The sequence below is a fragment of the Taudactylus pleione genome, unplaced genomic scaffold (genome assembly GCF_031769625.1).
Source record: "Taudactylus pleione unplaced genomic scaffold, aTauple2 ptg000174l, whole genome shotgun sequence".
Classification (NCBI taxonomy): domain Eukaryota; kingdom Metazoa; phylum Chordata; class Amphibia; order Anura; family Myobatrachidae; genus Taudactylus; species Taudactylus pleione.
In genome coordinates this window covers 4,971,460-5,115,638 of record NW_028284576.1, presented here as the reverse complement: position 1 = coordinate 5,115,638, position 144,179 = coordinate 4,971,460, and the positions used below count along the sequence as shown (strand labels likewise).

The following is a 144,179-nucleotide window of genomic DNA, read 5'->3' as shown; positions in this document are numbered from 1 at the left end:
TGGTAAATTTTGTCTAATACCACAAAATAACAAATACTAAACACGTCCCTGGGTGGTCTTGAACTACCAACCTTTCGGTTAACAGCCGAACGCGCTAACCAATTGCACCACAGAGACACGTGAAAGTGCTTTCTAATGGATATTATCAGTAAGGGAAGATGAACCAGCAGAACTGAACTTAAACTGCATAAAAGTTTCTAACTTGGATCATTTCTTACAATATCAAAAATATAATGAGATAAAAGGGAATATGACAGGGAGTTGGGCATTAAAATTCCAATGAGAAGGTAAGTAAGACAATGTATCTCTGTCCACAATGGAAGTAAGTTGGGACAGTGCCACCAGATGTGGGACAGTTTCCTCAGCCCCACAAAGTCTCCAACACAATGGTGATAAATAAGGAAACATTTTATGAAATCATTAAGGTACTAAATACCAACGATAATGGGATTCCACTAAACTTGAGGCTAATGGATGTTTTTGAGATGTTATCTCTAAATGTAATCCAGTCCTCTTGGTGTGAGTGGTGTAAATGCTTTTAACATCAAAGGGGAATTAGCTCAAATGGTAGAGTGCTCGCTTAGCTTGCGAGAGGTAGTGGGATCGATGCCCGCATTCTCCTGATAATATTTTGGAAACAAAATTTGCTGCAATATATCAAGTGAAGAATAACATTCCTGACCAAAATTCTTCACTGTTTTTATTTTCTTCTCATGCCCCAGAGGAATGCAGAGTTACATATAGTTGTATTGAAAATTACATGCAAACAATTTGGGGTTGATTCAAAGAGCTGATACACCACATTTAATGTGAGTAACTGACTATAAGCCACACTTATGGTAGCTCCAAACTTCCACCAATTTGTTGTAGCACCATATGCTGTATAAAAAAGTGATATCGGGTTGCTAGTCGTCCAATTTCAACTGCTGTAACTGGTGTTACTATACTGTTGCAAGGGTAACTGACCCCCTTTGTAAATAATTGAATCAACTTCACAGAATTAACCCAGTGGATCCCAGTATCTGGTATATATTAATACATTTTTTCTTATTCTTCTGGTTAAAAGTCACTGTGAATTTTTAGCTTATTCTCTATATCTTCTTAGGACTGATCACTTGTTTTCAATTTGTAAAGTTCTTTCTATTATTATCTAACACTAGTTGGAAAGCCATGGATGTAGAGTTAGTAAAGTCATAGCTGTTAATTTCCATGTAAGTTTGTGTATTGAGGTAAAATGAAGACAAATGTCTGGTAAATTTCGTCAAAAAAAGACTCCTCCTGCCACAGAATAACAATAACTAAACACGTCCCGAACGCACTAACCAATTGCGCCACAGAGACACGTGAAAGTGCTTTCTAATGGATATTATCAGTAAGGGAAGATGAACCAGCAAAACTGAACTTAAACTGCATAAAAGTTTCTAACTTGGATCATTTCTTACAATATCAAAAATATAATGAGATAAAAGGGAATATGACAGGGAGTTGGGCATTAAAATTCCAATGAGAAGGTAAGTAAGACAATGTATCTCTGTCCACAATGGAAGTACGTTGGGACAGTGCCACCAGATGTGGGACAGTTTCTTCAGCCCCACAAAGTCTCCAACACAATGGTGATAAAGAAGGAAACATTTTATGAAATCATTAAGGTACTAAATACCAACGATAATGGGATTTCACTAAACTTGAGGCTAATGGATGTTTTTGAGATGTTATCTCTAAATGTAATCCAGTCCTCTTGGTGTGAGTGGTGTAAATGCTTTTGACATCAAAGGGGAATTAGCTCAAATGGTAGAGTGCTCGCTTAGCTTGCGAGAGGTAGTGGGATCGATTTCCGCATTCTCCAGATAATATTTTGGAACCAAAATTTGCTGCAATATATCAAGTGAAGAATAACATTCCTGACCAAAATTCTTCACTGTTTTTATTTTCTTCTCATGCCCCAGAGGAATGCAGAGTTACATATAGTTGTCTTGAAAATTACATGCAAACAATTTGGGGTTGATTCAAAGAGCTGATACACCACATTTAATGTGAGTAACTGACTATAAGCCACACTTATGGTAGCTCCAAACTTGCACCAATTTGTTGTAGCACCATATGCTGTATAAAAAAGTGATATCGGGTTGCTAGTCGTCCAATTTCAACTGCTGTAACTGGTGTTACTATACTGTTGCAAGGTTAACTTACCCCCTTTGTAAATAATTGAATCAACTTCTCAGAATTAACCCAGTGGATCCCAGTATCTGGTATATATTAATACATTTTTTCTTATTCTTCTGGCTAAAAGTCACTGTGAATTTTTAGCTTATTCTCTATATCTTCTTAGGACTGATCACTTGTTTTCAATTTGTAAAGTTCTTTCTATTATTATCTAACACTAGTTGGAAAGCCATGGATGTAGAGTTAGTAAAGTCTTAGCTGTTAATTTCCATGTAAGTTTGTGTATTGAGGTAAAATGAAGACAAATGTCTGGTAAATTTCGTCAAATAAAAAATCCTCCTGCCACAGAATAACAAATACTAAACACGTCCCTGTGTGGGCTTGAACCACCAACCTTTCAGTTAACAGCCGAACGCGCTAACCAATTGCGCCACAGAGACACGTGAAAGTGTTTTTTAATGGATATTATCAGTAAGCGAAGATGAACCAGCAGAACTGAACTTAAACTGCTTAAAAGTTTCTAACTTGGAACATTTCTTACAAATGGACACTATAATATGAACTTGTGCAAAGTAAGAAATAACAGGATTATACCCTGTAAATTGAGAATTTTGTCAGGGTGTGAAAATAACTTAGTCGTGATGGGGGCGAATCAATCCAGTTATAAAAGGGTTGAAATAGGGGGATTTCAGTTAGTCCAAGGATCCAAGTATATGAGAACTTATTTGCAGTGTTATGAAAAATTCTGGTGATGTATTCACAATGATAGATGTGCCAAATTGTATTTATAATAAAGATAGAGAATGGTGGAACTGAGTTTTTTCAATATAAAGCTATATGGCATTTGGTAGCACTCAAAATATGTGTTATAAATTTGTGGGCATACTTAGGAATATCAGAAATATAATGAGATAAAAGGGAATATGACAGGGAGTTGGGCATTAAAATTCCAATGAGAAGGTAAGTAAGACAATGTATCTCTGTCCACAATGGAAGTAAGTTTCGGACAGTGCCACCAGATGTGGGACAGTTTCCTCAGCCCCACAAAGTCTCCAACACTATGGTGATAAAGAAGGAAACATTTTATGAAATCATTAAGGTACTAAATACCAACGATAATGGGATTTCACTAAACTTGAGGCTAATGGAAGTTTTTGAGATGTTATTTCTAAATGTAATCCAGTCCGCATTCTCCAGATAAGATTTTGCAACCAAAATTTGCTGCAATATATCAAGTGAAGAATAACATTCCAGACCAAAATTCTTCACTGTTTTTATTTTCTTCTGATGCCCCAGAGGAATGCGGAGTGACATATAGTTGTCTTGAAAATTACATGCAAACAATTTGGGGTTGCTTCAAAGAGCTGATCCACCACATTTCCTGTGAGTAACTGACTATAAGCCACACTTATGGTAGCTCCAAACTTGCACCAATTTGTTGTAGCCCCATAATGCTGCATAAAAAAGTGATATTGTGTTACTAGGGGTCAAATTTCAACTGCTGTAACTGGTATTACTAGACATTTGCAAGGTAACTTACCCCCTTTTTAAATAATTGAATCCACTTCTAAGAATTAACCCAGTGGATCCCAGTATCTGGTATATATTAATAAATTTTTCTTATTCTTCTGGCTAAAAGTCACTGTGAATTTTTAGCTTATTCTCTATATCTTCTTAGGACTGATCACTTGTTTTCAATTTGTAAAGTTCTTTCTATTATTATCTAACACTAGTTGGAAAGCCATGGATGTAGAGTTAGTAAAGCCATAGCTGTTAATTTCCATGTAAGTTTGTGTATTGAGGTAAAATGAAGACAAATGTCTGGTAAATTTCGTCAAATAAAGAATCCTCCTGCCACAGAATAACAAATACTAAACACGTCCCTGGGTGGGCTTGAACCACCAACCTTTCAGTTAACAGCCGAACGCGCTAACCAATTGCGCCACAGAGACACGTGAAAGAGTTTTTTAATGGATATTATCAGTAAGCGAAGATGAACCAGCAGAACTGAACTTAAACTGCTTAAAAGTTTCTAACTTGGATCATTTCTTACAAATGGACACTATAATATGAACTTGTGCAAAGTAAGAAATAACAGGATTATACCCTGTAATTTGAGAATTTTGTCAGGGTGTGAAAATAACTTAGTTGTGATGGGGGCGAATTAATCCAGTTATAAAACAGTTGAAATAGGGGGATTTCAGTTAGTCCAAGGATCCAAGTATATGAGAACTTATTTGCAGTGTTATGAAAAATTCTGGTGATGTATTCACAATGATAGATGTGCCAAATTGTATTTATAATAAAGATAGAGAATGGTGGAACTGAGTTTTTTCAATATAAAGCTATATGGCATTTGGTAGCACTCAAAATATGTGTTATAAATTTGTGGGTATACTTAGGAATATCAGAAATATAATGAGATAAAAGGGAATATGACAGGGAGTTGGGCATTAAAATTCCAATGAGAAGGTAAGTAAGACAATGTATCTCTGTCCACAATGGAAGTAAGTTTCGGACAGTGCCACCAGATGTGGGACAGTTTCCTCAGCCCCACAAAGTCTCCAACACTATGGTGATAAAGAAGGAAACATTTTATGAAATCATTAAGGTACTAAATACCAACAATAATGGGATTTCACTAAACTTGAGGCTAATGGAAGTTTTTGAGATATTATTTCTAAATGTAATCCAGTCCGCATTCTCCAGATAAGATTTTGCAACCAAAATTTGCTGCAATATATCAAGTGAAGAATAACATTCCAGACCAAAATTCTTCACTGTTTTTATTTTCTTCTGATGCCCCAGAGGAATGCGGAGTGACATATAGTTGTCTTGAAAATTACATGCAAACAATTTGGGGTTGCTTCAAAGAGCTGATCCACCACATTTCCTGTGAGTAACTGACTATAAGCCACACTTATGGTAGCTCCAAACTTGCACCAATTTGTTGTAGCCCCATAATGCTGCATAAAAAAGTGATATTGTGTTACTAGGGGTCAAATTTCAACTGCTGTAACTGGTATTACTAGACATTTGCAAGGTAACTTACCACCTTTTTAAATAATTGAATCCACTTCTCAGAATTAACCCAGTGGATCCCAGTATCTGGTATATATTAATAAATTTTTCTTATTCTTCTGGCTAAAACTCACTGTGAATTTTTAGCTTATTCTCTATATCTTCTTAGAACTGATCACTTGTTTTCAATTTGTAAAGTTCTTTCTAGTATTATCTAACACTAGCTGGAAAGCCATGGATGTAGAGTTAGTAAAGTCATAGCTGTTAATTTCCATGTAAGTTTGTGTATTGAGGTAAAATGAAGACAAATGCATGGTAAATTTTGACTAATACCACAAAATAACAAATACTAAACACGTCCCTGGGTGGTCTTGAGCTACCAACCTTTCGGTTAACAGCCGAACGCGCTAACCAATTGCGCCACAGAGACACGTGAAAGTGCTTTCTAATGGATATTATCAGTAAGGGAAGATGAACCAGCAGAACTGAACTTAAACTGCATAAAAGTTTCTAACTTGGATCATTTCTTACAATATCAAAAATATAATGAGATAAAAGGGAATATGACAGGGAGTTGGGCATTAAAATTCCAATGAGAAGGTAAGTAAGACAATGTATCTCTGTCCACAATGGAAGTAAGTTGGGACAGTGCCACCAGATGTGGGACAGTTTCCTCAGCCCCACAAAGTCTCCAACACAATGGTGATAAATAAGGAAACATTTTATGAAATCATTAAGGTACTAAATACCAACGATAATGGGATTCCACTAAACTTGAGGCTAATGGATGTTTTTGAGATGTTATCTCTAAATGTAATCCAGTCCTCTTGGTGTGAGTGGTGTAAATGCTTTTAACATCAAAGGGGAATTAGCTCAAATGGTAGAGTGCTCGCTTAGCATGCGAGAGGTAGTAGGATCGATGCCCGCATTCTCCAGATAATATTTTGGAACCAAAATTTGCTGCAATATATCAAGTGAAGAATAACATTCCTGACCAAAATTCTTCACTGTTTTTATTTTCTTCTGATGCCCCAGAGGAATGCAGAGTTACATATAGTTGTCTTGAAAATTACATGCAAACAATTTGGGGTTGATTCAAAGAGCTGATACACCACATTTAATGTGAGTAACTGACTATAAGCCACACTTATGGTAGCTCCAAACTTGCACCAATTTGTTGTAGCACCATATGCTGTATAAAAAAGTGATATCGGGTTGCTAGTCGTCCAATTTCAACTGCTGTAACTGGTGTTACTATACTGTTGCAAGGGTAACTGACCCCCTTTGTAAATAATTGAATCAACTTCACAGAATTAACCCAGTGGATCCCAGTATCTGGTATATATTAATAAATTTTTTCTTATTCTTCTGGCTAAAAGTCACTGTGAATTTTTAGCTTATTCTCTATATCTTCTTAGGACTGATCACTTGTTTTCAATTTGTAAAGTTCTTTCTAATATTATCTAACACTAGTTGGAAAGCCATGGATGTAGAGTTAGTAAAGTCATAGCTGTTAATTTCCATGTAAGTTTGTGTATTGAGGTAAAATGAAGACAAATGTCTGGTAAATTTCATCAAAAAAAGAATCCTCCTGCCACAGAATAACAATAACTAAACACGTCCCGAACGCACTAACCAATTGCGCCACAGAGACACGTGAAAGTGCTTTCTAATGGATATTATCAGTAAGGGAAGATGAACCAGCAAAACTGAACTTAAACTGCATAAAAGTTTCTAACTTGGATCATTTCTTACAATATCAAAAATATAATGAGATAAAAGGGAATATGACAGGGAGTTGGGCATTAAAATTCCAATGAGAAGGTAAGTAAGACAATGTATCTCTGTCCACAATGGAAGTAAGTTGGGACAGTGCCACCAGATGTGGGACAGTTTCCTCAGCCCCACAAAGTCTCCAACACAATGGTGATAAATAAGGAAACATTTTATGAAATCATTAAGGTACTAAATACCAACGATAATGGGATTCCACTAAACTTGAGGCTAATGGATGTTTTTGAGATGTTATCTCTAAATGTAATCCAGTCCTCTTGGTGTGAGTGGTGTAAATGCTTTTAACATCAAAGGGGAATTAGCTCAAATGGTAGAGTGCTCGCTTAGCATGCGAGAGGTAGTAGGATCGATGCCCGCATTCTCCAGATAATATTTTGGAACCAAAATTTGCTGCAATATATCAAGTGAAGAATAACATTCCTGACCAAAATTCTTCACTGTTTTTATTTTCTTCTCATGCCCCAGAGGAATGCTGAGTTACATATAGTTGTCTTGAAAATTACATGCAAACAATTTGGGGTTGATTCAAAGAGCTGATACACCACATTTAATGTGAGTAACTGACTATAAGCCACACTTATGGTAGCTCCAAACTTGCACCAATTTGTTGTAGCACCATATGCTGTATAAAAAAGTGATATCGGGTTGCTAGTCGTCCAATTTCAACTGCTGTAACTGGTGTTACTATACTGTTGCAAGGGTAACTGACCCCCTTTGTAAATAATTGAATCAACTTCACAGAATTAACCCAGTGGATCCCAGTATCTGGTATATATTAATACATTTTTTCTTATTCTTCTGGCTAAAAGTCACTGTGAATTTTTAGCTTATTCTCTATATCTTCTTAGGACTGATCACTTGTTTTCAATTTGTAAAGTTCTTTCTATTATTATCTAACACTAGTTGGAAAGCCATGGATGTAGAGTTAGTAAAGTCATAGCTGTTAATTTCCATGTAAGTTTGTGTATTGAGGTAAAATGAAGACAAATGTCTGGTAAATTTCGTCAAAAAAAGACTCCTCCTGCCACAGAATAACAATAGCTAAACACGTCCCGAACGCACTAACCAATTGCGCCACAGAGACACGTGAAAGTGCTTTCTAATGGATATTATAAGTAAGGGAAGATGAACCAGCAAAACTGAACTTAAACTGCATAAAAGTTTCTAACTTGGATCATTTCTTACAATATCAAAAATATAATGAGATAAAAGGGAATATGACAGGGAGTTGGGCATTAAAATTCCAATGAGAAGGTAAGTAAGACAATGTATCTCTGTCCACAATGGAAGTACGTTGGGACAGTGCCACCAGATGTGGGACAGTTTCTTCAGCCCCACAAAGTCTCCAACACAATGGTGATAAAGAAGGAAACATTTTATGAAATCATTAAGGTACTAAATACCAACGATAATGGGATTTCACTAAACTTGAGGCTAATGGATGTTTTTGAGATGTTATCTCTAAATGTAATCCAGTCCTCTTGCTGTGAGTGGTGTAAATACTTTTGACATCAAAGGGGAATTAGCTCAAATGGTAGAGTGCTCGCTTAGCTTGCGAGAGGTAGTGGGATCGATTTCCGCATTCTCCAGATAATATTTTGGAACCAAAATTTGCTGCAATATATCAAGTGAAGAATAACATTCCTGACCAAAATTCTTCACTGTTTTTATTTTCTTCTCATGCCCCAGAGGAATGCAGAGTTACATATAGTTGTCTTGAAAATTACATGCAAACAATTTGGGGTTGATTCAAAGAGCTGATACACCACATTTAATGTGAGTAACTGACTATAAGCCACACTTATGGTAGCTCCAAACTTGCACCAATTTGTTGTAGCACCATATGCTGTATAAAAAAGTGATATCGGGTTGCTAGTCGTCCAATTTCAACTGCTGTAACTGGTGTTACTATACTGTTGCAAGGTTAACTTACCCCCTTTGTAAATAATTGAATCAACTTCTCAGAATTAACCCAGTGGATCCCAGTATCTGGTATATATTAATACATTTTTTCTTATTCTTCTGGCTAAAAGTCACTGTGAATTTTTAGCTTATTCTCTATATCTTCTTAGGACTGATCACTTGTTTTCAATTTGTAAAGTTCTTTCTATTATTATCTAACACTAGTTGGAAAGCCATGGATGTAGAGTTAGTAAAGTCTTAGCTGTTAATTTCCATGTAAGTTTGTGTATTGAGGTAAAATGAAGACAAATGTCTGGTAAATTTCGTCAAATAAAAAATCCTCCTGCCACAGAATAACAAATACTAAACACGTCCCTGTGTGGGCTTGAACCACCAACCTTTCAGTTAACAACCGAACGCGCTAACCAATTGCGCCACAGAGACATGTGAAAGTGTTTTTTAATGGATATTATCAGTAAGCGAAGATGAACCAGCAGAACTGAACTTAAACTGCTTAAAAGTTTCTAACTTGGAACATTTCTTACAAATGGACACTATAATATGAATTTGTGCAAAGTAAGAAATAACAGGATTATACCCTGTAAATTGAGAATTTTGTCAGGGTGTGAAAATAACTTAGTCGTGATGGGGGCGAATCAATCCAGTTATAAAAGGGTTGAAATAGGGGGATTTCAGTTAGTCCAAGGATCCAAGTATATGAGAACTTATTTGCAGTGTTATGAAAAATTCTGGTGATGTATTCACAATGATAGATGTGCCAAATTGTATTTATAATAAAGATAGAGAATGGTGGAACTGAGTTTTTTCAATATAAAGCTATATGGCATTTGGTAGCACTCAAAATATGTGTTATAAATTTGTGGGTATACTTAGGAATATCAGAAATATAATGAGATAAAAGGGAATATGACAGGGAGTTGGGCATTAAAATTCCAATGAGAAGGTAAGTAAGACAATGTATCTCTGTCCACAATGGAAGTAAGTTTCGGACAGTGCCACCAGATGTGGGACAGTTTCCTCAGCCCCACAAAGTCTCCAACACTATGGTGATAAAGAAGGAAACATTTTATGAAATCATTAAGGTACTAAATACCAACGATAATGGGATTTCACTAAACTTGAGGCTAATGGAAGTTTTTGAGATGTTATTTCTAAATGTAATCCAGTCCGCATTCTCCAGATAAGATTTTGCAACCAAAATTTGCTGCAATATATCAAGTCAATAATAACATTCCAGACCAAAATTCTTCACTGTTTTTATTTTCTTCTGATGCCCCAGAGGAATGCGGAGTGACATATAGTTGTCTTGAAAATTACATGCAAACAATTTGGGGTTGCTTCAAAGAGCTTATCCACCACATTTCCTGTGAGTAACTGACTATAAGCCACACTTATGGTAGCTCCAAACTTGCACCAATTTGTTGTAGCCCCATAATGCTGCATAAAAAAGTGATATTGTGTTACTAGGGGTCAAATTTCAACTGCTGTAACTGGTATTACTAGACATTTGCAAGGTAACTTACCCCCTTTTTAAATAATTGAATCCACTTCTCAGAATTAACCCAGTGGATCCCAGTATCTGGTATATATTAATAAATTTTTCTTATTCTTCTGGCTAAAAGTCACTGTGAATTTTTAGCTTATTCTCTATATCTTCTTAGAACTGATCACTTGTTTTCAATTTGTAAAGTTCTTTCTAGTATTATCTAACACTAGCTGGAAAGCCATGGATGTAGAGTTAGTAAAGTTATAGCTGTTAATTTCCATGTAAGTTTGTGTATTGAGGTAAAATGATGACAAATGTCTGGTAAATTTCGTCAAAAAAAGAATCCTCCTGCCACAGAATAACAATAACTAAACACGTCCCGAACGCACTATCCAATTGCGCCACAGAGACACGTGAAAGTGCTTTCTAATGGATATTATCAGTAAGGGAAGATGAACCAGCAAAACTGAACTTAAACTGCATAAAAGTTTCTAACTTGGATCATTTCTTACAATATCAAAAATATAATGAGATAAAAGGGAATATGACAGGGAGTTGGGCATTAAAATTCCAATGAGAAGGTAAGTAAGACAATGTATCTCTGTCCACAATGGAAGTACGTTGGGACAGTGCCACCAGATGTGGGACAGTTTCTTCAGCCCCACAAAGTCTCCAACACAATGGTGATAAAGAAGGAAACATTTTATGAAATCATTAAGGTACTAAATACCAACGATAATGGGATTTCACTAAACTTGAGGCTAATGGATGTTTTTGAGATGTTATCACTAAATGTAATCCAGTCCTCTTGGTGTGAGTGGTGTAAATGCTTTTGACATCAAAGGGGAATTAGCTCAAATGGTAGAGTGCTCGCTTAGCTTGCGAGAGGTAGTGGGATCGATTTCCGCATTCTCCAGATAATATTTTGGAACCAAAATTTGCTGCAATATATCAAGTGAAGAATAACATTCCTGACCAAAATTCTTCACTGTTTTCATTTTCATCTCATGCCCCAGAGGAATGCAGAGTTACATATAGTTGTCTTGAAAATTACATGCAAACAATTTGGGGTTGATTCAAAGAGCTGATACACCACATTTAATGTGAGTAACTGACTATAAGCCACACTTATGGTAGCTCCAAACTTGCACCAATTTGTTGTAGCACCATATGCTGTATAAAAAAGTGATATCGGGTTGCTAGTCGTCCAATTTCAACTGCTGTAACTGGTGTTACTATACTGTTGCAAGGTTAACTTACCCCCTTTGTAAATAATTGAATCAACTTCTCAGAATTAACCCATTGGATCCCAGTATCTGGTATATATTAATACATTTTTTCTTATTCTTCTGGCTAAAAGTCACAGAATTTTTAGCTTATTCTCTATATCTTCTTAGGACTGATCACTTGTTTTCAATTTGTAAAGTTCTTTCTATTATTATCTAACACTAGTTGGAAAGCCATGGATGTAGAGTTAGTAAAGTCTTAGCTGTTAATTTCCATGTAAGTTTGTGTATTGAGGTAAAATGAAGACAAATGTCTGGTAAATTTCGTCAAATAAAAAATCCTCCTGCCACAGAATAACAAATACTAAACACGTCCCTGGGTGGGCTTGAACCACCAACCTTTCAGTTAACAGCCGAACACACTAACCAATTGCGCCACAGAGACACGTGAAAGTGTTTTTTAATGGATATTATCAGTAAGCGAAGATGAACCAGCAGAACTGAACTTAAACTGCTTAAAAGTTTCTAACTTGGAACATTTCTTACAAATGGACACTATAATATGAACTTGTGCAAAGTAAGAAATAACAGGATTATACCCTGTAAATTGAGAATTTTGTCAGGGTGTGAAAATAACTTAGTCGTGATGGGGGCGAATCAATCCAGTTATAAAAGGGTTGAAATAGGGGGATTTCAGTTAGTCCAAGGATCCAAGTATATGAGAACTTATTTGCAGTGTTATGAAAAATTCTGGTGATGTATTCACAATGATAGATGTGCCAAATTGTATTTATAATAAAGATAGAGAATGGTGGAACTGAGTTTTTTCAATATAAAGCTATATGGCATTTGGTAGCACTCAAAATATGTGTTATAAATTTGTGGGTATACTTAGGAATATCAGAAATATAATGAGATAAAAGGGAATATGACAGGGAGTTGGGCATTAAAATTCCAATGAGAAGGTAAGTAAGACAATGTATCTCTGTCCACAATGGAAGTAAGTTTCGGACAGTGCCACCAGATGTGGGACAGTTTCCTCAGCCCCACAAAGTCTCCAACACTATGGTGATAAAGAAGGAAACATTTTATGAAATCATTAAGGTACTAAATACCAACGATAATGGGATTTCACTAAACTTGAGGCTAATGGAAGTTTTTGAGATGTTATTTCTAAATGTAATCCAGTCCGCATTCTCCAGATAAGATTTTGCAACCAAAATTTGCTGCAATATATCAAGTGAATAATAACATTCCAGACCAAAATTCTTCACTGTTTTTATTTTCTTCTGATGCCCCAGAGGAATGCGGAGTGACATATAGTTGTCTTGAAAATTACATGCAAACAATTTGGGGTTGCTTCAAAGAGCTTATCCACCACATTTCCTGTGAGTAACTGACTATAAGCCACACTTATGGTAGCTCCAAACTTGCACCAATTTGTTGTAGCCCCATAATGCTGCATAAAAAAGTGATATTGTGTTACTAGGGGTCAAATTTCAACTGCTGTAACTGGTATTACTAGACATTTGCAAGGTAACTTACCCCCTTTTTAAATAATTGAATCCACTTCTCAGAATTAACCCAGTGGATCCCAGTATCTGGTATATATTAATAAATTTTTCTTATTCTTCTGGCTAAAAGTCACTGTGAATTTTTAGCTTATTCTCTATATCTTCTTAGAACTGATCACTTGTTTTCAATTTGTAAAGTTCTTTCTAGTATTATCTAACACTAGCTGGAAAGCCATGGATGTAGAGTTAGTAAAGTCATAGCTGTTAATTTCCATGTAAGTTTGTGTATTGAGGTAAAATGAAGACAAATGTCTGGTAAATTTCGTCAAAAAAAGAATCCTCCTGCCACAGAATAACAATAACTAAACACGTCCCGAACGCACTAACCAATTGCGCCACAGAGACACGTGAAAGTGCTTTCTAATGGATATTATCAGTAAGGGAAGATGAACCAGCAAAACTGAACTTAAACTGCATAAAAGTTTCTAACTTGGATCATTTCTTACAATATCAAAAATATAATGAGATAAAAGGGAATATGACAGGGAGTTGGGCATTAAAATTCCAATGAGAAGGTAAGTAAGACAATGTATCTCTGTCCACAATGGAAGTACGTTGGGACAGTGCCACCAGATGTGGGACAGTTTCTTCAGCCCCACAAAGTCTCCAACACAATGGTGATAAAGAAGGAAACATTTTATGAAATCATTAAGGTACTAAATACCAACGATAATGGGATTTCACTAAACTTGAGGCTAATGGATGTTTTTGAGATGTTATCTCTAAATGTAATCCAGTCCTCTTGGTGTGAGTGGTGTAAATGCTTTTGACATCAAAGGGGAATTAGCTCAAATGGTAGAGTGCTCGCTTAGCTTGCGAGAGGTAGTGGGATCGATTTCCGCATTCTCCAGATAATATTTTGGAACCAAAATTTGCTGCAATATATCAAGTGAAGAATAACATTCCTGACCAAAATTCTTCACTGTTTTCATTTTCATCTCATGCCCCAGAGGAATGCAGAGTTACATATAGTTGTCTTGAAAATTACATGCAAACAATTTGGGGTTGATTCAAAGAGCTGATACACCACATTTAATGTGAGTAACTGACTATAAGCCACACTTATGGTAGCTCCAAACTTGCACCAATTTGTTGTAGCACCATATGCTGTATAAAAAAGTGATATCGGGTTGCTAGTCGTCCAATTTCAACTGCTGTAACTGGTGTTACTATACTGTTGCAAGGTTAACTTACCCCCTTTGTAAATAATTGAATCAACTTCTCAGAATTAACCCATTGGATCCCAGTATCTGGTATATATTAATACATTTATTCTTATTCTTCTGGCTAAAAGTCACTGAATTTTTAGCTTATTCTCTATATCTTCTTAGGACTGATCACTTGTTTTCAATTTGTAAAGTTCTTTCTATTATTATCTAACACTAGTTGGAAAGCCATGGATGTAGAGTTAGTAAAGTCTTAGCTGTTAATTTCCATGTAAGTTTGTGTATTGAGGTAAAATGAAGACAAATGTCTGGTAAATTTCGTCAAATAAAAAATCCTCCTGCCACAGAATAACAAATACTAAACACGTCCCTGGGTGGGCTTGAACCACCAACCTTTCAGTTAACAGCCGAGCACGCTAACCAATTGCGCCACAGAGACACGTGAAAGTGTTTTTTAATGGATATTATCAGTAAGCGAAGATGAACCAGCAGAACTGAACTTAAACTGCTTAAAAGTTTCTAACTTGGAACATTTCTTACAAATGGACACTATAATATGAACTTGTGCAAAGTAAGAAATAACAGGATTATACCCTGTAAATTGAGAATTTTGTCAGGGTGTGAAAATAACTTAGTCGTGATGGGGGCGAATCAATCCAGTTATAAAAGGGTTGAAATAGGGGGATTTCAGTTAGTCCAAGGATCCAAGTATATGAGAACTTATTTGCAGTGTTATGAAAAATTCTGGTGATGTATTCACAATGATAGATGTGCCAAATTGTATTTATAATAAAGATAGAGAATGGTGGAACTGAGATTTTTCAATATAAAGCTATATGGCATTTGGTAGCACTCAAAATATGTGTTATAAATTTGTGGGTATACTTAGGAATATCAGAAATATAATGAGATAAAAGGGAATATGACAGGGAGTTGGGCATTAAAATTCCAATGAGAAGGTAAGTAAGACAATGTATCTCTGTCCACAATGGAAGTAAGTTTCGGACAGTGCCACCAGATGTGGGACAGTTTCCTCAGCCCCACAAAGTCTCCAACACTATGGTGATAAAGAAGGAAACATTTTATGAAATCATTAAGGTACTAAATACCAACGATAATGGGATTTCACTAAACTTGAGGCTAATGGAAGTTTTTGAGATGTTATTTCTAAATGTAATCCAGTCCGCATTCTCCAGATAAGATTTTACAACCAAAATTTGCTGCAATATATCAAGTGAAGAATAACATTCCAGACCAAAATTCTTCACTGTTTTTATTTTCTTCTGATGCCCCAGAGGAATGCGGAGTGACATATAGTTGTCTTGAAAATTACATGCAAACAATTTGGGGTTGCTTCAAAGAGCTGATCCACCACATTTCCTGTGAGTAACTGACTATAAGCCACACTTATGGTAGCTCCAAACTTGCACCAATTTGTTGTAGCCCCATAATGCTGCATAAAAAAGTGATATTGTGTTACTAGGGGTCAAATTTCAACTGCTGTAACTGGTATTACTAGACATTTGCAAGGTAACTTACCCCCTTTTTAAATAATTGAATCCACTTCTCAGAATTAACCCAGTGGATCCCAGTATCTGGTATATATTAATAAATTTTTCTTATTCTTCTGGCTAAAAGTCACTGTGAATTTTTAGCTTATTCTCTATATCTTCTTAGAACTGATCACTTGTTTTCAATTTGTAAAGTTCTTTCTAGTATTATCTAACACTAGCTGGAAAGCCATGGATGTAGAGTTAGTAAAGTCATAGCTGTTAATTTCCATGTAAGTTTGTGTATTGAGGTAAAATGAAGACAAATGCCTGGTAAATTTTGTCTAATACCACAAAATAACAAATACTAAACACGTCCCTGGGTGGTCTTGAACTACCAACCTTTCGGTTAACAGCCGAACGCGCTAACCAATTGCGCCACAGAGACACGTGAAAGTGCTTTCTAATGGATATTATCAGTAAGGGAAGATGAACCAGCAGAACTGAACTTAAACTGCATAAAAGTTTCTAACTTGGATCATTTCTTACAATATCAAAAATATAATGAGATAAAAGGGAATATGACAGGGAGTTGGGCATTAAAATTCCAATGAGAAGGTAAGTAAGACAATGTATCTCTGTCCACAATGGAAGTAAGTTGGGACAGTGCCACCAGATGTGGGACAGTTTCCTCAGCCCCACAAAGTCTCCAACACAATGGTGATAAATAAGGAAACATTTTATGAAATCATTAAGGTACTAAATACCAACGATAATGGGATTCCACTAAACTTGAGGCTAATGGATGTTTTTGAGATGTTATCTCTAAATGTAATCCAGTCCTCTTGGTGTGAGTATTGTAAATTCTTTTAACATCAAAGGGGAATTAGCTCAAATGGTAGAGTGCTCGCTTAGCATGCGAGAGGTAGTGGGATCGATTTCCGCATTCTCCAGATAATATTTTGGAACCAAAATTTGCTGCAATATATCAAGTGAAGAATAACATTCCTGACCAAAATTCTTCACTGTTTTCATTTTCTTCTCATGCCCCAGAGGAATGCAGAGTTACATATAGTTGTCTTGAAAATTACATGCAAACAATTTGGGGTTGATTCAAAGAGCTGATACACCACATTTAATGTGAGTAACTGACTATAAGCCACACTTATGGTAGCTCCAAACTTGCACCAATTTGTTGTAGCACCATATGCTGTATAAAAAAGTGATATCGGGTTGCTAGTCGTCCAATTTCAACTGCTGTAACTGGTGTTACTATACTGTTGCAAGGGTAACTGACCCCCTTTGTAAATAATTGAATCAACTTCACAGAATTAACCCAGTGGATCCCAGTATCTGGTATATATTAATACATTTTTTCTTATTCTTCTGGCTAAAAGTCACTGTGAATTTTTAGCTTATTCTCTATATCTTCTTAGGACTGATCACTTGTTTTCAATTTGTAAAGTTCTTTCTATTATTATCTAACACTAGTTGGAAAGCCATGGATGTAGAGTTAGTAAAGTCATAGCTGTTAATTTCCATGTAAGTTTGTGTATTGAGGTAAAATGAAGACAAATGTCTGGTAAATTTCGTCAAAAAAAGACTCCTCCTGCCACAGAATAACAATAACTAAACACGTCCCGAACGTACTAACCAATTGCGCCACAGAGACACGTGAAAGTGCTTTCTAATGGATATTATCAGTAAGGGAAGATGAACCAGCAAAACTGAACTTAAACTGCATAAAAGTTTCTAACTTGGATCATTTCTTACAATATCAAAAATATAATGAGATAAAAGGGAATATGACAGGGAGTTGGGCATTAAAATTCCAATGAGAAGGTAAGTAAGACAATGTATCTCTGTCCACAATGGAAGTACGTTGGGACAGTGCCACCAGATGTGGGACAGTTTCTTCAGCCCCACAAAGTCTCCAACACAATGGTGATAAAGAAGGAAACATTTTATGAAATCATTAAGGTACTAAATACCAATGATAATGGGATTTCACTAAACTTGAGGCTAATGGATGTTTTTGAGATGTTATCTCTAAATGTAATCCAGTCCTCTTGGTGTGAGTGGTGTAAATGCTTTTGACATCAAAGGGGAATTAGCTCAAATGGTAGAGTGCTCGCTTAGCTTGCGAGAGGTAGTGGGATCGATTTCCGCATTCTCCAGATAATATTTTGGAACCAAAATTTGCTGCAATATATCAAGTGAAGAATAACATTCAAGACCAAAATTCTTCACTGTTTTTATTTTCTTCTCATGCCCCAGAGGAATGCAGAGTTACATATAGTTGTCTTGAAAATTACATGCAAACAATTTGGGGTTGATTCAAAGAGCTGATACACCACATTTAATGTGAGTAACTGACTATAAGCCACACTTATGGTAGCTCCAAACTTGCACCAATTTGTTGTAGCACCATATGCTGTATAAAAAAGTGATATCGGGTTGCTAGTCGTCCAATTTCAACTGCTGTAACTGGTGTTACTATACTGTTGCAAGTTTAACTTACTCCCTTTGTAAATAATTGAATCAACTTCTCAGAATTAACCCAGTGGATCCCAGTATCTGGTATATATTAATACATTTTTTCTTATTCTTCTGGCTAAAAGTCACTGTGAATTTTTAGCTTATTCTCTATATCTTCTTAGGACTGATCACTTGTTTTCAATTTGTAAAGTTCTTTCTATTATTATCTAACACTAGTTGGAAAGCCATGGATGTAGAGTTAGTAAAGTCTTAGCTGTTAATTTCCATGTAAGTTTGTGTATTGAGGTAAAATGAAGACAAATGTCTGGTAAATTTCGTCAAATAAAAAATCCTCCTGCCACAGAATAACAAATACTAAACACGTCCCTGTGTGGGCTTGAACCACCAACCTTTCAGTTAACAGCCGAACGCGCTAACCAATTGCGCCACAGAGACACGTGAAAGTGTTTTTTAATGGATATTATCAGTAAGCGAAGATGAACCAGCAGAACTGAACTTAAACTGCTTAAAAGTTTCTAACTTGGAACATTTCTTACAAATGGACACTATAATATGAACTTGTGCAAAGTAAGAAATAACAGGATTATACCCTGTAAATTGAGAATTTTGTCAGGGTGTGAAAATAACTTAGTCGTGATGGGGGCGAATCAATCCAGTTATAAAAGGGTTGAAATAGGGGGATTTCAGTTAGTCCAAGGATCCAAGTATATGAGAACTTATTTGCAGTGTTATGAAAAATTCTGGTGATGTATTCACAATGATAGATGTGCCAAATTGTATTTATAATAAAGATAGAGAATGCTGGAACTGAGTTTTTTCAATATAAAGCTATATGGCATTTGATAGCACTCAAAATATGTGTTATAAATTTGTGGGTATACTTAGGAATATCAGAAATATAATGAGATAAAAGGGAATATGACAGGGAGTTGGGCATTAAAATTCCAATGAGAAGGTAAGTAAGACAATGTATCTCTGTCCACAATGGAAGTAAGTTTCGGACAGTGCCACCAGATGTGGGACAGTTTCCTCAGCCCCACAAAGTCTCCAACACTATGGTGATAAAGAAGGAAACATTTTATGAAATCATTAAGGTACTAAATACCAACGATAATGGGATTTCACTAAACTTGAGGCTAATGGAAGTTTTTGAGATGTTATTTCTAAATGTAATCCAGTCCGCATTCTCCAGATAAGATTTTGCAACCAAAATTTGCTGCAATATATCAAGTGAATAATAACATTCCAGACCAAAATTCTTCACTGTTTTTATTTTCTTCTGATGCCCCAGAGGAATGCGGAGTGACATATAGTTGTCTTGAAAATTACATGCAAACAATTTGGGGTTGCTTCAAAGAGCTGATCCACCACATTTCCTGTGAGTAACTGACTATAAGCCACACTTATGGTAGCTCCAAACTTGCACCAATTTGTTGTAGCCCCATAATGCTGCATAAAAAAGTGATATTGTGTTACTAGGGGTCAAATTTCAACTGCTGTAACTGGTATTACTAGACATTTGCAAGGTAACTTACCCCCTTTTTAAATAATTGAATCCACTTCTCAGAATTAACCCAGTGGATCCCAGTATCTGGTATATATTAATAAATTTTTCTTATTCTTCTGGCTAAAAGTCACTGTGAATTTTTAGCTTATTCTCTATATCTTCTTAGAACTGATCACTTGTTTTCAATTTGTAAAGTTCTTTCTAGTATTATCTAACACTAGCTGGAAAGCCATGGATGTAGAGTTAGTAAAGTCATAGCTGTTAATTTCCATGTAAGTTTGTGTATTGAGGTAAAATGAAGACAAATGTCTGGTAAATTTCGTCAAAAAAAGAATCCTCCTGCCACAGAATAACAATAACTAAACACGTCCCGAACGCACTAACCAATTGCGCCACAGAGACACGTGAAAGTGCTTTCTAATGGATATTATCAGTAAGGGAAGATAAACCAGCAAAACTGAACTTAAACTGCATAAATGTTTCTAACTTGGATCATTTCTTACAATATCAAAAATATAATGAGATAAAAGGGAATATGACAGGGAGTTGGGCATTAAAATTCCAATGAGAAGGTAAGTAAGACAATGTATCTCTGTCCACAATGGAAGTACGTTGGGACAGTGCCACCAGATGTGGGACAGTTTCTTCAGCCCCACAAAGTCTCCAACACAATGGTGATAAAGAAGGAAACATTTTATGAAATCATTAAGGTACTAAATACCAACGATAATGGGATTTCACTAAACTTGAGGCTAATGGATGTTTTTGAGATGTTATCTCTAAATGTAATCCAGTCCTCTTGGTGTGAGTGGTGTAAATGCTTTCGACATCAAAGGGGAATTAGCTCAAATGGTAGAGTGCTCGCTTAGCTTGCGAGAGGTAGTGGGATCGATTTCCGCATTCTCCAGATAATATTTTGGAACCAAAATTTGCTGCAATATATCAAGTGAAGAATAACATTCCTGACCAAAATTCTTCACTGTTTTCATTTTCTTCTCATGACCCAGAGGAATGCAGAGTTACATATAGTTGTCTTGAAAATTACATGCAAACAATTTGGGGTTGATTCAAAGAGCTGATACACCACATTTAATGTGAGTAACTGACTATAAGACACACTTATGGTAGCTCCAAACTTGCACCAATTTGTTGTAGCACCATATGCTGTATAAAAAAGTGATATCGGGTTGCTAGTCGTCCAATTTCAACTGCTGTAACTGGTGTTACTATACTGTTGCAAGGTTAACTTACCCCCTTTGTAAATAATTGAATCAACTTCTCAGAATTAACCCAGTGGATCCCAGTATCTGGTATATATTAATACATTTTTTCTTATTCTTCTGGCTAAAAGTCACTGTGAATTTTTAGCTTATTCTCTATATCTTCTTAGGACTGATCACTTGTTTTCAATTTGTAAAGTTCTTTCTATTATTATCTAACACTAGTTGGAAAGCCATGGATGTAGAGTTAGTAAAGTCATAGCTGTTAATTTCCATGTAAGTTTGTGTATTGAGGTAAAATGAAGACAAATGTCTGGTAAATTTCGTCAAATAAAGAATCCTCCTGCCACAGAATAAAAAATACTAAACACGTCCCTGTGTGGGCTTGAACCACCAACCTTTCAGTTAACAGCCGAACGCGCTAACCAATTGCGCCACAGAGACACATGAAAGTGTTTTTTAATGGATATTATCAGTAAGCGAAGATGAACCAGCAGAACTGAACTTAATCTGATTAAAAGTTTCTAACTTGGATCATTTCTTACAAATGGACACTATAATATGAACTTGTGTCAAGTAAGAAATAACAGGATTATACCCTGTAAATTGAGAATTTTGTCAGGGTGTGAAAATAACTTAGTCGTGATGGGGGCGAATCAATCCAGTTATAAAAGGGTTGAAATAGGGGGATTTCAGTTAGTCCAAGGATCCAAGTATATGAGAACTTATTTGCAGTGTTATGAAAAATTCTGGTGATGTATTCACAATGATAGATGTGCCAAATTGTATTTATAATAAAGATAGAGAATGGTGGAACTGAGTTTTTTCAATATATAGCTATATGGCATTTGGTAGCACTCAAAATATGTGTTATAAATTTGTGGGTATACTTAGGAATATCAGAAATATAATGAGATAAAAGGGAATATGACAGGGAGTTGGGCATTAAAATTCCAATGAGAAGGTAAGTAAGACAATGTATCTCTGTCCACAATGGAAGTAAGTTTCGGACAGTGCCACCAGATGTGGGACAGTTTCCTCAGCCCCACAAAGTTTCCAACACTATGGTGATAAAGAAGGAAACATTTTATGAAATCATTAAGGTACTAAATACCAACGATAATGGGATTTCACTAAACTTGAGGCTAATGGAAGTTTTTGAGATGTTATTTCTAAATGTAATCCAGTCCGCATTCTCCAGATAAGATTTTGCAACCAAAATTTGCTGCAATATATCAAGTGAAGAATAACATTCCAGACCAAAATTCTTCACTGTTTTTATTTTCTTCTGATGCCCCAGAGGAATGCGGAGTAACATATAGTTGTCTTGAAAATTACATGCAAACAATTTGGGGTTGCTTCAAAGAGCTGATCCACCACATTTCCTGTGAGTAACTGACTATAAGCCACACTTATGGTAGCTCCAAACTTGCACCAATTTGTTGTAGCCCCATATTGCTGCATAAAAAAGTGATATTGTGTTACTAGGGGTCAAATTTCAACTGCTGTAACTGGTATTACTAGACATTTGCAAGGTAACTTACCCCCTTTTTAAATAATTGAATCCACTTCTCAGAATTAACCCAGTGGATCCCAGTATCTGGTATATATTAATAAATTTTTCTTATTCTTCTGGCTAAAAGTCACTGTGAATTTTTAGCTTATTCTCTATATCTTCTTAGAACTGATCACTTGTTTTCATTTTGTAAAGTTCTTTCTAGTATTATCTAACACTAGCTGGAAAGCCATGGATGTAGAGTTAGTAAAGTCATAGCTGTTAATTTCCATGTAAGTTTGTGTATTGAGGTAAAATGAAGACAAATGCCTGGTAAATTTTGTCTAATACCACAAAATAACAAATACTAAACACGTCCCTGGGTGGTCTTGAACTACCAACCTTTCGGTTAACAGGCGAACGCGCTAACCAATTGCGCCACAGAGACACGTGAAAGTGCTTTCTAATGGATATTATCAGTAAGGGAAGATGAACCAGCAGAACTGAACTTAAACTGCATAAAAGTTTCTAACTTGGATCATTTCTTACAATATCAAAAATATAATGAGATAAAAGGGAATATGACAGGGAGTTGGGCATTAAAATTCCAATGAGAAGGTAAGTAAGACAATGTATCTCTGTCCACAATGGAAGTAAGTTGGGACAGTGCCACCAGATGTGGGACAGATTCCTCAGCCCCACAAAGTCTCCAACACAATGGTGATAAATAAGGAAACATTTTATGAAATCATTAAGGTACTAAATACCAACGATAATGGGATTCCACTAAACTTGAGGCTAATGGATGTTTTTGAGATGTTATCTCTAAATGTAATCCAGTCCTCTTGGTGTGAGTGGTGTAAATACTTTTAACATCAAAGGGGAATTAGCTCAAATGGTAGAGTGCTCGCTTAGCATGCGAGAGGTAGTGGGATCGATGCCCGCATTCTCCAGATAATATTTTGGAACCAAAATTTGCTGCAATATATCAAGTGAAGAATAACATTCCTGACCAAAATTCTTCACTGTTTTTATTTTCTTCTGATGCCCCAGAGGAATGCAGAGTTACATATAGTTGTCTTGAAAATTACATGCAAACAATTTGGGGTTGATTCAAAGAGCTGATACACCACATTTAATGTGAGTAACTGACTATAAGCCACACTTATGGTAGCTCCAAACTTGCACCAATTTGTTGTAGCACCATATGCTGTATAAAAAAGTGATATCGGGTTGCTAGTCATCCAATTTCAACTGCTGTAACTGGTGTTACTATACTGTTGCAAGGTTAACTTACCCCCTTTGTAAATAATTGAATCAACTTCTCAAAATTAACCCAGTGGATCCCAGTATCTGGTATATATTAATACATTTATTCTTATTCATCTGGCTAAAAGTCACTGTGAATTTTTAGCTTATTCTCTATATCTTCTTAGGACTGATCACTTGTTTTCAATTCGTAAAGTTCTTTCTATTATTATCTAACACTAGTTGGAAAGCCATGGATGTAGAGTTAGTAAAGTCATAGCTGTTAATTTCCATGTAAGTTTGTGTATTGAGGTAAAATGAAGACAAATGTCTGGTAAATTTCGTCAAAAAAAGAATCCTCCTGCCACAGAATAACAAACACTAAACACATCCCTGGGTGGGCTTGAACCACCAACCTTTCAGTTAACAGCCGAACGCGCTAACCAATTGCGCCACAGAGACACGTGAAAGTTCTTTCTAATGTATATTATCAGTAAGGGAAGATGAACCAGCAGAACTGAACTTAAACTGCATAAAAGTTTCTAACTTGGATCATTTCTTTCAATATCAAAAATATAATGAGATAAAAGGGAATATGACAGGGAGATGGGCATTAAAATTCCAATGAGAAGGTAAGTAAGACAATATATCTCTGTCCACAATGGAAGTTAGTTGGGACAGTGCCACCAGATGTGGGACAGTTTCTTCAGCCCCACAAAGTCTCCAACACAATGGTGATAAAGAAGGAAACATTTTATGAAATCATTAAGGTACTAAATACCAACGATAATGGGATTTCACTAAACTTGAGGCTAATGGATGTTTTTGAGATGTTATCTCTAAATGTAATCCAGTCCTCTTGGTGTGAGTGGTGTAAATGCTTTTAACATCAAAGGGGAATTAGCTCAAATGGTAGAGTGCTCACTTAGCTTGCGAGAGGTAGTGGGATCGATGCCCGCATTCTCCAGATAATATTATGGAACCAAAATTTGCTGCAATATATCAAGTGAAGAATAACATTCCTGACCAAAATTCTTCACTGTTTTTATTTTCTTCTCATGCCCCAGAGGAATGCAGAGTTACATATAGTTGTCTTGAAAATTACATGCAAACAATTTGGGGTTGATTCAAAGAGCTGATACACCACATTTAATGTGAGTAACTGACTATAAGCCACACTTATGGTAGCTCCAAACTTGCACCAATTTGTTGTAGCACCATATGCTGTATAAAAAAGTGATATCGGGTTGCTAGTCGTCCAATTTCAACTGCTGTAACTGGTGTTACTATACTGTTGCAAGGTTAACTTACCCCCTTTGTAAATAATTGAATCCACTTCTCAGAATTAACCCAGTGGATCCCAGTATCTGGTATATATTAATACATTTTTTCATATTCTTCTGGCTAAAAGTCACTGTGAATTTTTAGCTTATTCTCTATATCTTCTTAGGACTGATCACTTGTTTTCAATTTGTAAAGTTCTTTCTATTATTATCTAACACTAGTTGGAAAGCCATGGATGTAGAGTTAGTAAAGTCTTAGCTGTTAATTTCCATGTAAGTTTGTGTATTGAGGTAAAATGAAGACAAATGTCTGGTAAATTTCGTCAAATAAAGAATCCTCCTGCCACAGAATAACAAATACTAAACACGTCCCTGGGTGGGCTTGAACCACCAACCTTTCAGTTAACAGCCGAACGCGCTAACCAATTGCGCCACAGAGACACGTGAAAGTGTTTTTTAATGGATATTATCAGTAAGCGAAGATGAACCAGCAGAACTGAACTTAAACTGCTTAAAAGTTTCTAACTTGGATCATTTCTTACAAATGGACACTATAATATGAACTTGTGCAAAGTAAGAAATAACAGGATTATACCCTGTAAATTGAGAATTTTGTCAGGGTGTGAAAATAACTTAGTCGTGATGGGGGCGAATCAATCCAGTTATAAAAGGGTTGAAATAGGGGGATTTCAGTTAGTCCAAGGATCCAAGTATATGAGAACTTATTTGCAGTGTTATGAAAAATTCTGGTGATGTATTCACAATGATAGATGTGCCAAATTGTATTTATAATAAAGATAGAGAATGGTGGAACTGAGTTTTTTCAATATAAAGCTATATGGCATTTGGTAGCACTCAAAATATGTGTTATAAATTTGTGGGTATACTTAGGAATATCAGAAATATAATGAGATAAAAGGGAATATGACAGGGAGTTGGGCATTAAAATTCCAATGAGAAGGTAAGTAAGACAATGTATCTCTGTCCACAATGGAAGTAAGTTTCGGACAGTGCCACCAGATGTGGGACAGTTTCCTCAGCCCCACAAAGTCTCCAACACTATGGTGATAAAGAAGGAAACATTTTATGAAATCATTAAGGTACTAAATACCAACGATAATGGGATTTCACTAAACTTGAGGCTAATGGAAGTTTTTGAGATGTTATTTCTAAATGTAATCCAGTCCGCATTCTCCAGATAAGATTTTGCAACCAAAATTTGCTGCAATATATCAAGTGAAGAATAACATTCCAGACCAAAATTCTTCACTGTTTTTATTTTCTTCTGATGCCCCAGAGGAATGCGGAGTGACATATAGTTGTCTTGAAAATTACATGCAAACAATTTGGGGTTGCTTCAAAGAGCTGATCCACCACATTTCCTGTGAGTAACTGACTACAAGCAACACTTATGGTAGCTCCAAACTTGCACCAATTTGTTGTAGCCCCATAATGCTGCATAAAAAAGTGATATTGTGTTACTAGGGGTCAAATTTCAACTGCTGTAACTGGTATTACTAGACATTTGCAAGGTAACTTACCCCCTTTTTAAATAATTGAATCCACTTCTCAGAATTAACCCAGTGGATCCCAGTATCTGGTATATATTAATAAATTTTTCTTATTCTTCTGGCTAAAAGTCACTGTGAATTATTAGCTTATTCTCTATATCTTCTTAGAACTGATCACTTGTTTTCAATTTGTAAAGTTCTTTCTAGTATTATCTAACACTAGCCGGAAAGCCATGGATGTAGAGTTAGTAAAGTCATAGCTGTTAATTTCCATGTAAGTTTGTGTATTGAGGTAAAATGAAGACAAATGCCTGGTAAATTTTGTCTAATACCACAAAATAACAAATACTAAACACGTCCCTGGGTGGTCTTGAACTACCAACCTTTCAGTTAACAGCCGAACGCGCTAACCAATTGCGCCACAGAGACACGTGAAAGTGCTTTCTAATGGATATTATCAGTAAGGGAAGATGAACCAGCAGAACTGAACTTAAACTGCATAAAAGTTTCTAACTTGGATCATTTCTTACAATATCAAAAATATAATGAGATAAAAGGGAATATGACAGGGAGTTGGGCATTGAAATTCCAATGAGAAGGTAAGTAAGACAATGTATCTCTGTCCACAATGGAAGTACATTGGGACAGTGCCACCAGATGTGGGACAGTTTCTTCAGCCCCACAAAGTCTCCAACACAATGGTGATAAAGAAGGAAACATTTTATGAAATCATTAAGGTACTAAATACCAACGATAATGGGATTTCACTAAACTTGAGGCTAATGGATGTTTTTGAGATGTTATCTCTAAATGTAATCCAGTCCTCTTGGTGTGAGTGGTGTAAATGCTTTTAACATCTAAGGGGAATTAGCTTAAATGGTAGAGTGCTCGCTTAGCTTGCGAGAGGTAGTGGGATCGATGCCCGCATTCTCCAGATAATATTTTGGAACCAAAATTTGCTGCAATATATCAAGTGAAGAATAACATTCCTGACCAAAATTCTTCACTGTTTTTATTTTCTTCTGATGCCCCAGAGGAATGCAGAGTTACATATAGTTGTCTTGAAAATTACATGCAAACAATTTGGGGTTGATTCAAAGAGCTGATACACCACATTTAATGTGAGTAACTGACTATAAGCCACACTTATGGTAGCTCCAAACTTGCACCAATTTGTTGTAGCACCATATGCTGTATAAAAAAGTGATATCGGGTTGCTAGTCGTCCAATTTCAACTGCTGTAACTGGTGTTACTATACTGTTGCAAGGTTAACTTACCCCCTTAGTAAATAATTGAATCAACTTCTCAGAATTAACCCAGTGGATCCCAGTATCTGGTATATATTAATACATTTTTCTTATTCTTCTGGCTAAAAGTCACTGTGAATTTTTAGCTTATTCTCTATATCTTCTTAGGACTGATCACTTGTTTTCAATTTTGTAAAGTTCTTTCTATTATTATCTAACACTAGTTGGAAAGCCATGGATGTAGAGTTAGTAAAGTCATAGCTGTTAATTTCCATGTAAGTTTGTGTATTGAGGTAAAATGAAGACAAATGTCTGGTAAATTTCGTCAAATAAAGAATCCTCCTGCCACAGAATAACAAATACTAAACACGTCCCTGGGTGGGCTTGAACCACCAACCTTTCAGTTAACAGCCGAACGCGCTAACCAATTGCGCCACAGAGACACGTGAAAGTGTTTTCTAATGGATATTATCAGTAAGCGAAGATGAACCAGCAGAACTGAACTTAAACTGCTTAAAAGTTTCTAACTTGGATCATTTCTTACAAATGGACACTTTAATATGAACTTGTGCAAAGTAAGAAATAACAGGATTATACCCTGTAAATTGAGAATTTTGTCAGGGTGTGAAAATAACTTAGTCGTGATGGGGGCGAATCAATCCAGTTATAAAAGGGTTGAAATAGGGTGATTTCAGTTAGTCCAAGGATCCAAGTATATGAGAACTTATTTGCAGTGTTATGAAAAATTCTTTTGATGTATTCACAATGATAGATGTGCCAAATTGTATTTATAATAAAGATAGAGAATGGTGGAACTGAGTTTTTTCAATATAAAGCTATATGGCATTTGGTAGCACTCAAAATATGTGTTATAAATTTGTGGGTATACTTAGGAATATCAGAAATATAATGAGATAAAAGGGAATATGACACGGAGTTGGGCATTAAAATTCCAATGAGAAGGTAAGTAAGACAATGTATCTCTGTCCACAATGGAAGTAAGTTGGGACAGTGCCACCAGATGTGGGACAGTTTCCTCAGCCCCACAAAGTCTCCAACACAATGGTGATAAAGAAGGAAACATTTTATTAAATCATTAAGGTACTAAATACAAGCGATAATGGGATTTCACTAATCTTGAGGCTAATGGATGTTTTTGAGATGTTATTTCTAAATGTAATCCAGTCCGCATTCTCCAGATAAGATTTTGGAACCAAAATTTGCTGCAATATATCAAGTGAAGAATAACATTCATGACCAAAATTCTTCTCTGTTTTTATTTTCTTCTGATGCCCCAGAGGAATGCTGAGTTACATATAGTTGTCTTGAAAATTACATGCAAACAATTTGGGGTTGATTCAAAGAGCTGATACACCACATTTCCTGTGAGTAACTGACTTTAAGCTACACTTATGGTAGCTCCAAACTTGCACCAATTTGTTGAAGCCCCATAATGCTACATAAAAAAGTGATATCGGATTGCTAGGGGTCCAATTTCAACTGCTGTAACTCATGTTACTATACTGTTGCAAGATTAACTTACTCCCTTTTTAAATAATTGAATCAACTTCTCAGAATTAACCCAGTGGATCCCAGTATCTGGTATATATTAATACATTTTTCTTATTCTTCAGGCTAAAAGTCACTGTGAATTTTTAGCTTATTCTCTATATCTTCTTAGGACTGATCACTTGTTTTCAATTTGTAAAGTTCTTTCTAGTATTATCTAACACTAGCTGGAAAGCCATGGATGTAGAGTTAGTAAAGTCATAGCTGTTAATTTCCATGTAAGTTTGTGTATTGAGATAAAATGAAGACAAATGCCTGGTAAATTTTGTCTAATACCACAAAATAACAAATACTAAACACGTCCCTGGGTGGTCTTGAACTACCAACCTTTCGATTAACAGCCGAACGCGCTAACCAATTGCGCCACAGAGACACGTGAAAGTGCTTTCTAATGGATATTATCAGTAAGGGAAGATGAACAAGCAGAACTGAACTTAAACTGCATAAAAGTTTCTAACTTGGATCATCTCTTACAATATCAAAAATATAATGAGATAAAAAGGAATATGACAGGGAGTTGGGCATTAAAATTCCAATGAGAAGGTAAGTAAGACAATGTATCTCTGTCCACAATGGAAGTAAGTTGGGACAGTGCCACCAGATGTGGGACAGTTTCCTCAGCCCCACAAAGTCTCCAACACAATGGTGATAAAGAAGGAATCATTTTATGAAATCATTAAGGTACTAAATACCAACGATAATGGGATTTCACTAAACTTGAGGCTAATGGAAGTTTTTGAGATGTTATTTCTAAATGTAATCCAGTCCGCATTCTCCAGATAAGATTTTGCAACCAAAATTTGCTGCAATATATCAAGTGAAGAATAACATTCCAGACCAAAATTCTTCACTGTTTTTATTTTCTTCTGATGCCCCAGAGGAATGCGGAGTGTCATATAGTTGTCTTGAAAATTACATGCAAACAATTTGGGGTTGATTCAAAGAGCTGATACACCACTTTTCCTGTGAGTAACTGACTATAAGCCACACTTATGGTAGCTCCAAACTTGCACCAATTTGTTGTAGCCCCATAATGCTGCATAAAAAAGTGATATTGTGTTACTTGGGGACCAATTTCAACTGCTGTAACTGGTATTACTAGACATTTGCAAGGTAACTTACCCCCTTTTTAAATAATTGAATCAACTTCTCAGAATTAACCAAGTGGATCCCAGTATCTGGTATATATTAATAAATTTTTCTTATTCTTCTGGCTAAAAGTCACTGTGAATTTTTAGCTTATTCTCTATATCTTCTTAGATTTGATCACTTGTTTTCAATTTGTAAAGTTCTTACTAGTATTATCTAACACTAGCTGGAAAGCCATGGATGTAGAGTTAGTAAAGTCATAGCTGTTAATTTCCATGTAAGTTTGAGTATTGAGGTAAAATGATGACAAATGCCAGGTAAATTTCGTCAAATATAGAATCCTCCTGCCACAGAATAAAAGTTACTAAACAAGTCCCTCGGTGGGCTTGACCCACCAACCTTTCAGTTAACAGCAGAACGCAGTAAACAATTGCGCCACAGAGACACGTGAAAGTTCTTTCTAATGTATATTATCAGTAAGCGAAGATGAACCAGCAGAACTGAATTTAAACTGCTTAAAAGTTTCTAACTTGGATCATTTCTTACAAATGGACACTATAATATGAACTTGTGCAAAGTAAGAAATAACAGGATTATACCCTGTAAATTGAGAATTTTGTCAGGGTGTGAAAATATCTTAGTCATGATGGGGGCGAATCAATCCAGTTATAAAAGGGTTGAAATAGGGGGATTTCAGTTAGTCCAAGGATCCAAGTATATGAGAACTTATTTGCAGTGTTATGAAAAATTCTGGTGATGTATTCACAATGATAGATGTGCCAAATTGTATTTATAATAAAGATAGAGAATGGTGGAACTGAGTTTTTTCAATATAAAGCTATATGGCATTTGGTAGCACTCAAAATATGTGTTATAAATTTGTGGGTATACTTAGGAATATCAGAAATATAATGAGATAAAAGGGAATATGACAGGGAGTTGGGCATTAAAATTCCAATGAGAAGGTAAGTAAGACAATGTATCTCTGTCCACAATGGAAGTAAGTTAGGACAGTGCCACCAGATGTGGGACAGTTTCTTCAGCCCCACAAAGTCTCCAACACAATGGTGATAAAGAAGGAAACATTTTATGAAATCATTAAGGTACTAAATACCAACGATAATGGGATTTCACTAAACTTGAGGCTAATGGATGTTTTTGAGATGTTATCTCTAAATGTAATCCAGTCCTCTTGGTGTGAGTGGTGTAAATGCTTTTAACATCAAAGGGGAATTAGCTCAAATGGTAGAGTGCTCGCTTAGCATGCGAGAGGTAGTGGTTTCGATGCCCGCATTCTCCAGATAATATTTTGGAACCAAAATTTGCTGCAATATATCAAGTGAAGAATAACATTCCTGACCAAAATTCTTCACTGTTTTTATTTTCTTCTGATGCCCCAGAGGAATGCAGAGTTACATATAGTTGTCTTGAAAATTACATGCAAACAATTTGGGGTTGATTCAAAGAGCTGATACACCACATTTAATGTGAGTAACTGACTATAAGCCACACTTATGGTAGCTCCAAACTTGCACCAATTTGTTGTAGCACCATATGCTGTATAGAAAAGTGATATCGGGTTGCTAGTCGTCCAATTTCAACTGCTGTAACTGGTGTTACTATACTGTTGCAAGGGTAACTGACCCCCTTTGTAAATAATTGAATCAACTTCTCAGAATTAACCCAGTGGATCCCAGTATCTGGTATATATTAATACATTTTTTCTTATTCTTCTGGATAAAAGTCACTGTGAATTTTTAGCTTATTCTCTATATCTTCTTAGGACTGATCACTTGTTTTCAATTTGTAAAGTTCTTTCTATTATTATCTAACACTAGTTGGAAAGCCATGGATGTAGAGTTAGTAAAGTCATAGCTGTTAATTTCCATGTAAGTTTGTGTATTGAGGTAAAATGAAGACAAATGTCTGGTAAATTTCGTCAATAAAAGAATCCTCCTGCCACAGAATAACAATAACTAAACACGTCCCGAACGCACTAACCAATTGCGCCACAGAGACACGTGAAAGTGCTTTCTAATGGATATTATCAGTAAGGGAAGATGAACCAGCAGAACTGAACTTAAACTGCATAAAAGTTTCTAACTTGGATCATTTCTTACAATATCAAAAATATAATGAGATAAAAGGGAATATGACAGGGAGTTGGGCATTAAAATTCCAATGAGAAGGTAAGTAAGACAATGTATCTCTGTCCACAATGGAAGTACGTTGGGACAGTGCCACCAGATGTGGGACAGTTTCTTCAGCCCCACAAAGTCTCCAACACAATGGTGATAAAGAAGGAAACATTTTATGAAATCATTAAGGTACTAAATACCAACGATAATGGGATTTCACTAAACTTGAGACTAATGGATGTTTTTGAGATGTTATCTCTAAATGTAATCCAGTCCTCTTGGTGTGAGTGGTGTAAATGCTTTTAACATCTAAGGGGAATTAGCTTAAATGGTAGAGTGCTCGCTTAGCTTGCGAGAGGTAGTGGGATCGATGCCTGCATTCTCCAGATAATATTTTGTAACCAAAATTTGCTGCAATATATCAAGTGAAGAATAACATTCCTGACCAAAATTCTTCACTGTTTTTATTTTCTTCTCATGCCCCAGAGGAATGCAGAGTTACATATAGTTGTCTTGAAAATTACATGCAAACAATTTGGGGTTGATTCAAAGAGCTGATACACCACATTTAATGTGAGTAACTGACTATAAGCCACACTTATGGTAGCTTCAAACTTGCACCAATTTGTTGTAGCACCATATGCTGTATAAAAAAGTGATATCGGGTTGCTAGTCGTCTAATTTCAACTGCTGTAACTGGTGTTACTATACTGTTGCAAGTTTAACTTACCCCCTTTGTAAATAATTGAATCAACTTCTCAGAATTAACCGAGTGGATCCCAGTATCTGGTATATATTAATACATTTTTCTTATTCTTCTGGCTAAAAGTCTCTGTGAATTTTTAGCTTATTCTCTATATCTTCTTAGGACTGATCACTTGTTTTCAATTTTGTAAAGTTCTTTCTATTATTATCTAACACTAGTTGGAAAGCCATGGATGTAGAGTTAGTAAAGTCATAGCTGTTAATTTCCATGTAAGTTTGTGTATTGAGGTAAAATGAAGACAAATGTCTGGTAAATTTCGTCAAATAAAGAATCCTCCTGCCACAGAATAACAAATACTAAACACGTCCCTGGGTGGGCTTGAACCACCAACCTTTCAGTTAACAGCCGAACGCGCTAACCAATTGCGCCACAGAGACACTTGAAAGTGTTTTCTAATGGATATTATCAGTAAGCGAAGATGAACTAGCAGAACTGAACTTAAACTGCTTAAAAGTTTCTAACTTGGATCATTTCTTACAAATGGACACTATAATATGAACTTGTGCAAAGTAAGAAATAACTGGATTATACCCTGTAAATTGAGAATTTGTCAGAGTGTGAAAATAACATAGTCGTGATGGGGGCGAATCAATCCAGTTATAAAAGGGTTGAAATAGGGGGATTTCAGTTAGTCCAAGGATCCAAGTATATGAGAACTTATTTGCAGTGTTATGAAAAATTCTGGTGATGTATTCACAATGATAGATGTGCCAAATTGTATTTATTATAAAGATAGAGAATGGTGGAACTGAGTTTTTTCAATATAAAGCTATATGGCATTTGGTAGCACTCAAAATATGTGTTATAAATTTGTGGGTATACTTAGGAATATCAGAAATATAATGAGATAAAAGGGAATATGACAGGGAGTTGGGCATTAAAATTCCAATGAGAAGGTAAGTAAGACAATGTATCTCTGTCCACAATGGAAGTAAGTTTCGGACAGTGCCACCAGATGTGGGACAGTTTCCTCAGCCCCACAAAGTCTCCAACACAATGGTGATAAAGAAGGAAACATTTTATGAAATCAATAAGGTACTAAATACCAACGATAATGGGATTTCACTAAACTTGAGGCTAATGGAAGTTTTTGAGATGTTATTTCTAAATGTAATCCAGTCCGCATTCTCCAGATAAGATTTTGCAACCAAAATTTGCTGCAATATATCAAGTGAAGAATAACATTCCAGACCAAAATTCTTCACTGTTTTTATTTTCTTCTGATGCCCTAGAGGAATGCGGAGTGACATATAGTTGTCTTGAAAATTACATGCAAACAATTTGGGGTTGCTTCAAAGAGCTGATACACCACATTTCCTGTGAGTAACTGACTATAAGCCACACTTATGGTAGCTCCAAACTTGCACCAATTTGTTGTAGCCCCATAATGCTGCATAAAAAAGTGATATTGTGTTACTAGGGGTCAAATTTCAACTGCTGTAACTGGTATTACTAGACATTTGCAAGGTAACTTACCCCCTTTTTAAATAATTGAATCCACTTCTCAGAATTAACCCAGTGGATCCCAGTATCTGGTATATATTAATAAATTTTTCTTATTCTTCTGGCTAAAAGTCACTGTGAATTTTTAGCTTATTCTCTATATCTTCTTAGAACTGATCACTTGTTTTCAATTTGTAAAGTTCTTTCTAGTATTATCTAACACTTGCTGGAAAGCCATGGATGTAGAGTTAGTAAAGTCATAGCTGTTAATTTCCATGTAAGTTTGTGTATTGAGGTAAAATGAAGACAAATGCCTGGTAAATTTCATCAAATATAGAATCCTCCTGCCACAGAATAACAAATACTAAACACGTCCCTGGGTGGGCTTGACCCACCAACCTTTCAGTTAACAGCCGAACGCGCTAACCAATTGCACCACAGAGACACGTGAAAGTGCTTTCTAATGGATATTATCAGTAAGCGAAGATGAACCAGCAGAACTGAACTTAAACTGCTTAAAAGTTTCTAACTTGGGTCATTTCTTACAAATGGACACTATAATATGAACTTGTGCAAAGTAAGAAATAACAGGATTATACCCTGTAAATTGAGAATTTTGTCAGGGTGTGAAAATATCTAAGTCATGATGGGGGCGAATCAATCCAGTTATAAAAGGGTTGAAATAGGGAGATTTCAGTTAGTCCAAGGATCCAAGTATATGAGAACTTATTTGCAGTGTTATGAAAAATTCTTTTGATGTATTCACAATGATAGATGTGCCAAATTGTATTTATAATAAAGATAGAGAATGGTGGAACTGAGTTTTTTCAATATAAAGCTATATGGCATTTGGTAGCACTCAAAATATGTGTTATAAATTTGTGGGTATACTTAGGAATATCAGAAATATAATGAGATAAAAGGGAATATGACACGGAGTTGGGCATTAAAATTCCAATGAGAAGGTAAGTAAGACAATGTATCTCTGTCCACAATGGAAGTAAGTTGGGACAGTGCCACCAGATGTGGGACAGTTTCCTCAGCCCCACAAAGTCTCCAACACAATGGTGATAAAGAAGGAAACATTTTATTAAATCATTAAGGTACTAAATACAAGCGATAATGGGATTTCACTAATCTTGAGGCTAATGGATGTTTTCGAGATGTTATTTCTAAATGTAATCCAGTCCGCATTCTCCAGATAAGATTTTGGAACCAAAATTTGCTGCAATATATCAAGTGAAGAATAACATTCATGACCAAAATTCTTCTCTGTTTTTATTTTCTTCTGATGCCCCAGAGGAATGCTGAGTTACATATAGTTGTCTTGAAAATTACATGCAAACAATTTGGGGTTGATTCAAAGAGCTGATACACCACATTTCCTGTGAGTAACTGACTTTAAGCTACACTTATGGTAGCTCCAAACTTGCACCAATTTGTTGAAGCCCCATAATGCTACATAAAAAGTGATATCGGATTGCTAGGGGTCCAATTTCAACTGCTGTAACTCATGTTACTATACTGTTGCAAGATTAACTTACTCCCTTTTTAAATAATTGAATCAACTTCTCAGAATTAACCCAGTGGATCCCAGTATCTGGTATATATTAATACATTTTTCTTATTCTTCAGGCTAAAAGTCACTGTGAATTTTTAGCTTATTCTCTATATCTTCTTAGGACTGATCACTTGTTTTCAATTTGTAAAGTTCTTTCTAGTATTATCTAACACTAGCTGGAAAGCCATGGATGTAGAGTTAGTAAAGTCATAGCTGTTAATTTCCATGTACGTTTGTGTATTGAGATAAAATGAAGACAAATGCCTGGTAAATTTTGTCTAATACCACAAAATAACAAATACTAAACACGTCTCTGGGTGGTCTTGAACTACCAACCTTTCGATTAACAGCCAAACGTGCTAACCAATTGCGCCACAGAGACACGTGAAAGTGCTTTCTAATGGATATTATCAGTAAGGGAAGATGAACAAGCAGAACTGAACTTAAACTGCATAAAAGTTTCTAACTTGGATCATCTCTTACAATATCAAAAATATAATGAGATAAAAGGGAATATGACAGGGAGTTGGGCATTAAAATTCCAATGAGAAGGTAAGTAAGACAATGTATCTCTGTCCACAATGGAAGTAAGTTGGGACAGTGCCATCAGATGTGGGACAGTTTCCTCAGCCCCACAAAGTCTCCAACACAATGGTGATAAAGAAGGAATCATTTTATGAAATCATTAAGGTACTAAATACCAACGATAATGGGATTTCACTAAACTTGAGGCTAATGGAAGTATTTGAGATGTTATTTCTAAATGTAATCCAGTCCGCATTCTCCAGATAAGATTTTGCAACCAAAATTTGCTGCAATATATCAAGTGAAGAATAACATTCCAGACCAAAATTCTTCACTGTTTTTATTTTCTTCTGATGCCCCAGAGGAATGCGGAGTGACATATAGTTGTCTTGAAAATTACATGCAAACAATTTGGGGTTGATTCAAAGAGCTGATACACCACATTTCCTGTGAGTAACTGACTATAAGCCACACTTATGGTAGCTCCAAACTTGCACCAATTTGTTGTAGCCCCATAATGCTGCATAAAAAAGTGATATTGTGTTACTTGGGGACCAATTTCAACTGCTGTAACTGGTATTACTAGACATTTGCAAGGTAACTTACCCCCTTTTTAAATAATTGAATCAACTTCTCAGAATTAACCAAGTGGATCCCAGTATCTGGTATATATTAATAAATTTTTCTTATTCTTCTGGCTAAAAGTCACTGTGAATTTTTAGCTTATTCTCTATATCTTCTTAGATTTGATCACTTGTTTTCAATTTGTAAAGTTCTTACTAGTATTATCTAACACTAGCTGGAAAGCCATGGATGTAGAGTTAGTAAAGTCATAGCTGTTAATTTCCATGTAAGTTTGAGTATTGAGGTAAAATGATGACAAATGCCAGGTAAATTTCGTCAAATATAGAATCCTCCTGCCACAGAATAAAAGTTACTAAACAAGTCCCTTGGTGGGCTTCACCCACCAACCTTTCAGTTAACAGCAGAACGCAGTAAACAATTGCGCCACAGAGACACGTGAAAGTTCTTTCTAATGTATATTATCAGTAAGCGAAGATGAACCAGCAGAACTGAATTTAAACTGCTTAAAAGTTTCTAACTTGGATCATTTCTTACAAATGGACACTATAATATGAACTTGTGCAAAGTAAGAAATAACAGGATTATACCCTGTAAATTGAGAATTTTGTCAGGGTGTGAAAATATCTTAGTCATGATGGGGGCGAATCAATCCAGTTATAAAAGGGTTGAAATAGGGGGATTTCAGTTAGTCCAAGGATCCAAGTATATGAGAACTTATTTGCAGTGTTATGAAAAATTCTGGTGATGTATTCACAATGATAGATGTGCCAAATTGTATTTATAATAAAGATAGAGAATGGTGGAACTGAGATTTTTCAATATAAAGCTATATGGCATTTGGTTGCACTCAAAATATGTGTTATAAATTTGTGGGTATACTTAGGAATATCAGAAATATAATGAGATAAAAGGGAATATGACAGGGAGTTGGGCATTAAAATTCCAATGAGAAGGTAAGTAAGACAATGTATCTCTGTCCACAATGGAAGTAAGTTAGGACAGTGCCACCAGATGTGGGACAGTTTCTTCAGCCCCACAAAGTCTCCAACACAATGGTGATAAAGAAGGAAACATTTTATGAAATCATTAAGGTACTAAATACCAACGATAATGGGATTTCACTAAACTTGAGGCTAATGGATGTTTTTGAGATGTTATCTCTAAATGTAATCCAGTCCTCTTGGTGTGAGTGGTGTAAATGCTTTTAACATCAAAGGGGAATTAGCTCAAATGGTAGAGTGCTCGCTTAGCATGCGAGAGGTAGTGGGATCGATGCCCGCATTCTCCAGATAATATTTTGGAACCAAAATTTGCTGCAATATATCAAGTGAAGAATAACATTCCTGACCAAAATTCTTCACTGTTTTTATTTTCTTCTGATGCCCCAGAGGAATGCAGAGTTAAATATAGTTGTCTTGAAAATTACATGCAAACAATTTGGGGTTGATTCAAAGAGCTGATACACCACATTTAATGTGAGTAACTGACTATAAGCCACACTTATGGTAGCTCCAAACTTGCACCAATTTGTTGTAGCACCATATGCTGTATAGAAAAGTGATATCGGGTTGCTAGTCATCCAATTTCAACTGCTGTAACTGGTGTTACTATACTGTTGCAAGGGTAACTGACCCCCTTTGTAAATAATTGAATCAACTTCTCAGAATTAACCCAGTGGATCCCAGTATCTGGTATATATTAATACATTTTTTCTTATTCTTCTGGATAAAAGTCACTGTGAATTTTTAGCTTATTCTCTATATCTTCTTAGGACTGATCACTTGTTTTCAATTTGTAAAGTTCTTTCTATTATTATCTAACACTAGTTGGAAAGCCATGGATGTAGAGTTAGTAAAGTCATAGCTGTTAATTTCCATGTAAGTTTGTGTATTGAGGTAAAATGAAGACAAATGTCTGGTAAATTTCGTCAAAAAAAGAATCCTCCTGCCACAGAATAACAATAACTAAACACGTCCCGAACGCATTAACCAATTGCGCCACAGAGACACGTGAAAGTGCTTTCTAATGGATATTATCAGTAAGGGAAGATGAACCAGCAGAACTGAACTTAAACTGCATAAAAGTTTCTAACTTGGATCATTTCTTACAATATCAAAAATATAATGAGATAAAAGGGAATATGACAGGGAGTTGGGCATTAAAATTCCAATGAGAAGGTAAGTAAGACAATGTATCTCTGTCCACAATGGAAGTACGTTGGGACAGTGCCACCAGATGTGGGACAGTTTCTTCAGCCCCACAAAGTCTCCAACACAATGGTGATAAAGAAGGAAACATTTTATGAAATCATTAAGGTACTAAATACCAACGATAATGGGATTTCACTAAACTTGAGGCTAATGGATGTTTTTGAGATGTTATCTCTAAATGTAATCCAGTCCTCTTGGTGTGAGTGGTGTAAATGCTTTTAACATCTAAGGGGAATTAGCTTAAATGGTAGAGTGCTCGCTTAGCTTGCGAGAGGTAGTGGGATCGATGCCTGCATTCTCCAGATAATATTTTGTAACCAAAATTTGCTGCAATATATCAAGTGAAGAATAACATTCCTGACCAAAATTCTTCACTGTTTTTATTTTCTTCTCATGCCCCAGAGGAATGCAGAGTTACATATAGTTGTCTTGAAAATTACATGCAAACAATTTGGGGTTGATTCAAAGAGCTGATACACCACATTTAATGTGAGTAACTGACTATAAGCCACACTTATGGTAGCTCCAAACTTGCACCAATTTGTTGTAGCACCATATGCTGTATAAAAAAGTGATATCGGGTTGCTAGTCGTCTAATTTCAACTGCTGTAACTGGTGTTACTATACTGTTGCAAGGTTAACTTACCCCCTTTGTAAATAATTGAATCAACTTCTCAGAATTAACCGAGTGGATCCCAGTATCTGGTATATATTAATACATTTTTCTTATTCTTCTGGCTAAAAGTCTCTGTGAATTTTTAGCTTATTCTCTATATCTTCTTAGGACTGATCACTTGTTTTCAATTTTGTAAAGTTCTTTCTATTATTATCTAACACTAGTTGGAAAGCCATGGATGTAGAGTTAGTAAAGTCATAGCTGTTAATTTCCATGTAAGTTTGTGTATTGAGGTAAAATGAAGACAAATGTCTGGTAAATTTCGTCAAATAAAGAATCCTCCTGCCACAGAATAACAAATACTAAACACGTCCCTGGGTGGGCTTGAACCACCAACCTTTCAGTTAACAGCCGAACGCGCTAACCAATTGCGCCACAGAGACACGTGAAAGTGTTTTCTAATGGATATTATCAGTAAGCAAAGATGAACCAGCAGAACTGAACTTAAACTGCTTAAAAGTTTCTAACTTGGATCATTTCTTACAAATGGACACTATAATATGAACTTGTGCAAAGTAAGAAATAACTGGATTATACCCTGTAAATTGAGAATTTTGTCAGGGTGTGAAAATAACTTAGTCGTGATGGGGGCGAATCAATCCAGTTATAAAAGGGTTGAAATAGGGGGATTTCAGTTAGTCCAAGGATCCAAGTATATGAGAACTTATTTGCAGTGTTATGAAAAATTCTGGTGATGTATTCACAATGATAGATGTGCCAAATTGTATTTATTATAAAGATAGAGAATGGTGGAACTGAGTTTTTTCAATATAAAGCTATATGGCATTTGGTAGCACTCAAAATATGTGTTATAAATTTGTGGGTATACTTAGGAATATCAGAAATATAATGAGATAAAAGGGAATATGACAGGGAGTTGGGCATTAAAATTCCAATGAGAAGGTAAGTAAGACAATGTATCTCTGTCCACAATGGAAGTAAGTTTCAGACAGTGCCACCAGATGTGGGACAGTTTCCTCAGCCCCACAAAGTCTCCAACACAATGGTGATAAAGAAGGAAACATTTTATGAAATCAATAAGGTACTAAATACCAACGATAATGGGATTTCACTAAACTTGAGGCTAATGGAAGTTTTTGAGATGTTATTTCTAAATGTAATCCAGTCCGCATTCTCCAGATAAGATTTTGCAACCAAAATTTGCTGCAATATATCAAGTGAAGAATAACATTCCAGACCAAAATTCTTCACTGTTTTTATTTTCTTCTGATGCCCCAGAGGAATGCGGAGTGACATATAGTTGTCTTGAAAATTACATGCAAACAATTTGGGGTTGCTTCAAAGAGCTGATACACCACATTTCCTGTGAGTAACTGACTATAAGCCACACTTATGGTAGCTCCAAACTTGCACCAATTTGTTGTAGCCCCATAATGCTGCATAAAAAAGTGATATTGTGTTACTAGGGGTCAAATTTCAACTGCTGTAACTGGTATTACTAGACATTTGCAAGGTAACTTACCCCCTTTTTAAATAATTGAATCCACTTCTCAGAATTAACCCAGTGGATCCCAGTATCTGGTATATATTAATAAATTTTTCTTATTCTTCTGGCTAAAAGTCACTGTGAATTTTTAGCTTATTCTCTATATCTTCTTAGAACTGATCACTTGTTTTCAATTTGTAAAGTTCTTTCTAGTATTATCTAACACTAGCTGGAAAGCCATGGATGTAGAGTTAGTAAAGTCATAGCTGTTAATTTCCATGTAAGTTCTTGTATTGAGGTAAAATGAAGACAAATGCCTGGTAAATTTCATCAAATATAGAATCCTCCTGCCACAGAATAACAAATACTAAACACGTCCCTGGGTGGGCTTGAACCACCAACCTTTCAGTTAACAGCCGAACGCGCTAACCAATTGCGCCACAGAGACACGTGAAAGTGCTTTCTAATGGATATTATCAGTAAGCGAAGATGAACCAGCAGAACTGAACTTAAACTGCTTAAAAGTTTCTAACTTGGGTCATTTCTTACAAATGGACACTATAATATGAACTTGTGCAAAGTAATAAATAACAGGATTATACCCTGTAAATTGAGAATTTTGTCAGGGTGTGAAAATATCTTAGTCGTGATGGGGGCGAATCAATCCAGTTATAAAAGCGTTGAAATAGGGGGATTTCAGTTAGTCCAAGGATCCAAGTATATGAGAACTTATTTGCAGTGTTATGAAAAATTCTGGTGATGTATTCACAATGATAGATGTGCCAAATTGTATTTATAATAAAGATAGAGAATGGTGGAACTGAGTTTTTTCAATATAAAGCTATATGGCATTTGGTAGCACTCAAAATATGTGTTATAAATTTGTGGGTATACTTAGGAATATCAGAAATATAATGAGATAAAAGGGAATATGACAGGGAGTTGGGCATTAAAATTCCAATGAGAAGGTAAGTAAGACAATGTATCTCTGTCCACAATGGAAGTAAGTTAGGACAGTGCCACCAGATGTGGGACAGTTTCTTCAGCCCCACAAAGTCTCCAACACAATGGTGATAAAGAAGGAAACATTTTATGAAATCATTAAGGTACTAAATACCAACGATAATGGGATTTCACTAAACTTGAGGCTAATGGATGTTTTTGAGATGTTATCTCTAAATGTAATCCAGTCCTCTTGGTGTGAGTGGTGTAAATGCTTTTAACATCAAAGGGGAATTAGCTCAAATGGTAGAGTGCTCGCTTAGCATGCGAGAGGTAGTGGGATCGATGCCCGCATTCTCCAGATAATATTTTGGAACCAAAATTTGCTGCAATATATCAAGTGAAGAATAACATTCCTGACCAAAATTCTTCACTGTTTTTATTTTCTTCTGATGCCCCAGAGGAATGCAGAGTTACATATAGTTGTCTTGAAAATTACATGCAAACAATTTGGGGTTGATTCAAAGAGCTGATACACCACATTTAATGTGAGTAACTGACTATAAGCCACACTTCTGGTAGCTCCAAACTTGCACCAATTTGTTGTAGCACCATATGCTGTATAGAAAAGTGATATCGGGTTGCTAGTCGTCCAATTTCAACTGCTGTAACTGGTGTTACTATACTGTTGCAAGGGTAACTGACCCCCTTTGTAAATAATTGAATCAACTTCTCAGAATTAACCAAGTGGATCCCAGTATCTGGTATATATTAATACATTTTTTCTTATTCTTCTGGATAAAAGTCACTGTGAATTTTTAGCTTATTCTCTATATCTTCTTAGGACTGATCACTTGTTTTCAATTTGTAAAGTTCTTTCTATTATTATCTAACACTAGTTGGAAAGCCATGGATGTAGAGTTAGTAAAGTCATAGCTGTTAATTTCCATGTAAGTTTGTGTATTGAGGTAAAATGAAGACAAATGTCTGGTAAATTTCGTCAAATAAAGAATCCTCCTGCCACAGAATAACAAATACTAAACACGTCCCTGGGTGGGCTTGAACCACCAACCTTTCAGTTAACAGCCGAACGCGCTAACCAATTGCGCCACAGAGACACGTGAAAGTGTTTTCTAATGGATATTATCAGTAAGCAAAGATGAACCAGCAGAACTGAACTTAAACTGCTTAAAAGTTTCTAACTTGGATCATTTCTTACAAATGGACACTATAATATGAACTTGTGCAAAGTAAGAAATAACTGGATTATACCCTGTAAATTGAGAATTTTGTCAGGGTGTGAAAATAACTTAGTCGTGATGGGGGCGAATCAATCCAGTTATAAAAGGGTTGAAATAGGGGGATTTCAGTTAGTCCAAGGATCCAAGTATATGAGAACTTATTTGCAGTGTTATGAAAAATTCTGGTGATGTATTCACAATGATAGATGTGACAAATTGTATTTATTATAAAGATAGAGAATGGTGGAACTGAGTTTTTTCAATATAAAGCTATATGGCATTTGGTAGCACTCAAAATATGTGTTATAAATTTGTGGGTATACTTAGGAATATCAGAAATATAATGAGATAAAAGGGAATATGACAGGGAGTTGGGCATTAAAATTCCAATGAGAAGGTAAGTAAGACAATGTATCTCTGTCCACAATAGAAGTAAGTTTCGGACAGTGCCACCAGATGTGCGACAGTTTCCTCAGCCCCACAAAGTCTCCAACACAATGGTGATAAAGAAGGAAACATTTTATGAAATCAATAAGGTACTAAATACCAACGATAATGGGATTTCACTAAACTTGAGGCTAATGGAAGTTTTTGAGATGTTATTTCTAAATGTAATCCAGTCCGCATTCTCCAGATAAGATTTTGCAACCAAAATTTGCTGCAATATATCAAGTGAAGAATAACATTCCAGACCAAAATTCTTCACTGTTTTTATTTTCTTCTGATGCCCCAGAGGAATGCGGAGTGACATATAGTTGTCTTGAAAATTACATGCAAACAATTTGGGGTTGCTTCAAAGAGCTGATACACCACATTTCCTGTGAGTAACTGACTATAAGCCACACTTATGGTAGCTCCAAACTTGCACCAATTTGTTGTAGCCCCATAATGCTGCATAAAAAAGTGATATTGTGTTACTAGGGGTCAAATTTCAACTGCTGTAACTGGTATTACTAGACATTTGCAAGGTAACTTACCCCCTTTTTAAATAATTGAATCCACTTCTCAGAATTAACCCAGTGGATCCCAGTATCTGGTATATATTAATAAATTTTTCTTATTCTTCTGGCTAAAAGTCACTGTGAATTTTTAGCTTATTCTCTATATCTTCTTAGAACTGATCACTTGTTTTCAATTTGTAAAGTTCTTTCTAGTATTATCTAACACTAGCTGGAAAGCCATGGATGTAGAGTTAGTAAAGTCATAGCTGTTAATTTCCATGTAAGTTTGTGTATTGAGGTAAAATGAAGACAAATGCCTGGTAAATTTCATCAAATATAGAATCCTCCTGCCACAGAATAACAAATACTAAACACGTCCCTGGGTGGGCTTGAACCACCAACCTTTCAGTTAACAGCCGAACGCGCTAAACAATTGCGCCACAGAGACACGTGAAAGTGCTTTCTAATGGATATTATCAGTAAGCGAAGATGAACCAGCAGAACTGAACTTAAACTGCTTAAAAGTTTCTAACTTGGGTCATTTCTTACAAATGGACACTATAATATGAACTTGTGCAAAGTAAGAAATAACAGGATTATACCCTGTAAATTGAGAATTTTGTCAGGGTGTGAAAATATCTTAGTCGTGATGGGGGCGAATCAATCCAGTTATAAAAGGGTTGAAATAGGGGGATTTCAGTTAGTCCAAGGATCCAAGTATATGAGAACTTATTTGCAGTGTTATGAAAAATTCTGGTGATGTATTCACAATGATAGATGTGCCAAATTGTATTTATAATAAAGATAGAGAATGGTGGAACTGAGTTTTTTCAATATAAAGCTATATGGCATTTGGTAGCACTCAAAATATGTGTTATAAATTTGTGGGTATACTTAGGAATATCAGAAATATAATGAGATAAAAGGGAATATGACAGGGAGTTGGGCATTAAAATTCCAATGAGAAGGTAAGTAAGACAATGTATCTCTGTCCACAATGGAAGTAAGTTAGGACAGTGCCACCAGATGTGGGACAGTTTCTTCAGCCCCACAAAGTCTCCAACACAATGGTGATAAAGAAGGAAACATTTTATGAAATCATTAAGGTACTAAATACCAACGATAATGGGATTTCACTAAACTTGAGGCTAATGGATGTTTTTGAGATGTTATCTCTAAATGTAATCCTGTCCTCTTGGTGTGAGTGGTGTAAATGCTTTTAACATCAAAGGGGAATTAGCTCAAATGGTAGAGTGCTCGCTTAGCATGCGAGAGGTAGTGGGATCGATGCCCGCATTCTCCAGATAATATTTTGGAACCAAAATTTGCTGCAATATATCAAGTGAAGAATAACATTCCTGACCAAAATTCTTCACTGTTTTTATTTTCTTCTGATGCCCCAGAGGAATGCAGAGTTACATATAGTTGTCTTGAAAATTACATGCAAACAATTTGGGGTTGATTCAAAGAGCTGATACACCACATTTAATGTGAGTAACTGACTATAAGCCACACTTATGGTAGCTCCAAACTTGCACCAATTTGTTGTAGCACCATATGCTGTATAGAAAAGTGATATCGGGTTGCTAGTCGTCCAATTTCAACTGCTGTAACTGGTGTTACTATACTGTTGCAAGGGTAACTGACCCCCTTTGTAAATAATTGAATCAACTTCTCAGAATTAACCAAGTGGATCCCAGTATCTGGTATATATTAATACATTTTTTCTTATTCTTCTGGATAAAAGTCACTGTGAATTTTTAGCTTATTCTCTATATCTTCTTAGGACTGATCACTTGTTTTCAATTTGTAAAGTTCTTTCTATTATTATCTAACACTAGTTGGAAAGCCATGGATGTAGAGTTAGTAAAGTCATAGCTGTTAATTTCCATGTAAGTTTGTGTATTGAGGTAAAATGAAGACAAATGTCTGGTAAATTTCGTCAAAAAAAGAATCCTCCTGCCACAGAATAACAATAACTAAACACGTCCCGAACGCACTAACCAATTGCGCCACAGAGACACGTGAAAGTGCTTTCTAATGGATATTATCAGTAAGGGAAGATGAACCAGCAGAACTGAACTTAAATTGCATAAAAGTTTCTAACTTGGATCATTTCTTACAATATCAAAAATATAATGAGATAAAAGGGAATATGACAGGGAGTTGGGCATTAAAATTCCAATGAGAAGGTAAGTAAGACAATGTATCTCTGTCCACAATGGAAGTACGTTGGGACAGTGCCACCAGATGTGGGACAGTTTCTTCAGCCCCACAAAGTCTCCAACACAATGGTGATAAAGAAGGAAACATTTTATGAAATCATTAAGGTACTAAATACCAACGATAATGGGATTTCACTAAACTTGAGGCTAATGGATGTTTTTGAGATGTTATCTCTAAATGTAATCCAGTCCTCTTGGTGTGAGTGGTGTAAATGCTTTTAACATCTAAGGGGAATTAGCTTAAATGGTAGAGTGCTCGCTTAGCTTGCGAGAGGTAGTGGGATCGATGCCTGCATTCTCCAGATAATATTTTGTAACCAAAATTTGCTGCAATATATCAAGTGAAGAATAACATTCCTGACCAAAATTCTTCACTGTTTTTATTTTCTTCTCATGCCCCAGAGGAATGCAGAGTTACATATAGTTGTCTTGAAAATTACATGCAAACAATTTGGGGTTGATTCAAAGAGCTGATACACCACATTTAATGTGAGTAACTGACTATAAGCCACACTTATGGTAGCTCCAAACTTGCACCAATTTGTTGTAGCACCATATGCTGTATAAAAAAGTGATATCGGGTTGCTAGTCGTCTAATTTCAACTGCTGTAACTGGTGTTACTATACTGTTGCAAGGTTAACTTACCCCCTTTGTAAATAATTGAATCAACTTCTCAGAATTAACCGAGTGGATCCCAGTATCTGGTATATATTAATACATTTTTCTTATTCTTCTGGCTAAAAGTCTCTGTGAATTTTTAGCTTATTCTCTATATCTTCTTAGGACTGATCACTTGTTTTCAATTTTGTAAAGTTCTTTCTATTATTATCTAACACTAGTTGGAAAGCCATGGATGTAGAGTTAGTAAAGTCATAGCTGTTAATTTCCATGTAAGTTTGTGTATTGAGGTAAAATGAAGACAAATGTCTGGTAAATTTCGTCAAATAAAGAATCCTCCTGCCACAGAATAACAAATACTAAACACGTCCCTGGGTGGGCTTGAACCACCAACCTTTCAGTTAACAGCCGAACGCGCTAACCAATTGCGCCACAGAGACACGTGAAAGTGTTTTCTAATGGATATTATCAGTAAGCAAAGATGAACCAGCAGAACTGAACTTAAACTGCTTAAAAGTTTCTAACTTGGATCATTTCTTACAAATGGACACTATAATATGAACTTGTGCAAAGTAAGAAATAACTGGATTATACCCTGTAAATTGAGAATTTTGTCAGGGTGTGAAAATAACTTAGTCGTGATGGGGGCGAATCAATCCAGTTATAAAAGGGTTGAAATAGGGGGATTTCAGTTAGTCCAAGGATCCAAGTATATGAGAACTTATTTGCAGTGTTATGAAAAATTCTGGTGATGTATTCACAATGATAGATGTGCCAAATTGTATTTATTATAAAGATAGAGAATGGTGGAACTGAGTTTTTTCAATATAAAGCTATATGGCATTTGGTAGCACTCAAAATATGTGTTATAAATTTGTGGGTATACTTAGGAATATCAGAAATATAATGAGATAAAAGGGAATATGACAGGGAGTTGGGCATTAAAATTCCAATGAGAAGGTAAGTAAGACAATGTATCTCTGTCCACAATAGAAGTAAGTTTCGGACAGTGCCACCAGATGTGGGACAGTTTCCTCAGCCCCACAAAGTCTCCAACACAATGGTGATAAAGAAGGAAACATTTTATGAAATCAATAAGGTACTAAATACCAACGATAATGGGATTTCACTAAACTTGAGGCTAATGGAAGTTTTTGAGATGTTATTTCTAAATGTAATCCAGTCCGCATTCTCCAGATTAGATTTTGCAACCAAAATTTGCTGCAATATATCAAGTGAAGAATAACATTCCAGACCAAAATTCTTCACTGTTTTTATTTTCTTCTGATGCCCCAGAGGAATGCGGAGTGACATATAGTTGTCTTGAAAATTACATGCAAACAATTTGGGGTTGCTTCAAAGAGCTGATACACCACATTTCCTGTGAGTAACTGACTATAAGCCACACTTATGGTAGCTCCAAACTTGCACCAATTTGTTGTAGCCCCATAATGCTGCATAAAAAAGTGATATTGTGTTACTAGGGGTCAAATTTCAACTGCTGTAACTGGTATTACTAGACATTTGCAAGGTAACTTACCCCCTTTTTAAATAATTGAATCCACTTCTCAGAATTAACCCAGTGGATCCCAGTATCTGGTATATATTAATAAATTTTTCTTATTCTTCTGGCTAAAAGTCACTGTGAATTTTTAGCTTATTCTCTATATCTTCTTAGAACTGATCACTTGTTTTCAATTTGTAAAGTTCTTTCTAGTATTATCTAACACTAGCTGGAAAGCCATGGATGTAGAGTTAGTAAAGTCATAGCTGTTAATTTCCATGTAAGTTTGTGTATTGAGGTAAAATGAAGACAAATGCCTGGTAAATTTCATCAAATATAGAATCCTCCTGCCACAGAATAACAAATACTAAACACATCCCTGGGTGGGCTTGAACCACCAACCTTTCAGTTAACAGCCGAACGCGCTAACCAATTGCGCCACAGAGACACGTGAAAGTGCTTTCTAATGGATATTATCAGTAAGCGAAGATGAACCAGCAGAACTGAACTTAAACTGCTTAAAAGTTTCTAACTTGGGTCATTTCTTACAAATGGACACTATAATATGAACTTGTGCAAAGTAATAAATAACAGGATTATACCCTGTAAATTGAGAATTTTGTCAGGGTGTGAAAATATCTTAGTCGTGATGGGGGCGAATCAATCCAGTTATAAAAGGGTTGAAATAGGGAGATTTCAGTTAGTCCAAGGATCCAAGTATATGAGAACTTATTTGCAGAGTTCTAAAAAATTCTGGTGATGTATTCACAATGATAGATGTGCCAAATTGTATTTATTATAAAGATAGAGAATGGTGGAACTGAGTTTTTTCAATATAAAGCTATATGGCATTTGGTAGCACTCAAAATATGTGTTATAAAATTGTGGGTATACTTAGGAATATCAGAAATATAATGAGATAAAAGGGAATATGACAGGGAGTTGTGCATTAAAATTCCTATGAGAAGGTAAGTAAGACAATGTATATCTGTCCACAATAGAAGTAAGTTGGGACAGTGCCACCAGATGTGGGACAGTTTCCTCAGCCCCACAAAGTCTCCAACACAATGGTGATAAAGAAGGAAACATTTTATGAAATCATTAAGGTACTAAATACCAACAATAACGGGATTTCCCTAAACTTGAGGCTAATGGATGCTTTTGAGATGTTATTGCTAAATGTAATCCAGTCCTCTTGGTGTGAGAGGTGTAAATGCTTTTAACATCAAAGGGGAATTAGCTCAAATGGTAGAGTGCTTGCTTAGCATACCAGAGGTAATGGGATCAATGCCTGCATTCTCCAGATAATATTTTGGAAACAAAATTTGCTTCAATATATCAAGTGAAGAATAACATTCCTGACCAAAATTCTTCACTGTTTTTATTTTCTTCTGATGCCCTAGAGGAATGCTGAGTTACATATAGTTGTTTAGAAAATTACATGCAAACAATTTGGGGTTGATTCAAAGAGCTGATACACCACATTTCTTGTGAGTAACTGACTATAAGCCACACTTATAGTAGCTCCAAACTTGCACCAATTTGTTACAGCCACATATGCTGCATAAAAAAGTGATATCGAGATGCTAGTGGTCCAATTTCAACTGCTGTAACTGGTGTTACTATACTGTTGCAAGGTTAACTTACCCCCCATGTAAATAATTGAATCAACTTCTCAGACTTAACCCAGTGGATCCCAGTATCTGGTATATATTAATACATTTTTTTTATTCTTCTGGCTAAAAGTCACTGCGAATTTTAAGCTTATTCTCTATATCTTCTTAGGACTGATCACTTGTTTTCAATTTGTAAAGTTCTTTCTAGTATTATCTAACACTAGCTGTAAAGCCATGGATGTAGAGTTAGTAAAGTCATAGCTGTTAATTTCCATGTATGTTTGTGTATTGAGGTAAAATGAAGACAAATGCCTGGTAAATTTTGTCAAATATAGAATCCTCCTGCCACAGAATAACAAATACTAAACACGTCATTGGGTGGGCTTGACCACCAACCTTTCGGTTAACAGCCGAACACGCTAACCATTTGCACCACAGAGACACGTGAAAGTGCTTTCTAATGGATATTATCAGTAAGCGAAGATGAACCAGCAGAACTGAACTTAAACTGCTTAAAAGTTTCTAACTTGGATAATTTCTTTCAAATGGACACTATAATATGAACTTGTGCAAAGTAAGAAATAACAGGATTATACCCTGTGAATTGAGAATTTTGTCAGGGTATGAAAATATCTTAGTCATGATGGGGGCGAATCAATCCAGTTATAACAGGGTTGAAATAGGAGGATTTCAGTTAGTCCAAGGATCCAAGCATATGAGAACTTATTTGCAGTGTTATGAAAAATTTTGGTGATGTATTCACAATGATAGATGTGCCAAATTGTATTTATAATAAAGATAGAGAATGGTGGAACTGAGTTTTTTCAATATAAAGCTAAATGGCATTTGGTAGCACTCAAAATATGTGTTATAAATTTGTGGGTATACTTAGGAATATCAAAAATATAATGAGATAAAAGGGAATATGACAGGGAGTTGGGCATTAAAATTCCTATGAGAAGGTAAGTAAGACAATGTATCTCTGTCCACAATGGAAGTAAGTTGGGACAGTGCCACCAGATGTGGGACAGTTTCCTCAGCCCCACAAAGTCTCCAACACAATGGTGATAAAGAAGGAAACATTTTATGAAATCATTAAGGTACTAAATACCAACGATAATGGGATTTCACTAAAATTGAGGCTAATGGATGTTTTTGAGATGTTATTTCTAAATGTAATCCAGTCCGCATTCTCCAGATAAGATTTTGGAACCAAAATTTGCTGCAATATATCAAGTGATAAATAACATTCCTGACCAAAATTCTTCACTGTTTTTATTTTCTTCTGATGCCCCAGAGGAATGCGGAGTTACATATAGTTGTCTTGAAAATTACATGCAAACAATTTGGGGTTGATTCAAAGAGCTGATACACCACATTTCCTGTGAGTAACTGACTATAAGCCACACTTATGGTAGCTCCAAACTTGCACCAATTTGTTTTAGCCCCATAATGCTGCATAAAAAAGTGATATTGGGTTGCTAGGGGTCCAATTTCAACTGCTGTAACTGGTATTACTAGACTGTTGCAAGGGTAACTTACCCCCTTTTTAAATAATTGAATCCACTTCTCAGAATTAACCCAGTGGATCCCAGTATCTGGTATATATTAATAATTTTTTCTTATACTTCTGGCTAAAAGTCACTGTGAATTTTTAGCTTATTCTCTATATCTTCTTAGGACTGATCACTTGTTTTCAATTTGTAAAGTTCTTTCTAGTATTTTCTAACACTAGCTGTAAAGCCATGGATGTAGAGTTAGTAAAGTCATAGCTGTATATTTCCATGTAAGTTTGTGTATTGAGGTAAAATGAAGACAAATGCCTGGTAATTTTTGTCAAATACAGAATCTTCCTGCCAAAGAATAACAAATACTAAACACATCCCTGGGTGGGCTTGAACCACCAACCTTTCGGTTAACAGCCGAACGCACTAACCAATTACACCACAGAGACACATGAAAGTGCTTTCTAATGGATATTATCAGTAAGGGAAGATGAACCAGCAGAACTGAACTTAAACTGTTTAAAAGTTTCTAACTTGGATCATTTCTTACAAATGGACACTATAATATGAACTTGTGCAAAGTAAGAAATAACAGGATTATACCCTGTGAATTGAGAATTTTGTCAGGGTGTGAAAATATCTTAGTCATGATGGGGGTGAATCAATCCAGTTATGCGGGGGGTTGAAATAGGGGGATTTCAGTTAGTCTAAGGATCCAAGAATATGAGAACTTATTTGAAGTGTTATGTAAAATTCAGGTGATGTATTCACAATGATAGATGTGCCAAATTGTATTTATAATAAAGATAGAGAATGGTGGAACTGAGTTTTTTCAATATAAAGCTATATGGCATTTGGTAGCACTCAAAATATGTGTTATAAATTTGTGGGTATACTTAGGAATATCAGAAATATAATGAGATAAAAGGGAATATGACAGGGAGTTGGGCATTAAAATTCCAATGAGAAGGTAAGTAAGACAATGTATCTCTGTCCACAATGGAAGTAAGTTAGGACAGTGCCACCAGATGTGGGACAGTTTCTTCAGCCCCACAAAGTCTCCAACACAATGGTGATAAAGAAGGAAACATTTTATGAAATCATTAAGGTACTAAATACCAACGATAATGGGATTTCACTAAACTTGAGGCTAATGGATGTTTTTGAGATGTTATCTCTAAATGTAATCCAGTCCTCTTGGTGTGAGTGGTGTAAATGCTTTTAACATCAAAGGGGAATTAGCTCAAATGGTAGAGTGCTCGCTTAGCATGCGAGAGGTAGTGGGATCGATGCCCGCATTCTCCAGATAATATTTTGGAACCAAAATTTGCTGCAATATATCAAGTGAAGAATAACATTCCTGACCAAAATTCTTCACTGTTTTTATTTTCTTCTGATGCCCCAGAGGAATGCAGAGTTACATATAGTTGTCTTGAAAATTACATGCAAACAATTTGGGGTTGATTCAAAGAGCTGATACACCACATTTAATGTGAGTAACTGACTATAAGCCACACTTCTGGTAGCTCCAAACTTGCACCAATTTGTTGTAGCACCATATGCTGTATAGAAAAGTGATATCGGGTTGCTAGTCGTCCAATTTCAACTGCTGTAACTGGTGTTACTATACTGTTGCAAGGGTAACTGACCCCCTTTGTAAATAATTGAATCAACTTCTCAGAATTAACCAAGTGGATCCCAGTATCTGGTATATATTAATACATTTTTTCTTATTCTTCTGGATAAAAGTCACTGTGAATTTTTAGCTTATTCTCTATATCTTCTTAGGACTGATCACTTGTTTTCAATTTGTAAAGTTCTTTCTATTATTATCTAACACTAGTTGGAAAGCCATGGATGTAGAGTTAGTAAAGTCATAGCTGTTAATTTCCATGTAAGTTTGTGTATTGAGGTAAAATGAAGACAAATGTCTGGTAAATTTCGTCAAATAAAGAATCCTCCTGCCACAGAATAACAAATACTAAACACGTCCCTGGGTGGGCTTGAACCACCAACCTTTCAGTTAACAGCCGAACGCGCTAACCAATTGCGCCACAGAGACACGTGAAAGTGTTTTCTAATGGATATTATCAGTAAGCAAAGATGAACCAGCAGAACTGAACTTAAACTGCTTAAAAGTTTCTAACTTGGATCATTTCTTACAAATGGACACTATAATATGAACTTGTGCAAAGTAAGAAATAACTGGATTATACCCTGTAAATTGAGAATTTTGTCAGGGTGTGAAAATAACTTAGTCGTGATGGGGGCGAATCAATCCAGTTATAAAAGGGTTGAAATAGGGGGATTTCAGTTAGTCCAAGGATCCAAGTATATGAGAACTTATTTGCAGTGTTATGAAAAATTCTGGTGATGTATTCACAATGATAGATGTGCCAAATTGTATTTATTATAAAGATAGAGAATGGTGGAACTGAGTTTTTTCAATATAAAGCTATATGGCATTTGGTAGCACTCAAAATATGTGTTATAAATTTGTGGGTATACTTAGGAATATCAGAAATATAATGAGATAAAAGGGAATATGACAGGGAGTTGGGCATTAAAATTCCAATGAGAAGGTAAGTAAGACAATGTATCTCTGTCCACAATAGAAGTAAGTTTCGGACAGTGCCACCAGATGTGCGACAGTTTCCTCAGCCCCACAAAGTCTCCAACACAATGGTGATAAAGAAGGAAACATTTTATGAAATCAATAAGGTACTAAATACCAACGATAATGGGATTTCACTAAACTTGAGGCTAATGGAAGTTTTTGAGATGTTATTTCTAAATGTAATCCAGTCCGCATTCTCCAGATAAGATTTTGCAACCAAAATTTGCTGCAATATATCAAGTGAAGAATAACATTCCAGACCAAAATTCTTCACTGTTTTTATTTTCTTCTGATGCCCCAGAGGAATGCGGAGTGACATATAGTTGTCTTGAAAATTACATGCAAACAATTTGGGGTTGCTTCAAAGAGCTGATACACCACATTTCCTGTGAGTAACTGACTATAAGCCACACTTATGGTAGCTCCAAACTTGCACCAATTTGTTGTAGCCCCATAATGCTGCATAAAAAAGTGATATTGTGTTACTAGGGGTCAAATTTCAACTGCTGTAACTGGTATTACTAGACATTTGCAAGGTAACTTACCCCCTTTTTAAATAATTGAATCCACTTCTCAGAATTAACCCAGTGGATCCCAGTATCTGGTATATATTAATAAATTTTTCTTATTCTTCTGGCTAAAAGTCACTGTGAATTTTTAGCTTATTCTCTATATCTTCTTAGAACTGATCACTTGTTTTCAATTTGTAAAGTTCTTTCTAGTATTATCTAACACTAGCTGGAAAGCCATGGATGTAGAGTTAGTAAAGTCATAGCTGTTAATTTCCATGTAAGTTTGTGTATTGAGGTAAAATGAAGACAAATGCCTGGTAAATTTCATCAAATATAGAATCCTCCTGCCACAGAATAACAAATACTAAACACGTCCCTGGGTGGGCTTGAACCACCAACCTTTCAGTTAACAGCCGAACGCGCTAACCAATTGCGCCACAGAGACACGTGAAAGTGCTTTCTAATGGATATTATCAGTAAGCGAAGATGAACCAGCAGAACTGAACTTAAACTGCTTAAAAGTTTCTAACTTGGGTCATTTCTTACAAATGGACACTATAATATGAACTTGTGCAAAGTAAGAAATAACAGGATTATACCCTGTAAATTGAGAATTTTGTCAGGGTGTGAAAATATCTTAGTCGTGATGGGGGCGAATCAATCCAGTTATAAAAGGGTTGAAATAGGGGGATTTCAGTTAGTCCAAGGATCCAAGTATATGAGAACTTATTTGCAGTGTTATGAAAAATTCTGGTGATGTATTCACAATGATAGATGTGCCAAATTGTATTTATAATAAAGATAGAGAATGGTGGAACTGAGTTTTTTCAATATAAAGCTATATGGCATTTGGTAGCACTCAAAATATGTGTTATAAATTTGTGGGTATACTTAGGAATATCAGAAATATAATGAGATAAAAGGGAATATGACAGGGAGTTGGGCATTAAAATTCCAATGAGAAGGTAAGTAAGACAATGTATCTCTGTCCACAATGGAAGTAAGTTAGGACAGTGCCACCAGATGTGGGACAGTTTCTTCAGCCCCACAAAGTCTCCAACACAATGGTGATAAAGAAGGAAACATTTTATGAAATCATTAAGGTACTAAATACCAACGATAATGGGATTTCACTAAACTTGAGGCTAATGGATGTTTTTGAGATGTTATCTCTAAATGTAATCCTGTCCTCTTGGTGTGAGTGGTGTAAATGCTTTTAACATCAAAGGGGAATTAGCTCAAATGGTAGAGTGCTCGCTTAGCATGCGAGAGGTAGTGGGATCGATGCCCGCATTCTCCAGATAATATTTTGGAACCAAAATTTGCTGCAATATATCAAGTGAAGAATAACATTCCTGACCAAAATTCTTCACTGTTTTTATTTTCTTCTGATGCCCCAGAGGAATGCAGAGTTACATATAGTTGTCTTGAAAATTACATGCAAACAATTTGGGGTTGATTCAAAGAGCTGATACACCACATTTAATGTGAGTAACTGACTATAAGCCACACTTATGGTAGCTCCAAACTTGCACCAATTTGTTGTAGCACCATATGCTGTATAGAAAAGTGATATCGGGTTGCTAGTCGTCCAATTTCAACTGCTGTAACTGGTGTTACTATACTGTTGCAAGGGTAACTGACCCCCTTTGTAAATAATTGAATCAACTTCTCAGAATTAACCAAGTGGATCCCAGTATCTGGTATATATTAATACATTTTTTCTTATTCTTCTGGATAAAAGTCACTGTGAATTTTTAGCTTATTCTCTATATCTTCTTAGGACTGATCACTTGTTTTCAATTTGTAAAGTTCTTTCTATTATTATCTAACACTAGTTGGAAAGCCATGGATGTAGAGTTAGTAAAGTCATAGCTGTTAATTTCCATGTAAGTTTGTGTATTGAGGTAAAATGAAGACAAATGTCTGGTAAATTTCGTCAAAAAAAGAATCCTCCTGCCACAGAATAACAATAACTAAACACGTCCCGAACGCACTAACCAATTGCGCCACAGAGACACGTGAAAGTGCTTTCTAATGGATATTATCAGTAAGGGAAGATGAACCAGCAGAACTGAACTTAAATTGCATAAAAGTTTCTAACTTGGATCATTTCTTACAATATCAAAAATATAATGAGATAAAAGGGAATATGACAGGGAGTTGGGCATTAAAATTCCAATGAGAAGGTAAGTAAGACAATGTATCTCTGTCCACAATGGAAGTACGTTGGGACAGTGCCACCAGATGTGGGACAGTTTCTTCAGCCCCACAAAGTCTCCAACACAATGGTGATAAAGAAGGAAACATTTTATGAAATCATTAAGGTACTAAATACCAACGATAATGGGATTTCACTAAACTTGAGGCTAATGGATGTTTTTGAGATGTTATCTCTAAATGTAATCCAGTCCTCTTGGTGTGAGTGGTGTAAATGCTTTTAACATCTAAGGGGAATTAGCTTAAATGGTAGAGTGCTCGCTTAGCTTGCGAGAGGTAGTGGGATCGATGCCTGCATTCTCCAGATAATATTTTGTAACCAAAATTTGCTGCAATATATCAAGTGAAGAATAACATTCCTGACCAAAATTCTTCACTGTTTTTATTTTCTTCTCATGCCCCAGAGGAATGCAGAGTTACATATAGTTGTCTTGAAAATTACATGCAAACAATTTGGGGTTGATTCAAAGAGCTGATACACCACATTTAATGTGAGTAACTGACTATAAGCCACACTTATGGTAGCTCCAAACTTGCACCAATTTGTTGTAGCACCATATGCTGTATAAAAAAGTGATATCGGGTTGCTAGTCGTCTAATTTCAACTGCTGTAACTGGTGTTACTATACTGTTGCAAGGTTAACTTACCCCCTTTGTAAATAATTGAATCAACTTCTCAGAATTAACCGAGTGGATCCCAGTATCTGGTATATATTAATACATTTTTCTTATTCTTCTGGCTAAAAGTCTCTGTGAATTTTTAGCTTATTCTCTATATCTTCTTAGGACTGATCACTTGTTTTCAATTTTGTAAAGTTCTTTCTATTATTATCTAACACTAGTTGGAAAGCCATGGATGTAGAGTTAGTAAAGTCATAGCTGTTAATTTCCATGTAAGTTTGTGTATTGAGGTAAAATGAAGACAAATGTCTGGTAAATTTCGTCAAATAAAGAATCCTCCTGCCACAGAATAACAAATACTAAACACGTCCCTGGGTGGGCTTGAACCACCAACCTTTCAGTTAACAGCCGAACGCGCTAACCAATTGCGCCACAGAGACACGTGAAAGTGTTTTCTAATGGATATTATCAGTAAGCAAAGATGAACCAGCAGAACTGAACTTAAACTGCTTAAAAGTTTCTAACTTGGATCATTTCTTACAAATGGACACTATAATATGAACTTGTGCAAAGTAAGAAATAACTGGATTATACCCTGTAAATTGAGAATTTTGTCAGGGTGTGAAAATAACTTAGTCGTGATGGGGGCGAATCAATCCAGTTATAAAAGGGTTGAAATAGGGGGATTTCAGTTAGTCCAAGGATCCAAGTATATGAGAACTTATTTGCAGTGTTATGAAAAATTCTGGTGATGTATTCACAATGATAGATGTGCCAAATTGTATTTATTATAAAGATAGAGAATGGTGGAACTGAGTTTTTTCAATATAAAGCTATATGGCATTTGGTAGCACTCAAAATATGTGTTATAAATTTGTGGGTATACTTAGGAATATCAGAAATATAATGAGATAAAAGGGAATATGACAGGGAGTTGGGCATTAAAATTCCAATGAGAAGGTAAGTAAGACAATGTATCTCTGTCCACAATAGAAGTAAGTTTCGGACAGTGCCACCAGATGTGGGACAGTTTCCTCAGCCCCACAAAGTCTCCAACACAATGGTGATAAAGAAGGAAACATTTTATGAAATCAATAAGGTACTAAATACCAACGATAATGGGATTTCACTAAACTTGAGGCTAATGGAAGTTTTTGAGATGTTATTTCTAAATGTAATCCAGTCCGCATTCTCCAGATAAGATTTTGCAACCAAAATTTGCTGCAATATATCAAGTGAAGAATAACATTCCAGACCAAAATTCTTCACTGTTTTTATTTTCTTCTGATGCCCCAGAGGAATGCGGAGTGACATATAGTTGTCTTGAAAATTACATGCAAACAATTTGGGGTTGCTTCAAAGAGCTGATACACCACATTTCCTGTGAGTAACTGACTATAAGCCACACTTATGGTAGCTCCAAACTTGCACCAATTTGTTGTAGCCCCATAATGCTGCATAAAAAAGTGATATTGTGTTACTAGGGGTCAAATTTCAACTGCTGTAACTGGTATTACTAGACATTTGCAAGGTAACTTACCCCCTTTTTAAATAATTGAATCCACTTCTCAGAATTAACCCAGTGGATCCCAGTATCTGGTATATATTAATAAATTTTTCTTATTCTTCTGGCTAAAAGTCACTGTGAATTTTTAGCTTATTCTCTATATCTTCTTAGAACTGATCACTTGTTTTCAATTTGTAAAGTTCTTTCTAGTATTATCTAACACTAGCTGGAAAGCCATGGATGTAGAGTTAGTAAAGTCATAGCTGTTAATTTCCATGTAAGTTTGTGTATTGAGGTAAAATGAAGACAAATGCCTGGTAAATTTCATCAAATATAGAATCCTCCTGCCACAGAATAACAAATACTAAACACATCCCTGGGTGGGCTTGAACCACCAACCTTTCAGTTAACAGCCGAACGCGCTAACCAATTGCGCCACAGAGACACGTGAAAGTGCTTTCTAATGGATATTATCAGTAAGCGAAGATGAACCAGCAGAACTGAACTTAAACTGCTTAAAAGTTTCTAACTTGGGTCATTTCTTACAAATGGACACTATAATATGAACTTGTGCAAAGTAATAAATAACAGGATTATACCCTGTAAATTGAGAATTTTGTCAGGGTGTGAAAATATCTTAGTCGTGATGGGGGCGAATCAATCCAGTTATAAAAGGGTTGAAATAGGGAGATTTCAGTTAGTCCAAGGATCCAAGTATATGAGAACTTATTTGCAGAGTTCTAAAAAATTCTGGTGATGTATTCACAATGATAGATGTGCCAAATTGTATTTATAATAAAGATAGAGAATGGTGGAACTGAGTTTTTTCAATATAAAGCTATATGGCATTTGGTAGCACTCAAAATATGTGTTATAAATTTGTGGGTATACTTAGGAATATCAGAAATATAATGAGATAAAAGGGAATATGACAGGGAGTTGTGCATTAAAATTCCTATGAGAAGGTAAGTAAGACAATGTATATCTGTCCACAATAGAAGTAAGTTGGGACAGTGCCACCAGATGTGGGACAGTTTCCTCAGCCCCACAAAGTCTCCAACACAATGGTGATAAAGAAGGAAACATTTTATGAAATCATTAAGGTACTAAATACCAACAATAACGGGATTTCCCTAAACTTGAGGCTAATGGATGCTTTTGAGATGTTATTGCTAAATGTAATCCAGTCCTCTTGGTGTGAGAGGTGTAAATGCTTTTAACATCAAAGGGGAATTAGCTCAAATGGTAGAGTGCTTGCTTAGCATACCAGAGGTAATGGGATCAATGCCTGCATTCTCCAGATAATGTTTTGGAAACAAAATTTGCTTCAATATATCAAGTGAAGAATAACATTCCTGACCAAAATTCTTCACTGTTTTTATTTTCTTCTGATGCCCTAGAGGAATGCTGAGTTACATATAGTTGTTTAGAAAATTACATGCAAACAATTTGGGGTTGATTCAAAGAGCTGATACACCACATTTCTTGTGAGTAACTGACTATAAGCCACACTTATAGTAGCTCCAAACTTGCACCAATTTGTTACAGCCACATATGCTGCATAAAAAAGTGATATCGAGATGCTAGTGGTCCAATTTCAACTGCTGTAACTGGTGTTACTATACTGTTGCAAGGTTAACTTACCCCCCATGTAAATAATTGAATCAACTTCTCAGACTTAACCCAGTGGATCCCAGTATCTGGTATATATTAATACATTTTTTTTATTCTTCTGGCTAAAAGTCACTGCGAATTTTAAGCTTATTCTCTATATCTTCTTAGGACTGATCACTTGTTTTCAATTTGTAAAGTTCTTTCTAGTATTATCTAACACTAGCTGTAAAGCCATGGATGTAGAGTTAGTAAAGTCATAGCTGTTAATTTCCATGTATGTTTGTGTATTGAGGTAAAATGAAGACAAATGCCTGGTAAATTTTGTCAAATATAGAATCCTCCTGCCACAGAATAACAAATACTAAACACGTCATTGGGTGGGCTTGACCACCAACCTTTCGGTTAACAGCCGAACACGCTAACCATTTGCACCACAGAGACACGTGAAAGTGCTTTCTAATGGATATTATCAGTAAGCGAAGATGAACCAGCAGAACTGAACTTAAACTGCTTAAAAGTTTCTAACTTGGATAATTTCTTTCAAATGGACACTATAATATGAACTTGTGCAAAGTAAGAAATAACAGGATTATACCCTGTGAATTGAGAATTTTGTCAGGGTATGAAAATATCTTAGTCATGATGGGGGCGAATCAATCCAGTTATAACAGGGTTGAAATAGGAGGATTTCAGTTAGTCCAAGGATCCAAGCATATGAGAACTTATTTGCAGTGTTATGAAAAATTTTGGTGATGTATTCACAATGATAGATGTGCCAAATTGTATTTATAATAAAGATAGAGAATGGTGGAACTGAGTTTTTTCAATATAAAGCTAAATGGCATTTGGTAGCACTCAAAATATGTGTTATAAATTTGTGGGTATACTTAGGAATATCAAAAATATAATGAGATAAAAGGGAATATGACAGGGAGTTGGGCATTAAAATTCCTATGAGAAGGTAAGTAAGACAATGTATCTCTGTCCACAATGGAAGTAAGTTGGGACAGTGCCACCAGATGTGGGACAGTTTCCTCAGCCCCACAAAGTCTCCAACACAATGGTGATAAAGAAGGAAACATTTTATGAAATCATTAAGGTACTAAATACCAACGATAATGGGATTTCACTAAAATTGAGGCTAATGGATGTTTTTGAGATGTTATTTCTAAATGTAATCCAGTCCGCATTCTCCAGATAAGATTTTGGAACCAAAATTTGCTGCAATATATCAAGTGATAAATAACATTCCTGACCAAAATTCTTCACTGTTTTTATTTTCTTCTGATGCCCCAGAGGAATGCGGAGTTACATATAGTTGTCTTGAAAATTACATGCAAACAATTTGGGGTTGATTCAAAGAGCTGATACACCACATTTCCTGTGAGTAACTGACTATAAGCCACACTTATGGTAGCTCCAAACTTGCACCAATTTGTTTTAGCCCCATAATGCTGCATAAAAAAGTGATATTGGGTTGCTAGGGGTCCAATTTCAACTGCTGTAACTGGTATTACTAGACTGTTGCAAGGGTAACTTACCCCCTTTTTAAATAATTGAATCCACTTCTCAGAATTAACCCAGTGGATCCCAGTATCTGGTATATATTAATAATTTTTTCTTATACTTCTGGCTAAAAGTCACTGTGAATTTTTAGCTTATTCTCTATATCTTCTTAGGACTGATCACTTGTTTTCAATTTGTAAAGTTCTTTCTAGTATTTTCTAACACTAGCTGTAAAGCCATGGATGTAGAGTTAGTAAAGTCATAGCTGTATATTTCCATGTAAGTTTGTGTATTGAGGTAAAATGAAGACAAATGCCTGGTAATTTTTGTCAAATACAGAATCTTCCTGCCAAAGAATAACAAATACTAAACACATCCCTGGGTGGGCTTGAACCACCAACCTTTCGGTTAACAGCCGAACGCACTAACCAATTACACCACAGAGACACATGAAAGTGCTTTCTAATGGATATTATCAGTAAGGGAAGATGAACCAGCAGAACTGAACTTAAACTGTTTAAAAGTTTCTAACTTGGATCATTTCTTACAAATGGACACTATAATATGAACTTGTGCAAAGTAAGAAATAACAGGATTATACCCTGTGAATTGAGAATTTTGTCAGGGTGTGAAAATATCTTAGTCATGATGGGGGCGAATCAATCCAGTTATGCGGGGGGTTGAAATAGGGGGATTTCAGTTAGTCTAAGGATCCAAGAATATGAGAACTTATTTGAAGTGTTATGTAAAATTCAGGTGATGTATTCACAATGATAGATGTGCCAAATTGTATTTATAATAAAGATAGAGAATGGTGGAACTGAGTTTTTTCAATATAAAGCTATATGGCATTTGGTAGCACTCAAAATATGTGTTATAAATTTGTGGGTATACTTAGGAATATCAGAAATATAATGAGATAAAAGGGAATATGACAGGGAGTTGGGCATTAAAATTCCTATGAGAAGGTAAGAAAGACAATATATCTCTGTCCACAATGGGAGTAAGTTGGGACAGTGCCACCAGATATGGGACAGTTTCCGCAGCCCCACAAAGTCTCCAACACAATGGTGATAAAGAAGGAAACATTTTATGAAATCATTAAGGTACTAAATACCAACGATAATGGGATTTCACTAAACTTGAGGCTAATGGATGTTTTTGAGATGTTATCTCTAAATGTAATCCAGTCCTCTTGGTGTGAGTGGTGTAAATGCTTTTAACATCAAAGGGGAATTAGCTCAAATGGTAGAGCACTCGCTTAGCATGCGAGAGGTAGCGGCATCGATGCCCGCATTCTCCAGATAATATTTTGGAACCAAAATTTGCTTCAATATATCAACTGAAGAGTAACATTCCTGACCAAAATTCTTCACTGTTTTTATTTTCTTCTGATGCCCAAGAGGAATGCTGAGTTACATATAGTTGTTTTGAAAATTACATGCAAGCAATTTGGGGTTGATTCAAAGAGCTGATACACCACATTTCCTGTGAGTAACTGACTATAAGCCACACTTATGGTAGCTCCAAACTTGTACCAATTTGTTGTAGCCCCATATGCTGCATAAAAAAGTGATATTGGGTTGCTAGTGGTCCAATTTCAACTGCTGTAACTGGTGTTACTATACTGTTGCAAGGTTAACTTACCCCCTTTGTAAATAATTGAATCAACTTCTCAGAATTAACCCAGTGGATCCCAGTATCTGGTATATATTAATACATGTTTCTTATTTTTCTGGCTAAAAGTCTCTGTGAATTTTTAGCTTATTCTCTATATCTTCTTAGGACTGATCACTTGTTTTCAATTTGTAAAGTTCTTTCTAGTATTATCTAACACTAGCTGGAAAGCCATGGATGTAGAGTTAGTAAAGTCATAGCTGTTAATTTCCATGTAAGTTTGTGTATTGAGGTAAAATGAAGACAAATGCCTGGTAATTTGTGTCAAATACAGAATCTTCCTGCCAAAGAATAACAAATACTAAACACGTCCCTGGGTGGGCTTGAACTACCAACCTTTCGGTTAACAGCCGAACGCGCTAAGCAATTACTCCACTGAGACACGTGAAAGTGCTTTGTAATGGATATTATCAGTAAGGGAAGATGAACCAGCAGAACTGAACTTAAACTGCTTAAAAGTTTCTAACTTGGATCATTTCTTACAAATGGACACTATAATATGAACTTGTGCAAAGTAAGAAATAACAGGATTATACCCTGTGAATTGAGAATTTTGTCAGGGTGTGAAAATATCTTAGTCATGATGGGGGCGAATCAATCCAGTTATAAAAGGGTTGAAATAGGGGGATTTCAGTTAGTCCAAGGATCCAAGCATATGAGAACTTATTTGCAGTGTTATGAAAAATTCTGGTGATGTATTCACAATGATAGATGTGCCAAATTGTATTTATAATAAAGATAGAGAATGGTGGAACTGAGTTTTTTCTATATAAAGCTTATTGGCATTTGGTAGCACTCAAATTATGTGTTATAAATTTGTGGGTATACTTTAGAATATCAGAAATATAATGAGATAAAAGGGAATATGACAGGGAGTTGGGCATTAAAATTCCAATGAGAAGGTAAGTAAGACAATGTATCTCTGTCCACAATGGAAGTAAGTTGGGACAGTGCCACCAGATGTGGGACAGTTTCCTCAGCCCCACAAAGTCTCCAACACAATGGTGATAAAGAAGGAAACATTTTATGAAATCATTAAGGTACTAAATACCAACGATAATGGGATTTCACTAAACTTGAGGCTAATGGAAGTTTTTGAGATGTTATTTCTAAATGTAATCCAGTCCGCATTCTCCAGATAAGATTTTGCAACCAAAATTTGCTGCAATATATCAAGTGAAGAATAACATTCCAGACCAAAATTCTTCACTGTTTTTATTTTCTTCTGATGCCCCAGAGGAATGCGGAGTGACATATAGTTGTCTTGAAAATTACATGCAAACAATTTGGGGTTGATTCAAAGAGCTGATACACCACATTTCCTGTGAGTAACTGACTATAAGCCACACTTATGGTAGCTCCAAACTTGCACCAATTTGTTGTAGCCCCATAATGCTACATAAAAAAGTGATATCGGATTGCTAGGGGTCCAATTTCAACTGCTGTAACTTGTGTTACTATACTGTTGCAAGATTAACTTACTCCCTTTTTAAATAATTGAATCAACTTCTCAGAATTAACCCAGTGGATCCCAGTATCTGGTATATATTAATACATTTTTCTTATTCTTCTGGCTAAAAGTCACTGTGAATTTTTAGCTTATTCTCTATATCTTCTTAGGACTGATCACTTGTTTTCAATTTGTAAAGTTCTTTCTAGTATTATCTAACACTAACTGGAAAGCCATGGATGTAGAGTTAGTAAAGTCATAGCTGTTAATTTCCATGTAAGTTTGTGTATTGAGGTAAAATGAAGACAAATGCCTGGTAAATTTTGTCTAATACCACAAAATAACAAATACTAAACACGTCCCTGGGTGGTCTTGAACTACCAACCTTTCGGTTAACAGCCGAACGCGCTAACCAATTGCGCCACAGAGACACGTGAAAGTGCTTTCTAATGGATATTATCAGTAAGGGAAGATGAAACAGCAGAACTGAACTTAAACTGGATAAAAGTTTCTAACTTGGATCATTACTTACAATATCAAAAATATAATGAGATAAAAGGGAATATGACAGGGAGTTGGGCATTAAAATTCCAATGAGAAGGTAAGTAAGACAATGTATCTCTGTCCACAATGGAAGTAAGTTGGGACAGTGCCACCTGATATGGGACAGTTTCCTCAGCCCCACAAAGTCTCCAACACAATGGTGATAAAGAAGGAAACATTTTATGAAATCATTAAGGTACTAAATACCAACGATAATGGGATTTCACTAAACTTGAGGCTAACGGATGTTTTTGAGATGTTATCTCTAAATGTAATCCAGTCCTCTTGGTGTGAGTGGTGTAAATGCTTTTAACATCAAAGGGGAATTAGCTCAAATGGTAGAGTGCTCGCTTAGCATGCGAGAGGTAGTGGGGTCGATGCCCGAATTCTCCAGATAATATTTTGGAACCAAAATTTGCTGCAATATATCAAGTGAAGAATAACATTCCTGACCAAAATTCTTCACTGTTTTTATTTTCTTCTGATGCCCCAGAGGAATGCAGAGTTACATATAGTTGTCTTGAAAATTACATGCAAACAATTTGGGGTTGATTCAAAGAGCTGATACACCACATTTAATGTGCGTAACTGACTATAAGCCACACTTATGGTAGCTCCAAACTTGCACCAATTTGTTGTAGCACCATATGCTGTATAAAAAAGTGATATCGGGTTGCTAGTCGTCCAATTTCAACTGCTGTAACTGGTGTTACTATACTGTTGCAAGGTTAACTTACCCCCTTTGTAAATAATTGAATCCACTTCTCAGAATTAACCCAGTGGATCCCTGTATCTGGTATATATTAATAAATTTTTTCCTATTCTTCAGGCTAAAAGTCACTGTGAATTTTTAGCTTATTCTCTATATCTTCTTAGGACTGATCACTTGTTTTCAATTTGTAAAGTTCTTTCTATTATTATCTAACACTAGTTGGAAAGCCATGGATGTAGAGTCAGTAAAGTCATAGCTGTTAATTTCCATGTAAGTTTGTGTATTGAGGTAAAATGAAGACAAATGTCTGGTAAATTTCGTCAAATAAAGAATCCTCCTGCCACAGAATAACAAATACTAAACACGTCCCTGGGTGGGCTTAAACCACCAACCTTTCAGTTCATAGCCGAACGCGCTAACCAATTGCACCACAGAGACACTTGAAAGTGCTTTCTAATGGATATTATCAGTAAGCGAAGATGAACCAGCAGAACTGAACTTAAACTGCTTAAAAGTTTCTAACTTGGATCATTTCTTACAAATGGACACTATAATATGAACTTGTGCAAAGTAAGAAATAACAGGATTATACCCTGTAAATTGAGAATTTTGTCAGGGTGTGAAAATATCTTAGTCGTGATGGGGGCGAATCAATCCAGTTATAAAAGGGTTGAAATAGGGGGATTTCAGTTAGTCCAAGGATCCAAGTATATGAGAACTTATTTGCAGTGTTATGAAAAATTCTTGTGATGTATTCACAATGATAGATGTGCCAAATTGTATTTATAATAAAGATAGAGAATGGTGGAACTGAGTTTTTTCAATATAAAGCTATATGGCATTTGGTAGCACTCAAAATATGTGTTATAAATTTGTGGGTATACTTAGGAATATCAGAAATATAATGAGATAAAAGGGAATATGACAGGGAGTTGGGCATTAAAATTCCAATGAGAAGGTAAGTAAGACAATGTATCTCTGTCCACAATGGAAGTAAGTTGGGACAGTGCCACCAGATGTGGGACAGTTTCCTCAGCCCCACAAAGTCTCCAACACAATGGTGATAAAGAAGGAAACATTTTATGACATCATTAAGGTACTAAATACCAACGATAATGGGATTTCACTAAACTTGAGGCTAATGGAAGTTTTTGAGATGTTATTTCTAAATGTAATCCAGTCCGCATTCTCCAGATAAGATTTTGCAACCAAAATTTGCTGCAATATATCAAGTGAAGAATAACATTCCAGACCAAAATTCTTCACTGTTTTTATTTTCTTCTGATGCCCCAGAGGAATGCGGAGTGACATATAGTTGTCTTGAACATTACATGCAAACAATTTGGGGTTGATTCAAAGAGCTGATACACCACATTTCCTGTGAGTAACTGACTATAAGCCACACTTATGGTAGCTCCAAACTTGCACCAATTTGTTGTAGCCCCATAATGCTGCATAAAAAAGTGATATTGTGTTACTAGGGGTCCAATTTCAACTGCTGTAACTGGTATTACTAGACATTTGCAAGGTAACTTACCCCCTTTTTAAATAATTGAATCCACTTCTCAGAATTAACCCAGTGGATCCCAGTATCTGGTATATATTAATAAATTTTTCTTATTCTTCTGGCTAAAAGTCACTGTGAATTTTTAGCTTATTCTCTATATCTTCTTAGAACTGATCACTTGTTTTCAATTTGTAAAGTTCTTTCTAGTATTATCTAACACTAGCTGGAAAGCCATGGATGTAGAGTTAGTAAAGTCATAGTTGTAAATTTCCATGTAAGTTTGTGTATTGAGGTAAAATGATGACAAATGCCAGGTAAATTTCATCAAATATAGAATCCTCCTGCCACAGAATAACAAATACTAAACACGTCCCTGGGTGGGCTTGAACCACCAACCTTTCAGTTAACAGCCAAACACGCTAACCAATTGCGCCACAGAGACACGTGAAAGTGCTTTCTAATGGATATTATCAGTAAGCGAAGATGAACCAGCAGAACTGAACTTAAACTACTTAAAAGTTTCAAACTTGGATCATTTCTTACAAATGGACACTTTAATATGAACTTGTGCAAAGTAAGAAATAACAGGATTATATCCTGTGAATTGAGAATTTTGTCAGGGTGTGAAAATATCTTAGTCATGATGGGGGCGAATCAATCCAGTTATAAAAGGGTTGAAATAGGGGGATTTCAGTTAGTCCAAGGATCCAAGTATATGAGAACTTATTTGCAGTGTTATGAAAAATTCTGGTGATGTATTCACAATGATAGATGTGCCAAATTGTATTTATAATAAAGATAGAGAATGGTGGAACTGAGTTTTTTCAATATAAAGCTATATGGCATTTGCTAGCACTTAAAATATGTGTTATAAATTTGTGGGTATACTTAGGAATATCAGAAATATAATGAGATAAAAGGGAATATGACAGGGAGTTGGGCATTAAAATTCCAATGAGAAGGTAAGTAAGACAATGTATCTCTGTCCACAATGGAAGTAAGTTGGGACAGTGCCACCAGATGTGGGACAGTTTCCTCAGCCCCACAAAGTCTCCAACACAATGGTGATAAAGAAGGAAACATTTTATGAAATCATTTAGGTACTAAATACTAGCGATAATGGGATTTCACTAAACTTGAGGCTAATGGATGTTTTTGAGATGTTATTTCTAAATGTAATCCTGTCCGCATTCTCCAGACAAGATTTTGGAACCAAAATTTGCTGCAATATATCAAGTGAAGAATAACATTCCTGACCAAAATTCTTCACTGTTTTTATTTTCTTCTGATGCCCCAGAGGAATGCTGAGTTACATATAGTTGTCTTGAAAATTACATGCAAACAATTTGGGGTTAATTCAAAGAGCTGATACACCACATTTCCTGTGAGTAACTGACTATAAGCTACACTTATGGTAGCTCCAAACTTGCACCAATTTGTTGTAGCCCCATAATGCTACATAAAAAAGTGATATCGGATTGCTAGGGGTCCAATTTCAACTGCTGTAACTTGTGTTACTATACTGTTGCAAGATTAACTTACTCCCTTTTTAAATAATTGAATCAACTTCTCAGAATTAACCCAGTGGATCCCAGTATCTGGTATATATTAATACATTTTTCTTATTCTTCTTGCTAAAAGTCACTGTGAATTTTTAGCTTATTCTCTATATCTTCTTAGGACTGATCACTTGTTTTCAATTTGTAAAGTTCTTTCTAGTATTATCTAACACTAGCTGGAAAGCCATGGATGTAGAGTTAGTAAAGTCATAGCTGTTAATTTCCATGTAAGTTTGTGTATTGAGGTAAAATGAAGACAAATGCCTGGTAAATTTTGTCTACCACAAAATAACAAATACAAAACACGTCCCTGGGTGGTCTTGAACTACCAACCTTTCGGTTAACAGCCGAACGCGCTAACCAATTGCGCCACAGAGACACGTGGAAGTGATTTCTAATGGATATTATCAGTAAGAGTAGATGAACCAGCAGAACTGAACTTAAACTGCATAATAGTTTCTAACTTGGATCATTTCTTACAATATCAAAAATATAATGAGATAAAAGGGAATATGACAGGGAGTTGGGCATTAAAATTCCAATGAGAAGGTAAGTAAGACAATGTATCTCTGTCCACAATGGAAGTAAGTTGGGACAGTGCCACCAGATGTGGGACAGTTTCCTCAGCCCCACAAAGTCTCCAACACAATGGTGATAAAGAAGGAAACATTTTATGAAATCATTAAGGTACTAAATACCAACGATAATGGGATTTCACTAAACTTGAGGCTAATGGAAGTTTTTGAGATGTTATTTCTAAATGTAATCCAGTCCGCATTCTCCAGATAAGATTTTGGAACCAAAATTTGCTGCAATATTTCAAGTGAAGAATAATATTCCAGACCAAAATTCTTCACTGTTTTTATTTTCTTCTGATGCCCCAGAGGAATGCTGAGTTACATATGGTTGTCTTGAAAATTACATGAAAACAATTTTGGGTTGATTCAAAGAGCTGATACACCACATTTCCTGTGAGTAACTGACTATAAGCCACACTTATGGTAGCTCCAAACTTGCACCAATTTGTTGTAGCCCCATAATGCTACATAAAAAAGTGATATCGGATTGCTAGGGGTCCAATTTCAACTGCTGTAACTTGTGTTACTATACTGTTGCAAGATTAACTTACTCCCTTTTTAAATAATTGAATCAACTTCTCAGAATTAACCCAGTGGATCCCAGTATCTGGTATATATTAATAAATTTTTCTTATTCGTCTGGCTAAAAGTCACTGTGAATTTTTAGCTTATTCTCTATATCTTCTTAGGACTGATCACTTGTTTTCAATTTGTAAAGATCTTTCTAGTATTATCTAACACTAGCTGGAAAGCCATGGATGTAGAGTTAGTAAAGTGATAGCTGTTAATTTCCATGTAAGTTTGTGTATTGAGGTAAAATGAAGACAAATGCCTGGTAAATTTTGTCTAATACCACAAAATAACAAATACTAAACACGTTCCTGGGTGGTCTTGAACTACCAACCTTTCGGTTAACAGCCGAACGCGCTAACCAATTGCGCCACAGAGACACGTGAAAGTGCTTTCTAATGGATATTATCAGTAAGGGTAGATGAACCAGCAGAACTGAACTTAAACTGCATAAAAGTTTCTAACTTGGATCATTTCTTACAATATCAAAAATATAATGAGATAAAAGGGAATATGACAGGGAGTTGGGCATTAAAATTCCAATGAGAAGGTAAGTAAGACAATGTATCTCTGTCCACAATGGAAGTAAGTTGGGACAGTGCCACCAGATGTGGGACAGTTTCCTCAGCCCCACAAAGTCTCCAACACAATGGTGATAAAGAAGGAAACATTTTATGAAATCATTAAGGTACTAAATACCAACGATAATGGGATTTCACTAAACTTGAGGCTAATGGATGTTTTTGAGATGTTATCTCTAAATGTAATCCAGTCCTCTTGGTGTGAGTGGTGTAAATGCTTTTAACATCAATGGGGAATTAGCTCAAATGGTAGAGTGCTCGCTTAGCATGCGAGAGGTAGTGGGATCGATGCCCGCATTCTCCAGATAATATTTTGGAACCAAAATTTGCTGCAATATATCAAGTGAAGAGTAACATTCCTGACCAAAATTCTTCACTGTTTTTATTTTCTTCTGATGCCCCAGAGGAATGCAGAGTTACATATAGTTGACTTGAAAATTACATGCAAACAATTTGGGGTTGATTCAAAGAGCTGATACACCACATTTAATGTGAGTAACTGACTATAAGCCACACTTATGGTAACTCCAAACTTGCACCAATTTGTTGTAGCACCATATGCTGTATAAAAAAGTGATATCGGGTTGCTAGTCGTCCAATTTCAACTGCTGTAACTGGTGTTACTATACTGTTGCAAGGTTAACTTACCCCCTTTGTAAATAATTGAATCAACTTCTCAGAATTAACCCAGTGGATCCCAGTATCTGGTATATATTAATACATTTTTTCTTATTCTTCTGGCTAAAAGTCACTGTGAATTTTTAGCTTATTCTCTATATCTTCTTAGAACTGATCACTTGTTTTAAATTTGTAAAGTTCTTTCTAGTATTATCTAACACTAGCTGGAAAGCCATGGATGTAGAGTTAGTAAAGTCATAGCTGTTAATTTCCATGTAAGTTTGTGTATTGAGGTAAAATGATGACAAATGCCAGGTAAATTTCATCAAATACAGAATCCTCCTGCCACAGAATAACAAATACTTAACACGTCCCTGGATGGGCTTGAACCACCAACCTTTCAGTTAACAGCCGAACGCGCTAACCAATTGCGCCACAGAGACACGTGAAAGTGCTTTCTAATGGATATTATCAGTAAGAGTAGATGAACCAGCAGAACTGAACTTAAACTGCATAATAGTTTCTAACTTGGATCATTTCTTACAATATCAAAAATATAATGAGATAAAAAGGGAATATGACAGGGAGTTGGGCATTAAAATTCCAATGAGAAGGTAAGTAAGACAATGTATCTCTGTCCACAATGGAAGTAAGTTGGGACAGTGCCACCAGATGTGGGACAGTTTCCTCAGCCCCACAAAGTCTCCAACACAATGGTGATAAAGAAGGAAACATTTTATGAAATCATTAAGGTACTAAATACCAACGATAATGGGATTTCACTAAACTTGAGGCTAATGGAAGTTTTTGAGATGTTATTTCTAAATGTAATCCAGTCCGCATTCTCCAGATAAGATTTTGGAACCAAAATTTGCTGCAATATTTCAAGTGAAGAATAATATTCCAGACCAAAATTCTTCACTGTTTTTATTTTCTTCTGATGCCCCAGAGGAATGCTGAGTTACATATGGTTGTCTTGAAAATTACATGAAAACAATTTTGGGTTGATTCAAAGAGCTGATACACCACATTTCCTGTGAGTAACTGACTATAAGCCACACTTATGGTAGCTCCAAACTTGCACCAATTTGTTGTAGCCCCATAATGCTACATAAAAAATTGATATCGGATTGCTAGGGGTCCAATTTCAACTGCTGTAACTTGTGTTACTATACTGTTGCAAGATTAACTTACTCCCTTTTTAAATAATTGAATCAACTTCTCAGAATTAACCCAGTGGATCCCAGTATCTGGTATATATTAATACATTTTTCTTATTCTTCTGGCTAAAAGTCACTGTGAATTTTTAGCTTATTCTCTATATCTTCTTAGGACTGATCACTTGTTTTCAATTTGTAAAGATCTTTCTAGTATTATCTAACACTAGCTGGAAAGCCATGGATGTAGAGTTAGTAAAGTGATAGCTGTTAATTTCCATGTAAGTTTGTGTATTGAGGTAAAATGAAGACAGATGCCTGGTAAATTTTGTCTAATACCACAAAATAACAAATACTAAACACGTTCCTGGGTGGTCTTGAACTACCAACCTTTTGGTTAACAGCCGAACGCGCTAACCAATTGCGCCACAGAGACACGTGAAAGTGCTTTCTAATGGATATTATCAGTAAGGGTAGATGAACCAGCAGAACTGAACTTAAACTGCATAAAAGTTTCTAGCTTGGATCATTTCTTACAATATCAAAAATATAATGAGATAAAAGGGAATATGACAGGGAGTTGGGCATTAAAATTCCAATGAGAAGGTAAGTAAGACAATGTATCTCTGTCCACAATGGAAGTAAGTTGGGACAGTGCCACCAGATGTGGGACAGTTTCCTCAGCCCCACAAAGTCTCCAACACAATGGTGATAAAGAAGGAAACATTTTATGAAATCATTAAGGTACTAAATACCAGCGATAATGGGATTTCACTAAACTTGAGGCTAATGGATGTTTTTGAGATGTTATTTCTAAATGTAATCCAGTCCGCATTCTCCAGATAAGATTTTGGAACCAGAATTTGCTGCAATATATCAAGTGAAGAATAACATTCCTGACCAAAATTCTTCACTGTTTTTATTTTCTTCTGATGCCCCAGTGGAATGCGGAGTGACATATAGTTGTCTTGAAAATTACATGCAAGCAATTTGGGGTTGATTCAAAGAGCTGATACACCACATTTCCTGTGAGTAACTGACTATAAGCCACACTTATGGTAGCTCCCAACTTGAACCAAATTGTTGTAGCACCATATGCTGTATAAAAAAGTGATATCGGGTTGCTAGTCGTCCAATTTCAACTGCTGTAACTGGTGTTACTATACTGTTGCAAGGTTAACTTACCCCCTTTGTAAATAATTGAATCAACTTCTCAGAATTAACCCAGTGGATCCCAGTATCTGGTATATATTAATACATTTTTTCTTATTCTTCTGGCTAAAAGTCACTGTGAATTTTTAGCTTATTCTCTATATCTTCTTAGGACTGATCACTTGTTTTCAATTTGTAAAGTTCTTTCTATTATTAGCTAACACTAGTTGGAAAGCCATGGATATAGAGTTAGTAAAGTCATAGCTGTTAATTTCCATGTAAGTTTGTGTATTGAGGTAAAATGAAGACAAATGTCTGGTAAATTTCATCAAATAACGAATCCTCCTGCCACAGAATAACAAATACTAAACACGTCCCTGGGTGGGCTTGAACCAACAACCTTTCAGTTAACAGCCGAACGCGCTAACCAATTGCGCCACAGAGACACGTGAAAGTGCTTTCTAATGGATATTATCAGTAAGCGAAGATGTACCAGCAGAACTGAACTTAAACTACTTAAAAGTTTCTAACTTGGATCATTTCTTACAAATGGACACTATAATATGAACTTGTGCAAAGTAAGAAATAACAGGATTATACCCTGTACATTGAGAATTTTGTCAGGGTGTGAAAATATCTTAGTCGTGATGGGGGCGAATCAATCCAGTTATAAAAGGGTTGAAATAGTGGGATTTCAGTTAGTCCAAGGATCCAAGTATATGAGAACTTATTTGCAGTGTTATGAAAAATTCTGGTGATGTATTCACAATGATAGATGTGCCAAATTGTATTTATAATAAGGATAGAGAAAGGTGGAACTGAGTTTTTTCAATATAAAGCTATATGGCATTTGGTAGCACTCAAAATATGTGTTATAAATTTGTGGGTATACTTAGGAATATCTGAAATATAATGAGATAAAAGGGAATATGACAGGGAGTTGGGCATTAAAATTCCTATGAGAAGGTAAGTAAGACAATGTATCTCTGTCCACAATGGAAGTAAGTTGGGACAGTGCCACCAGATGTGGGACAGTTTCCTCAGTCCCACAAAGTCTCCAACACAATGGTGATAAAGAAGGAAACATTTTATGAAATCATTAAGGTACTAAATACCAACGATAATGGGATTTCACTAAACTTGAGGCTAATGGAAGTTTTTGAGATGTTATTTCTAAATGTAATCCAGTCCGCATTCTCCAGATAAGATTTTGCAACCAAAATTTGCTGCAATATATCAAGTGAAGAAAAACATTCCAGACCAAAATTCTTCACTGTTTTATTTTCTTCTGATACCCCTGAGGAATGCGGAGTGACATATAGTTGTCTTGAAAATTACATGCAAACAATTTGGGGTTGATTCAAAGAGCTGATACACCACATTTCCTGTCAGTAACTGACTTTAAGCCACACTTATGGTAGCTCCAAACTTGCTCCAATTTGTTGTAGCCCCATAATGCTACATAAAAAAGTGATATCGGATTGCTAGGGGTCCAATTTCAACTGCTGTAACTTGTGTTACTATACTATTGCAAGATTAACTTACTCCCTTTTTACATAATTGAATCAACTTCTCAGAATTAACCCAGTGGATCCCAGTATCTGGTATATATTAATACATTTTTCTTATTCTTCTTGCTAAAAGTCACTGTGAATTTTTAGCTTATTCTCTATATCTTCTTAGGACTGATCACTTGTTTTCAATTTGTAAAGTTCTTTCTAGTATTATCTAACACTAGTTGGAAAGCCATGGATGTAGAGTTAGTAAAGTCATAGCTGTTAATTTCCATGTAAGTTTGTGTATTGAGGTAAAATGAAGACAAATGTCTGGTAAATTTCGTCAAATGAAGAATACTCCTACAACAGAATAACAAATACTAAACACGTCCCTGGGTGGGCTTGAACCACCAACTTTTCAGTTAACAGCCAAACGCGCTAACCAATTGCGCCACAGAGACACGTCAAAGTGCTTTCTAATGGATATTATCAGTAAGAGTAGATGAACCAGCAGAACTGAACTTAAACTGCATAATAGTTTCTAACTTGGATCATTTCTTACAATATCAAAAATATAATGAGATAAAAGGGAATATGACAGGGAGTTGGGCATTAAAATTCCAATGAGAAGGTAAGTAAGACAATGTATCTCTGTCCACAATGGAAGTAAGTTGGGACAGTGCCACCAGATGTGGGACAGTTTCCTCAGCCCCACAAAGTCTCCAACACAATGGTGATAAAGAAGGAAACATTTTATGAAATCATTAAGGTACTAAATTCCAACGATAATGGGATTTCACTAAACTTGAGGCTAATGGAAGTTTTTGAGATGTTATTTCTAAATGTAATCCAGTCCGCATTCTCCAGATAAGATTTTGGAACCAAAATTTGCTGCAATATTTCAAGTGAAGAATAACATTCCTGACCAAAATTCTTCACTGTTTTTATTTTCTTCTGATGCCCCAGAGGAATGCTGAGTTACATATGGTTGTCTTGAAAATTACATGCAAACAATTTGGGGTTGATTCAAAGAGCTGATACACCACATTTCCTGTGAGTAACTGACTATAAGCCACACTTATGGTAGCTCCAAACTTGCACCAATTTGTTGTAGCCCCATAATGCTACATAAAAAAGTGATATCGGATTGCTAGGGGTCCAATTTCAACTGCTGTAACTTGTGTTACTATACTGTTGCAAGATTAACTTACTCCCTTTTTAAATAATTGAATCAACTTCTCAGAATTAACCCAGTGGAACCCAGTATCTGGTATATATTAATACATTTTTCTTATTCTTCTGGCTAAAAGTCACTGTGAATTTTTAGCTTATTCTCTATACCTTCTTAGGACTGATCACTTGTTTTCAATTTGTAAAGATCTTTCTAGTATTATCTAACACTAGCTGGAAAGCCATTGATGTAGAGTTAGTAAAGTGATAGCTGTTAATTTCCATGTAAGTTTGTGTATTGAGGTAAAATGAAGACAAATGCCTGGTAAATATTGTCTAATACCACAAAATAACAAATACTAAACACGTTCCTGGGTGGTCTTGAACTACCAACCTTTCGGTTAACAGCCGAACGCGCTAACCAATTGCGCCACAGAGACACGTGAAAGTGCTTTCTAATGGATATTATCAGTAAGGGTAGATGAACCAGCAGAACTGAACTTAAACTGCATAAAAGTTTCTAACTTGGATCATTTCTTACAATATCAAAAATATAATGAGATAAAAGGGAATATGACAGGGAGTTGGGCATTAAAATTCCAATGAGAAGGTAAGTAAGACAATGTATCTCTGTCCACAATGGAAGTAAGTTGGGACAGTGCCACCAGATGTGGGACAGTTTCCTCAGCCCCACAAAGTCTCCAACACAATGGTGATAAAGAAGGAAACATTTTATGAAATCATTAAGGTACTAAATACCAACGATAATGGGATTTCACTAAACTTGAGGCTAATGGATGTTTTTGAGATGTTATCTCTAAATGTAATCCAGTCCTCTTGGTGTGAGTAGTGTAAATGCTTTTAACATCAATGGGGCATTAGCTCAAATGGTAGAGTGCTCGCTTAGTATGCGAGAGGTAGTGAGATCAATGCCCGCATTCTCCAGATAAGATTTTGCAACCAAAATTTGCTGCAATATATCAAGTGAAGAAAAACATTCCAGACCAAAATTCTTCACTGTTTTTATTTTCTTCTGATGCCCCAGAGGAATGCGGAGTGACATATAGTTGTCTTGAAAATTACATGCAAACAATTTGGGGTTGATTCAAAGAGCTGATACACCACATTTCCTGTGAGTAACTGACTATAAGCCACACTTATGGTAGCTCCAAACTTGCACCAATTTGTTGTAGCCCCATAATGCTGCATAAAAAAGTGATATTGTGTTACTAGGGGTCCAATTTCAACTGCTGTAACTGGTATTACTAGACATTTGCAAGGTTAACTTACCCCCTTTTTAAATAATTGAATCCACTTCTCAGAATTAACCCAGTGGATCCCAGTATCTGGTATATATTAATAAATTTTTCTTATTCTTCTGGCTAAAAGTCACTGTGAATTTTTAGCTTATTCTCTATATCTTCTTAGGACTGATCACTTGTTTTCAATTTGTAAAGTTCTTTCTAGTATTATCTAACACTAGCTGGAAAGCAATGGATGTAGAGTTAGTAAAGTCATAGCTGTTAATTTCCATGTAAGTTTGTGTATTGAGGTAAAATGAAGACAAATGCCTGGTAAATTTTGTCTAATACCACAAAATAACAAATACTAAACACGTCCCTGGGTGGTCTTGAACTACCAACCTTTCGGTTAACAGCCGAACGCGCTAACCAATTGCACCACAGAGACACGTGAAAGAGCTTTCTAATGGATATTATCAGTAAGGGAAGATGAACCAGCAGAACTGAACTTAAACTGCATAAAAGTTTCTAACTTGGATCATTTCTTACAATATCAAAAATATAATGAGATAAAAGGGAATATGACAGGGAGTTGGGCATTAAAATTCCAATGAGAAGGTAAGTAAGACAATGTATCTCTGTCCACAATGGAAGTACGTTGGGACAGTGCCACCAGATGTGGGACAGTTTCTTCAGCCCCACAAAGTCTCCAACACAATGGTGATAAAGAAGGAAACATTTTATGAAATCATTAAGGTACTAAATACCAACGATAATGGGATTTCACTAAACTTGAGGCTAATGGATGTTTTTGAGATGTTATCTCTAAATGTAATCCAGTCCTCTTGGTGTGAGTGGTGTAAATGCTTTTAACATCAAAGGGGAATTAGCTCAAATGGTAGAGTGCTCGCTTAGCTTGCGAGAGGTAGTGGGATCGATGCCCGCATTCTCCAGATAATATTTTGGAAACAAAATTTGCTGCAATATATCAAGTGAAGAATAACATTCCTGACCAAAATTCTTCACTGTTTTTATTTTCTTCTGATGCCCCAGAGGAATGCAGAGTTACATATAGTTGTCTTGAAAATTACATGCAATCAATTTGGGGTTGATTCAAAGAGCTGATACACCACATTTAATGTGAGTATCTGACTATAAGCCAAACTTAAGGTAGCTCCCAACTTGCACCAAATTGTTGTAGCACCATATGCTGTATAAAAAAGTGATATCGGGTTGCTAGTCGTCCAATTTCAACTGCTGTAACTGGTGTTACTATACTGTTGCAAGGTTAACTTACCCCCTTTGTAAATAATTGAATCAACTTCTCAGAATTGACCCAGTGGATCCCAGTATCTGGTATATATTAATACATTTTTTCTTATTCTTCTGGCTAAAAGTCACTGTGAATTTTTAGCTTATTCTCTATATCTTCTTAGGACTGATCACTTGTTTTCAATTTGTAAAGTTCTTTCTATTATTATCTAACACTAGTTGGAAAGCCATGGATATAGAGTTAGTAAAGTCATAGCTGTTAATTTCCATGTAAGTTTGTGTATTGAGGTAAAATGAAGACAAATGTCTGGTAAATTTCATCAAATAAAGAATCCTCCTGCCACAGAATAACAAATACTAAACACGTCCCTGGGTGGGCTTGAACCAACAACCTTTCAGTTAACAGCCGAACGCGCTAACCAATTGCGCCACAGAGACACGTGAAAGTGTTTTCTAATGGATATTATCAGTAAGCGAAGATGAACCAGCAGAACTGAACTTTAACTACTTAAAAGTTTCTAACTTGGATCATTTCTTACGAATGGACACTATAATATGAACTTGTGCAAAGTAAGAAATAACAGGATTATACCCTGTAAATTGAGAATTTTGTCAGAGTGTGAAAATATCTTAGTCGTGAAGGGGGCGAATCAATCCAGTTATAAAAGGGTTGAAATAGGGGGATTTCAGTTAGTCCAAGGATCCAAGTATATGAGAACTTATTTGCAGTGTTATGAAAAATTCTTGTGATGTATTCACAATGATAGATGTGCCAAATTGTATTTATAATAAAGAAAGAGAATGGTGGAACTGAGTTTTTTCAATATAAAGCTATATGGCATTTGGTAGCACTCAAAATATGTGTTATAAATTTGTGGGTATACTTAGGAATATCAGAAATATAATGAGATAAAAGGGAATATGACAGGGAGTTGGGCATTAAAATTCCAATGAGAAGGTAAGTAAGACAATGTATCTCTGTCCACAATGGAAGTAAGTTGGGACAGTGCCACCAGATGTGGGACAGTTTCCTCAGCCCCACAAAGTCTCCAACACAATGGTTATAAAGAAGGAAACATTTTATGAAATCATTAAGGTACTAAATACCAACGATAATGGGATTTCTCTAAACTTGAGGCTAATGGAAGTTTTTGAGATGTTATTTCTAAATGTAATCCAGTCCGCATTCTCCAGATAAGATTTTGCAACCAAAATTTGCTGCAATATATCAAGTGAAGAATAACATTCCAGACCAAAATTCTTCACTGTTTTTATTTTCTTCTGATGCCCCAGAGGAATGCGGAGTGACATATAGTTGTCTTGAAAATCACATGCAAACAATTTGGGGTTGATTCAAAGAGCTGATACACCACATTTCCTGTGAGTAACTGACTATAAGCCACACTTATGGTAGCTCCAAACTTGCACCAATTTGTTGTAACCCCATAATGCTGCATAAAAAAGTGATATTGTGTTACTAGGGGTCCAATTTCAACTGCTGTAACTGGTATTACTAGACATTTGCAAGGTAAATTACCCCCTTTTTAAATAATTGAATCCACTTCTCAGAATTAACCCAGTGGATCCCAGTATCTGGTATATATTAATAAATTTTTCTTATTCTTCTGGCTAAAAGTCACTGTGAATTTTTAGCTTATTCTCTATATCTTCTTAGAACTGATCACTTGTTTTCAATTTGTAAAGTTCTTTCTAGTATTATCTAACACTAGCTGGAAAGCCATGGATGTAGAGTTAGTAAAGTCATAGCTGTTAATTTCCATGTAAGTTTGTGTATTGAGGTAAAATGATGACAAATGCCAGGTAAATTTCATCAAATACAGAATCCTCCTGCCACAGAATAACAAATACTTAACACGTCCCTGGGTGGGCTTGAACCACCAACCTTTCAGTTAACAGCCGAAAGCGCTAACCAATTGCGCCACAGAGACACGTGAAAGTGCTTTCTAATGGATATTATCAGTAAGCGAAGATGAACCAGCAGAACTGAACTTAAACTACTTAAAAGTTTCAAACTTGGATCATTTCTTACAAATGGACACTTTAATATGAACTTGTGCAAAGTAAGAAATAACAGGATTATATCCTGTGAATTGAGAATTTTGTCAGGGTGTGAAAATATCTTAGTCATGATGGGGGCGAATCAATCCAGTTATAAAAGGGTTGAAATAGGGGGATTTCAGTTAGTCCAAGGATCCAAGTATATGAGAACTTATTTGCAGTGTTATGAAAAATTCTGGTGATGTATTCACAATGATAGATGTGCCAAATTGTATTTATAATAAAGATAGAGAATGGTGGAACTGAGTTTTTTCAATATAAAGCTATATGGCATTTGCTAGCACTTAAAATATGTGTTATAAATTTGTGGGTATACTTAGGAATATCAGAAATATAATGAGATAAAAGGGAATATGACAGGGAGTTGGGCATTAAAATTCCAATGAGAAGGTAAGTAAGACAATGTATCTCTGTCCACAATGGAAGTAAGTTGGGACAGTGCCACCAGATGTGGGACAGTTTCCTCAGCCCCACAAAGTCTCCAACACAATGGTGATAAAGAAGGAAACATTTTATGAAATCATTTAGGTACTAAATACTAGCGATAATGGGATTTCACTAAACTTGAGGCTAATGGATGTTTTTGAGATGTTATTTCTAAATGTAATCCTGTCCGCATTCTCCAGACAAGATTTTGGAACCAAAATTTGCTGCAATATATCAAGTGAAGAATAACATTCCTGACCAAAATTCTTCACTGTTTTTATTTTCTTCTGATGCCCCAGAGGAATGCTGAGTTACATATAGTTGTCTTGAAAATTACATGCAAACAATTTGGGGTTAATTCAAAGAGCTGATACACCACATTTCCTGTGAGTAACTGACTATAAGCTACACTTATGGTAGCTCCAAACTTGCACCAATTTGTTGTAGCCCCATAATGCTACATAAAAAAGTGATATCGGATTGCTAGGGGTCCAATTTCAACTGCTGTAACTTGTGTTACTATACTGTTGCAAGATTAACTTACTCCCTTTTTAAATAATTGAATCAACTTCTCAGAATTAACCCAGTGGATCCCAGTATCTGGTATATATTAATACATTTTTCTTATTCTTCTTGCTAAAAGTCACTGTGAATTTTTAGCTTATTCTCTATATCTTCTTAGGACTGATCACTTGTTTTCAATTTGTAAAGTTCTTTCTAGTATTATCTAACACTAGCTGGAAAGCCATGGATGTAGAGTTAGTAAAGTCATAGCTGTTAATTTCCATGTAAGTTTGTGTATTGAGGTAAAATGAAGACAAATGCCTGGTAAATTTTGTCTACCACAAAATAACAAATACAAAACACGTCCCTGGGTGGTCTTGAACTACCAACCTTTCGGTTAACAGCCGAACGCGCTAACCAATTGCGCCACAGAGACACGTGGAAGTGATTTCTAATGGATATTATCAGTAAGAGTAGATGAACCAGCAGAACTGAACTTAAACTGCATAATAGTTTCTAACTTGGATCATTTCTTACAATATCAAAAATATAATGAGATAAAAGGGAATATGACAGGGAGTTGGGCATTAAAATTCCAATGAGAAGGTAAGTAAGACAATGTATCTCTGTCCACAATGGAAGTAAGTTGGGACAGTGCCACCAGATGTGGGACAGTTTCCTCAGCCCCACAAAGTCTCCAACACAATGGTGATAAAGAAGGAAACATTTTATGAAATCATTAAGGTACTAAATACCAACGATAATGGGATTTCACTAAACTTGAGGCTAATGGAAGTTTTTGAGATGTTATTTCTAAATGTAATCCAGTCCGCATTCTCCAGATAAGATTTTGGAACCAAAATTTGCTGCAATATTTCAAGTGAAGAATAATATTCCAGACCAAAATTCTTCACTGTTTTTATTTTCTTCTGATGCCCCAGAGGAATGCTGAGTTACATATGGTTGTCTTGAAAATTACATGAAAACAATTTTGGGTTGATTCAAAGAGCTGATACACCACATTTCCTGTGAGTAACTGACTATAAGCCACACTTATGGTAGCTCCAAACTTGCACCAATTTGTTGTAGCCCCATAATGCTACATAAAAAAGTGATATCGGATTGCTAGGGGTCCAATTTCAACTGCTGTAACTTGTGTTACTATACTGTTGCAAGATTAACTTACTCCCTTTTTAAATAATTGAATCAACTTCTCAGAATTAACCCAGTGGATCCCAGTATCTGGTATATATTAATAAATTTTTCTTATTCGTCTGGCTAAAAGTCACTGTGAATTTTTAGCTTATTCTCTATATCTTCTTAGGACTGATCACTTGTTTTCAATTTGTAAAGATCTTTCTAGTATTATCTAACACTAGCTGGAAAGCCATGGATGTAGAGTTAGTAAAGTGATAGCTGTTAATTTCCATGTAAGTTTGTGTATTGAGGTAAAATGAAGACAAATGCCTGGTAAATTTTGTCTAATACCACAAAATAACAAATACTAAACACGTTCCTGGGTGGTCTTGAACTACCAACCTTTCGGTTAACAGCCGAACGCGCTAACCAATTGCGCCACAGAGACACGTGAAAGTGCTTTCTAATGGATATTATCAGTAAGGGTAGATGAACCAGCAGAACTGAACTTAAACTGCATAAAAGTTTCTAACTTGGATCATTTCTTACAATATCAAAAATATAATGAGATAAAAGGGAATATGACAGGGAGTTGGGCATTAAAATTCCAATGAGAAGGTAAGTAAGACAATGTATCTCTGTCCACAATGGAAGTAAGTTGGGACAGTGCCACCAGATGTGGGACAGTTTCCTCAGCCCCACAAAGTCTCCAACACAATGGTGATAAAGAAGGAAACATTTTATGAAATCATTAAGGTACTAAATACCAACGATAATGGGATTTCACTAAACTTGAGGCTAATGGATGTTTTTGAGATGTTATCTCTAAATGTAATCCAGTCCTCTTGGTGTGAGTGGTGTAAATGCTTTTAACATCAATGGGGAATTAGCTCAAATGGTAGAGTGCTCGCTTAGCATGCGAGAGGTAGTGGGATCGATGCCCGCATTCTCCAGATAATATTTTGGAACCAAAATTTGCTGAAATATATCAAGTGAAGAGTAACATTCCTGACCAAAATTCTTCACTGTTTTTATTTTCTTCTGATGCCCCAGAGGAATGCAGAGTTACATATAGTTGACTTGAAAATTACATGCAAACAATTTGGGGTTGATTCAAAGAGCTGATACACCACATTTAATGTGAGTAACTGACTATAAGCCACACTTATGGTAACTCCAAACTTGCACCAATTTGTTGTAGCACCATATGCTGTATAAAAAAGTGATATCGGGTTGCTAGTCGTCCAATTTCAACTGCTGTAACTGGTGTTACTATACTGTTGCAAGGTTAACTTACCCCCTTTGTAAATAATTGAATCAACTTCTCAGAATTAACCCAGTGGATCCCAGTATCTGGTATATATTAATACATTTTTCTTATTCTTCTGGCTAAAAGTCACTGTGAATTTTTAGCTTATTCTCTATATCTTCTTAGAACTGATCACTTGTTTTAAATTTGTAAAGTTCTTTCTAGTATTATCTAACACTAGCTGGAAAGCCATGGATGTAGAGTTAGTAAAGTCATAGCTGTTAATTTCCATGTAAGTTTGTGTATTGAGGTAAAATGATGACAAATGCCTGGTAAATTTCGTCAAATACAGAATCCTCCTGCCACAGAATAACAAATACTTAACACGTCCCTGGATGGGCTTGAACCACCAACCTTTCAGTTAACAGCCGAACTCGCTAACCAATTGCGCCACAGAGACACGTGAAAGTGCTTTCTAATGGATATTATCAGTAAGAGTAGATGAACCAGCAGAACTGAACTTAAACTGCATAATAGTTTCTAACTTGGATCATTTCTTACAATATCAAAAATATAATGAGATAAAAGGGAATATGACAGGGAGTTGGGCATTAAAATTCCAATGAGAAGGTAAGTAAGACAATGTATCTCTGTCCACAATGGAAGTAAGTTGGGACAGTGCCACCAGATGTGGGACAGTTTCCTCAGCCCCACAAAGTCTCCAACACAATGGTGATAAAGAAGGAAACATTTTATGAAATCATTAAGGTACTAAATACCAACGATAATGGGATTTCACTAAACTTGAGGCTAATGGAAGTTTTTGAGATGTTATTTCTAAATGTAATCCAGTCCGCATTCTCCAGATAAGATTTTGTAACCAAAATTTGCTGCAATATTTCATGTGAAGAATAATATTCCAGACCAAAATTCTTCACTGTTTTTATTTCTTCTGATGCCCCAGAGGAATGCTGAGTTACATATGGTTGTCTTGAAAATTACATGAAAACAATTTTGGGTTGATTCAAAGAGCTGATACACCACATTTCCTGTGAGTAACTGACTATAAGCCACACTTATGGTAGCTCCAAACTTGCACCAATTTGTTGTAGCCCCATAATGCTACATAAAAAAGTGATATCGGATTGCTAGGGGTCCAATTTCAACTGCTGTAACTTGTGTTACTATACTGTTGCAAGATTAACTTACTCCCTTTTTAAATAATTGAATCAACTTCTCAGAATTAACCCAGTGGATCCCAGTATCTGGTATATATTAATACATTTTTCTTATTCTTCTGGCTAAAAGTCACTGTGAATTTTTAGCTTATTCTCTATATCTTCTTAGGACTGATCACTTGTTTTAAATTTGTAAAGATCTTTCTAGTATTATCTAACACTAGCTGGAAAGCCATGGATGTAGAGTTAGTAAAGTGATAGCTGTTAATTTCCATGTAAGTTTGTGTATTGAGGTAAAATGAAGACAAATGCCTGGTAAATTTTGTCTAATACCACAAAATAACAAATACTAAACACGTTCCTGGGTGGTCTTGAACTACCAACCTATCGGTTAACAGCCGAACGCGCTAACCAATTGCGCCACAGAGACACGTGAAAGTGCTTTCTAATGGATATTATCAGTAAGGGTAGATGAACCAGCAGAACTGAACTTAAACTGCATAAAAGTTTCTAACTTGGATCATTTCTTACAATATCAAAAATATAATGAGATAAAAGGGAATATGACAGGGAGTTGGGCATTAAAATTCCAATGAGAAGGTAAGTAAGACAATGTATCTCTGTCCACAATGGAAGTAAGTTGGGACAGTGCCACCAGATGTGGGACAGTTTCCTCAGCCCCACAAAGTCTCCAACACAATGGTGATAAAGAAGGAAACATTTTATGAAATCATTAAGGTACTAAATACCAACGATAATGGGATTTCACTAAACTTGAGGCTAATGGATGTTTTTGAGATGTTATCTCTAAATGTAATCCAGTCCTCTTGGTGTGAGTGGTGTAAATGCTTTTAACATCAATGGGGAATTAGCCCAAATGGTAGAGTGCTCGCTTAGCATGCGAGAGGTAGTGGGATCGATGCCCGCATTCTCCAGTTAATATTTTGGAACCAAAATTTGCTGCAATATATCAAGTGAAGAGTAACATTCCTGACCAAAATTCTTCACTGTTTTTATTTTCTTCTGATGCCCCAGAGGAATGCTGAGTTACATATAGTTGTCTTGAAAATTACATGCAAACAATTTGGGGTTGATTCAAAGAGCTGATACACCACATTTAATGTGAGTAACTGACTATAAGCCACACTTATGGTAACTCCAAACTTGCACCAATTTGTTGTAGCACCATATGCTGTATAAAAAAGTGATATCGGGTTGCTAGTCGTCCAATTTCAACTGCTGTAACTGGTGTTACTATTCTGTTGCAAGGTTAACTTACCCCCTTTGTAAATAATTGAATCAACTTCTCAGAATTAACCCAGTGGATCCCAGTATCTGGTATATATTAATACATTTTTTCTTATTCTTCTGGCTAAAAGTCACTGTGAATTTTTAGCTTATTCTCTATATCTTCTTAGAACTGATCACTTGTTTTCAATTTGTAAAGTTCTTTCTAGTATTATCTAACACTAGCTGGAAAGCAATGGATGTAGAGTTAGTAAAGTCATAGCTGTTAATTTCCATGTAAGTTTGTGTATTGAGGTAAAATGAAGACAAATGCCTGGTAAATTTTGTCTAATACCACAAAATAACAAATACTAAACACGTCCCTGGGTGGTCTTGAACTACCAACCTTTCGGTTAACAGCCGAACGCGCTAACCAATTGCGCCACAGAGACACGTGAAAGTGCTTTCTAATGGATATTATCAGTAAGAGTAGATGAACCAGCAGAACTGAACTTAAACTGCATAATAGTTTCTAACTTGGATCATTTCTTACAATATCAAAAATATAATGAGATAAAAGGGAATATGACAGGGAGTTGGGCATTAAAATTCCAATGAGAAGGTAAGTAAGACAATGTATCTCTGTCCACAATGGAATTGCGCCACAGAGACACGTGAAAGTGCTTTCTAATGGATATTATCAGTAAGGGTAGATGAACCAGCAGAACTGAACTTAAACTGCATAAAAGTTTCTAACTTGGAACATTTCTAACAATATCAAAAATATAATGAGATAAAAGGGAATATGACAGGGAGTTGGGCATTAAAATTCCAATGAGAAGGTAAGTAAGACAATGAATCTCTGTCCACAATGGAAGTAAGTTGGGACAGTGCCACCAGATGTGGGACAGTTTCCTCAGCCCCACAAAGTCTCCAACACAATGGTGATAAAGAAGGAAACATTTTATGAAATCATTAAGGTACTAAATACCAACGATAATGGGATTTCACTAAACTTGAGGCTAATGGATGTTTTTGAGATGTTATCTCTAAATGTAATCCAGTCCTCTTGGTGTGAGTGGTGTAAATACTTTTAACATCAAAGGGGAATTAGCTCAAATGGTAGAGTGCTCGCTTAGCATGAGAGAGGTAGTGGGATCGATGCCCGCATTCTCCAGAAAATATTTTGGAACCAAAATTTGCTGCAGTATATCAAGTGAAGAATAACATTCCTGACCAAAATTCTTCACTGTTTTTATTTTCTTCTGATGCCCCAGAGGAATGCAGAGTTACATATAGTTGTCTTGAAAATTACATGCAAACAATTTAGGGTTGATTCAAAGAGCTGATACACCACATTTAATGTGAGTAACTGACTATAAGCCACACTTATGGTAGCTCCAAACTTGCACCAATTTGTTGTAGCACCATATGCTGTATAAAAAAGTGATATCGGGTTGCTAGTCGTCCAATTTCAACTGCTGTAACTGGTGTTACTATACTGTTGCAAGGTTAACTTACCCCCTTTGTAAATAATTGAATCCACTTCTCAGAATTAACCCAGTGGATCCCAGTATCTGGTATATATTAATAAATTTTTCTTATTCTTCTGGCTAAAAGTCACTGTGAATTTTTAGCTTATTCTCTATATCTTCTTAGAACTGATCACTTGTTTTCAATTTGTAAAGTTCTTTCTAGTATTATCTAACACTAGCTGGAAAGCAATGGATGTAAAGTTAGTAAAGTCATAGCTGTTAATTTCCATGTAAGTTTGTGTATTGAGGTAAAATGATGACAAATGCCAGGTAAATTTCGTCAAATATAGAATCCTCCTGCCACAGAATAACAAATACTAAACACGTCACTGGGTGGGCTTGAACCACCAACCTTTCAGTTAACAGCCGAAAGCGCTAACCAATTGCGCCACAGAGACACATGAAAGTGCTTTCTAATGGATATTATCAGTAAGCGAAGATGAACCAGCAGAACTGAACTTAAACTGCTTAAAAGTTTCTAACTTGGATCAATTCTTACAAATGGACACTATAATATGAACTTGTGCAAAGTAAGAAATAACAGGATTATACCCTGTAAATTGAGACTTTTGTCAGGGTGTGAAAATATCTTAGTCTAACCAATTGCGCCACAGAGACACGTGAAAGTGCTTTCTAATGGATATTATCAGTAAGCGAAGATGAACCAGCAGAACTGAACTTAAACTGCTTAAAAGTTTCTAACTTGGATCATTTCTTACAAATGGACACTATAATATGAACTTTTGCAAAGTAAGAAATAACAGGATTATACCCTGTAAATTGAGAATTTTGTCAGGGTGTGAAAATATCTTAGTCGTGATGGGGGCGAATCAATCCAGTTATAAAAGGGTTGAAATAGGGGGATTTCAGTTAGTCCAAGGATCCAAGTAAATGAGAACTTATTTGCAGTGTTATGAAAAATTCTGGTGATGTATTCACAATGATAGATGTGCCAAATTGTATTTAGAATAAAGATAGAGAATGGTGGTACTGAGTTTTTTCAATATAAAGCTATATGGCATTTGGTAGCACTCAAAATATGTGTTATAAATTTGTGGGTATACTTAGGAATATCAGAAATATAATGAGATAAAAGGGAATATGACAGGGAGTTGGGCATTAAAATTCCAATGAGAAGGTAAGTAAGACAATGTATCTCTGTCCACAATGGAAGTAAGTTGGGACAGTGCCACCAGATGTGGGACAGTTTCCTCAGCCCCACAAAGTCTCCAACACAATGGTGATAAAGAAGGAAACATTTTATGAAATCATTAAGGTACTAAATACCAACGATAATGGGATTTCACTAAACTTGAGGCTAATGGAAGTTTTTGAGATGTTATTTCTAAATGTAATCCAGTCCGCATTCTCCAGATAAGATTTTGCAACCAAAATTTGCTGCAATATATCAAGTGAAGAAAAACATTCCAGACCAAAATTCTTCACTGTTTTTATTTTCTTCTGATGCCCCAGAGGAATGCGGAGTGACATATAGTTGTCTTGAAAATTACATGCAAACAATTTGGGGTTGATTCAAAGAGCTGATACACCACATTTCCTGTGAGTAACTGACTATAAGCCACACTTATGGTAGCTCCAAACTTGCACCAATTTGTTGTAGCCCCATAATGCTGCATAAAAAAGTGATATTGTGTTACTAGGGGTCCAATTTCAACTGCTGTAACTGGTATTACTAGACATTTGCAAGGTAAATTACCCCCTTTTTAAATAATTGAATCCACTTCTCAGAATTAACCCAGTGGATCCCAGTATCTGGTATATATTAATAAATTTTTCTTATTCTTCTGGCTAAAAGTCACTGTGAATTTTTAGCTTATTCTCTATATCTTCTTAGAACTGATCACTTGTTTTCAATTTGTAAAGTTCTTTCTAGTATTATCTAACACTAGCTGGAAAGCCATGGATGTAGAGTTAGTAAAGTCATAGCTGTTAATTTCCATGTAAATTTGTGTATTGAGGTAAAATGATGACAAATGCCAGGTAAATTTCGTCAAATATAGAATCCTCCTGCCACAGAATAACAAATACTTAACACGTCCCTGGGTGGGCTTGAACCACCAACCTTTCAGTTAACAGCCGAACGCACTAACCAATTGCGCCACAGAGACACGTGAAAGTGCTTTCTAATGGATATTATCAGTAAGCGAAGATGAACCAGCAGAACTGAACTTAAACTACTTAAAAGTTTCAAACTTGGATCATTTCTTACAAATGGACACTATAATATGAACTTGTGCAAAGTAAGAAATAACAGGATTATATCCTGTGAATTGAGAATTTTGTCAGGGTGTGAAAATATCTTAGTCATGATGGGAGCGAATCAATCCAGTTATAAAAGGGTTGAAATAGGGGGATTTCAGTTAGTCCAAGGATCCAAGTATATGAGAACTTATTTGCAGTGTTATGAAAAATTCTGGTGATGTATTCACAATGATAGATGTGCCAAATTGTATTTATAATAAAGGTAGAGAATGGTGGAACTGAGTTTTTTCAATATAAAGCTATATGGCATTTGCTAGCACTTAAAATATGTGTTATAAATTTGTGGGTATACTTAGGAATATCAGAAATATAATGAGATAAAAGGGAATATGACAGGGAGTTGGGCATTAAAATTCCAATGAGAAGGTAAGTAAGACAATGTATCTCTGTCCACAATGAAAGTAAGTTGGGACAGTGCCACCAGATGTGGGACAGTTTCCTCAGCCCCACAAAGTCTCCAACACAATGGTGATAAAGAAGGAAACATTTTATGAAATCATTAAGGTACTAAATACCAACGATAATGGGATTTCACTAAACTTGAGGCTAATGGAAGTTTTTGAGATGTTATTTCTAAATGTAATCCAGTCCGCATTCTCCAGATAAGATTTTGCAACCAAAATTTGCTGCAATATATCAAGTGAAGAATAACATTCCAGACCAAAATTCTTCACTGTTTTTATTTTCTTCTGATGCCCCAGAGGAATGCGGAGTGACATATAGTTGTCTTGAAAATTACATGCAAACAATTTGGGGTTGCTTCAAAGAGCTGATCCACCACATTTCCTGTGAGTAACTGACTATAAGCCACACTTATGGTAGCTCCAAACTTGCACCAATTTGTTGTAGCCCCATAATGCAGCATAAAAAAGTGATATTGTGTTACTAGGGGTCAAATTTCAACTGCTGTAACTGGTATTACTAGACATTTGCAAGGTAACTTACCCCCTTTTTAAATAATTGAATCCACTTCTCAGAATTAACCCAGTGGATCCCAGTATCTGGTATATATTAAAAAAAATTTCTTATTCTTCTGGCTAAAAGTCACTGTGAATTTTTAGCTTATTCTCTATATCTTCTTAGAACTGATCACTTGTTTTCAATTTGTAAAGTTCTTTCTAGTATTATCTAACACTAGCTGGAAAGCCATGGATGTAGAGTTAGTAAAGTCATAGCTGTTAATTTCCATGTAAGTTTGTGTATTGAGGTAAAATGAAGACAAATGCCTGGTAAATTTTGTCTAATACCACAAAATAACAAATACTAAACACGTTCCTGGGTGGTCTTGAACTACCAACCTTTTGGTTAACAGCCGAACGCGCTAACCAATTGCGCCACAGAGACACGTGAAAGTGCTTTCTAATGGATATTATCAGTAATGGAAGATGAACCAGCAGAACTGAACTTAAACTGCATAAAAGTTTCTAACTTGGATCATTTCTTACAATATCAAAAATATAATGAGATAAAAGGGAATATGACAGGGAGTTGGGCATTAAAATTCCAATGAGAAGGTAAGTAAGACAATGTATCTCTGTCCACAATGGAAGTAAGTTCGGACAGTGCCACCAGATGTGGGACAGTTTCCTCAGCCCCACAAAGTCTCCAACACAATGGTGATAAATAAGGAAACATTTTATGAAATCATTAACGTACTAAATACCAACGATAATGGGATTCCACTAAACTTGAGGCTAATGGATGTTTTTGAGATGTTATCTCTAAATGTAATCCAGTCCTCTTGGTGTGAGTGGTGTAAATGCTTTTAACATCAAAGGGGAATTAGATCAAATGGTAGAGTGCTCGCTTAGCATGCGAGAGGTAGTGGGATCGATGCCTGCATGCTCCAGATAATATTTTGGAACCAAAATTTGCTGCAATATATCAAGTGAAGAATAACATTCCTGACCAAAATTCTTCACTGTTTTTATTTTCTTCTGATGCCCCAGAGGAATGCTGAGTTACATATAGTAGTCTTGAAAATGACATGCAAACAATTTGGGGTTGATTCAAAGAGCTGATACACCATATTTAATGTGAGTAACTGACTATAAGCCACACTTATGGTAGCTCCAAACTTGCACCAATTTGTTGTAGCACCATATGCTGTATAAAAAAGTGATATTGTGTTACTAGGGGTCCAATTTCAACTGCTGTAACTGGTGTTACTATACTGTTGCAAGGTTAACTTACCCCCTTTGTAAATAATTGAATCAACTTCTCAGAATTAACCTAGTGGATCCCAGTATCTGGTATATATTAATACATTTTTCTTATTCTTCTGGCTAAAAGTCACTGTGAATTTTTAGCTTATTCTCTATATCTTCTTAGGACTGATCACTTGTTTTCAATTTGTAAAGTTCTTTCTATTATTATCTAACACTAGCTGGAAAGCCATGGATGTAGAGTTAGTAAAGTCATAGCTGATAATTTCCAGGTAAGTTTGTGTATTGAGGTAAAATGATGACAAATGCCAGGTAAATTTCGTCAAATATAGAATCCTCCTGAAACAGAAAAACAAATAATAAACACGTCCCTGGGTGGGCTTGACCCACCAACCTTTCAGTTAACAGCCGAACGTGCTAACCAATTGCGCCACAGAGACACGTGAAAGTGCTTTCTAATGGATATTATCAGTAAGCGAAGATGAACCAGCAGAACTGAACTTAAACTGCATAAAAGTTTCTAACTTGGATCATTTCTTACAAATGGACACTATAATATGAACTTGTGCAAAGTAAGAAATAACAGGATTATACCCTGTAAATTGAGAATTTTGTCAGGGTGTGAAAATATCTTAGTCGTGATGGGGGCGAATCAATCCAGTTATAAAAGGGTTGAATTAGGGGGGATTTCAGTTAGTCCAAGGATCCAAGTATATGAGAACTTATTTGCAGTGTTATGAAAAATTCTGGTGATGTATTCACAATGATAGATGTGCCAAATTGTATTTATAATAAAGATAGAGAATGGTGGAACTGAGTTTTTTCAATATAAAGCTATATGGCATTTGGTAGCACTCAAAATATGTGTTATAAATTTGTGGGTATACTTAGGAATATCAGAAATATAATGAGATAAAAGGGAATATGACACGGAGTTGGGCATTAAAATTCCATTGAGAAGGTAAGTAAGACAATGTATCTCTGTCCACAATGGAAGTAAGTTGGGACAGTGCCACCAGATGTGGGACAGTTTCCTCAGCCCCACAAAGTCTCCAACACAATGGTGATAAATAAGGAAACATTTTATGAAATCATTAAGGTACTAAATACCAACGATAATGGGATTCCACTAAACTTGAGGCTAATGGATGTTTTTGAGATGTTATCTCTAAATGTAATCCAGTCCTCTTGGTGTGAGTGGTGTAAATGATTTTAACATCAATGGGTAATTAGCTCAAATGGTAGAGTGCTCGCTTAGCATGCGAGAGGTAGTGGGATCGATGCCTGCATTCTCCAGATAATATTTTGGAACCAAAATTTGCTGCAATATATCAAGTGAAGAATAACATTCCTGACCAAAATTCTTCACTGTTTTTATTTTCTTCTGATGCCCCAGAGGAATGCGGAGTGACATATAGTTGTCTTGAAAATTACATGCAAACAATTTGGGGTTGATTCAAAGAGCTGATACACCACATTTCCTGTGAGTAACTGACTATAAGCCACACTTAAGGTAGCTCCAAACTTGCACCAATTTGTTGTAGCCCCATAATGCTGCATAAAAAAGTGATATTGTGTTACTAGGGGTCAAATTTCAACTGATGTAACTGGTATTACTAGACATTTGCAAGGTTAACTTACCCCCTTTTTAAATAATTGAATCCACTTCTCAGAATTAACCCAGTGGATCCCAGTATCTGGTATATATTAAAAAAAATTTCTTATTCTTCTGGCTAAAAGTCACTGTGAATTTTTAGCTTATTCTCTATATCTTCTTAGAACTGATCACTTGTTTTCAATTTGTAAAGTTCTTTCTAGTATTATCTAACACTAGCTGGAAAGCCATGGATGTAGAGTTAGTAAAGTCATAGCTGTTAATTTCCATGTAAGTTTGTGTATTGAGGTAAAATGAAGACAAATGCCTGGTAAATTTTGTCTAATACCACAAAATAACAAATACTAAACACGTTCCTGGGTGGTCTTGAACTACCAACCTTTTGGTTAACAGCCGAACGTGCTAACCAATTGCGCCACAGAGACACGTGAAAGTGCTTTCTAATGGATATTATCAGTAATGGAAGATGAACCAGCAGAACTGAACTTAAACTGCATAAAAGTTTCTAACTTGGATCATTTCTTACAATATCAAAAATATAATGAGATAAAAGGGAATATGACAGGGAGTTGGGCATTAAAATTCCAATGAGAAGGTAAGTAAGACAATGTATCTCTGTCCACAATGGAAGTAAGTTGGGACAGTGCCACCAGATGTGGGACAGTTTCCTCAGCCCCACAAAGTCTCCAACACAATGGTGATAAATAAGGAAACATTTTATGAAATCATTAAGGTACTAAATACCAACGATAATGGGATTCCACTAAACTTGAGGCTAATGGATGTTTTTGAGATGTTATCTCTAAATGTAATCCAGTCCTCTTGGTGTGAGTGGTGTAAATGCTTTTAACATCAAAGGGGAAATAGATCAAATGGTAGAGTGCTTGCTTAGCATGCGAGAGGTAGTGGGATCGATGCCTGCATTCTCCAGATAATATTTTGGAACCAAAATTTGCTGCAATATATCAAGTGCAGAATAACATTCCTGACCAAAATTCTTCACTGTTTTTATTTTCTTCTGATGCCCCAGAGGAATGCAGAGTTACATATAGTAGTCTTGAAAATTACATGCAAACAATTTGGGGTTGATTCAAAGAGCTGATACACCATATTTAATGTGAGTAACTGACTATAAGCCACACTTATGGTAGCTCCAAACTTGCACCAATTTGTTGTAGCACCATATTCTGTATAAAAAAGTGATATTGTGTTACTAGGGGTCCAATTTCAACTGCTGTAACTGGTGTTACTATACTGTTGCAAGGTTAACTTACCCCCTTTGTAAATAATTGAATCAACTTCTCAGAATTAACCCAGTGGATCCCAGTATCTGGTATATATTAATACATTTTTTCTTATTCTTCTGGCTAAAAGTCACTGTGAATTTTTAGCTTATTCTCTATATCTTCTTAGGACTGATCACTTGTTTTCAATTTGTAAAGTTCTTTCTATTATTATCTAACACTAGCTGGAAAGCCATGGATGTAGAGTTAGTAAAGTCATAGCTGATAATTTCCAGGTAAGTTTGTGTATTGAGGTAAAATGATGACAAATGCCAGGTAAATTTCGTCAAATATAGAATCCTCCTGAAACAGAAAAACAAATAATAAACACGTCCCTGGGTGGGCTTGACCCACCAACCTTTCAGTTAACAGCCGAACGTGCTAACCAATTGCGCCACAAAGACACGTGAAAGTGCTTTCTAATGGATATTATCAGTAAGCGAAGATGAACCAGCAGAACTGAACTTAAACTGCATAAAAGTTTCTAACTTGGATCATTTCTTACAAATGGACACTATAATATGAACTTGTGCAAAGTAAGAAATAACAGGATTATACCCTGTAAATTGAGAATTTTGTCAGGGTGTGAAAATATCTTAGTCGTGATGGGGGCGAATCAATCCAGTTATAAAAGGGTTGAATTAGGGGGGATTTCAGTTAGTCCAAGGATCCAAGTATATGAGAACTTATTTGCAGTGTTATGAAAAATTCTGGTGATGTATTCACAATGATAGATGTGCCAAATTGTATTTATAATAAAGATAGAGAATGGTGGAACTGAGTTTTTTCAATATAAAGCTATATGGCATTTGGTAGCACTCAAAATATGTGTTATAAATTTGTGGGTATACTTAGGAATATCAGAAATATAATGAGATAAAAGGGAATATGACAGGGAGTTGGGCATTAAAATTCCAATGAGAAGGTAAGTAAGACAATGTATCTCTGTCCACAATGGAAGTAAGTTGGGACAGTGCCACCAGATGTGGGACAGTTTCCTCAGCCCCACAAAGTCTCCAACACAATGGTGATAAAGAAGGAAACATTTTATGAAATCATTAAGGTACTAAATACCAACGATAATGGGATTTCACTAAACTTGAGGCTAATGGATGTTTTTGAGATGTTATCTCTAAATGTAATCCAGTCCTCTTGGTGTGAGTGGTGTAAATGCTTTTAACATCAAAGGGGAATTAGCTCAAATGGTAGAGTGCTCGCTTAGCATGCGAGAGGTAGTGGGATCGATGCCCGCTTTCTCCAGATAATGTTTTGGAACCAAAATTTGCTGCAATATATCAAGTGAAGAATAACATTCCTGACCAAAATTCTTCACTGTTTTTATTTTCTTCTGATGCCCCAGAGGAATGCAGAGTTACATATAGTTGTCTTGAAAATTACATGCAAACAATTTGGGGTTGATTCAAAGAGCTGATACACCACATTTAATGTGAGTAACTGACTATAAGCCACACTTATGGTAGCTCCAAACTTGCACCAATTTGTTGTAGCACCATATGCTGTATAAAAAAGTGATATCGGGTTGCTAGTCGTCCAATTTCAACTGCTGTAACTGGTGTTACTATACTGTTGCAAGGTTAACTTACCCCCTTTGTAAATAATTGAATCAACTTCTCAGAATTAACCTAGTGGATCCCAGTATCTGGTATATATTAATACATTTTTCTTATTCTTCTGGCTAAAAGTCTCTGTGAATTTTTAGCTTATTCTCTATATCTTCTTAGGACTGATCACTTGTTTTCAATTTTGTAAAGTTCTTTCTATTATTATCTAACACTAGTTGGAAAGCCATGGATGTAGAGTTAGTAAAGTCATAGCTGTTAATTTCCATGTAAGTTTGTGTATTGAGGTAAAATGAAGACAAATGTCTGGTAAATTTCGTCAAATAAAGAATCCTCCTGCCACAGAATAACAAATACTAAACACGTCCCTGGGTGGGCTTGAACCACCAACCTTTCAGTTAACAGCCGAACGCGCTAACCAATTGCGCCACAGAGACACGTGAAAGTATTTTCTAATGGATATTATCAGTAAGCGAAGATGAACCAGCAGAACTGAACTTAAACTGCTTAAAAGTTTCTAACTTGGATCATTTCATACAAATGGACACTATAATATGAACTTGTGCAAAGTAAGAAATAACTGGATTATACCCTGTAAATTGAGAATTTTGTCAGGGTGTGAAAATAACTTAGTCGTGATGGGGGCGAATCAATCCAGTTATAAAAGGGTTGAAATAGGGGGATTTCAGTTAGTCCAAGGATCCAAGTATATGAGAACTTATTTGCAGTGTTATGAAATATTCTGGTGATGTATTCACAATGATAGATGTGCCAAATTATATTTATAATAAAGATAGAGAATGGTGGAACTGAGTTTTTTCAATATAAAGCTATATGGCATTTGGTAGCACTCAAAATATGTGTTATAAATTTGTGGGTATACTTAGGAATATCAGAAATATAATGAGATAAAAGGGAATATGACAGGGAGTTGGGCATTAAAATTCCAATGAGAAGGTAAGTAAGACAATGTATCTCTGTCCACAATGGAAGTAAGTTTCGGACAGTGCCACCAGATGTGGGACAGTTTCCTCAGCCCCACAAAGTCTCCAACACAATGGTGATAAAGAAGGAAACATTTTATGAAATCAATAAGGTACTAAATACCAACGATAATGGGATTTCACTAAACTTGAGGCTAATGGAAGTTTTTGAGATGTTATTTCTAAATGTAATCCAGTCCGCATTCTCCAGATAAGATTTTGCAACCAAAATTTGCTGCAATATATCAAGTGAAGAATAACATTCCAGACAAAAATTCTTCACTGTTTTTATTTTCTTCTGATGCCCCAGAGGAATGCGGAGTGACATATAGTTGTCTTGAAAATTACATGCAAACAATTTGGGGTTGCTTCAAAGAGCTGATACACCACATTTCCTGTGAGTAACTGACTATAAGCCACACTTAAGGTAGCTCCAAACTTGCACCAATTTGTTGTAGCCCCATAATGCTGCATAAAAAAGTGATATTGTGTTACTAGGGGTCAAATTTCAACTGCTGTAACTGGTATTACTAGACATTTGCAAGGTAACTTACCCCCTTTTTAAATAATTGAATCCACTTCTCAGAATTAACCCAGTGGATCCCAGTATCTGGTATATATTAAAAAAAATTTCTTATTCTTCTGGCTAAAAGTCACTGTGAATTTTTAGCTTATTCTCTATATCTTCTTAGAACTGATCACTTGTTTTCAATTTGTAAAGTTCTTTCTAGTATTATCTAACACTAGCTGGAAAGCCATGGATGTAGAGTTAGTAAAGTCATAGCTGTTAATTTCCATGTAAGTTTGTGTATTGAGGTAAAATGAAGACAAATGCCTGGTAAATTTTGTCTAATACCACAAAATAACAAATACTAAACACGTTCCTGGGTGGTCTTGAACTACCAACCTTTTGGTTAACAGCCGAATGCGCTAACCAATTGCGCCACAGAGACACGTGAAAGTGCTTTCTAATGGATATTATCAGTAATGGAAGATGAAGCAGCAGAACTGAACTTAAACTGCATAAAAGTTTCTAACTTGGATCATTTCTTACAATATCAAAAATATAATGAGATAAAAGGGAATATGACAGGGAGTTGGGCATTAAAATTCCAATGAGAAGGTAAGTAAGACAATGTATCTCTGTCCACAATGGAAGTAAGTTGGGACAGTGCCACCAGATGTGGGACAGTTTCCTCAGCCCCACAAAGTCTCCAACACAATGGTGATAAATAAGGAAACATTTTATGAAATCATTAACGTACTAAATACCAACGATAATGGGATTCCACTAAACTTGAGGCTAATGGATGTTTTTGAGATGTTATCTCTAAATGTAATCCAGTCCTCTTGGTGTGAGTGGTGTAAATGCTTTTAACATCAAAGGGGAATTAGATCAAATGGTAGAGTGCTCGCTTAGCATGCGAGAGGTAGTGGGATCGATGCCTGCATTCTCCAGATAATATTTTGGAACCAAAATTTGCTGCAATATATCAAGTGAAGAGTAACATTCCTGACCAAAATTCTTCACTGTTTTTATTTTCTTCTGATGCCCAAGAGGAATGCTGAGTTACATATAGTTGTTTAGAAAATTACATGCAAACAATTTGGGGTTGATTCAAAGAGCTGATACACCACATTTCCTGTGAGTAACTGACTATAAGCCACACTTATGGTAGCTCCAAACTTGCATCAATTTGTTGTAGCCCCATATGCTGCATAAAAAAGTGATATCGGGTTGCTAGTGGTCCAATTTCAACTGCTGTAACTGGTGTTACTATACTGTTGCAAGGTTAACTTACCCCCCATGTAAATAATTGAATCAACTTCTCAGAATTAACCCAGTGGATCCCAGTATCTGGTATATATTAATACATTTTTTTTATTCTTCTGGCTAAAAGTCACAGTGAATTTTAAGCTTATTCTCTATATCTTCTTAGGACTGATCACTTGTTTTCAATTTGTAAAGTTCTTTCTAGTATTATCTAACACTAGCTGGAAAGCCATGGATGTAGAGTTAGTAAATTCATAGCTGTTAATTTCCATGTAAGTTTGTGTATTGAGGTAAAATGAAGACAAATGCCGCGTAAATTTTGTCAAATACAGAATCCTCCTGCCACAGAATAACAAATACTAAACACGTCCCTTGGTGGGCTTGAGCCACCAACCTGTCGGTTAACAGCCGAACACACTAACCAATTGCACCACAGAGACACGTGAAAGTGCTTTCTAATGGATATTATCAGTAAGCGAAGATGAACCAGCAGAACTGAACTTAAACTGCTTAAAATTTTCTAACTTGGATCATTTCTTACAAATGGACACTATAATATGAACTTGTGCAAAGTAAGAAATAACAGGATTATACCCTGTGAATTGAGAATTTTGTCCGGGTGTGAAAATATCTTAGTCATGATGGGTGCGAATCAATCCAGTTATAAAAGGGTTGAAATAGGGGGATTTCAGTTAGTCCAAGGATCCAAGCATATGAGAACTTATTTGCAGTGTTATGAAAAATTCTAGTGATGTATTCACAATGATAGATGTGCCAAATTGTATTTATAATAAAGATAGAGAATGGTGGAACTGAGTTTTTTCAATATAAAGCTATATGGCATTTGGTAGCACTCAAAATATGTGTTATAAATTTGTGGGTATACTTAGGAATATCAGAAATATAATGAGATAAAAGGGAATATGACAGGGAGTTGGGCATTAAAATTCCTATGAGAAGGTAAGAAAGACAATGAATCTCTGTCCACAATGGAAGTAAGATGGGACAGTGCCACCAGATGTGGGACAGTTTCCTCAGCCGAACAAAGTCTCCAACACAATGATGATAAAGAAGGAAACATTTTATGAAATCATTAAGGTACTAAATACCAACGATAATGGGATTTCACTAAACTTGAGGCTAATGGATGTTTTTGAGATGTTATCTCTAAATGTAATCCAGTCCTCTTGGTGTGAGTGGTGTAAATGCTTTTAACATCAAAGGGGAATTAGCTCAAATGGTAGAGCGCTCGCTTAGCATGATCGATGCCCGCATTCTCCAGATAATATTTTGGAACCAAAATTTGCTTCAATATATCAACTGAAGAGTAACATTCCTGACCAAAATTCTTCACTGTCTTTATTTTCTTCTGATGCCCAAGAGGAATGCTGAGTTACATATAGTTGTTTTGAAAATTACATGCAAACAATTTGGGGTTGATTCAAAGAGCTGATACACCACATTTCCTGAGAGTAACTGACTATAAGCCACACTTATGGTAGCTCCAAACTTGCACCAATTTGTTGTAGCCCCATATGCTGCATAAAAAAGTGATATCGGGTTGCTAGTGGTCCAATTTCAACTGCTGTAACTGGTGTTACTATACTGTTGCAAGATTAACTTACCCCCTTTGTAAATAATTGAATCAACTTCTCAGAATGAACCCAGTGGATCCCAGTATCTGGTATATATTAATACATTTTTCTTATTCTTCTGGCTAAAAGTCACTGTGAATTTTTAGCTTATTCTCTATATCTTCTTAGAACTGATCACTTGTTTTCAATTTGTAAAGTTCTTTCTAGTATTATCTAACACTAGCTGTAAAGCCATGGATGTAGAGTTAGTAAAGTCATAGCTGTTAATTTCCATGTAAGTTTGTGTATTGAGGTAAAATGAAGACAAATGCCGCGTAAATTTTGTCAAATATAGAATCCTCCTGCCACAGAATAACAAATACTAAACACGTCATTGGGTGGGCTTGACCACCAACCTTTCGGTTAACAGCCAAACACGCTAACCAATTGCACCACAGAGACACTTGAAAGTGCTTTCTAATGGATATTATCAGTAAGCGAAGATGAACCAGCAGAACTGAACTTAAACTGCTTAAAAGTTTCTAACTTGGATAATTTCTTACAAATGGACACTATAATATGAACTTGTGCAAAGTAAGAAATAACAGGATTATACCCTGTGAATTGAGAATTTTGTCAGGGTATGAAAAAATCTTAGTCATGATGGGGGTTAATCAATCCAGTTATAAAAGGGTTGAAATAGGAGGATTTCAGTTAGTCCAAGGATCCAAGCATATGAGAACTTATTTGCAGTGTTATGAAAAATTCTGGTGATGTATTCACAATGATAGATGTGCCAAATTGTATTTATAATAAAGATAGAGAATGGTGGAACTGAGTTTTTTCAATATAAAGCTAAATGGCATTTGGTAGCACTCAAAATATGTGTTATAAATTTGTGGGTATACTTTGGAATATCAGAAATATAATGAGATAAAAGGGAATATGACAGGGAGTTGGGCATTAAAATTCCTATGAGAAGGTAAGTAAGACAATGTATCTCTGTCCACAATGGAAGTAAGTTGGGACAGTGCCACCAGATGTGGGACAGTTTCCTCAGCCCCACAAAGTCTCCAACACAATGGTGATAAAGAAGGAAACATTTTATGAAATCATTAAGGTACTAAATACCAACGATAATGGGATTTCACTAAAATTGAGGCTAATGGATGTTTTTGAGATGTTATTTCTAAATGTAATCCAGTCCGCATTCTCCAGATTAGATTTTGGAACCAAAATTTGCTGCAATATATCAAGTGATAAATAACATTCCTGACCAAAATTCTTCACTGTTTTTATTTTCTTCTGATGCCCCAGAGGAATGCGGAGTTACATATAGTTGTCTTGAAAATTACATGCAAACAATTTGGGGTTGATTCAAAGAGCTGATACACCACATTTCCTGTGAGTAACTGACTATAAGCCACACTTATGGTAGCTCCAAACTTGCACCAATTTGTTTTAGCCCCATAATGCTGCATAAAAAAGTGATATTGGGTTGCTAGGGGTCCAATTTCAACTGCTGTAACTGGTATTACTAGACTGTTGCAAGGGTAACTTACCCCCTTTTTAAATAATTGAATCCACTTCTCAGAATTAACCCAGTGGATCCCAGTATCTGGTATATATTAATAATTTTTTCTTATTCTTCTGGCTAAAAGTCACTGTGAATTTTTAGCTTATTCTCTATATCTTCTTAGGACTGATCACTTGTTTTCAATTTGTAACGTTCTTTCTAGTATTTTCTAACACTAGCTGTAAAGCCATGGATGTAGAGTTAGTAAAGTCATAGCTGTTAATTTCCATGTAAGTTTGTGTATTGAGGTAAAATGAAGACAAATGCCTAGTAATTTTTGTCAAATACAGAATCTTCCTGCCAAAGAATAACAAATACTAAACAAGTCCCTGGGTGGGCTTGAACCACCAACCTTTCGGTTAACAGCCGAACGCACTAACCAATTACGCCACAGAGACACATGAATGTACTTTCTAATGGATATTATCAGTAAGGGAAGATGAACCAGCAGAGCTGAACTTAAACTGTTTAAAAGTTTCTAACTTGGATCATTTCTTACAAATGGACACTATAATATGAACTTGTGCAAAGTAAGACATAACAGGATTATACCCTGTGAATTGAGAATTTTGTCCGGGTGTGAAAATATCTTAGTCATGATGGGGGCAAATCAATCCAGTTATAAAAGGGTTGAAATAGGGGGATTTCAGTTAGTCCAAGGATCCAAGCATATGAGAACTTATTTGCAGTGTTATGAAAAATTCTGGTGATGTATTCACAATGATAGATGTGCCAAATTGTATTTATAATAAAGATAGAGAATGGTGGAACTGAGTTTTTTCAATATAAAGCTATATGGCATTTGGTAGCACTCAAAATATGTGTTATAAATTTGTGGGTATACTTAGGAATATCAGAAATATAATGAGATAAAAGGGAATATGACAGGGAGTTGGGCATTAAAATTCCTATGAGAAGGTAAGAAAGACAATGAATCTCTGTCCACAATGGGAGTAAGTTGGGACAGTGCCACCAGATGTGGGACAGTTTCCTCAGCCCCACAAAGTCTCCAACACAATGGTGATAAAGAAGGAAACATTTTATGAAATCATTAAGGTACTAAATACCAACGATAATGGGATTTCACTAAACTTGAGGCTAATGGATGTTTTTGAGATGTTATCTCTAAATGTAATCCAGTCCTCTTGGTGTGAGTGGTGTAAATGCTTTTAACACCAAAGGGGAAATAGCTCAAATGGTAGAGCACTCGTTTAGCATGCGAGAGGTAGCGGGATCGATGCCCACATTCTCCAGATAATATTTTGGAACCAAAATTTGCTTCAATATATCAACTGAAGAGTAACATTCCTGACCAAAATTCTTCACTGTTTTTATTTTCTTCTGATGCCCAAGAGGAATGCTGAGTTACATATAGTTGTTTTGAAAATTACATGCAAACAATTTGGGGTTGATTCAAAGAGCTGATACTCCACATTTCCTGAGAGTAACTGACTATAAGCCACACTTATGGAAGCTCCAAACTTGCACCAATTTGTTGTAGCCCCATATGCTGCATAAAAAAGTGATATCGGGTTGCTAGTGGTCCAATTTCAACTGCTGTAACTGGTGTTACTATACTGTTGCAAGGTTAACTTACCCCCTTTGTAAATAATTGAATCAACTTCTCAGAATTAACCCAGTGGATCCCAGTATCTGGTATATATTAATACATTTTTGTTATTCTTCTGGCTATAAGTCACTGTGAATTTTTAGCTTATTCTCTATATCTTCTTAGGACTGATCACTTGTTTTCAATTTGTAAAGTTTTTTCTAGTATTATCTAACACTAGCTGGAAAGCCATGGACGTAGAGTTAGTAAAGTCATAGCTGTTAATTTCCATGTAAGTTTGTGTATTGAGGTAAAATGAAGACAAATGCCTGGTAAATTTTGTCAAATATAGAATCCTCCTGCCACAGAATAACAAATACTAAACACGTCATTGGGTGGGCTTGACCACCAACCTATCGGTTAACAGCTGAACACGCTAACCAATTGCACCACAGAGACACGTGAAAGCGCTTTCTAATGGATATTATCAGTAAGCGAAGATGAACCAGCAGAACTGAACTTAAACTGCTTAAAAGTTTCTAACTTGGATCATTTCTTACAAATGGACACTATAATATGAACTTGTGCAAAGTAAGAAATAACAGGATTATACCCTGTGAATTGAGAATTTTGTCAGGGTGTGAAAATATCTTAGTCATGATGGGGGCGAATCAATCCAGTTATAAAAGGGTTGAAATAGGGGGATTTCAGTTAGTCCAAGGATCCAAGCATATGAGAACTTATTTGCAGTGTTATGAAAAATTCTGGTGATGTATTCACAATGATAGATGTGCCAAATTGTATTTATAATAAAGATAGAGAATGGTGGAACTGAGTTTTTTCAATATAAAGCTATATGGCATTTGGTAGCACTCAAAATATGTGTTATAAATTTGTGGGTATACTTAGGAATATCAGAAATATAATGAGATAAAAGGGAATATGACAGGGAGTTGGGCATTAAAATTCCTATGAGAAGGTAAGAAAGACAATGAATCTCTGTCCACAATGGGAGTAAGTTGGGACAGTGCCACCAGATTTGGGACAGTTTCCTCAGCCCCACAAAGTCTCCAACACAATGGTGATAAAGAAGGAAACATTTTATGAAATCATTAAGGTACTAAATACCAACGATAATGGGATTTCACTAAACTTGAGGCTAATGGATGTTTTAGAGATGTTATCTCTAAATCTAATCCAGTCCTCTTGGTGTGAGTCGTGTAAATGCTTTTAACACCAAAGGGGAATTAGCTCAAATGGTAGAGCGCTCGCTTAGCATGCAAGAGGTAGCGGCATCGATGCCCGCATTCTCCAGAAAATGTCTTGGAACCAAAATTTGCTTCAATATATCAAGTGAAGAATAACATTCCTGACCAAAATTCTTCACTGTTTTTATTTTCTTCTGATGCCCAAGAGGAATGCTGAGTTACATATAGTTGTTTTGAAAATTACATGCAAACAATTTGGGGTTGATTCAAAGAGCTGATACACCACATTTCCTGTGAGTAACTGACTATAAGCCACACTTATGGTAGCTCCAAACTTGCACCAATTTGTTGTAGCCCCATATGCTGCAAAAAAAAAGTGATATCGGGTTGCTAGTGGTCCAATTTCAACTGCTGTAACTGGTGTTACTATACTGTTGCAAGGTTAACTTACCCCCTTTGTAAATAATTGAATCAACTTCTCAGAATTAACCCAGTGGATCCCAGTATCTGGTATATATTAATACATTTTTCTTATTCTTCTGGCTAAAAGTCACTGTGAATTTTTAGCTTATTCTCTATATCTTCTTAGGACTGATCACTTGTTTTCAATTTGTAAAGTTCTTTCTAGTATTATCTAACACTAGCTGGAAAGCCATGGATGTAGAGTTAGTAAAGTCATAGCTGTTAATTTCCATGTAAGTTTGTGTATTGAGGTAAAATGAAGACAAATGCCTGGTAAATTTTGTCAAATATAGAATCCTCCTGCCACAGAATAACAAATACTAAACACGTCATTGGGTGGGCTTGACCACCAACCTTTCGGTTAACAGCCGAACGCGCTAACCAATTGCACCACAGAGATACGTGAAAGTGCTTTCTAATGGATATTATCAGTAAGCGAAGATGAACCAGCAGAACTGAACTTAAACTGCTTAAAAGTTTCTAACTTGGATCATTTCTTACAAATGGACACTATAATATGAACTTGTGCAAAGTAAGAAATAACAGGATTATACCCTGTGAATTGAGAATTTTGTCAGGGTGTGAAAATATCTTAGTCATGATGGGGGCGAATCAATCCAGTTATAAAAGGGTTGAAATAGGGGGATTTCAGTTAGACCAAGGATCCAAGCATATGAGAACTTATTTGCAGTGTTATGAAAAATTCTGGTGATGTATTCACAATGATAGATGTGCCAAATTGTATTTATAATAAAGATAGAGAATGGTGGAACTGAGTTTTTTCAATATAAAGCTATATGGCATTTGGTAGCACTCAAAATATGTGTTATAAATTTGTGGGTATACTTAGGAATATCAGAAATATAATGAGATAAAAGGGAATATGACAGGGAGTTGGGCATTAAAATTCCTATGAGAAGGTAAGAAAGACAATGAATCTCTGTCCACAATGGGAGTAAGTTGGGACAGTGCCACCAGATTTGGGACAGTTTCCTCAGCCCCACAAAGTCTCCAACACAATGGTGATAAAGAAGGAAACATTTTATGAAATCATTAAGGTACTAAATACCAACGATAATGGGATTTCACAAAACTTGAGGCTAATGGATGTTTTAGAGATGTTATCTCTAAATGTAATCCAGTCCTCTTGGTGTGAGTCGTGTAAATGCTTTTAACACCAAAGGGGAATTAGCTCAAATGGTAGAGCGCTCGCTTAGCATGCAAGAGGTAGCGGGATTGATGCCCGCATTCTCCAGAAAATGTCTTGGAACCAAAATTTGCTTCAATATATCAAGTGAAGAATAACATTCCTGACCAAAATTCTTCACTGTTTTTATTTTCTTCTGATGCCCAAGAGGAATGCTAAGTTACATATAGTTGTTTTGAAAATTACATGCAAACAATTTGGGGTTGATTCAAAGAGCTGATACACCACATTTCCTGTGAGTAACTGACTATAAGCCACACTTATGGTAGCTCCAAACTTGTACCAATTTGTTGTAGCCCCATATGCTGCATAAAAAAGTGATATCGGGTTGCTAGTGGTCTAATTTCAACTGCTGTAACTGGTGTTACTATACTGTTGCAAGGTTAACTTACCCCCTTTGTAAATAATTGAATCAACTTCTCAGAATTAACCCAGTGGATCCCAGTATCTGGTATATATTAATACATTTTTCTTATTCTTCTGGCTAAAAGTCTCTGTGAATTTTTAGCTTATTCTCTATATCTTCTTAGGACTGATCACTTGTTTTCAATTTGTAAAGTTCTTTCTAGTATTATCTAACACTAGCTGGAAAGCCATGGATGTAGAGTTAGTAAAGTCATAGCTGTTAATTTCCATGTAAGTTTGTGTATTGAGGTAAAATGAAGACAAATGCCTGGTAATTTGTGTCAAATACAGAATCTTCCTGCCAAAGAAAATCAAATACTAAACACATCCCTGGGTGGGCTTGAACCACCAACCTTTCGGTTAACAGCCGAGCGCGCTAAGCAATTACTCCACTGAGACACGCGAAAGTGCTTTGTAATGGATAATATCAGTAAGGGAAGATGAACCAGCAGAACTGAACTTAAACTGCATAATAGTTTCTAACTTGGATCATTTCTTACAATATCAAAAATATAATGAGATAAAAGGGAATATGACAGGGAGTTGGGCATTAAAATTCCAATGAGAAGGTAAGTAAGACAATGTATCTCTGTCCACAATGGAAGTAAGTTGGGACAGTGCCACAAGATGTGGGACAGTTTCCTCAGCCCCACAAAGTCTCCAACACAATGGTGATAAAGAAGGAAACATTTTATGAAATCATTAAGGTACTAAATACCAACGATAATGGGATTTCACAAAACTTGAGGCTAATGGATGTTTTAGAGATGTTATCTCTAAATGTAATCCAGTCCTCTTGGTGTGAGTCGTGTAAATGCTTTTAACACCAAAGGGGAATTAGCTCAAATGGTAGAGCGCTCGCTTAGCATGTGAGAGGTATCGGGATCGATGCCCGCATTCTCCAGATAATATTTTGGAACCAAAATTTGCTTCAATATATCAACTGAAGAGTAACATTCCTGACCAAAATTCTTCTCTGTTTTTATTTTCTTCTGATGCCCAAGAGGAATGCTGAGTTACATATAGTTGTTTTGAAAATTATATGCAAACAATTTGGGGTTGATTCAAAGAGCTGATACACCACATTTCCTGTGAGTAACTGACTATAAGCCACACTTATGGTAGCTCCAAACTTGCACCAATTTGTTGTTGCCCCATATGCTGCATAAAAAAGTGATATCGGGTTGCTAGTGGTCCAATTTCAACTGCTGTAACTGGTGTTACTATACTGTTGCAAGGTTAACTTACCCTCTTTGTAAATAATTGAATCAACTTCTCAGAATTAACCCAGTGGATCTCAGTATCTGGTATATATTAATACATTTTTCTTATTCTTCTGGCTAAAAGTCACTGTGAATTTTTAGCTTATTCTCTATTTCTTCTTAGGACTGATCACTTGTTTTCAATTTGTAAAGTTCTTTCTAGTATTATCTAACACTAGCTGGAAAGCCATGGATGTAGAGTTAGTAAAGTCATAGCTGTTAATTTCCATGTAAGTTTGTGTATTGAGGTAAAATGAAGACAAATGAGTGGTAATTTGTGTCAAATACAGAATCTTCCTGCCAAAGAATAACAAATACTAAACACGCCCCTGGGTGGGCTTGAACCACCAACCTTTCGGTTAACAGCCGAACACGCTAACCAATTGCACCACAGAGACACGTGTAAGTGCTTTCTAATGGATATTATCAGTAAGCAAAGATGAACCAGCAGAACTGAACTTAAACTGCTTAAAAGTTTCTAACCTGGATAATTTCTTACAAATGGACACTATAATATGAACTTGTGCAAAGTAAGAAATAACAGGATTATACCCTGTGAATTGAGAATTTTGTCAGGGTGTGAAAATATCTTAGTCATGATGGGGGCGAATCAATCCAGTTATAAAAGGGTTGAAATAGGGGGATTTCAGTTAGTCCAAGGATCCAAGCATATGAGAACTTATTTGCAGTGTTATGAAAAATTCTAGTGATGTATTCACAATGATAGATGTGCCAAATTGTATTTATAATAAAGATAGAGAATGGTGGAACTGAGTTTTTTCAATATAAAGCTATATGGCATTTGGTAGCACTCAAAATATGTGTTATAAATTTGTGGGTATACTTAGGAATATCAGAAATATAATGAGATAAAAGGGAATATGACAGGGAGTTGGGCATTAAAATTCCTATGAGAAGGTAAGAAAGACAATATATCTCTGTCCACAATGGGAGTAAGTTGGGACAGTGCCACCAGATGTGGGACAGTTTCCTCAGCCTCACAAAGTCTCCAACACAATGGTGATAAAGAAGGAATCATTTTATGAAATCATTAAGGTACTAAATACCAACGATAATGGGATTTCACTAAACTTGAGGCTAATGGATGTTTTTGAGATGTTATCTCTAAATGTAATACAGTCCTCTTGGTGTGACTGGTATAACTGCTTTTAACATCAAAGGAGAATTAGCTCAAATGGTAGAGCGCTCGCTTAGCATGCGAGAGGTAGCTGGATCGATGCCTGCATTCTCCAGATAATGTTTTGGAACCAAAATTTGCTTCAATATATCAACTGAAGAGTAACATTCCTGACCAAAATTCTTCACTGTTTTTATTTTCTTCTGATGCCCAAGAGGAATGCTGAGTTACATATAGTTGTTTTGAAAATTACATGCAAACAATTTGGGGTTGATTCATAGAGCTGATACACCACATTTCCTGTGAGTAACTGACTATAAGCCACACTTATGGTAGCTCCAAACTTGCACCAATTTGTTGTAGCCCCATATGCTGCATTATAAAGTGATATCGGGTTGCTAGTGGTCCAATTTCCACTGCTGTAACTGGTGTTACTATACTGTTGCAAGGTTAACTTACCCCCTTTGTAAATAATTGAATCAACTTCTCAGAATTAACCCAGTGGATCCCAGTATCTGGTATATATTAATACATTTTTCTTATTCTTCTGGCTAAAAGTCACTGTGAATTTTTAGCTTATTCTCTATATCTTCTTAGGACTGATCACTTGTTTTCAATTTGTAAAGTTCTTTCTAGTATTATCTAACACTAGCTGGAAAGCCATGGATGTAGAGTTAGTAAAGTCATAGCTGTTAATTTCCATGTAAGTTTGTGTATTGAGGTAAAATGAAGACAAATGCCTGGTAAATCTTGTCAAATACAGAATCCTCCTGCCACAGAATAACAAATACTAAACACGTCCCTGGGTGGGCTTGAACCACCAATCTTTCAGTTAACAGCCGAACGTGCTAACCAATTGCACCACAGAGACACATGAAAGTGCTTTCTAATGGATATTATCAGTAAGGGAAGATGAACCAGCAGAACTGAACTTAAACTGTTTAAAAGTTTCTAACTTGGATCATTTCTTACAAATGTGCTCTATAATATGAACTTGTGCAAGTAAGAAATAACAGGATTATTCCCTGTGAATTGAGAATTTTGTCAGGGTGTGAAAATATCTTAGTCATGATGGGGGTGAATCAATCCAGTTATAAAAGGGTTGAAATAAGGGGATTTAAGTTAGTCCAAGGATCCAAGTATATGAGAACTTATTTGCAGTGTTATGAAAAATTCTATAGATGTATTCACAATGATAGATGTGCCAAATTGTATTTATAATAAAGATAGAGAATAATGGAACTGAGTTTTTTCAATATAAAGCTATATGGCATTTGGTAGCACTCAAAATATGTGTTATAAATTTGTGGGTATACTTAGGAATATCAGAAATATAATGAGATAAAAGGGAATATGACAGGGAGTTGGGCATTAAAATTCCTATGAGAAGGTAAGAAAGACAATGTATATCTGTCCACAAAGGAAGTAAGTTGGGACAGTGTCACCAGATGTGGGACAGTTTCCTCAGCCCCACAAAGTCTCCAACACAATGGTGATAAAGAAGGAAACATTTTATGAAATCATTAAGGTACTAAATACCAACAATAATGGGATTTCACTAAACTTGAGGCTAATGGATGTTTTTGAGATGTTATCGCTAAATGTAATCCAGTCCTCTTGGTGTGAGAGGTGTAAATGCTTTTAACATCAAAGGGGAATTAGCTCAAATGGTAGAGCGCTTGCTTAGCATACGAGAGGTAATGGGATCGATGCCCGCATTCTCCAGATAATATTTTGGAAACAAAATTTGCTTCAATATATCAAGTGAAGAATAACATTCCTGACCAAAATTCTTCACTGTTTTTATTTTCTTCTGATGCCCCAGAGGAATGCTGAGTTACATATAGTTGTTTAGAAAATTACATGCAAACAATTTGGGGTTGATTCAAAGAGCTGATACACAACATTTCTTTTGAGTAACTGACTATAAGCCACACTTATAGTAGCTCCAAACTTGCACCAATTTGTTATAGCCCCATATGCTGCATAAAAAAGTGATATAGAGATGCTAGTGGTCCAATTTCAACTGCTGTAACTGGTGTTACTATACTGTTGCAAGGCTAACTTACCGCCCTTGTAAATAATTGAATCAACTTCTCAGAATTAACCCAGTGGATCCCAGTATCTGGAATATATTAATAATTTTTTTTTATTCTTCTGGCTAAAAGTCACTGTGAATTTTAAGCTTATTCTCTATATCTTCTTAGGACTGATCACTTGTTTTCAATTTGTAAAGTTCTTTCTAGTATTATCTAACACTAGCTGGAAAGCCATGGATGTAGAGTTAGTAAAGTCATAGCTGTTAATTTCCATGTAAGTTTGTGTAGTGAGGTAAAATGAAGACAAATGCCTGGTAAATTTTGTCAAATACAGAATCCTCCTGCCACAGAATAACAAACACTAAACACGTCCCTGGGTGGGCTTGAACCACCAATCTTTCAGTTAACAGCCGAACGTGCTAACCAATTGCGCCACAGAGACACATGAAAATGCTTTCTAATGGATATTATCAGTAAGGGAAGATGAACCAGCAGAACAGAACTTAAACTGTTTAAAAGTTTCTAACTTGGATCATTTCTTACAAATGTACACTGTAATATGAACTTGTGCAAAGTAAGAAATAACAGGATTATTCCCTGTGAATTGAGAATTTTGTCAGGGTGTGAAAATATCTTAGTCATGATGGGGGCGAATCAATCCAGTTATAAAAGGGTTGAAATAAGGGGATTTCAGTTAGTCCAAGGATCCAAGTGTATGAGAACTTATTTGCAGTGTTTTGAAAAATTCTGGTGATGTATTCACAATGATAGATGTGCCAAATTGTATTTATAATAAAGATAGAGAATCGTGGAACTGAGTTTTTTCAATAAAAAGCTATATGGCATTTGGTAGCACTCAAAATATGTGTTTTAAATTTGTGGGTATACTTAGGAATATCAGAAATATAATGAGATAAAAGGGAATATGACAGGGAGTGGGCATTAAAATTCCTAAGAGAAGGAAAGCAAGACAATGTATATCTGTCCACAATGGAAGTAAGTTGGGACAGTGCCACCAGATGTGGGACAGTTTCTTCAGCCCCACAAAGTCTCCAACACAATGGTGATAAAGAAGGAAACATTTTATGAAATCATTAAGGTACTAAATACCAACGATAATGGGATTTCACTAAACTTGAGGCTAATGGATGTTTTTGAGATGTTATCGCTAAATGTAATCCAGTCCTCTTGGTGTGAGAGGTGTAAATGCTTTTAACATCAAAGGGGAATTAGCTGAAATGGTAGAGCGCTTGCTTAGCATACGAGAGGTAATGGGATCGATGCCCGCATTCTCCAGATAATATTTTGGAAACAAAATTTGCTTCAATATATCAAGTGAAGAATAACATTCCTGACCAAAATTCTTCACTGTTTTTATTTTCTTCTGATGCCCCAGAGGAATGCTGAGTTACATATAGTTGTTTAGAAAATTACATGCAAACAATTTGGGGTTGATTCAAAGAGCTGATACACAACATTTCTTTTGAGTAACTGACTATAAGCCACACTTATAGTAGCTCCAAACTTGCACCAATTTGTTATAGCCCCATATGCTGCATAAAAAAGTGATATCGAGATGCTAGTGGTCCAATTTCAACTGCTGTAACTGGTGTTACTATACTGTTGCAAGGTTAACTTACCGCCCTTGTAAATAATTGAATCAACTTCTCAGAATTAACCCAGTGGATCCCAGTATCTGGAATGTATTAATAATTTTTTTTTATTCTTCTGGCTAAAAGTCACTGTGAATTTTAAGCTTATTCTCTATATCTTCTTAGGACTGATCACTTGTTTTCAATTTGTAAAGTTCTTTCTAGTATTATCTAACACTAGCTGGAAAGCCATAGATGTAGAGTTAGTAAAGTCATAGCTGTTAATTTCCATGTAAGTTTGTGTAGTGAGGTAAAATGAAGACAAATGCCTGGTAAATTTTGTCAAATACAGAATCCTCATGCCACAGAATAACAAATACTAAACACGTCCCTGGGTGGGCTTGAACCACCAATCTTTCAGTTAACAGCCGAACGTGCTAACCAATTGCGCCACAGAGACACATGAAAATGCTTTCTAATGGATATTATCAGTAAGGGAAGATGAACCAGCAGAACAGAACTTAAACTGTTTCAAAGTTTCTAACTTGGATCATTTCTTACAAATGTACACTGTAATATGAACTTGTGCAAAGTAAGAAATAACAGGATTATTCCCTGTGAATTGAGAATTTTGTCAGGGTGTGAAAATATCTTAGTCATGATGGGGGCGAATCAATCCAGTTATAAAAGGGTTGAAATAAGGGGATTTCAGTTAGTCCAAGGATCCAAGTGTATGAGAACTTATTTGCAGTGTTTTGAAAAATTCTGGTGATGTATTCACAATGATAGATGTGCCAAATTGTATTTATAATAAAGATAGAGAATCGTGGAACTGAGTTTTTTCAATAAAAAGCTATATGGCATTTGGTAGCACTCAAAATATGTGTTTTAAATTTGTGGGTATACTTAGGAATATCAGAAATATAATGAGATAAAAGGGAATATGACAGGGAGTGGGCATTAAAATTCCTATGAGAAGGAAAGCAAGACAATGTATATCTGTCCACAATGGAAGTAAGTTGGGACAGTGCCACCAGATGTGGGACAGTTTCTTCAGCCCCACAAAGTCTCCAACACAATGGTGATAAAGAAGGAAACATTTTATGAAATCATTAAGGTACTAAATACCAACGATAATGGGATTTCACTAAACTTGAGGCTAATGGATGTTTTTGAGATGTTATTTCTAAATGTAATCCAGTCCGCATTCTCCAGATAAGATTTTGGAACCAAAATTTGCTGCAATATATCTAGTGAAGAATAACATTCCTGACCAAAATTCTTCACTGTTTTTATTTTCTTCTGATGCCCCAGGGGAATGCTGAGTTACATACAGTTGTCTTGAAAATTAAATGCAAACAATTTGGGGTTGATTCAAAGAGCTGATACACCACATTTCCTGTGAGTAACTGACTATAAGCCACACTTATGGTAGCTCCAAACATGCACCAATTTGTTGTAGCCCCATAATGCTGCATAAAAAAGTGATATCGGGATGCTAGGGGTCCAATTTCAACTGCTGTAACTGGTGTTACTATACTGTTGCAAGGTTAACTTACCCCCTTTGTAAATAATTGAATCAACTTCTCAGAATTAACCCAGTGGATCCCAGTATCTGGTATATATTAATACATTTTTCTTATTCTTCTGGCTAAAAGTCACTGTGAATTTTTAGCTTATTCTCTATATCTTCTTAGGACTGATCACTTGTTTTCAATTTGTAAAGTTCTTTCTAGTATTATCTAACACTAGCTGGAAAGCCATGGATGTAGAGTTTGTAAATTCATAGCTGTTAATTTCCATGTAAATTTGTGTATTAAGGTAAAATGAAGACAAATGCCTGGTAAATTTTGTCAAATACAGAATCCTCCTGCCACAGAATAACAAATACTAAATATGTCCCTAGGTGGGAAGGAACCACCAACCTTTCAGCTAAGAGCCGAACGCGCTATCCAATTGCGCCACAGAGACACGTGAAAGTGCTTTGTAATGGATATTATCAGTAAGGGAAGATGAAGCAGCAGAACTGAACTTAAACTACTTAAAAGTTTCTAACTTGGATCATTTCTTACAAATGGACACTATAATATGAACTTGTGCAAAGTAAGAAATAACAGGATTATACCCTGTGAATTGAGAATTTTGTCAGGGTGTGAAAATATCTTAGTCATGATGGGGGCGAATCAAACCAGTTATAAAAGGGTTGAAATAGGGGGATTTCAGTTAGTCCAAGGATCCAAGTATATGAGAACTTATTTGCAGTGTTATGAAAAATTCTGGTGATGTATTCACAATGATAGATGTGCCAAATTGTATTTATAATAAAGATAGAGAATGGTGGAACTGAGTTTTTTCAATATAAAGCTATATGGCATTTGGTAGCACTCAAAATATGTGTTATAAATATATGGGTATACTTTGGAATATCAGAAATATAATGAGATAAAAGGGAATATGACAGGGAGTTGGGCATTAAAATTCCTATGAGAAGGAAAGCAAGACAATGTATATCTGTCCACAATGGAAGTAAGTTGGGACAGTGCCACCAGATGTGGGACAGTTTGTTCAGCCCCACAACGTCTCCAACACAATGGTGATAAAGAAGGAAACATTTTATGAAATCATTAAGGTACTAAATATCAATGATAATGGGATTTCACTAAACTTGAGGCTAATGGATGTTTTTGAAATGTTATTTCTAAATGTAATCCAGTCCGCATTCTCCAGATAAGATTTTGGAACCAAATTTTGCTGCAATATATCAAGTGAAGAAAAACATTCCTGATCAAAATTCTTCACTGTTTTTATTTTCTTCTGATGCCCCAGAGGAATGCTGAGTTACATATAGTTGTCTTGAAAATTACATGCAAACATTTTGGGGTTGATTCAAAGTGCTGATACACCACATTTCCTGTGAGTAACTGACTATAAGCCACACTTATGGTAGGTCCAAACTTGCACCAATTTGTTGTAGCCCCATAATGCTGCATAAAAAAGTGATATTGTGTTACTAGGGGTCCAATTTCAACTGCTGTAACTGGTATTACTAGACATTTGCAAGGGTAACTTACCCCCTTTTTAAATAATTGAATCCACTTCTCAGAATTAACCCAGTGGATCCCAGTATCTGGTATATATTAATAAATTTTTCTTAGTCTTCTGGCTAAAAGTCACTGTGAATTTTTAGCTTATTCTCTATATCTTCTTAGAACTGATCACTTGTTTTCAATTTGTAAAGTTCTTTCTATTATTATCTAACACTAGCTGGAAAGCCATGGATGTAGAGTTAGTAAAGTCATAGCTGTTAATTTCCATGTAAGTTTGTGTATTGAGGTAAAATGATGACAAAAGCCAGGTAAATTTCATCAAATATAGAATGCTCCTGCCACAGAATAACAAATACTAAACACGTCCCTGGGTGGGCTTGAACCATCAACCTTTCAGTTAACAGCTGAAACCGTGCTAACAAATTGCGCCACAGAGACACGTGAAAGTGCTTTCTAATAGATATTATCAGTAAGCAGAGATGAACCAGCAGAACTGAACTTAAACTGCTTAAAAGTTTCTAACTTGGATCATTTCTTACAAATGTACACTATAATATGATCTTGTGCAAAGTAAGAAATAACAGGATTATACCCAGTGAATTGAGAATTTTGTCAGGATGTGAAAATATCTTAGTCATGATGGGGGCGAATCAATCCAGTTATAAAAGGGTTGAAATGGGGGGATTTCAGTTAGCAGTTAGACCAAGGATCCAAGTATATGAGAACTTATTTGCAGTGTTATGAATAATTATGGTGATGTATTCACAATGATAGATGTGCCAAATTGTATTTATAATAAAGATTGAGAATGGTGGAACTGAGTTTTTTCAATATAAAGCTATATGGCATTTGGTAGCACTCAAAATATGTGTTATAAATTTGTGGGTATACTTAGGAATATCAAAAATATAATGAGATAAAAGGGAATATGACAGGGAGTTGGGCATTAAAATTCCAATGAGAAGGTAAGTAAGACAATGTATCTCTGTCCACAATGGAAGTAAGTTGGGACAGTGCCACCAGATGTGGGACAGTTTCCTCAGCCCCACAAAGTCTCCAACACAATGGTGATAAAGAAGGAAACATTTTATGAAATCATTAAGGTACTATATACCAACGATAATGGGATTTCACTTAACTTGAGGCTAATGGATGTTTTTGAGATGTTAACTCTAAATGTAATCCAGTCCTCTTGGTGTGAGTGGTGTAAATGCTTTTAACATCAAAGGGGAATTAGCTCAAATGGTAGAGTGCTCGCTTAGCATGCGAGAGGTAGCGGGATCGATGCCCGCATTCTCCAGATAATATTTCGAACCAAAATTTGCTTCAATATATCAAGTGAAGAATAACATTCCTGACCAAAATTCTTCACTGTTTTTATTTTCTTCTGATGCCCCAGAGGAATGCTGAGTTACATATAGTTGTCTTGAAATTACATGCAAAAAATTTGGGGTTGATTCAAAGAGCTGATACACCACATTTCCTGTGAGTAACTGACTATAAGCCACACTTATGGTAGCTCCAAACTTGCACCAATTTGTTGTAGCCCCATAATGCTGCATAAAAAAGTGATATCGTGTTACTAGGGGTCCAATTTCAACTGCTGTAACTGGTATTACTAGACATTTGCAAGGGTAATTTACCCCCTTTTTAAATAATTGAATCCACTTCTCAGAATTAACCCAGTGGATCCCAGTATCTGTTATATATTAATACATTTTTTCTTATTCTTCTGGCTAAAAGTCACTGTGAATTTTTAGCTTATTCTCTATATCTTCTTAGGACTGATCACTTGTTTTCAATTTGTAAAGTTCCTTCTATTATTATCTAACACTATACGGTTGCAAGGTTAACTTACCCCCTTTGTAAATAATTGAATCAACTTCTCAGAATTAACCCAGTGGATCCCAGTATCTGGTATATATTTATACATTTTTTCTTATTCTTCTGGCTAAAAGTCACTGTGAATTTGTAGCTTATTCTCTATATCTTCTTAGGACTGATCACTTGTTTTCAATTTGTAAAGTTCTTTCTATTATTATCTAACACTAGCTGGAAAGCCATGGATGTAGAGTTAGTAAAGTCATAGCTGTTAATTTCCATGTAAGTTTGTGTATTGAGGTAAAATGAAGACAAATGCCTGGTAAATTTCATCAAATAAAGAATCCTCCTGCCACAGAATAACAAATACTAAACACGTCCCTGGGTGGGTTTGAACCACCAACCTTTCGATTAACAGCCGAACACGCCAACCAATTGCGCCACAGAGACACGTGAAAGTGCTTTCTAATGGACATTATCAGTAAGCGAAGATGAAACAGCAGAACTGAACTTAAACTGTTTAAAAGATTCTAACTTGGATCATTTCTTACAAATGGACACTATAATATGAACTTGTGCAAAGTAAGAAATAACAGGATTATACCCTGTGAATTGAGAATGTTGTCAGGGTGTGAAAATATCTTAGTCATGATGGGGGCGAATCAAACCAGTTATAAAAGGGTTGAAATAGGGGGATTTCAGTTAGTCCAAGGATCCAAGTATATGAGAACTTATTTGCAGTGTTATGAAAAATTCTGGTGATGTATTCACAATGATAGATGTGCCAAATTGTATTTATAATAAAGATAGAGAATGGTGGAACTGAGTTTTTTCAATATAAAGCTATATGGCATTTGGTAGCACTCAAAATATGTGTTATAAATTTGTGGGTATACTTTGGAATATCAGAAATATAATGAGATAAAAGGGAATATGACAGGGAGTTGGGCATTAAAATTCCTATGAGAAGGAAAGCAAGACAATGTATATCTGTCCACAATGGAAGTAAGTTGGGACAGTGCCACCAGATGTGGGACAGTTTGTTCAGCCCCACAACGTCTCCAACACAATGGTGATAAAGAAGGAAACATTTTATGAAATCATTAAGGTACTAAATACCAATGATAATGGGATTTCACTAAACTTGAGGCTAATGGATGTTTTTGAGATGTTATTTCTAAATGTAATCCAGTCCGCATTCTCCAGATAAGATTTTGGAACCAAATTTTGCTGCAATATATCAAGTGAAGAAAAACATTCCTGACCAAAATTCTTCACTGTTTTTATTTTCTTCTGATGCCCCAGAGGAATGCTGAGTTACATATAGTTGTCTTGAAAATTACATGCAAACAATTTGGGGTTGATTCAAAGTGCTGATACACCACATTTCCTGTGAGTAACTGACTATAAGCCACACTTATGGTAGGTCCAAACTTGCACCAATTTGTTGTAGCCCCATAATGCTGCATAAAAAAGTGATATTGTGTTACTAGGGGTCCAATTTCAACTGCTGTAACTGGTATTACTAGACATTTGCAAGAGTAATTTACCCCCTTTTTAAATAATTGAATCCACTTCTCAGAATTAACCCAGTGGATCCCAGTATCTGGTATATATTAATAAATTTTTCTTAGTCTTCTGGCTAAAAGTCACTGTGAATTTTTAGCTTATTCTCTATATCTTCTTAGAACTGATCACTTGTTTTCAATTTGTAAAGTTCTTTCTAGTATTATCTAACACTAGCTGGAAAGCCATGGATGTAGAGTTAGTAAAGTCATAGCTGTTAATTTCCATGTAAGTTTGTGTATTGAGGTAAAATGATGACAAAAGCCAGGTAAATTTCATCAAATATAGAATCCTCCTGCCACAGAATAACAAATACTAAACACATCCCTGAGTGGGTTTGAACCATCAACCTTTCAGTTAACAGCTGAAACCGTGCTAACAAATTGCGCCACAGAGACACGTGAAAGTGCTTTCTAATAGATATTATCAGTAAGCAGAGATGAACCAGCAGAACTGAACTTAAACTGCTTAAAAGTTTCTAACTTGGATCATTTCTTACAAATGTACACTATAATATGAACTTGTGCAAAGTAAGAAATAACAGGATTATACCCAGTGAATTGAGAATTTTGTCAGGATGTGAAAATATCTTAGTCATGATGGGGGCGAATCAATCCAGTTATAAAAGGGTTGAAATGGGGGGATTTCAGTTAGCAGTTAGACCAAGGATCCAAGTATATGAGAACTTATTTGCAGTGTTATGAATAATTATGGTGATGTATTCACAATGATAGATGTGCCAAATTGTATTTATAATATAGATAGAGAATGGTGGAACTGAGTTTTTTCAATGTAAAGCTATATGGCATTTGGTAGCACTCAAAATATGTGTTATAAATTTGTGGGTATACTTAGGAATATCAAAAATATAATGAGATAAAAGGGAATATGACAGGGAGTTGGGCATTAAAATTCCAATGAGAAGGTAAGTAAGACAATGTATCTCTGTCCACAATGGAAGTAAATTGGGACAGTGCCACCAGATGTGGGACAGTTTCCTCAGCCCCACAAAGTCTCCAACACAATGGTGATAAAGAAGAAACAATTTATGAAATCATTAAGGTACTAAATACCAACGATAATGGGATTTCACTAAACTTGAGGCTAATGGATGTTTTTGAGATGTTATCTCTAAATGTAATCCAGTCCTCTTGGTGTGAGTGGTTTAAATGGTTTTAACATCGAAGGGGAATTAGCTCAAATGGTAGAGCCCTCGCTTAGCATGCGAGAGGTAGCGGGATCAATGCCCGCATTCTCCAGATAAGATTTTGGATCCAAAATTTGCTTCAATATATCAAGTGAAGAATAACATTCCTGACCAAAATTCTTCACTGTTTTTATTTTCTTCTGATGCCCCAGAGGAATGCTGAGTTACATATAGTTGTCTTGAAAATTACATGCAAAAAATTTGGGGTTGATTCAAAGAGCTGATACACCACATTTCCTGTGAGTAACTGACTATAAGCCACACTTATGGTAGCTCCAAACTTGCACCAATTTGTTGTAGCACCATATGCTGCATAAAAAAGTGATATCGGGTTGCTAGTGGTCCAATTTCAACTGCTGTAAATGGTGTTATTATACTGTTTTAAGGTTAACTTACCCCCTTTGTAAATAATTGAATCAACTTCTCAGAATTAACCCAGTGGATCCCAGTATCTGGTATATATTAATACATTTTTTCTTATTCTTCTGGCTAAAAGTCACTGTGAATTTTTAGCTTATTCTCTATATCTTCTTAGGACTGATCACTTGTTTTCAATATGTAAAGTTCTTTCTATTATTATCTAACACTATACGGTTGCAAGGTTAACTTACCCCCTTTGTAAATAATTGAATCAACTTCTCAGAATTAACCCAGTGGATCCCAGTATCTGGTATATATTAATACATTTTTTCTTATTCTTCTGGCTAAAAGTCACTGTGAATTTATAGCTTATTCTCTATATCTTCTTAGGACTGATCACTTGTTTTGAATTTGTAAAGTTCTTTCTATTATTATCTAACACTAGCTGGAAAGCCATGGATGTAGAGTTAGTAAAGTCATAGCTGTTAATTTCCATGTAAGTTTGTGTATTGAGGTAAAATGAAGACAAATGCCTGGTAAATTTCATCAAATAAAGAATCCTCCTGCCACAGAATAAAAAATACTAAACACGTCCCTGGGTGGGCTTGAACCACCAACCTTTCGGTTAACAGCCGAACACGCCACCCAATTGCGCCACAGAGACACGTGAAAGTGTTTCTAATGGATATTATCTGTAAGCGAAGATGAACCAGCAGAACTGAACTTAAACTGTTTAAAAGATTCTAACTTGGATCATTTCTTACAAATGGACACTTTAATATGAACTTGTGCAAAGTAAGAAATAACAGGATTATACCCTGTGAATTGAGAATTTTGTCAGGGTGTGAAAATATCTTAGTCATGATGGGGGCGAATCAATCCAGTTATAAAAGGGTTGAAATAGGGGGATTTCAGTTAGTCCAAGGATCCAAGTATATGAGAACTTATTTGCAGTGTTATGAAAAATTATGGTGATGTATTCACAATGATAGATGTGCCAAATTGTATTTATAATAAAGATAGAGAATGGTGGAACTGAGTTTTTTCAATATAAAGCTATATTGCATTTGGTAGCACTCAAAATATGTGTTATAAATTTGTGGGTATACTTTGGAATATCAGAAATATAATGAGATAAAAGGGAATATGACAGGGAGTTGGGCATTAAAATTCCTATGAGAAGGAAAGCAAGACAATGTATATCTGTCCACAATGGAAGTAAGTTGGGACAGTGCCACCAGATGTGGGACAGTTTGTTCAGCCCCACAACGTCTCCAACACAATGGTGATAAAGAAGGAAACATTTTATAAAATCATTAAGGTACTAAATACCAATGATAATGGGATTTCACTAAACTTGAGGCTAATGGATGTTTTTGAGATGTTATTTCTAAATGTAATCCAGTCCGCATTCTCCAGATAAGATTTTGGAACCAAATTTTGCTGCAATATATCAAGTGAAGAAAAACATTCCTGACCAAAATTCTTCACTGTTTTTATTTTCTTCTGATGCCCCAGAGGAATGCTGAGTTACATATAGTTGTCTTGAAAATTACATGCAAACAATTTGGGGTTGATTCAAAGTGCTGATACACCACATTTCCTGTGAGTAACTGACTATAAGCCACACTTATGGTAGGTCCAAACTTGCACCAATTTGTTGTAGCCCCATAATGCTGCATAAAAAAGTGATATTGTGTTACTAGGGGTCCAATTTCAACTGCTGTAACTGGTATTACTAGACATTTGCAAGGGTAACTTACCCCCTTTTTAAATAATTGAATCCACTTCTCAGAATTAACCCAGTGGATCCCAGTATCTGGTATATATTAATAAATTTTTCTTAGTCTTCTGGCTAAAAGTCACTGTGAATTTTTAGCTTATTCTCTATATCTTCTTAGAACTGATCACTTGTTTTCAATTTGTAAAGTTCTTTCTAGTATTATCTAACACTAGCTGGAAAGCCATGGATGTAGAGTTAGTAAAGTCATAGCTGTTAATTTCCATGTAAGTTTGTGTATTGAGGTAAAATGAAGACAAATGCCTGGTAAATTTCATCAAATAAAGAATCCTCCTGCCACAGAATAAAAAATACTAAACACGTCCCTGGGTGGGCTTGAACCACCAACCTTTCGGTTAACAGCCGAACACGCCACCCAATTGCGCCACAGAGACACGTGAAAGTGTTTCTAATGGATATTATCTGTAAGCGAAGATGAACCAGCAGAACTGAACTTAAACTGTTTAAAAGATTCTAACTTGGATCATTTCTTACAAATGGACACTTTAATATGAACTTGTGCAAAGTAAGAAATAACAGGATTATACCCTGTGAATTGAGAATTTTGTCAGGGTGTGAAAATATCTTAGTCATGATGGGGGCGAATCAATCCAGTTATAAAAGGGTTGAAATAGGGGGATTTCAGTTAGTCCAAGGATCCAAGTATATGAGAACTTATTTGCAGTGTTATGAAAAATTATGGTGATGTATTCACAATGATAGATGTGCCAAATTGTATTTATAATAAAGATAGAGAATGGTGGAACTGAGTTTTTTCAATATAAAGCTATATGGCATTTGGTAGCACTCAAAATATGTGTTATAAATTTGTGGGTATACTTTGGAATATCAGAAATATAATGAGATAAAAGGGAATATGACAGGGAGTTGGGCATTAAAATTCCTATGAGAAGGAAAGCAAGACAATGTATATCTGTCCACAATGGAAGTAAGTTGGGACAGTGCCACCAGATGTGGGACAGTTTGTTCAGCCCCACAACGTCTCCAACACAATGGTGATAAAGAAGGAAACATTTTATGAAATCATTAAGGTACTAAATACCAATGATAATGGGATTTCACTAAACTTGAGGCTAATGGATGTTTTTGAGATGTTATTTCTAAATGTAATCCAGTCCGCATTCTCCAGATAAGATTTTGGAACCAAATTTTGCTGCAATATATCAAGTGAAGAAAAACATTCCTGACCAAAATTCTTCACTGTTTTTATTTTCTTCTGATGCCCCAGAGGAATGCTGAGTTACATATAGTTGTCTTGAAAATTACATGCAAACAATTTGGGGTTGATTCAAAGTGCTGATACACCACATTTCCTGTGAGTAACTGACTATAAGCCACACTTATGGTAGGTCCAAACTTGCACCAATTTGTTGTAGCCCCATAATGCTGCATAAAAAAGTGATATTGTGTTACTAGGGGTCCAATTTCAACTGCTGTAACTGGTATTACTAGACATTTGCAAGGGTAACTTACCCCCTTTTTAAATAATTGAATCCACTTCTCAGAATTAACCCAGTGGATCCCAGTATCTGGTATATATTAATAAATTTTTCTTAGTCTTCTGGCTAAAAGTCACTGTGAATTTTTAGCTTATTCTCTATATCTTCTTAGAACTGATCACTTGTTTTCAATTTGTAAAGTTCTTTCTATTATTATCTAACACTAGCTGGAAAGCCATGGATGTAGAGTTAGTAAAGTCATAGCTGTTAATTTCCATGTAAGTTTGTGTATTGAGGTAAAATGATGACAAAAGCCAGGTAAATTTCATCAAATATAGAATGCTCCTGCCACAGAATAACAAATACTAAACACGTCCCTGGGTGGGCTTGAACCATCAACCTTTCAGTTAACAGCTGAAACCGTGCTAACAAATTGCGCCACAGAGACACGTGAAAGTGCTTTCTAATAGATATTATCAGTAAGCAGAGATGAACCAGCAGAACTGAACTTAAACTGCTTAAAAGTTTCTAACTTGGATCATTTCTTACAAATGTACACTATAATATGATCTTGTGCAAAGTAAGAAATAACAGGATTATACCCAGTGAATTGAGAATTTTGTCAGGATGTGAAAATATCTTAGTCATGATGGGGGCGAATCAATCCAGTTATAAAAGGGTTGAAATGGGGGGATTTCAGTTAGCAGTTAGACCAAGGATCCAAGTATATGAGAACTTATTTGCAGTGTTATGAATAATTATGGTGATGTATTCACAATGATAGATGTGCCAAATTGTATTTATAATAAAGATTGAGAATGGTGGAACTGAGTTTTTTCAATATAAAGCTATATGGCATTTGGTAGCACTCAAAATATGTGTTATAAATTTGTGGGTATACTTAGGAATATCAAAAATATAATGAGATAAAAGGGAATATGACAGGGAGTTGGGCATTAAAATTCCAATGAGAAGGTAAGTAAGACAATGTATCTCTGTCCACAATGGAAGTAAGTTGGGACAGTGCCACCAGATGTGGGACAGTTTCCTCAGCCCCACAAAGTCTCCAACACAATGGTGATAAAGAAGGAAACATTTTATGAAATCATTAAGGTACTATATACCAACGATAATGGGATTTCACTTAACTTGAGGCTAATGGATGTTTTTGAGATGTTAACTCTAAATGTAATCCAGTCCTCTTGGTGTGAGTGGTGTAAATGCTTTTAACATCAAAGGGGAATTAGCTCAAATGGTAGAGTGCTCGCTTAGCATGCGAGAGGTAGCGGGATCGATGCCCGCATTCTCCAGATAATATTTCGAACCAAAATTTGCTTCAATATATCAAGTGAAGAATAACATTCCTGACCAAAATTCTTCACTGTTTTTATTTTCTTCTGATGCCCCAGAGGAATGCTGAGTTACATATAGTTGTCTTGAAATTACATGCAAAAAATTTGGGGTTGATTCAAAGAGCTGATACACCACATTTCCTGTGAGTAACTGACTATAAGCCACACTTATGGTAGCTCCAAACTTGCACCAATTTGTTGTAGCCCCATAATGCTGCATAAAAAAGTGATATCGTGTTACTAGGGGTCCAATTTCAACTGCTGTAACTGGTATTACTAGACATTTGCAAGGGTAACTTACCCCCTTTTTAAATAATTGAATCCACTTCTCAGAATTAACCCAGTGGATCCCAGTATCTGTTATATATTAATACATTTTTTCTTATTCTTCTGGCTAAAAGTCACTGTGAATTTTTAGCTTATTCTCTATATCTTCTTAGGACTGATCACTTGTTTTCAATTTGTAAAGTTCCTTCTATTATTATCTAACACTATACGGTTGCAAGGTTAACTTACCCCCTTTGTAAATAATTGAATCAACTTCTCAGAATTAACCCAGTGGATCCCAGTATCTGGTATATATTTATACATTTTTTCTTATTCTTCTGGCTAAAAGTCACTGTGAATTTGTAGCTTATTCTCTATATCTTCTTAGGACTGATCACTTGTTTTCAATTTGTAAAGTTCTTTCTATTATTATCTAACACTAGCTGGAAAGCCATGGATGTAGAGTTAGTAAAGTCATAGCTGTTAATTTCCATGTAAGTTTGTGTATTGAGGTAAAATGAAGACAAATGCCTGGTAAATTTCATCAAATAAAGAATCCTCCTGCCACAGAATAACAAATACTAAACACGTCCCTGGGTGGGTTTGAACCACCAACCTTTCGATTAACAGCCGAACACGCCAACCAATTGCGCCACAGAGACACGTGAAAGTGCTTTCTAATGGACATTATCAGTAAGCGAAGATGAAACAGCAGAACTGAACTTAAACTGTTTAAAAGATTCTAACTTGGATCATTTCTTACAAATGGACACTATAATATGAACTTGTGCAAAGTAAGAAATAACAGGATTATACCCTGTGAATTGAGAATGTTGTCAGGGTGTGAAAATATCTTAGTCATGATGGGGGCGAATCAAACCAGTTATAAAAGGGTTGAAATAGGGGGATTTCAGTTAGTCCAAGGATCCAAGTATATGAGAACTTATTTGCAGTGTTATGAAAAATTCTGGTGATGTATTCACAATGATAGATGTGCCAAATTGTATTTATAATAAAGATAGAGAATGGTGGAACTGAGTTTTTTCAATATAAAGCTATATGGCATTTGGTAGCACTCAAAATATGTGTTATAAATTTGTGGGTATACTTTGGAATATCAGAAATATAATGAGATAAAAGGGAATATGACAGGGAGTTGGGCATTAAAATTCCTATGAGAAGGAAAGCAAGACAATGTATATCTGTCCACAATGGAAGTAAGTTGGGACAGTGCCACCAGATGTGGGACAGTTTGTTCAGCCCCACAACGTCTCCAACACAATGGTGATAAAGAAGGAAACATTTTATGAAATCATTAAGGTACTAAATACCAATGATAATGGGATTTCACTAAACTTGAGGCTAATGGATGTTTTTGAGATGTTATTTCTAAATGTAATCCAGTCCGCATTCTCCAGATAAGATTTTGGAACCAAATTTTGCTGCAATATATCAAGTGAAGAAAAACATTCCTGACCAAAATTCTTCACTGTTTTTATTTTCTTCTGATGCCCCAGAGGAATGCTGAGTTACATATAGTTGTCTTGAAAATTACATGCAAACAATTTGGGGTTGATTCAAAGTGCTGATACACCACATTTCCTGTGAGTAACTGACTATAAGCCACACTTATGGTAGGTCCAAACTTGCACCAATTTGTTGTAGCCCCATAATGCTGCATAAAAAAGTGATATTGTGTTACTAGGGGTCCAATTTCAACTGCTGTAACTGGTATTACTAGACATTTGCAAGAGTAATTTACCCCCTTTTTAAATAATTGAATCCACTTCTCAGAATTAACCCAGTGGATCCCAGTATCTGGTATATATTAATAAATTTTTCTTATTCTTCTGGCTAAAAGTCACTGTGAATTTTTAGCTTATTCTCTATATCTTCTTAGAACTGATCACTTGTTTTCAATTTGTAAAGTTCTTTCTAGTATTATCTAACACTAGCTGGAAAGCCATGGATGTAGAGTTAGTAAAGTCATAGCTGTTAATTTCCATGTAAGTTTGTGTATTGAGGTAAAATGATGACAAAAGCCAGGTAAATTTCATCAAATATAGAATCCTCCTGCCACAGAATAACAAATACTAAACACATCCCTGAGTGGGTTTGAACCATCAACCTTTCAGTTAACAGCTGAAACCGTGCTAACAAATTGCGCCACAGAGACACGTGAAAGTGCTTTCTAATAGATATTATCAGTAAGCAGAGATGAACCAGCAGAACTGAACTTAAACTGCTTAAAAGTTTCTAACTTGGATCATTTCTTACAAATGTACACTATAATATGAACTTGTGCAAAGTAAGAAATAACAGGATTATACCCAGTGAATTGAGAATTTTGTCAGGATGTGAAAATATCTTAGTCATGATGGGGGCGAATCAATCCAGTTATAAAAGGGTTGAAATGGGGGGATTTCAGTTAGCAGTTAGACCAAGGATCCAAGTATATGAGAACTTATTTGCAGTGTTATGAATAATTATGGTGATGTATTCACAATGATAGATGTGCCAAATTGTATTTATAATATAGATAGAGAATGGTGGAACTGAGTTTTTTCAATGTAAAGCTATATGGCATTTGGTAGCACTCAAAATATGTGTTATAAATTTGTGGGTATACTTAGGAATATCAAAAATATAATGAGATAAAAGGGAATATGACAGGGAGTTGGGCATTAAAATTCCAATGAGAAGGTAAGTAAGACAATGTATCTCTGTCCACAATGGAAGTAAATTGGGACAGTGCCACCAGATGTGGGACAGTTTCCTCAGCCCCACAAAGTCTCCAACACAATGGTGATAAAGAAGAAACAATTTATGAAATCATTAAGGTACTAAATACCAACGATAATGGGATTTCACTAAACTTGAGGCTAATGGATGTTTTTGAGATGTTATCTCTAAATGTAATCCAGTCCTCTTGGTGTGAGTGGTTTAAATGGTTTTAACATCGAAGGGGAATTAGCTCAAATGGTAGAGCCCTCGCTTAGCATGCGAGAGGTAGCGGGATCAATGCCCGCATTCTCCAGATAAGATTTTGGATCCAAAATTTGCTTCAATATATCAAGTGAAGATTAACATTCCTGACCAAAATTCTTCACTGTTTTTATTTTCTTCTGATGCCCCAGAGGAATGCTGAGTTACATATAGTTGTCTTGAAAATTACATGCAAAAAATTTGGGGTTGATTCAAAGAGCTGATACACCACATTTCCTGTGAGTAACTGACTATAAGCCACACTTATGGTAGCTCCAAACTTGCACCAATTTGTTGTAGCACCATATGCTGCATAAAAAAGTGATATCGGGTTGCTAGTGGTCCAATTTCAACTGCTGTAAATGGTGTTATTATACTGTTTTAAGGTTAACTTACCCCCTTTGTAAATAATTGAATCAACTTCTCAGAATTAACCCAGTGGATCCCAGTATCTGGTATATATTAAAACATTTTTTCTTATTCTTCTGGCTAAAAGTCACTGTGAATTTTTAGCTTATTCTCTATATCTTCTTAGGACTGATCACTTGTTTTCAATATGTAAAGTTCTTTCTATTATTATCTAACACTATACGGTTGCAAGGTTAACTTACCCCCTTTGTAAATAATTGAATCAACTTCTCAGAATTAACCCAGTGGATCCCAGTATCTGGTATATATTAATACATTTTTTCTTATTCTTCTGGCTAAAAGTCACTGTGAATTTATAGCTTATTCTCTATATCTTCTTAGGACTGATCACTTGTTTTGAATTTGTAAAGTTCTTTCTATTATTATCTAACACTAGCTGGAAAGCCATGGATGTAGAGTTAGTAAAGTCATAGCTGTTAATTTCCATGTAAGTTTGTGTATTGAGGTAAAATGAAGACAAATGCCTGGTAAATTTCATCAAATAAAGAATCCTCCTGCCACAGAATAAAAAATACTAAACACGTCCCTGGGTGGGCTTGAACCACCAACCTTTCGGTTAACAGCCGAACACGCCACCCAATTGCGCCACAGAGACACGTGAAAGTGTTTCTAATGGATATTATCTGTAAGCGAAGATGAACCAGCAGAACTGAACTTAAACTGTTTAAAAGATTCTAACTTGGATCATTTCTTACAAATGGACACTTTAATATGAACTTGTGCAAAGTAAGAAATAACAGGATTATACCCTGTGAATTGAGAATTTTGTCAGGGTGTGAAAATATCTTAGTCATGATGGGGGCGAATCAATCCAGTTATAAAAGGGTTGAAATAGGGGGATTTCAGTTAGTCCAAGGATCCAAGTATATGAGAACTTATTTGCAGTGTTATGAAAAATTATGGTGATGTATTCACAATGATAGATGTGCCAAATTGTATTTATAATAAAGATAGAGAATGGTGGAACTGAGTTTTTTCAATATAAAGCTATATGGCATTTGGTAGCACTCAAAATATGTGTTATAAATTTGTGGGTATACTTTGGAATATCAGAAATATATTGAGATAAAAGGGAATATGACAGGGAGTTGGGCATTAAAATTCCTATGAGAAGGAAAGCAAGACAATGTATATCTGTCCACAATGGAAGTAAGTTGGGACAGTGCCACCAGATGTGGGACAGTTTGTTCAGCCCCACAACGTCTCCAACACAATGGTGATAAAGAAGGAAACATTTTATAAAATCATTAAGGTACTAAATACCAATGATAATGGGATTTCACTAAACTTGAGGCTAATGGATGTTTTTGAGATGTTATTTCTAAATGTAATCCAGTCCGCATTCTCCAGATAAGATTTTGGAACCAAATTTTGCTGCAATATATCAAGAGAAGAAAAACATTCCTGACCAAAATTCTTCACTGTTTTTATTTTCTTCTGATGCCCCAGAGGAATGCTGAGTTACATATAGTTGTCTTGAAAATTACATGCAAACAATTTGGGGTTGATTCAAAGTGCTGATACACCACATTTCCTGTGAGTAACTGACTATAAGCCACACTTATGGTAGGTCCAAACTTGCACCAATTTGTTGTAGCCCCATAATGCTGCATAAAAAAGTGATATTGTGTTACTAGGGGTCCAATTTCAACTGCTGTAACTGGTATTACTAGACATTTGCAAGGGTAACTTACCCCCTTTTTAAATAATTGAATCCACTTCTCAGAATTAACCCAGTGGATCCCAGTATCTGGTATATATTAATAAATTTTTCTTAGTCTTCTGGCTAAAAGTCACTGTGAATTTTTAGCTTATTCTCTATATCTTCTTAGAACTGATCACTTGTTTTCAATTTGTAAAGTTCTTTCTAGTATTATCTAACACTAGCTGGAAAGCCATGGATGTAGAGTTAGTAAAGTCATAGCTGTTAATTTCCATGTAAGTTTGTGTATTGAGGTAAAATGATGACAAAAGCTAGGTAAATTTCATAAAATATAGAATCCTCCTGCCACAGAATAACAAATACTAAACACGTCCCTGGGTGGGCTTGAACCATCAACCTTTCAGTTAACAGCTGAAACCGTGCTAACAAATTGCGCCACAGAGACACGTGAAAGTGCTTTCTAATAGATATTATCGGTAAGCGGAGATGAACCAGCAGAACTGAACTTAAACTGCTTAAAAGTTTCTAACTTGGATCATTTCTTACAAATGTACACTATAATATGAACTTGTGCAAAGTAAGAAATAACAGGATTATACCCAGTGAATTGAGAATTTTGTCAGGATGTGAAAATATCTTAGTCATGATGGGGGCAAATCAATCCAGTTATAAAAGGGTTGAAATGGGGGGATTTCAGTTAGCAGTTAGACCAAGGATCCAAGTATATGAGAACTTATTTGCAGTGTTATGAATAATTATGGTGATGTATTCACAATGATAGATGTGCCAAACTGTATTTATAATAAAGATTGAGAATGGTGGAACTGAGTTTTTTCAATATAAAGCTATATGGCATTTGGTAGCACTCAAAATATGTGTTATAAATTTGTGGGTATACTTAGGAATATCAAAAATATAATGAGATAAAAGGGAATATGACAGGGAGTTGGGCATTAAAATTCCAATGAGAAGGTAAGTAAGACAATGTATCTCTGTCCACAATGGAAGTAAGTTGGGACAGTGCCACCAGATGTGGGACAGTTTCCTCAGCCCCACAAAGTCTCCAACACAATGGTGATAAAGAAGGAAACATTTTATGAAATCATTAAGGTACTATATACCAACGATAATGGGATTTCACTAAACTTGAGGCTAATGGATGTTTTTGAGATGTTATCTCTAAATGTAATCCAGTCCTCTTGGTGTGAGTGGTGTAAATACTTTTAACATCAAAGGGGAATTAGCTCAAATGGTAGAGTGCTCGCTTAGCATGCGAGAGGTAGCGGGATCGATGCCCGCATTCTCCAGATAATATTTCGGAACCAAAATTTGCTTCAATATATCAAGTGAAGAATAACATTCCTGACCAAAATTCTTCACTCTTTTTATTTTCTTCTGATGCCCCAGAGGAATGCTGAGTTACATATAGTTGTCTTGAAAATTACATGCAAAAAATTTGGGGTTGATTCAAAGAGCTGATACACCACATTTCCTGTGAGTAACTGACTATAAGCCACACTTATGGTAGCTCCAAACTTGCACCAATTTGTTGTAGCACCATATGCTGCATAAAAAAGTGATATTGGGTTGCTAGTGGTCCAATTTCAACTGCTGTAAATGGTGTTACTATACTGTTGTAAGGTTAACTTACCCCCTTTGTAAATAATTGAATCAACTTCTCAGAATTAACCCAGTGGATCCCAGTATCTGTTATATATTAATACATTTTTTCTTATTCTTCTGGCTAAAAGTCACTGTGAATTTTTAGCTTATTCTCTATATCTTCTTAGGACTGATCACTTGTTTTCAATTTGTAAAGTTCCTTCTATTATTATCTAACACTATACGGTTGCAAGGTTAACTTACCCCCTTTGTAAATAATTGAATCAACTTCTCAGAATTAACCCAGTGGATCCCAGTATCTGGTATATATTTATACATTTTTTCTTATTCTTCTGGCTAAAAGTCACTGTGAATTTGTAGCTTATTCTCTATATCTTCTTAGGACTGATCACTTGTTTTCAATTTGTAAAGTTCTTTCTATTATTATCTAACACTAGCTGGAAAGCCATGGATGTAGAGTTAGTAAAGTCATAGCTGTTAATTTCCATGTAAGTTTGTGTATTGAGGTAAAATGAAGACAAATGCCTGGTAAATTTCATCAAATAAAGAATCCTCCTGCCACAGAATAACAAATACTAAACACATCCCTGGGTGGGCTTGAATCACCAACCTTTCGATTAACAGCCGAACACGCCAACCAATTGCGCCACAGAGACACGTGAAAGTGCTTTCTAATGGATATTATCAGTAAGCGAAGATGAAACAGCAGAACTGAACTTAAACTGTTTAAAAGATTCTAACTTGGATCATTTCTTACAAATGGACACTATAATATGAACTTGTGCAAAGTAAGAAATAACAGGATTATACCCAGTGAATTGAGAATTTTGTCAGGATGTGAAAATATCTTAGTCATGATGGGGGCGAATCAATCCAGTTATAAAAGGGTTGAAATGGGGGGATTTCAGTTAGCAGTTAGACCAAGGATCCAAGTATATGAGAACTTATTTGCAGTGTTATGAATAATTATGGTGATGTATTCACAATGATAGATGTGCCAAATTGTATTTATAATAAAGATTGAGAATGGTGGAACTGAGTTTTTTCAATATAAAGCTATATGGCATTTGGTAGCACTCAAAATATGTGTTATAAATTTGTGGGTATACTTAGGAATATCAAAAATATAATGAGATAAAAGGGAATATGACAGGGAGTTGGGCATTAAAATTCCAATGAGAAGGTAAGTAAGACAATGTATCTCTGTCCACAATGGAAGTAAGTTGGGACAGTGCCACCAGATGTGGGACAGTTTCCTCAGCCCCACAAAGTCTCCAACACAATGGTGATAAAGAAGGAAACATTTTATGAAATCATTAAGGTACTATATACCAACGATAATGGGATTTCACTAAACTTGAGGCTAATGGATGTTTTTGAGATGTTATCTCTATGTAATCCAGTCCTCTTGGTGTGAGTGGTGTAAATGCTTTTAACATCAAAGGGGAATTAGCTCAAATGGTAGAGTGCTCGCTTAGCATGCGAGAGGTAGCGGGATCGATGCCCGCATTCTCCAGATAATATTTCGGAACCAAAATTTGCTTCAATATATCAAGTGAAGAATAACATTCCTGACCAAAATTCTTCACTGTTTTTATTTTCTTCTGATGCCCCAGAGGAATGCTGAGTTACATATAGTTGTCTTGAAAATTACATGCAAAAAATTTGGGGTTGATTCAAAGAGCTGATACACCACATTTCCTGTGAGTAACTGACTATAAGCCACACTTATGGTAGCTCCAAACTTGCACCAATTTGTTGTAGCACCATATGCTGCATAAAAAAGTGATATCGGGTTGCTAGTGGTCCAATTTCAACTGCTGAAAAATGGTGTTACTATACTGTTGTAAGGTTAACTTACCCCCTTTGTAAATAATTGAATCAACTTCTCAGAATTAACCCAGTGGATCCCAGTATCTGTTATATATTAATACATTTTTTCTTATTCTTCTGGCTAAAAGTCACTGTGAATTTTTAGCTTATTCTCTATATCTTCTTAGGACTGATCACTTGTTTTCGATTAGTAAAGTTCTTTCTAGTATTATCTAACACTAGCTGGAAAGCCATGGATGTAGAGTTAGTAAAGTCATAGCTGGTAATTTCCATGTATGTTTGTGTATTGAGGTAAAATGAAGACAAATGCCTGGTCAATTTTGTCAAATATAGAATAATCCAGCCACAGAATAACAAATACTAAACACATCCCTGGGTGGGCTTGAACCACCAACCTTTCAGTTAACAGCCGAACACGCTAAACAATTGCGCCACAGATACACATGAAATTGCGTTCTATTGGATATTATCGGTAAGGGAAGATGAACCAGCAGAACTGAACTTAAACTGCTTATAAGTTTCTAACTTGGATCATTTCTTACAAATGTACACTATAATATGAACTTGTGCAAAGTAAGAAATAACAGGATTATTCCCTGTGAATTGAGAATTTTGTCAGGGTGTGAAAATATCTTAGTCATGATGGGGGCGAATCAATCCAGTTATAAAAGGGTTGAAATAGGGGGATTTAAGTTAGTCCAAGGATCCAAGTATATGAGAACTTATTTGCAGTGTTATGAAAAATTCTAGTGATGTATTCACAATGATAGATGTGCCAAATTGTATTTATAATAAAGATAGAGAATGGTGGAACTTAGTTTTTCAATATAAAGCTATATGGCATTTGGTAGCACTCAAAATATGCGTTATAAATTTGTGGGTATACTTAGGAATATCAGAAATATAATGAGATAAAAGGGAATATGACAGGGAGTTGGGCATTAAAATTCCTATGAGAAGAAAAGTAAGAAAATGTATCTCTGTCCACAATGGAAGTAAGTTGGGACAATGCCACCAGATGTGGGACAGTTTCCTCAGCCCCACAAAGTCTCCAACACATTGGTGATAAAGAAGGAAACATTTTATGAAATCATTAAGGTACTAAATACCAACGATAATGGGATTTCACTAAACTTGAGGCTAATGGATGTTGTTGAGATGTTATCTCTAATTGTAATCCAGTCTACTTGGTGTGAGTGGTGTAAATGGATTGAACACCAAAGGGGAATTAGCTCAAATGGTAGAGCGCTCGCTTAGCATACGAGAGGTAGTGAGATTGATGCCCGCATTCTCCAGATAAGATTTTGTAACCAAAATTTGCTGCAATATATCAAGTGAAGAATAACATTCCTGACCAAAATTCTTCGCTGTTTTTATTTTCTTCTGATGCCCCAGAGGAATGCTGAGTTACATATAGTTGTACTGAAAATTACATGCAAACAATTTGGGGTTGATTAAAAGAGCTGATACACCACATTTCCTGTTAGTACCTGACTATAAGCCACACTTATGGTAGCTCCAAACTTGCAGCAATTTGTTGTAGCCCCATAAAGCTGCATAAAAAATTGATATCTGGTTGCTAGGGGTCGAATTTCAACTGCTGGTACTGGTGTTACTATGCTGTTGCAAGGTTAACTTACCCCCTTTGTAAATAACTATATCAACTACTCAGAATTAACCCAGTGGATCCCAGTATCTGGTATATATTAATAAATTTTCTTATTCTTCTGGCTAAAAGTAACTGTGAATTTTTAGCTTATTCTCTATATCTTCTTAGGACTGATCACTTGTTTTCAATTTGTAAAGTTCTTTCAAGTATTATCTAACACTAGCTGGAAAGCCATGGATGTAGAGTTAGTAAAGTCATAGCTGTTAATTTCCATTTAATTTTGTGTATTGAGGTAAAATGAAGACAAATGCCTGGTAAATTTTGTCAAATATAGAATCCTCCTGCAACCGAATAACAAATACTAAACACGTCCCTTGGTGGGATGGAACCACCAACCTTTCGGTTAACAGCCGAACGCGCTAACCAATTGCGCCACAGAGAGACGTGAATGTGTTTTTTAATGGATATTATCAGTAAGGGAAGATGAACCAGCAGAAATGAACTTAAACTGCTTAAAAGTTTCTAACTTGAATCATTTCTTACAAATGGACACTATAATATGAACTTGTGCAAAGTAAGAAATAACTGAATTATACCCTGTGAATTGAGAATTTTGTCAAGGTGTGAAAATATCTTTGTCATGATGGGGGCAAATCAATCCAGTTAAAAAAGGGTTGAAATAGGGGGATTTCAGTTAGTCCAAGGACCAAGTATATGAGAACTTATTTGCAGTGTTATGAAAAATTCTGGTGATGTATTCACAATGATAGATGTGCCAAATTGTATTTATAATAAAGATAGAGAATGGTGGAACTGAGTTTTTTCAATATAAAGCTATATGGCATTTGGTAGCACTCAAAATATGTGTTATAAATTTGTGGGTATACTTAGGAATATCAGAAATATAATGAGATAAAAGGGAATATGACAGGGAGTTGGGCATTAAAATTCCTATGAGAAGATAAGTAAGACAATGTATCTCTGTCCACAATGGAAGTAAGTTGGGACAGTGCCACCAGATGTGGGACAGTTTCCTCAGCCCCACAAAGTCTCCAACACAATGGTGATAAAGAAAGAAACATTTTATGAAATCATTAAGGTACTAAATACCAACGATAATGGGATTTCACTAAACTTGAGGCTAATGGATGTTTTTGAGATGTTATTTCTAAATGTAATCCAGTCCGCATTCTCCAGATAAGATTTTGGAACCAAAATTTGCTGCAATATATCAAGTGAAGAATAACTTTCCTGACCAAAATTCTTCACTGTTTTTATTTTCTTCTAATGCCCCAGAGGAATGCTGAGTTACATATAGTTGTCTTGAAAATTACATGCAAACAATTAAAGGTTGATTCAAAGAGCTGATACACCACATTTCCTGTGAGTAACTGACTATAAGCCACACTTATGGTATCTTCAAACTTGCACCAATTTGTTGTAGCCCCATAATGCTGCATAAAAAAGTGATATCGGGTTGCTAGGGGTCCAATTTCAACTGCTGTAACTGGTGTTACTATACTGTTGCAAGGTTAACTTACCCCCTTTGTAAATAATTGAATCAACTTCTCAGATTAACCCAGTGGATCCCAGTATCTGGAATATATTAATACATTTTTCTTATTCTTCTGGCTAAAAGTCACTGTGAATTTTTAGCTTATTCTCTATATCTTCTTAAGACGGATCACTTGTTTTCAATTTGTAAAGTTCTTTCTAGTATTATCTAACACTAGCTGGAAAGCCATGGATATAGAGTTAGTAAAGTCATAGCTGTTAATTTCCATGTAAGTTTGTGTATTGAGGTAAAATGAAGACAAATGCCTGGTAATTTTTGTCAAATACAGAATTCTCCTGCCACAGAATAACAAATACTAAACACATCCCTGGGTGGGCTTGAACCACCAACCTTTCGGTAAACAGATGAAAGCACTAACCAATTGCACCACAGAGAGACATGAAAGTGCTTTCTAATGGATATTATCAGTAAGGTAAGATGAACCAGCAGAACTGAACATAAACTGTATAAAAGTTTCTAACTTGGATCATTTCTTACAAATGTACACTATAATATGAACTTGTGCAAAGTAAGAAATAACAGGATTATTCCCTGTGAATTGAGAATTTTGTCAGGGTGTGAAAATATCTTAGTCATGATGGGGGCGAATCAATCCAGTTATAAAAGGGTTGAAATAGGGGGATTTCAGTTAGTCCAAGGATCCAAGTATATGAGAACTTATTTGCAGTGTTATGAAAAATTCTATTGATGTATTCACAATGATAGATGTGCCAAATTGTATTTATAATAAAGATAGAGAATAATGGAACTGAGTTTTTTCAATATAAAGCTATATGGCATTTGGTAGCACTCAAAATATGTGTTATAAATTTGTGGGTATACTTAGGAATATCAGAAATATAATGAGATAAAAGGGAATATGACAGGGAGTTGGGCATTAAAATTCATATGAGAAGGTAAGTAAGACAATGTATATCTGTCCACAATGGAAGTAAGTTGGGACAGTGCCACCAGATGTGGGACAGTTTCCTCTGCCCCACAAAGTCTCCAACACATTGGTGATAAAGAAGGAAACATTTTATGAAATCATTAAGGTACTAAATACCAACGATAAAGGGATTTCACTAAAATTGATGCTAATGGATGTTTGTGAGATGTTATCGCTAAATGTAATCCAGTCCACTTGGTGTGAGTGGTGTAAACGGTTTGAACATCAAAGGGGAATTAGCTCAAATGGTAGAGCGCTCGTTTAGCATGCGAGAGGTAGTGAGATTGATGCCCGCATCCTCCAGATAAGATTTTGGAACCAAAATTTGCAGCAATATATCAAGTGAAGAATAAAATTCCTGACCAAAATTCTTCACTGTTTTTATTTTCTTCTGATGCCCCAGAGGAATGCTGAGTTACATATAGTTGTCTTGAAAATTACATGCAAACAATTTGGGGTTGATTCAAAGAGCTGATACACCACATTTCCTGTGAGTAACTGACTGTAAGCCACACTTATGGTAGCTCCAAACTTGCAGCAATTTGTTGTAGCCCCATAATGCTGCATAAAAAAGTGATATTGGGTTGCTAGGGGTCCAGTTTCAACTGCTGTTACTGGTGTTACTATGCTGTTGCAAGGTTAACTTATCCCCTTTGTAAATAATTAAAACAACTTCTCAGAATTAACCCAGTGGATCCCAGTATCTGGTATATATTAATACATTTTTCTTATTCTTCTGGCTAAAAGTCACTGTGAATTTTTAGCTTATTCTCTATATCTTCTTAGGACTGATCACTTGTTTTCAAATTGTAAAGTTCTTTCTAGTATTATCTAACACTAGCTGGAAAGCCATGGATGTAGAGTTAGTAAAGTCATAGCTGGTAATTTCCATGTATGTTTGTGTATTGAGGTAAAAAGAAAGACAAATGCCTGGTCAATTTTCTCAAATATAGAATACTCCTGCCACAGTATAACAAATACTAAACACATCCCTGGGTGGGCTAGAACCACCAACCCTTCGGTTAATAGCCGAACGTGCTAACCAATTGCGTCACAGAGACACATGAAAGTGTTTTCTAAAGGATAATATCAGTAAGGGAAGATGAACCAGCAGAACTGAACATAAACTGCTTAAAAGTTTCTAATTTGAATCATTTCTTACAAATGGACACTATAATATGAACTTGTGCAAAGTAAGATATAACAGGATTATTCCCTGTGAATCGAGAATTTTGTCACGGTGTGAAAATATCTTAGTCATGATGGTGGGGAATCAATCCAGTTATAAAATTGTTGAAATAGGGGGATTTCAGTTAGTCCAAGGATCCAAGTATATGAGAACTTATTCGCAGTGTTATGAAAAATTCTAGTGATGTATTCACAATGATAGATGTGCCAAATTGTATTTATAATAAAGATAGAGAATGGTCGAACTGAGTTTTTCAATATAAAGCTATATGGCATTTTGTAGCACTCAAAATATGCGTTAAAAACTTGTGGGTATACTTAGGAATATCAGAAATATAATGAGATAAAAGGGAAAATGACAGGGAGATGGGCATTAAAATTCCTATGATAAGGAAAGTAAGACAATGTATCTCTGTCCACAATGGAAGTAAGTTGGGACAGTGCCACCAGATGTGGGACAGTTTCCTCAGCCCCACAAAATCTCCAACACAATGGTGATAAAGAAGGAAACATTTTATGAAATCTTTAAGGTACTAAATACCAACGATAATGGGATTTCACTAAACTTGAGGCTAATGGATGTTTTTGAGATGTTATCTCTAATTGTAATCCAGTCCTCTTGGTGTGAGTGTTGTAAATGGTTTTAACATCAAAGGGGAATTAGCTCAAATGGTAGAGCACTCGCTTAGCATGCGAGAGGTAGCGCGATCGTTGTCCGCATTCTCCAGATAAGTTTTTGGAACCAAAATTTGCTGCAATATATCAAGTGAAGAATAACTTTCCTGAACAAAATTCTTCACTGTTTTTATTTTCTGCTGACACCCCAGAGGAATGCTGAGTTACATATAGTTGTCTTGAAAATTACATGCAAACAATTTCGGGTTGATTCATAGAGCTGATACACCACATTTCCTGTGAGTTACTGACTATAAGCCTCACTTATGGTAGCTCCAAACTTGCAGCAATTTGTTGTAGCCCCATAATGATGCATAAAAAAGTGATAACGGGTTGCTAGGTGTCCAATTTCAACTGCTGTTACTGGTGTTACTATGCTTTTGCTAGCTTAACTTACCCCCTTTGTAAATAATTAAATCAACTTCTCAGAATTAACCCAGTGGATCCCAGTATCTGGTATATGTTAATAAATTTTTCTTATTCTTCTGGCTAAAAGTCACTGTGAATTTTTAGCTTATTCTCTATATCTTCTTAGGACTGATCACTTGTTTTCGATTAGTAAAGTTCTTTCTAGTATTATCTAACACTAGCTGGAAAGCCATGGATGTAGAGTTAGTAAAGTCATAGCTGGTAATTTCCATGTATGTTTGTGTATTGAGGTAAAATGAAGACAAATGCCTGGTCAATTTTGTCAAATATAGAATACTCCTGCCACAGAATAACAAATACTAAACACGTCCCTTGGTGGGTTTGAACCACCAACCCTTCGCTTTACAGCCAAACGTGCTAAACAATTGCACCACAGAGACACATGAAAGGATTTTCTAATGGATATTATCTGTAAGGGAAGATGAACCAGCAGAACTGAACTTAAACTGCTTAAAAGTTTCTAATTTGAATCATTTCTTACACATGGACACTAAAATATGATCTTGTGCAAAGTAAGATATAACAGGATTATTCCCTGTGAATCGAGAATTTTGTCAGGGTGTGAAAATATCTTAGTCATGATGGGGGGGAATCAATCCAGTTATAAAATTGTTGAAATAGGGGGATTTCAGTTAGTCCAAGGATCCAAGTATATGAGAACTTATTCGCAGTGTTATGAAAAATTCTAGTGATGTATTCACAATGATAGATGTGCCAAATTGTATTTATAATAAAGATAGAGAATGGTCGAACTGAGTTTTTCAATATAATGCTATATGGCATTTGGTAGCACTCAAAATATGCGTTATAAACTTGTGGGTATACTTAGGAATATCAGAAATATAATGAGATAAAAGGGAAAATGACAGGGAGTTGGGCAATAAAATTCCTATGATAAGGAAAGTAAGACAATGTATCTCTGTCCACAATGGAAGTAAGTTGGGACAGTGCCACCAGATGTGGGACAGTTTCCTCAGCCCCACAAAGTCTCCAACACAATGGTGATAAAGAAGGA

General features: G+C 35.7%; 31 non-coding genes across 31 annotated transcripts; 4 read left to right on the top strand and 27 right to left on the bottom strand.

Moving 5' to 3' along the window:
• Positions 1 to 4,041: 4,041 nt before the first annotated feature.
• Positions 4,042 to 4,115, bottom strand: TRNAN-GUU (transfer RNA asparagine (anticodon GUU)). Its single transcript has one exon. It is a non-coding gene; the product is annotated as a tRNA-Asn (tRNA).
• Positions 4,116 to 16,217: 12,102 nt separating this feature from the next.
• TRNAN-GUU (transfer RNA asparagine (anticodon GUU)) lies at positions 16,218 to 16,291 on the bottom strand. The gene has a single exon. It is a non-coding gene; the product is annotated as a tRNA-Asn (tRNA).
• A 7,909-nt stretch (positions 16,292 to 24,200) lies between these two features.
• Positions 24,201 to 24,274, bottom strand: TRNAN-GUU (transfer RNA asparagine (anticodon GUU)). The gene has a single exon. It is a non-coding gene; the product is annotated as a tRNA-Asn (tRNA).
• A 1,188-nt stretch (positions 24,275 to 25,462) lies between these two features.
• Positions 25,463 to 25,536, bottom strand: TRNAN-GUU (transfer RNA asparagine (anticodon GUU)). Its single transcript has one exon. It is a non-coding gene; the product is annotated as a tRNA-Asn (tRNA).
• A 2,687-nt stretch (positions 25,537 to 28,223) lies between these two features.
• On the bottom strand, positions 28,224 to 28,297 carry TRNAN-GUU (transfer RNA asparagine (anticodon GUU)). The gene has a single exon. It is a non-coding gene; the product is annotated as a tRNA-Asn (tRNA).
• A 5,422-nt stretch (positions 28,298 to 33,719) lies between these two features.
• Positions 33,720 to 33,793, bottom strand: TRNAN-GUU (transfer RNA asparagine (anticodon GUU)). The gene has a single exon. It is a non-coding gene; the product is annotated as a tRNA-Asn (tRNA).
• Positions 33,794 to 40,725: 6,932 nt separating this feature from the next.
• Positions 40,726 to 40,799, bottom strand: TRNAN-GUU (transfer RNA asparagine (anticodon GUU)). The gene has a single exon. It is a non-coding gene; the product is annotated as a tRNA-Asn (tRNA).
• A 1,438-nt stretch (positions 40,800 to 42,237) lies between these two features.
• Positions 42,238 to 42,311, bottom strand: TRNAN-GUU (transfer RNA asparagine (anticodon GUU)). Its single transcript has one exon. It is a non-coding gene; the product is annotated as a tRNA-Asn (tRNA).
• Positions 42,312 to 43,849: 1,538 nt separating this feature from the next.
• On the bottom strand, positions 43,850 to 43,923 carry TRNAN-GUU (transfer RNA asparagine (anticodon GUU)). The gene has a single exon. It is a non-coding gene; the product is annotated as a tRNA-Asn (tRNA).
• A 4,274-nt stretch (positions 43,924 to 48,197) lies between these two features.
• TRNAN-GUU (transfer RNA asparagine (anticodon GUU)) lies at positions 48,198 to 48,271 on the bottom strand. The gene has a single exon. It is a non-coding gene; the product is annotated as a tRNA-Asn (tRNA).
• A 1,438-nt stretch (positions 48,272 to 49,709) lies between these two features.
• On the bottom strand, positions 49,710 to 49,783 carry TRNAN-GUU (transfer RNA asparagine (anticodon GUU)). The gene has a single exon. It is a non-coding gene; the product is annotated as a tRNA-Asn (tRNA).
• Positions 49,784 to 54,444: 4,661 nt separating this feature from the next.
• Positions 54,445 to 54,518, bottom strand: TRNAN-GUU (transfer RNA asparagine (anticodon GUU)). The gene has a single exon. It is a non-coding gene; the product is annotated as a tRNA-Asn (tRNA).
• A 1,438-nt stretch (positions 54,519 to 55,956) lies between these two features.
• Positions 55,957 to 56,030, bottom strand: TRNAN-GUU (transfer RNA asparagine (anticodon GUU)). Its single transcript has one exon. It is a non-coding gene; the product is annotated as a tRNA-Asn (tRNA).
• A 2,762-nt stretch (positions 56,031 to 58,792) lies between these two features.
• On the bottom strand, positions 58,793 to 58,866 carry TRNAN-GUU (transfer RNA asparagine (anticodon GUU)). The gene has a single exon. It is a non-coding gene; the product is annotated as a tRNA-Asn (tRNA).
• Positions 58,867 to 60,304: 1,438 nt separating this feature from the next.
• Positions 60,305 to 60,378, bottom strand: TRNAN-GUU (transfer RNA asparagine (anticodon GUU)). The gene has a single exon. It is a non-coding gene; the product is annotated as a tRNA-Asn (tRNA).
• A 6,159-nt stretch (positions 60,379 to 66,537) lies between these two features.
• TRNAN-GUU (transfer RNA asparagine (anticodon GUU)) lies at positions 66,538 to 66,611 on the bottom strand. Its single transcript has one exon. It is a non-coding gene; the product is annotated as a tRNA-Asn (tRNA).
• A 1,188-nt stretch (positions 66,612 to 67,799) lies between these two features.
• On the bottom strand, positions 67,800 to 67,873 carry TRNAH-AUG (transfer RNA histidin (anticodon AUG)). The gene has a single exon. It is a non-coding gene; the product is annotated as a tRNA-His (tRNA).
• Positions 67,874 to 70,806: 2,933 nt separating this feature from the next.
• On the bottom strand, positions 70,807 to 70,880 carry TRNAN-GUU (transfer RNA asparagine (anticodon GUU)). The gene has a single exon. It is a non-coding gene; the product is annotated as a tRNA-Asn (tRNA).
• A 2,337-nt stretch (positions 70,881 to 73,217) lies between these two features.
• TRNAN-GUU (transfer RNA asparagine (anticodon GUU)) lies at positions 73,218 to 73,291 on the bottom strand. The gene has a single exon. It is a non-coding gene; the product is annotated as a tRNA-Asn (tRNA).
• Positions 73,292 to 75,529: 2,238 nt separating this feature from the next.
• On the bottom strand, positions 75,530 to 75,603 carry TRNAN-GUU (transfer RNA asparagine (anticodon GUU)). Its single transcript has one exon. It is a non-coding gene; the product is annotated as a tRNA-Asn (tRNA).
• A 5,097-nt stretch (positions 75,604 to 80,700) lies between these two features.
• TRNAN-GUU (transfer RNA asparagine (anticodon GUU)) lies at positions 80,701 to 80,774 on the bottom strand. The gene has a single exon. It is a non-coding gene; the product is annotated as a tRNA-Asn (tRNA).
• Positions 80,775 to 82,211: 1,437 nt separating this feature from the next.
• Positions 82,212 to 82,285, bottom strand: TRNAN-GUU (transfer RNA asparagine (anticodon GUU)). Its single transcript has one exon. It is a non-coding gene; the product is annotated as a tRNA-Asn (tRNA).
• A 1,422-nt stretch (positions 82,286 to 83,707) lies between these two features.
• Positions 83,708 to 83,781, bottom strand: TRNAN-GUU (transfer RNA asparagine (anticodon GUU)). Its single transcript has one exon. It is a non-coding gene; the product is annotated as a tRNA-Asn (tRNA).
• Positions 83,782 to 91,726: 7,945 nt separating this feature from the next.
• TRNAN-GUU (transfer RNA asparagine (anticodon GUU)) lies at positions 91,727 to 91,800 on the bottom strand. The gene has a single exon. It is a non-coding gene; the product is annotated as a tRNA-Asn (tRNA).
• A 7,160-nt stretch (positions 91,801 to 98,960) lies between these two features.
• On the bottom strand, positions 98,961 to 99,034 carry TRNAN-GUU (transfer RNA asparagine (anticodon GUU)). Its single transcript has one exon. It is a non-coding gene; the product is annotated as a tRNA-Asn (tRNA).
• Positions 99,035 to 104,828: 5,794 nt separating this feature from the next.
• TRNAN-GUU (transfer RNA asparagine (anticodon GUU)) lies at positions 104,829 to 104,902 on the bottom strand. Its single transcript has one exon. It is a non-coding gene; the product is annotated as a tRNA-Asn (tRNA).
• A 7,630-nt stretch (positions 104,903 to 112,532) lies between these two features.
• On the bottom strand, positions 112,533 to 112,606 carry TRNAN-GUU (transfer RNA asparagine (anticodon GUU)). The gene has a single exon. It is a non-coding gene; the product is annotated as a tRNA-Asn (tRNA).
• A 7,034-nt stretch (positions 112,607 to 119,640) lies between these two features.
• On the top strand, positions 119,641 to 119,713 carry TRNAA-AGC (transfer RNA alanine (anticodon AGC)). Its single transcript has one exon. It is a non-coding gene; the product is annotated as a tRNA-Ala (tRNA).
• Positions 119,714 to 127,844: 8,131 nt separating this feature from the next.
• Positions 127,845 to 127,917, top strand: TRNAA-AGC (transfer RNA alanine (anticodon AGC)). Its single transcript has one exon. It is a non-coding gene; the product is annotated as a tRNA-Ala (tRNA).
• Positions 127,918 to 134,537: 6,620 nt separating this feature from the next.
• TRNAA-AGC (transfer RNA alanine (anticodon AGC)) lies at positions 134,538 to 134,610 on the top strand. Its single transcript has one exon. It is a non-coding gene; the product is annotated as a tRNA-Ala (tRNA).
• Positions 134,611 to 136,369: 1,759 nt separating this feature from the next.
• TRNAA-AGC (transfer RNA alanine (anticodon AGC)) lies at positions 136,370 to 136,442 on the top strand. Its single transcript has one exon. It is a non-coding gene; the product is annotated as a tRNA-Ala (tRNA).
• The last annotated feature ends 7,737 nt before the right edge of the window (positions 136,443 to 144,179 follow it).